The sequence below is a fragment of the Tinamus guttatus genome, unplaced genomic scaffold (genome assembly GCF_059628265.1).
Source record: "Tinamus guttatus ecotype Peru unplaced genomic scaffold, ASM5962826v1 Tinamus_guttatus_pri_ptg000542l, whole genome shotgun sequence".
NCBI lineage: Eukaryota > Metazoa > Chordata > Aves > Tinamiformes > Tinamidae > Tinamus > Tinamus guttatus.
The window spans coordinates 317,232-461,410 of record NW_028289076.1 but is presented as its reverse complement, the minus strand read 5'-3'; the positions used below and the strand labels follow the sequence as shown (position 1 = coordinate 461,410).

General features: G+C 37.5%; 1 protein-coding gene across 1 annotated transcript; it reads right to left on the bottom strand.

Moving 5' to 3' along the window:
• Positions 1 to 84,438: 84,438 nt before the first annotated feature.
• On the bottom strand, positions 84,439 to 143,963 carry SLC26A7 (solute carrier family 26 member 7). The gene is made up of 18 exons (XM_088534124.1): positions 143,647 to 143,963; positions 129,133 to 129,243; positions 125,820 to 125,992; positions 121,428 to 121,592; positions 115,216 to 115,368; positions 113,689 to 113,771; positions 112,082 to 112,229; positions 110,818 to 110,931; positions 108,555 to 108,632; positions 107,843 to 107,938; positions 100,854 to 100,960; positions 98,841 to 98,907; positions 94,373 to 94,510; positions 92,530 to 92,578; positions 89,511 to 89,614; positions 87,561 to 87,615; positions 87,371 to 87,474; positions 84,439 to 84,570 (listed from the first exon to the last, which is right to left on the bottom strand). Exons 1-18 carry the CDS (start codon positions 143,834 to 143,836, stop codon positions 84,535 to 84,537), a joined length of 1,971 nt encoding a protein of 656 aa, XP_088390250.1. The 5' UTR covers positions 143,837 to 143,963; the 3' UTR covers positions 84,439 to 84,534.
• Between the last annotated feature and the right edge of the window lie 216 nt (positions 143,964 to 144,179).

Sequence of the window (144,179 nt, the reverse complement as noted above, 5' to 3'; positions counted from 1 at the left end):
AAAATGAACAGAACTGGAATGCTTACTCTAAGCTAGAAGGGATCATTGCTTCCATGGTCCATAAAACTAGTCCTTTTTGCAGATCTTCTTATATTTCTCTCTATATTTAATAACTCTCTTGTGACTTAAATGCTGATGCCAAACCGTTCTTTTTTGAATTCAGTCTTTCACAATTCAAGTGACTTGGAAATCTTGTATAATTTCACTCAAAACTCTTTGAAATGCTTGAAACTTTAATTCAGCAAGAAAGACGACATCCACTTTACTCACACCAGAATGATGTCTATCACATCCCCAGACTGCAATATTTCTTATCAACAATTTAAGCTGCTTGAAGCAGTGAAAGTTATCTTCCTGTATTTGTCCATCTCCAATCATCCAAGTGATCTTCAGTAGTTTAACCAATATTCAATGATGTAAAATATTTTCCAACTATTTGCTCCCAACACATTTTTTTTTTAATTTTTGAATTTTTACAGGATTAATTTTTGATTTCCAAATATAATATAGCCTAGGGACTGAAACTTAAGCTTACTGAGCCTAACATTTTACAATTCATGCACAGTTTTTCTGGATGAGATGTGTAAAAATGAAGTCTGTTCTCCTGTAAGTTGAAGGGCTGGTAGCACATTGTGTGAGGCTGGAGTTAGATACCTGAGATATTGCTTCAGTTTCTATAACCTTGGAATCACATCCTCCCCTGCCCCCCACGGAAAAGTTTGATTAAAGAAAGAGTCCTTGGCTAAGCTCAAAGCAATCTCTGAAAGCCCATAAATCCTTATTAAATTCCTTGCTAAAACTCAGCTGAGGAGAAATGGAGACACACTTTGTTCTGGGTATGTTTTTCTACAAAGTACTCAGGGGCCTATAATAAGCACAAAGCTCATCTGTTGCTAATGATTTGGAGGAAGAACTCTTCCATATTGTAGGATAATATTAAGGGAACTGTGCTACAGTAGTAGAATTATACTTCATCTGCATCTGAGCCGAGACCTGACATTTGATAGGTATGTAAAACACCACTTACATATGGTGCTGTAGCTCATGGCTCCTGGGCCACATTCAGCCCATGGGATCCGTACATCTGGCCTGCAGCCTCCACACTGAGAAATTGCATCCATGTGCGGGGAGATCCTGGAGCTGAAGGAAAACTCCCTACTCAGTTTCCAGAGGGCCAAACATTTGAGACCATGGGGAACTGCTGCCACCTTCATTTGACCTCTGAGCATGGTGAAAACTGAAGTCCCAATGTGCTACTAAAATGCAGGGTCCATCCTGCATTAGAAAATGGGGGAGATGGCAAAGTCTGCTTTGGAAAGTGCTTTTCTGGCACTGTGGACCTCTCCCTCCCTCTAGTGGTTTGTGTTAACATATAGACATTCTTATAAATACGCTGCTACCTCTCTGGACTTGACACTGAGGTTTAAGTATTTCCAGGCTCAATTTTGCATTTCTAAAGTGTTGGTCTAAAGAGACCTTCTGTGAGCCTCGCTGTCACATGAGGTACTCCCGGTGGTCAGTAGCCCAGCTGGAAGCCTTGAAGGCCCCATGACCCATGGGCAGTGTTATTGTGAATTATATACCGATATGGTGTGCCATCTTAATCCTCCATACTGACAAAGGGGCATTAGAGATTTCTAAGACTTAGTGGCTCTTGAGGTTCTTTGGGTTGTTTCGTCTGTTTTTTATAAGATCAAGGGATCCTTTCCATAAACCCCTGCTGACATCTAACAGGATCGTTAACATACTACTAAAATCCATAAATTACATTATTACTATGATATTTTCATTATAGAGGTTAGGGTAGCTATGGTCTCAAACTTACATAGGAGTTCCAGTCTTCATAAAGGAATGATGTAAGCAAGGGATAAAAATGGAGCATAGACACCCACGTAGAGGAAGAGAGAGGTACGCTGGTGTGGAGACATTACGGGTTTGTCTGACTTCACAGCTTTGCTTATATGCTACATCTGTCAAGGTATTTGCACCTGGCAAGGGAATTGCTCCTTTGTTTTTTTTTTTTTTTTTTTTCAAGATCACTGACTTCACAGATGGGTTGGGAAATATTAGAGGAGAAAGAGCTTGAAGAGGTGAAGAAAAAAAATTGAGAGAGATAGGAAAGGATGAAAACAAGCAAAAATTGGTCACAGGGAAAGCATGTGGATTGAGGGCAACCTTGGAGGAGATAACAGGTACCCCAAATCCTCATACAAGTGACGTGATGATACACCTTCAGAGCAGGTGTGTGAAAGAACTGCTCCTGTTGCTGCTGGAAAATGGTGTGTTCTTGAGACTGAAAGTCTGGTGCTGCAGAAGTCAATGAGAGCTCCCTGTTAATGTTACAGTGCCAGAATTTCACCCTGCCAACTTAGTCTTATGGAGTACTGTGCTGGCAAACCTCTTATCTCCCTCTCCTACCTGTTGTGGTTGCAGAAAAAGAAGACTGACCTGGAGATCCTTGGCTGGTCTTGCACCTTCAGCCTGCTGGAGCTCTGTTGCCTTTCTGAAGGCAAAACTGGAACCTGCCACCTCCAGCAGCACTAGTTTAATTTCAGCAGGAACTGTTTACTCACTACAAAGCAATATATAACATATAGATATGACCACTGCTTTATCACAGTAACTGCAATGCTCCAGCTGAAATCTTAGTGCGCTGGGGAAATGTGACAGAGTTTCTGCGAGTCAAGCCCTTGAGACAAACAGTAAAAGTGCCACCTACAAGTTATTTGCAATCCTAAATCTCTTTGAGCATAAACTGCACCAGTGAAGATATATCGCGTTAAAACACTACAGAGAAAACAAAGTGCTGCAGTGTTTTGAGTACAAGAGAGTAAAAGCAGGTTTATTAAATTTGATGATAGACATCATTACTTTTGCTCCAGCGATAGAAAGAACAGTTTGGATGGTGCTTTCATCTCTCCTACCTCCTTGTAAAGCTCCAAAAATAGCACTGGAGAGTGAGAATCAAGATGTGCAGTTTCTTCTTGTTTCTCCCTAGGCTGAACCACAAATCTATAAGACTTCTTCCTTTTCTGACAGGGAACGGTGCTCTTAGCCTTGAGCATGAAAAGAAATTGAGGCATGTGGGAGGCCACCTGACTTAATGCCAGGAAAACCGTTGGTGAAGCTTAAAAGCAGATTCCTCTAAGTCCTGAGCTTGTGTCTGAACCACTTTGTCCTCCTTCCAACCTGCATTATAAGTGCTATTGTTGTTGCTTTATGTACATTTATTTCAGGAAGCAAATATTTGTTTCTTAATACCCAAACTGTGAAATGTGTTCAGTGTTACTGTGCAATAACTGACAGTCGGTCAAGATGTTAATGTGAACTGAGATTTTAATCTACACAATTCCTCTGTCTCTGAAATTTTAGGAACATAATTGCTGCAGCAAATCAGATGGAAGCATCTTAACATTAATCTGCTGCTGCCTGCTGAAGCTAGTATTGGACAGTTAGAGAAGAAAACAAGAAACAGGTACAATGTAGACTGGTCCGTTCCTGTCATATTCCCCATTCTGCAGCATGATAACATAATCATTTAAAATCTTCCTCGGCAAAATCAATTGAACACATACCATATATGCAATATCAAAGCTGATGTCAGGTCAGTGATTTTTGCATTTGTATATGTACTAGCATACTAATTAGCTGACAGTACGTGTCTGATTATGTCATTATTTCCTGCATCTGCAAGATGTCATATATCCTTAAAAAGTAATATATGGTATTTATTAGACATATTTCACAATTCGTGTTTGCATGGTGCTTTCATTTTGGACTTCATTTCCTGTTATAATCTGCAGTTTAAACCTGAGGTTTGTGCTCTTCAATATTAATTCAAGAATTCAGAGTTCATCCTGAAGCCAAAATGCTCACAAAAGATCCCTGGATTAAAAGGCTGATGTTTCCTGTCATATGCAGACACCTAAATCATTCATTGCTCTGTTTCTGGAAGTGTTAAAGCTTTTTTTTTTTTTTTTTTTTTATCCATCGGCAGTTGCAAATCTGAACTGTGCAGATTTTGAAATGTCTCTTTTTAAAGGAAGAGGAGATTTGGACTAATTTGTCCATGGCCTCATATGAGCTCAGACTACCACGTGAGTCCAATTATATGATACGTCTTTGTGCTACTGCCCTACAGTCCACAGGGAGCTGAACTGAGAGCATCTTGCTCGCTTCCCCAGAGGATTTAGGGATAATGATTTTGAATGTTTAGTGTGACATGACATGAAACCAATGATTACATCTTCAGCATTTTGATTTATGAGTAATATTAGGTAGGAGCAGAGAGAAAGCACTGTTGTAAAGATATTTTTAAACATGCCAACTTTACACAGTGGAGAGAAACAATAGACTCAAGAGTCAAGGGCTGTGGTTAGGATCCACACTGAAAAGTGATGTGTGCCGATCCAGCATTTCCCACACAGTTCCACATCTCCGCATAAGATGTTAATTTTTTAGTTTACCTATGTAGGATTTTTAGGTGAGACTGATTAGCCGAAGCAAACAGTCAAAGGCTCAAACAACAAACCTAGCCTCAAAAACATCTGAGATAAGTTTAATGGAAACCAAACGGAGTCATATTTTATTATAGAAACTATTATATCAAACATGGAACTGGACAAAAATAAGAGTGACAAAGGAGTGATGTGGTCCTCTGTTTGGTAACACATACCTTGAGCTGAGCCTTCTTGGCAGATCACCATGAGCTCCTAAGGACATGCTGATGAAGAAACTGTCATGGATGGGGTGGCTGGAGGAAAACATCCTGGGCTTGGACTTGCATTTAGTAGGACATACTCAAATGCTGTTTGTGTAGTCTTATCTCCTAAGGCAGAGAGGCTGGAAAAGCCTGTGGATAGTCCATTTTGCCTGTATTTCGACAGGCAGAATAGCCTAGATTTAGGAAGGGAATGCATCCCTTTGGCCTTTACAGCCAAAGTTCGTTACAATTCATCTCCTCTCTGTTAATTCACCATAGTTTATTCCCCACACTTTCCTAAAATCTATGATCCAATTACTTTGGCAATCATACAAGTCCTGCAGGCATGCAAAGTCACACAATTACCAATTTAAACTCTGAAGTGACTCAACATTTTGACATAATTTTTATGAAATACAGTACTTCCTCTTTGTGTTGCTCTGCTTTCATATTTGTGGTAGATATCTGAAAGGGGAATGACAGATAAATTATAACAATGTGGATTTCATTAATAAACTTATGAAAATGCAGAGTTTCCACAGCTTCAATGCCATATTAGAGGATATTTGAAATGCTTCATCCTAGAATATCTCCAAGGTGTGAAAAAAAAAAGGGAGAAAGTGCTTCTTTCTTTTTGTTCTATAAGGTTGACTGGTAAGATGAAAAGTGCATGATATAAAACAATCAATGCAACAGCACCCTCTGCTATAACTATTAATGGAAAATAAATATGGATTGCAGATGTGCTGTCTCTTTGCAAAATAAAGAGGGTGATATATAAATTGTCAGTTATCTCTTTGAAATACCAATCTTCGCAGAGCATCTGAACTGGATTTATTTTGAAGGAATGATCTGGAGCAGAAGGTTTTGCAGCTTGCTGTTGTTCTCCTTACAAGCATTAAGACAAAATAGTGTATGTTATAAATCACATGCTGTATATAAAAAATTGTTTACATATTTTCAAGTGAGTTACTAAACTAGTACAAAAGAGACAAAATTCCCATTGGTTATTGATGGAGATACTTTAGCAATCATATGCTAGTTTCTCTTAGGGGAGTATATTCATAAATCAATTTGTGGTTTAATCCCTGCAGAGAACGTATTTCTTCTAAGAACCTTGTCTATGTCTTTGTGTTTGAAGACAAATGTAATCGATTTTACAAGACTGATCCTTTGATCAGATTAGTTTATTGGATTAGTCTTTTATCATCACCAGGATTTACTTGTTTTCCATGATGTATTTATTTAGATATTTTAGCAAGGGTTTTTGCACACTGCTGTGACTGTGTCTTAAAAAGATTAAAACTTTCAATTAGTTTTTGGAATAAAATTTTGCATAGATAACAAATGAAAAGTTTATTAAGGTTCACAAAGAGCCATAGTGTGCAGTGTATCTTGTTAGAGGAATGGAAATGAGCTGTTAGTTAGAATTTCCTAGGAATAATCCATACCATCAGAGTGGAAACCTTGGTGTGAGCAACCCCTGAGGAGCCCAGCAGAACCACTGCACTTTTTGCCCAGGGAGGCTCCTCTCCCAGGTACACACGCTGACACAGAGACCATTAGGGAGGCAAAATTGCTGAAGTGGTTTGCAGGAAAACATTTTTAGCAAGTCAGCTGATTGCAGTAGGGAAAAACTCTTAGATTAGAACTTTACATATATGGTTTTTCTTTCATTCTACCCACAGCTTGCATAAATCTTGGTTTATGGTCTATTTTGAATGTTGCAAATTAATACTTCTATCTGCCTTTTGCATTAACCTGACTTTTATTAAGGGAGATTTGGATGCAACTAGTTTGCAAAAAGTCATTTGTCTTCCAGAGGGTGGCAAATCAGAAAAATATGGAGCTATGATACCTTAAGCATGCTGTATCCACATTGCTGTTGAGCTGTGCCACCGCAGAAGCTGCACAGACTGTTTAAGGGTTGATATTTTAGGAGTCATAAAGGAAAGTATTTTTCAGTGACCAGTAATAGACAGGAAAACTCATTGCCATGCAGTAAGGAAGTGGGAAGCACCCAGAGGATCCCTCTGGATTTTGTGGGAAATCTATGTATATTAAGCAATTTTCACTAGTGCTCATAAAGATATTTCTATGAAGAGAGCTGGGACTGAAAGCATTTAGCAACACTGTGAATCAGGATGTCTCTTTAGGTGCTTAATACAATAGACACCTTCTGGCCTGTGCTTTGGAAAAAATTAGTGCGGGAGTCTGGCTGACTTTCTAGATTTATGTTGGCCTGCTGCACAGAGCTTAAACTATTGCTCATGTTTTGACCTCCTGCGTATGGTAGCATCACAGCTTTCTTTATAATACGTTCTTGACTTACTGCCTTCTTTTACATGAGTGGGTTACGCTAGTCATTACTTTCTGAGTTATATAACTAAGTCAAGCAGTTGGCTGCAGATTCAAAATGAAACTCAATATTCTTTGGCCAGCTTGCCAAAGGAAAATCTCATTTGGATGCAAGAATGGGTAAGCTTAGGAAAAGGCCATCACACTCACCCTTGTTTTCCATTTTAATGAGGACACATGGATAGTGATGAGCCAAGAAGATACCACTTACCTCTAACACCACAACTTCTTGGGCCAGCAACTGAGAGCACCACACACTTTGTGCAACCAGAAAAGCATGGAACATATTTCTATTTTGGAAATAAAAGTATTTCTTTTGGAAATATTTCTATTCTAGCCCCAGTCAATTATACCCAGCCATGAGATACAGACCCGGATCCTCTGCTCCTTACATCACTGCTTGGTTTCATATGCCATTTAGGCAACTTTAGGAAGCCCATGCAGAAATACACTGTTTACTTTACTAAGTAAGAAATTCTGAGTGCTGACTCTTGGAATGAGGTTAGTTGCTTGTTATTTCCAACAACCGTGTCATTAAAATCACTTAAAAAGGAGAAGGAGTGGCATTTAAAAGATAGAGTTCTGCTTAAGATGATTCGAGATTTTGAGGCAGGTTTGCATGTTTCCTTTTGAATAAAGTACTGGAGAGTTGTTCCAGAATCTCACTGTTCTCATCTTTTAAGTCAGTTAGAATAACTAGTAATTAAGATATTAGAAGGAAAATTAGGAATATTCTTAGAATCTGTTTCTGCTTCAATATGGATGAAAAGCAAATCTCTTCAACTGCAGCTAAAATAATACATGCAAATTTGGACCAGACCTGTGTGTCTGGGACAGAAGATAAGTTTATAGTTTAATATCTTTTGACACCATAAAAGACTGTTAAGATCCAATACTCTGACTTTGTATGTAAGAGTAATATAATTTTACCCAGGAATTCCTACATTAGATTTGTACTTAACCAGCACAAGAACCAGGACATGTCTTATAAAATCATGATCTTAAGACCTGAAATGATTCAGAATTAGGTTACTGCAGTTATATTAGCATCTATACCAAATAAAATGTGCTGTTAAGATAAAATTTCTTCCATTGAAAAATGTGACCTATCCTTATAATGAAATGAACCCATAGTCCACACGACACTACTCAAATAACTGGGATCACTCATGAGGTGAACTAGGATAGTTCAGCAGGAATAAAAGCATCGGAATCCAGCCCAGGGTGAATTATGAACCTGCTTATATTCATACTTGACTATAATCTTTTGCTGCAAAATCTAAAAACTACATCTTATTAGACTCAAAGAAAATAAAATGCATGAAGAAATCTCTTCTAGCAGACTCTAAGTACTAGCATGCCTATAACGCTACTTATACGGAGGACACAGGAAAATGTTTTAACAAAAATTTCCTGTAATTTTTTTTAGGAAAATAAGACAGCTCAATGGTTTTCTTTCCTTCTCTCTTTCTCTCTCTCTTCCTTTCTTCCTTCCTTCCTTCCTTTCTTCCTTCCTTCCTTCCTTCCTTCCTTTCTTCCTTCCTTCCTTCCTTCCTTTTTTCTTTCTTCCTTCCTTTTTTCTTTCTTTCTTTCTTTCTTTCTTTCTTTCTTTCTTTCTTTCTTTCTTTCTTTCTTTCTTTCTTTCTTTCTTTCTTTCTTTCTTTCTTTCTTTCTTTCTTTCTTTCTTTCTTTCTTTCTTTCTTTCTTTCTTTCTTTCTTTTTTCCTTCTTTCCTTCTTTCCTTCTTTCCTTCTTTCCTTCTTTCTTTCTTTCTCTTTCTCTCTTTCTCTCTCTCTTTCTCTTTCTTTCTTTCTTTCTTTCTTTCTTTCTTTCTTTCTTTCTTTCTTTCTTTCTTTTTCCTTCTTTCCTTCTTTCCTTCTTTCTTTCTTTCTCTTTCTCTCTTTCTCTCTCTCTTTCTCTTTCTTTCTTTCTTTCTTTCTTTCTTTCTTTCTTTCTTTCTTTCTTTCTTTCTTTCTTTCTTTCTTTCTTTCTTTCTTTCTCTTTCTCTCTTTCTCTCTCTCTCTCTTTCTCTCTTTCTTTCTCTTTCTCTCTTTCTCTCTTCCTCTCTCTTTCTCTCTCTCTCTTTCTTTCTTTCTTTCTCTTTCTCTCTTTTTTCTTTCTTTCCTTCTTTCCTTCTTTCTCTCTTTCTTTCTTTCTCTCTCTCTTTCTTTCTTTCTCTCTCTCTTTCTCTCTTTCTTTCTTTCTTTCTCTCTCTTTCTTTCTCTCTCTTTCTTTCTCTTTCTTTCTTTCTTTCTTTCTTTCTTTCTTTCTTTCTTTCTTTCTTTCTTTCTTTCTTTCTTTCCTTCTCTCTTTCCTTCTCTCTCTTTTTCTCTCTTTCTCTCTCTCTTTCTTTCTCTCTTTCTCTCTCTTTCTCTTTTTCTCTCTCTCTCTCTCTTTCTTTCTTTCTTTCTCTCTTTCTTTCTCTCTTTCCTTCTTTCCTTCTTTCCTTCCTTCTCTCTTTCTTTCTTTTAAAAAGATGTGAAAATATCACAGAATAAAACTATAGCTACATTTGGGGGGTATTCTGACTTAGAGGTTCAGTCATATTCCCACAGAGAGCAGCCTCACTCCAGTGGCTCCTCAGCCAAGTACAATTACCAAACATCTGGGCCTGCAGTTCCTCTTGTACTGAGCAAGATTCGTATTGAAAACAAGGCACCATCAGTAGGGGAAAATTAACCAATATAAGGCATAAATCAAACAACTGGAAATTGAGACGATTTTAAAAACCATGAAAAATAGTTAGATGAATTAACTGTTTTCTCTCACAACTCCAGTTTGAAATTAAAGAAGCAATAAAATGTAAATAAATGGATAAACGAGTCTAGGAATTCTTTGCTTCCCATGAAAGATGCATCTCAAACCTTTCACACACCATGCTCAAAGCATGTTGCAAGCATCAAATCATGTTAAGTTTGTCTCATTTTACTGAAAGATAAAAGATACAGCCTCAAGTAATGCAATACAATGTGACCTGCCACATGTTGGAAATTTTAAAAGAAAGCCATGTGCTGATAAAAGCAACACAATTAAACAATGGCTAGTTTGAATAAAAAACAGTTTTGTGGTGTCTCGATTTGGAGTTATGGGAGGCACTTTGGTCTGAGAAAAGGATTCATTTTTTGCTGATGGGAAATGACAGATTCAAGTAGACAGGGAAACTGTCTACATGATAGCCATCTTCTGCAAAAGCAGGGTTTTGTGGTAGCCAAATGAATGAACATCCATCCAACACCAAGGAACATGTGATGCACATGAATGAACACCTTCCCAAACACAGTGGCCCCTATGGTCTTTTTGGAAATGCAAGGCTTGGAAGGTACACATGTAACAATTTAAACTTTCACCACTTGTGGTCATCTTAAGGATCTTTCCTCAAGACTTTCAGTGCCCTACCATAATTCCAGTTTAGGGACACTTAAGAGGCAGTGGATCTTGCAACAATTTTGGTTGGCTGCAGTTATTTCCCTTGCACCCTGCTCTTACCTTGCCCTCATTGCAGGCACTTTCCTGTGGACCATAGCAGTAGAAAGGACTCCATCTGGGGTCCTCGTAGAACCACGCATGCTGCTCAAACATGGCCTGTGGAAAAAAAAAAAGAAAAAAAAAACTGTGAAGCCTGTGAAGAACAGGCTGTCTTTGATAAGACTTGGCCTCCTGCTTTCACTCTTCTCTCATTCTGGTACTTTCAAAAATTCCTGTCTTGGAAGTAAGTTGCTACTTCTTTCCCGGTTACCTAAACAAGTAGGTCCCAGCAGGCTGAAGACTCAGCACACAAAGGACATGCAAGCGACCACACGAGTTTAGACTTGCTCAAGCAAAGATATACCTATTGCTCTTCTTGACAGCAACAGCTGGTCCCTTCAACCATCACTGGTGTCACCTGCACACAGAGTAAACAAAAAAGATATGAAAAAAGCCTGAATGGGGTGTGCAGCTGTGCAAATGCCATGTGGCTGAGAGAATTTTAATATAAATTGTTCAGATAACCCAGTACAGGGGAAATGCAATCTATACAACAAGTAAAGAAGGCAACAGGACTGCACAGAGAAGGCAATGGACCTGAAACTTTTGGTAGTGTTATGTTGCCAGTTCAATCTGGCAGTTCTTGTTAGGACACAATTTTCATTGCTTTGGCTGCTGCTTTCACTGGAGTATTCTTTGTATTCATGTGGATGGTCAGGGGTTAGAAGGAGTATATACATGGTATATAGGCATAGAGATGATCTTATTCTTAAAAAATATGGTCTGTGGACCAAATTCATCTCTTATAAAACTGTGTCAATTTAATGATGTATTGTCAGAGATGGATTTGGGTCTACACACTTAAATTAGATCCAAGTGACTAGAAAACCCCATGAGCAATTTTAAATAAAAAATAAGAATTGGTAAATAAAAACATCTGTTAGATGATTAAGTTCCACATATTGAGCTTTTATTAGGACTAGCTGATGTAACTCTAAGGGAGAGCTTGCATGTAAGCAGTTTTCATTTACATATGGTGCTTAAACAAGAGTGGTAAAAAAACTCAGAAGAGAAGAAAAGACACTGTGAGAATTCTTTAAAAGCAGGCCTCAAATATGCTTTCTCTTCATTTATTTGTCTTTAGTGTGTTTGCAATTTTTAGAAAAAAAAAGCAGTAAATGTGTTGTTCCCCCACCCGCATTATACTTGGGTATATATAAGACATTTTTATTGTCTTTGTGTAAGACCTCTGGTAGAGGGAGGAGAGGAGGACTTCAGGCCATTTTTTATCACAAGATCCTTGGGGAGATGTGGACGTCTCTGGGCTGTCACATGCTGAAGACACTACATCCGTATGTGTCGACTTTAGAGGTAAACACATTCCCAATTACTAATGACCATAAGAATGATATCTTGAGTATAAGACGTATTCTCCCAGTGAGAATATTACCAAGAGTGATTATTCTCCATGCAAAATCAAAAAAATATGGTCCTAACAGTCAACCAGCAAACTCACGAAAAGACCTGACAGAACTTTTACTATTCCTTTAATGTGAAGAAAAGCTCTGGACTACACACAAACGTGTGATAAACTGCCAAAAGTCTCAGTATATCTATGTTAATTTATATACCTTAAAATATAGTCTTGAGATTCCTATAATTAGGAAATCATATAGCCATACAAACATGACTTGCTTTATTAATGTTCTGCCCATCATTGTAAAGCAAGAGGCATTCATTCTGGCGAAATGTAAGGGAGCTGAGAAGCCAGGTGACCCTTGGTGAACTGGTTATGTCTCCCTTGTGTTCACTGAAAACCAGTGAAGGGTTCTGGTCACCACTGAGTAGTGGCTGCAGGGTGAGTGCACAACAGTGAGGGAAGCTGAAGGGCCATGTAGATACAGCAACCCAGACATTTCTACCCCTCAGACCCTCAGAAATGCACACCAGCAAGGAGAAATGTGCCTCAACCACAAACATGGTGCTGTGGTTGCCTTCCTGGAGTTATGTTGACATGCAGCCTAAGATACCATGGCAGAGCTCTGAGGACACTGGGGCCAAGCTGGACCTGGTCAGCATGGGTGATACCACCACTGTGGCTGTGAAGAGGCTTCAAACCACCCAGCTGCTGAGCCAAGCATCAGTGCTAGCACTCAGTGTCAGCAGCCTGAGCCCAGCTGTGAAGCTGGCTAAACTAAACTAAAGCTAAACTGAAGTTAATCACCTTGGCAACTGGCACTGTGCTTGCAGCTGTGAACGCAGGGACTGCATGGAGCAGGTGGCCTTCCCAAGTGGGATGGAGCACCAGCCAGCTCCTATTGCGTGCACTGCCAAGGGTCTGCCTCCGCAAGGAGCCTTCTTTGGAAACACGAGCAGAAGACACATCTTGCTTTTACCAAAAATGGATGTAATTTCAATTTGGAAGCACAGACTAAGCCAGGGGAAGGCAAATATTTGTTATCATTTTCCTTCATTGTATTTCTCTAGCAGTGCTATCCCAATCTAGCAGCTTGATTTTCAGATTGCACTTCCTCAAACGGGAAGCCTGAAAGGCCTTTTGCTCTGTATGTTCTTGATTGGTTTTATTTTTAGGCTTGCATCCTCCAAAGTCTTGTTTAAGCAAATAATGGCATTAATTATAACAGGACTAACTTACTCACAGGAGTAAGAACTACTCAAAGCTTTATCAGTTTGTGTCCAAGATCCAAAACAGAGAAGAATGTTAAAGCCAAGTGTTCATGGACTTTAATACTTTCCTCTCTTTCAAGCAACTAAATCATACCATAAATAAAATAGACTAACAGGATAATTAAACAGTCTGAACGTAGCAAGGGGGAATATTTCAATAACAAATATTGCTACCCATATACCTCAACAGAATGTGCTAAAGTAAACAAAATGATAGCATAATTATAGTCGTTCCAGTTATGTTAATTAGGCTATATATACGCTTCATTGATAAGCAACTGTGGTGCAAAGAAATGCTGCAAGCCTGATATTTCCTCAGTTAGCAGCTTTGTTGTGCATATGCTGCTGTTATGATCTTGGTTACATTAATGCAGAGAAAAAAAAAAACCCAAATAATTGTAATAATAATGGTGCGTGTCACAGCAGGCAGAGTGCAGGGTTCAAGCTCCACACACCAGTGAGATTGTTCTATCACACTGCATTGATTCACAGAAAAGCTGCCAGCAAGACTTCCAAGACAACTTCCCACTAAACTCAAATGCACAGCAAACATGGCAGCTAGTTGTGCTGCGCAGAGGGAGCCCTTTACACCTGTGCTTAGCTCCCTCCTTAGCTATAATTTCTTGTCAGTCTGCAAGGTGTTGTTTTGGGTTGCAGTTGCTCAGAATTTAACATCACATCTTTTACTGCAGAAAAAAAAAATCCCTTGTGCTTTCTTTTTCAGAACTGTAAAATTTTGTAAAAACAGTTATCATCGTTTTAAAATATTGCTTTTTCAGACAAAACCTTTCAGTGGAAAGAAATATGGCAGTAGAAAGAATATGAAAATTTTTTAAAGAGAAATTGAAAAAAAAAAATCTGATTTTTTTTCACAAACACAATGGAGAAGAAAACAGTGTAGATAATAAAAAATAGACGTAAGTGTTCTACAGTTTGTTAAAATACTTCAGAGAAGAACAATGGGTTCTTTTTACAGGAGAAATGTTTTTACTAGATTGGCTCTTGTCAGTCTAATCAAGAGCTGGTGGCCAGGCTTCTGCAAACAGTTCACTCCCCCATGTAGTTTCATAGAGAGTAGGGCAACGCACATCTGATTTGTCATCCAGGCTTTTCTTTCCGAGGAGGTGCCCGTATGGAGATGAGGGTAAGTTTTTGTGGGCCAAGATTGTTCTGTTTTTCCTGGTTTGGCTTAGACTGATGCACTTACCCAGCTGCCCTTCCTGATGAGCTAGTGACAGACCCACATTAAAATGTGAAAAACTTCAGCAAGGCTGGAAGAGTCAGAAGTAACAAGCTCTCCTATTTTCAGTAGAGTCATGGCCACTGGGCTGTGGCCTCTTACCCTCAAGATTGTGTTGAAGAGATAGTGCTGCTTGCCTCTTTTCTGGTGGATCTCTTACCACCATCATATGGAAACATATGTCAAACATAAAGAAATTTATGCAAATGGCTACAAAATTATGTATATATAAAAAACTAATAAGGGTTCTTTCTATTTTCTTCAGCTGCTGACTTGTATATTTGTATGTCAAACTCATGAGTGTTTCTTCATGGAACAGGTCTCTCAGGCGAGTATCCCAGCTTGCTTAGCTCCAATACCCCAACTCAGTGGTGCTCTGTGAAGTTTGGGGACAGGAAACAGACAAGGCAAAATGTTCCCCAAAGCAGATGTTTAAAGCAACATTCAGAAACATTTGTCTTGATGCTGTAAACATCATATAAAAAGAATTAAAAGCTTAAAAGACAGCGTACTTTGGTAAAACTCCTTCCCGCAAGCAGATTAACATGCTTTTTAATGGTTTGAAAAAATCAGAGATTCATTTTTTTATATATATTTGATCTGGAATAATATACATCAATCACGCTGAAGCTCTATGTCTCTTTGTCTTTCATTTTAAAAAAGGAGTTAAAAAAAATCCAGGTCTAAACTATATCCATGGAAATAATGAAAAATCTCCTGCAAATTCTAGAAATAAAGAGGTTCAGTTCTGCAAAATATTCATCATCTCCTAAGATTTGCTGAATATAAAAAGAAACCAACCAAACAACAACAACAACAACAACAAAACAACTTTTAAGAGGCACTCAGTATTTCCTTTCCCTGAGTGCACGCCTGGAAATTTGAATTATAATTAAATGTGCATGTGGTATTTTTCGCAATATGTTGTGTTTGTGGTTCTAATTATCATCATAAGCACCACAGTTAATCTGTAATTCAACATGTGAAAACGCTTATATAGTTTTACATGATGGTTTGGTAACACATACAAACATTTAGGTTTAAAGGAATGATGAGGGTTGGGCCTGTGTTTTATGAACTCTTACGTCAACCATCTGGAGACCTTTCCCAGCTCTTTCGCCACCTGCAACTCGGCCACCCAAGCTCTTTTCCTGCCTGACCTCACCTCAGGCAAGAGAAAGAAAAACTTCTTTGTCCAAGTGCAGAGGAGAAGATGAAAGACACTCCTAAAAAAGGGCTTGCAAGACGCTGAGCTTTCCAGAGGACTTACAACAGAAATGAATATTCTCAAATGACGACACTCTTTGTCAACGGTTATGGCTGAAGGTAGGTTTTCACTGACAGCAAACAGCATTTTTCAGCTTTTCTATTCTGATGTGCTAAATGTAGCATGTGATGGCTGGAGGAGGTGTTGAGTGTTATTGTAAGAAAAATATTATAGAGTTGGATAGAGAAGCATTGAGCCAATGAAAGGGTCAGAAAAGTTCACGAGGCAGAGGTAGGTCTTCATCCACCTGACAGCTACATTGCACTTCCCTTAGAAGCTGAAGCAGCTCCCTGGGCACATGTGCTAAACCACTCCAGTGACATCCCTGACCCCATCCATGGTCAGATCTGTTGTCAGAGTATACATCTGATTATGGCTGAACATGTAAAAGTATATTCAAATAATTATTTTATGAAGGGGCAAACTAAATAACTAGAAATAAGTAGCTCCTCAGCAACAGTCCCACAGTAGAAAGGACACTGAGATACATCAGCAGGCTCTGCACAAGCCTCCAAGAGCAACACTGCAAGATTATGCTGCAAAAGTGCTCTTGGCAGTGGGATGGCCCACATGCTAATGCAGAGCAAGCTTTGTTCCCAGTTTCCCCATCTTGGCAAGGAAACGATCCCAGTTACTCCTCTTTAATCTCAGGGCTGTATTCTCTGCAGGAGGGTGAGAAATAAATGGTGTCTTCATCCTTTGCTTCTCCCAGCACAACTGTCCAGCAAACAGAAATAACAAAACAGGACAAACCTTTGTAAAACCTGTTTGGGGATTCCCAGCAAAGCTGCTGTATCCTTAGCTTCTCGTATTGAAATATGTACAAGGAAATTTCGTTGATACTGGCATTCACCTTTCTCAAATACTTTCTCTTTTCGCTAATGACAAATATGGTAGAACTACACACAGACTCATTTAGAATAATAGAATCATAGAATGCTTAAGGTTGGAAGGGACCTCTAGAGATCATCTAGTCCAACCCCCTTGCACACGCAGGGTCACCTAGGGCATGTGGCACAGGACTGCATCCAAGCGGGTTTTGAAGATCTCCAGAGAAGGAGACTCCACAACCTCTCTGGGCAGCCTGTTCCAGTGCTCTGTCACCCTCACTGTTAAGAAATTTTTTCTTAAGTTTCTGTGGAACTTTTGGGGTTTCTGTTTGTGGTCATTACCTCTAGTTCTGTCGGTGGCCACCAGTGAAAAGAGGCCAGCACCATCCTCCTCACTGCCTCCCTTGAAGTACTTATAGACACTGATTAGATCCCCTCTCAGCCTTCTCTTCTCCAGGCTGAACAGGCCCAGCTCCCTCAGCCTCTCCTCACAGGGCAGATGTTCCAGGCCCCTGATCATCCTTGTAGCCCTGCGCTGGACTCTCTCCAGCAGCTCCACATCCCTCTTGTACTGTGGAGCCCAGAACTGGACACAATACTCCAGATGTGGCCTCACCAGGGCTGAGTAGAGGGGCAGGATCACCTCCGTTGACCTGCTGGAGACGCTCTTCTTAACACACCCCAGGATCCCATTGGCCTTCCTGCCCACAAGAGCACACTGCTGCCTCATGGTCAACTTGTCATCCACCATGACACCCAGGTCCCTCTCTGCAGAGCCGCTTTCCAGAAGGTCAATCCCCAGCCTGTCCTGGTGTCTGGGGTTATTCCTCCCCAGGTGCAGGACCTTGCACTTGGCCTTGTTGAATTGCATGAGGTTTTTCACCACCCAGTTGTCCAGTCTGTCCAGATCCCTCTGGATGGCAGCGCAGCCCTCTGGGGTATCGGCTACTCCTCCCAGTTTCGTGTCATCAGCAAACTTGCTGAGGGAGCACTCTGTGCCTTCATCCAGGTCATTGATGAATAAATTGAACAGGGCTGGACCGAGGAACACTTTACACTACACACACATTTACACTGCAGATTGACGGTGGCCTTTTGGATAAACAAAATTGTGTGACAAAATGTTGTAGAAAACAATTAGCGGAATGATAGTTTTTCACTGAAATAAGAAATTGTGAGATGTTTTAAAACCATTATCACTGGAGATATTCATGTGTGGTTAACCTCACATTAGTATGAATTTAGGGGAACTGAACTGTGAGATAGACATTTGAGGGAGTTTGGGAGCAAACCAACAGGGTGAAGTTTAAATAGCTGCACAGATACTTGTGCATGTGTGCGAACTCCAGATAACTTTATTTTCATTCCAGGAAGAGACCTGTCTCTTCTCATTTGTCCCAGCTGATTCCTTCATGGTTAATATGGCCATACTCATGCTGTTGCTCGATGTAGTTTATCTTCTTTCATTGCAGCCAGTAAGAGGTCACTGCAACAACATCCTTACTATGGATCTATTCAAGGTGCTCTTACATATACTTACATATATTATGCTCTTACATATATTACATATATTATATTACATATAATACATATATTACATATATTATGCTCTTACATATACTTACATATACTGCCACTTTTTGTTAATAGACACATAAATGAACCTGTAGTCCGGGAGATGATAATGTTATTATTACCACAAAAGGTGTCCCTTTCATTCAGCAGTTTCACATTCACTAGGACAAGCAATAGAGGCAAAGATGAGGGTGGCACAATGCAAATGCTCTGACAAGAGATCCTGCGGGGAATTTTCTGGGACATTTTCTGGGACACAGTGAGCTTCTGCATGCTCACTGTCACCTCCCAGCACTTATCGCTTTGCAGTAGAGATGGCAGAAAGGACCAGTTGCCAACTAATTTCCTAGTTGCTGATCTGCAGCCACAGCACGAAGTTGACTTTATTGGGTGTCTTAGCAAACAGGCTGCAGCAAATTGAGGTGCCTGAAGCCTGGGCACATCCCCTTCTGCCACAGGGAGGCAGAGAAAAACTGGAACAAGGGGTCCTTAAACCACTTTAGCAGCTCCCTAGTCATGTGGATCTCCGACCATTTGTCACTACAGCTGAGGGGACAGAGGCAATAGCTGAAGGAATATAAGCTGAAGGAATTGCCCCTAGCGATTAACTTTTTGGCTTCTCCAGCAAAATGCATCAGAGAACTTTTAAGGTGGCTCCTGGAGACTTTTGCTATGAAGTCAGCAAAAGTTTATCTTCTCAGCAATGAGCTCTGGAGCCCATACACTAAGTGGCTCTAAGGAAAGCTGAAGTGAAAATATAAAGATCTGACAGATTTATTCACTCATCTAATGTGCCTGGCAAATATCCTACTGTCCTGGCCTTCCCATTCAAATAACTACAAATAATTACAAGTGGAGGATACTCAATTTATTAAAGTTATGGTAACTTCTCTTGGCTATGCATAGATTTTGGCTATGGTGTTCTGTCTGCATATACATTTTTCGGGCTTTATATTATTTTCTTCCTTAAATTACTCTACTGTAGACAATTCCTTTGTAAAAATCATACAAACTGCACCTTATAGACACCCATAACACACGGTTGCCTAGTCGTCAGAGGTACTGAAGAAGATTCAAGAGGAAGTGATTCTGTCTGTCATCCTGACACATTGCGAGTGAGAACAGAATCCGTTTTGCAATAGATGTTGGGGAACAGCAGAGTAACTGGCTCATGCTGAGTCATTTCCCATCATCTCCATAAGAGAGAAGGAAAAGTATTTGTTTATTTGTCAGAGCTAGACTACAACTGGTCTAATCTTAGCAGCATCATCTTATGGTTCCTAGATAATATGCCGTGGCCTAGGGCAACTTACTTACTTATATTTATATCACCAAAAAGTCGTAATAATATTTATCTGTTGCTTTTCCAATTTGTTAGATTTCAGGATTAAACTAACCCAACTTGAGCTAAAGATGGCTCATAAGTCACCATCGCAGTGGAGAACACAAGATGGAAAATCTCATTTGCAGTCAGAAAGCAAATGTCCTCTGTTTTCTAGAAAAGATTTTGATTTGAATTCTTTACTGTTTTGCAACTGCTGTTGAGAATTTTGCTGTCAGTAATAAAAAGAAATCCAAGGCTATTTTAGCTGTGGGAAGGCAGAGGGTCAAAATGGATGACAAATTCCTGGATTTCCATCAGCATTAAGCAGAGATGGGGACAAAACGTATTCAGGACCATTCCAGATGAACCGTCATGGCTCCTTGAAAGGCAATTGAATCCTTTTCACTTTGCAAGTATTTAGAAAGTTGTTGATGTTCAGTGAACATAGTTTTCACCAAGCACATTCAGAGAAATTTTGAACAGCCAACAAACCCTTAATAGAACACGTTTCTAACTGCATGCTCCAGAAAGTCAAAAAAAAAAAAAAAAAAGTTGTTGCTGTCAAATCTCATATAAAAGGTCTTCATAGACAATACTACAAGGAATATACCATCTCTTGAAACAACCTGAAACAGATGCTGGACTACTTGAGGCTTAGTTCCTTCAGGCATTTTTTGTACTGCAAAGTAGCACGTCCAGATGTTGTTACCTGGAAGGCCTTCAGCATCCACTGTACTTAACATAATGTGAAGATGACCAAACGTTATTCAGAGCTGAAGACTAAATGCAGCAGAAAATGTAATTCACCATTAATTCAGCATGGTCTACTCTGCAGAATCATTAATGCTGGGAGCCTGAGCTTCAAAACACATATTACTAATAGAGCTGAGAAGGGGAATATGGCTCCACAGTGCAGCAGAAAGGAAAATACCAAAGACCTCACTGCAAGAAATGCTAACTCCAAATGCTGGAGAGCTGCTAGCTTCTAGATTGCTTCTCCTGTTTTAATCCTACAGTGTTATCATCCAGGAGAATTTTCACTCTCTAGCAAGAAGATTCCAGACCCTCTAGCACATTGCAAAGAAACTTTATCTATGCATCTTACTAAGCCCTTTTCATGCTCATTCCTTTTTAGCAAAATGCTGTCCTGCTCATACTTGTACTCTTCATCCAAAAGCTCCATTACCTTCCTTTTTACACCTTCATCACCTTCCTGTTAACTCTAGGGAAATCTTCCTCCTTCTCTTACAGTGTTGCTGTTCTTTACAGGAAGACAAACACATAATTCAGCAGCTGCACATTTTCACCTCCTAGACTTGATCCTAACACCTCCATCCTTGCCACCTTTTCTTCCCTCACTATTGTCCTTCCACACCGTTATTCCTAACCTGATCGCTTTTCTCACTTCCTTTTCTCTCCCAGCATCATCCTCCCAAGTTTCTGACTCTCACAGGAGTCTCAATTTCTTTGCTGAACCTACCCTTACAGTGTTCTCTATCACCCTCTTCTACATCTGTCATCCTGGATTAAGCAAGAATTTAGCAGATCAAAAGGATGTGAGACTGTCACAATGTGAGTGCGACTATTCTGAATTGGTTGCTTTAGGTCACGCCATGTGGTAGGACGTAAGGAGTGTGTAGGATTATATTTCCATATCCACATATCAACTTATTCCAGCCACATCCATGTGGCCTATATGTTTTATTTGTATCTGATTTCACTTTTGTATTGCTACCACTGAATCACCAGCTAACTCCCCCTTATCCAATTTCAGTTAATAGTTATTTTCCTTTTAACCCATTACACTTATTCTTTGTGACCTCAGCTGAAAGGCCTTTAGCTGACTTCCTCTGTATTTGATTGCATTCTTGGTCCAACTATCAAACCATGCGAAGCCCATTCATTTAACTTTGCATCTCCTGAGCGTAGTCCTCTTCCATATATCTCCTTAGCATTGCATTCAACCAGGTGTTCAGTGATTATCTAGTCTCTTTCAGTATTTTCCTATCTAAACAATGGTCCATCTCCCTTGCCTGTCATCCCAGCAATTCCTGTAACATTCCTGATTCATTCCTCAAACCATCTATTCTTCCTTCTCCTGCTTTGCTCTGCACCCATAAGAATTTGCCAAACTCTTCCAAGAGAAAATGCCAAAGAAGGATATATCTGCTGTTCAAAGTTGACCTCAGTACAGAAGGAAACAATACCGACCATGATGAAAAAATGAAAAACTAATATCCGTAATAGGTCACACAGTAAAATAATAAGCTTTCAGATCTGACTCCTGGAAACACTTGTCAATGTGATCTAAGTTAAGATGACTAACAGCATTAAGGACATTACTGCAAATTCTTAAGAATTGTGGTTTCTACAAGAATTGGGGCCACCCAACGCTGAAAAGTGAAAATATAAAACAGCCAATAGCTTTGGGATTTTTAGCTGTTTTGTGCCCCACTCCTCAAAAGGCATAACAGCAAAACAAACTGCATGCACCAACGCTTTGCAAGATCAAGCCCTTGGTGTTACACTAAGGGAGCCTGTTTGCACTTAATTTTCCCTATTCCATTTTCTCTTTTGATCCTGGCTGTGGCATATTTGCTTGTTTGGAGAATAAAATGATTTGGTTTACAATAGTGCTATTTACACAATTCAATTAGTTTTGAAATGGTTTATTTAAATGGATGGGGATAGAAGGAGTAAGTTTCTACTTTTCTTATTCTGCTCTTTGCTAGATGGAAGTAGCTTTTCTTTATCTGCCAGGACTGATCTCAAATGGTACCAGCCCCCTCAGTCCATTTTTTTTCACTAAATGTAAGCTTTCTTTCATAAACCAAACTTTAGAATTAAGACGAACTGCAGAGAAGTTAGGTTTACAGTGAAAAAAATCTCTTCCTTAATTTTTTTTGAGGGGAATGTTATCTAGAAAATATTTTTCTTTTTATTTAAGTAATTGTGTACTATGTGAGTATGTTTAATGGTACAAATCATGCTTTTGAAAAGGATTTGAAAAGCAGTACGAGATTCCCTGTTAATATTTTTATAATAATTAGAAAAAAAGTGCAGAGAGAAGGTCCAAAATGATATTTTAATATTCTAAAATCTTAGCTAAGAAAAAAAATCTGTTTATTTCTCTCTCCTTATTGAGAAAAACATTTGATTCCCCAGTCAAGCTTTTGTTCTTTTTAGAGCATCTATTCAAAACAATATTGTCTCTAAGCGACCTTAGTAGAAGAGTTTTTCAGACTTTCCAAAAAGTATCTGCTATACAAAAAACAAACACAGTTCAAGACTGTAGGACCTCTGAGAAATCCCCACTGAAAACAGAAAACAAAGAATTATCCATGGTATCCTGGGAGTTATCTGTTTGTCAGAGTAGAGGCACGTCATAGAATCATAGAATGCTGAAGGTTGGAAGGGACCTCTAGAGGTCATCTAGTCCAACCTCCCTGCAGACGCAGGGTCACCTACAGCACATATAACCTCTTTTCCTCACAAAACAACAGAGCATGGGTCTTGCTATCTCCTGCATATCCTAAATAATTAATGAATTGGCTATTTCCTGCAAACTTTTTTTTAAGTATTTTTTCAGAACTGTGTCGTAAAATGCTCTCAAATCAATTCCATGCTGAAGGCTCAGAACTAAGTAATATGTACAGTGAAATCAGGGTTTATGCTAGAGGAGCACACATCACCTTAACTCTAGTGATGCTTTAATAAATGACACTTCTAAAATACAGCAACAGAATTCTACCACTGTTATTAGTAAGCTATCTCCTACACTGAAAGAATGAGCAAGGACAATATTGTTACTTATAATTCAGAGCTAGCTTGTATGAAAAAGACATGTGGCATCAGGAAAATGTAATTAATTTGGTGGTGTAAGCCTTCATAAATTATCAAGTATTCCCAGTAGCAGCCCTGCAAAACTTACAGAGAACATGAGCTGCCTTTAAATGACTTAGTTTGCTTGCTACTAGAATTCTTTTAAGGTGGCTAGATACTGACACAGTATTAAAAAATGCTTAAACTATCACAGTGGCTGACATACTGATCCACCTTTAATTAAGACCATAATGTTCCTTTGGGCCATACATAAGACAGTAATCTGTGTCCAGAGGCTGTCACTCTCTACTCTAATGGACTACAGCACACAGAAATTAATTATAGGGGAAAGGTTGCTGCTCCAACTGGGACCAGAGTCTCAAGATTCAAAAGCAAATGTTTTGCTGCTGATCAAAATGAGCAGCATCTTTTGCCACAACTAGTACATTTTCTGTCACATTGCACTTAACCCTCACATCCAAGATTAAAATCAGCAAATTTGTTGCCTAAGGAGAAATGTTTACATTTTTATTTATTCATTCATTTGTTCATTAACATACCATCACATAAGGATCTAAGAGACTCTGCTTTGGCATAATTTTGCTTGTCAAAACCAAGGGAAAAGTCTGATTTGAAGAATCAGAATAGAAACTTAAAATCAGAGCTCTCAAGCTTAGTATTCTTGTATATCATTGTCAATAAAAACAGAGCACAGCTGAGCAAAGATTTCAAAGCATTTTGCACTGCTATTTGTTTAAAATTTCAAACAAATTAACATAGAATATGATAATGCTTTCTATGTTTGCTTTCAGCAAATATTCAACAATAAATGATTTTACAGACAGGGATGCTTGCCAACACTGTAGGTATTAAACAAACATTATAAAATATTAATTAAACCAAATTTTCAAATCTTAACCCTAAGTATTTCTTCCAGAAGCCTCATTATGAAAATTTTGCTCAACTGTCAAGAAATACACTTGGAAATATATCTGTGTATTACATGTCATTTTGCTATCAAGTATTGGCATTGAAGCTGTGAGGTTGTAACTGGGAAGATCTTTGATTTCTTATGTGTATTTTTGGATAATACTCTTTATTGCCTGAGACTGTTTTTGGCTCTCTGAACCAGAACAATTAATGATCAAGGAAACAGAAAGAAAAAACAAGATACCTGTATGCTATATCCTAGTTACTTGTGTTTATCAAGGAGCAGCTGTGTTGTGAGTTTACTGCATAGATTCAATAACTCACCATCAAAGTCACTGGAACCGTCTCCCATCTTACAGTGTATCTGAGGTGTTGATGCTACGCGCTTGTTCCTCTCTACGAGAAGAAAGGAGAGACAAAAGTGTATTTTTGAAAATATTTATATTGAAACAATCATTTAGGGAAGAAAAAAACCTGACTTTAATAGCAAGTTTGAAAATGAATTGGTGACTAAAAGGGAGAGATAGCATTGATGGTCTTGACACAGGATGGCCCATGTGATTTTTTAACAGATAATCATCAAAATTCAGAACTGAAGTAGCAGAATGTTTTTGAAAATCCCATCCTCCAACCTCAGGATACAGGCAAACTCCATGAGCCCTAGGGAAATCTTTCAAGTATAAGTGTTCCCTATTTCAGTAACACCTGAGATAATTAAAAGAACAATGAAACTCAGCTGCAAATGTGCAGCAAGGTTACAATCTGCAATCTCAATAGTGTTAGGAATGAAATAAAAATGGAATCAATGCTTATGAGGATAATGTAAATCAGATGCAAATAGGGTTCCATTTTATTTGTCTTTTCCTTGTGTCTTTCTAACAGAGATATAGTTAATTGATCAGAAGATCAACACTTATTTTAAACTCAATACCTATATTATTCCAGGAGATTTCCTGGAGGACAGAGGCATAGTAAGTTGAACCTATATCTTTGCCTATGAATGACTGCAGAATGCAAGACAAAATCAAATATATGAATATGAAATGACAAAAACACACGTCTTATTACAGAAATCACAGAAACAGGCATTTGTCTATCAGGGTCTTCTTCATGAAAGAAGCTCTGGTATGGCAGCATGGTAGTACGCTGTAGCACTACATTTCTGTAAATGTTCACTGCCTCTTTGATTTGCATCTCACACAGACATCTGTGCATCACATATATATCATTTATCCGCATAACATGACATCCTAATTTTTATCCTTGAAAGAAAAGTTTAAATATGCTATGGTAAAAGTGTGCTGTCCCAAGGATCAGAGGCTTCAGGTATGGATGTACCCCTGAATTATTGTGCTGAGTTGATCAGATCCCTGAACTCATTAAATCTGTTTACTGATCTGCTACATGGACATATGACAATATGACATAATATATTCCTCCTTGAGGTGCAGTTGTTTTTACCTCTCTAGCACAAGCACAGACCCTTCAAGAGCTATCTACCCATCAGTCTACCTGTTTAGCTTATAATCTTGAAGACAATGACAAAACTTTGACAACATCAAAGTCAAAGCACAAAAGACCTACATAAATTCCTAATGTCTTTGTAGCACTATCTAAGTACTTTGGTCTTACTAAAAATATTCTCAAGTCAGCAGTCATTCTCTGGTTTTCCCTATGCCAGCCTTACACGGTCATATTACATAACTTGGTAGATCTTTCACTACATCAGCAACAATCTGCTCCATTTCTCCCTCCTTTTCCAGAACTGGTCCTTGGTTTGGTCATACGTGAAGCTATTTGCAATGACTGGAGAAAGCATTAAGAGGCAAGACTGATGTTCCTTCTGTTTCCCTGTTGTGTGTCTGAGTATCCAGCTCTACCATAGAGCCATTCTGCAAACAGGCAGGCACAACTGTGCAGCAAACAGTGCACTTCTGTCTCACAAATTCACTCTTTATTCCCTGTATTAGGACTTTCTTGGTAAGGTGTAGCCTGCTCCAGGGTAGGCACAGAATCAGACTTGAAGGCTCCGTAGTGCCTTTTTACATTCAGTTTTCTTGAACAGTTTGAAGCCAACACAAGTGTTTTAAGAATATTCTGAAATCCTCTGATAGAACTTGTTAGATCAATATCAATAACCAGCAGGAAAGAGTTAGGACCGAGGCAAGTGGAAGCAAATCTTTTACGATGCTGCTTTAGTCTTTGAAGCAGTGTACAGCCAAGCTGGAAGCCAGGAGAGACAAAAAGAACTTCAAACTATTTCATAATTTCTCTTTGCTTTCACGAGCACTCTTTGCTCAGCAGAAGTTCATATACTCAGCTTTTAACTATATGTTTCTGCCAGAACAATCTGTTTTGATATAGACAATGAAATGTACAATGTCATCATCATATGAAGAACTGGTCACTGTCAACTATGTATACAGTTAAATATCAAAGTAACTTAGGAGGCAGAGACAGAAAAAAATATTCCCAGACATGTTTCATATACTGAATCCTCTGGGGTCTGCATCTTCATCTGTCCAACACTGTTGAGGAAACAAGGTAGTGAATGAAAAGGACTGCTGATCTATTTTTTATTGTCCCAAGTGTATAAATCCACTTTAAATTTGCTTTGTTACTTTTTGCCTAGCACTGTGCAAAGGATGGCTGCACTCTTTTGAGGAGAATAGCAAGGTAGGGGAAGAAACACAAAAATGAGCTATATGGAACAGCAGCTGCCATTAGGAGAAAGGCATCTATGTGGGCCCTTTAACAAGGCTGCACTGCTGAACTGTTTTGGTTAGAGTCAGAAATAAAACTCGGGCTTGCCAATGCAGGACTACTGGACCTTAGAAGGAGCAAATCAATCACTCATTCCCTCCAGATTGTTCTCTCTGCAGAAATGCTCTTTTGTTCGGCAGGTACTGCCTCTCTACATTTCAAAAATCTTTGCGTTGCTTTACCAGCTCAGATTTCTAAACTTGAGGTCTTCTCCAGATTTGTTGACTTTCAGTGATTAATTCAGACAAATAGGAAGGAAAAAAGGTGCCTTTCAAAACTCCGAAGGTGTTTATGAGATTTAATGCAGGTATAAAAAGACAGGTGGGCTATTGTAGATAGTGAAGTTAGCATGGAAGAGGGATCCACCACTCCTTAAAACTAACATTCTATTTCTTTGACATTATCTCTTAATTATCTTGGCTTGTTTATTTAAACAGAGACATTTAAGAGACATTTATTTAAGAGACATTGTCAATGGAACAGAACCCTGGCACAGGCGAATGGTCTCTGCTGTGAGATAATGCCAAGATATTTAACAGTCACTAGCATAACACAAGAGTGCTTATTTCCAAAGCTTTGGACAGTGCTTGCAGCAAAATGTGCACCATAACTACCACAAGATGCCTTACTGTGCTATTCTATAAACATTAATCTTCTACTGCTAGGAATTCCCTTGATATTTTCTTCAGGTGTGATTGTGTCTGATGAATATACCTAAATATTGTGCCAGACTTTTGCATTTCCAAAAGGATGCTGTAAATATTATATGCCATAACCAGGAATGAGCTCAGAGAATAGCAATTGAAATAGCAGGAGAGTCATGGGGAGATAGCTAAATACAGTTTCAGTGGGAGGTGACTTAGGGGATAGGCACAATAGAATAAAAACACAGTCCTGTCTAACAGTGACTGTTCTCTGACAGCAACCAAAAGCAAATAATTCAAAACATAAGATATCTTTACACTAGATAGACAGTATTTTTACAGGAGAAGTTTCCACCTAAGTCTAGAGTTGGTGATTGTCTTCCATCCTGAAATACGAAGGATGCTCTGCTATTTTCTTATTTAATCTAAAATAGTGATGGAAGACCCATGCTATCCATATACACAGCTGATCATTTTTGAATGCCATTCGTTATTTCTGATATTGTCTGAAATAAGAGCAGAAAATTGAACTTACAGACTGTGAAGAAAGAACCAGTCCATTGTCTTCTCTATTTCTGGAAAAGTGATCTTCCCAAAGAAAGTTTTTGTCCAATATTATAGAATAATGGCAAAATGTTTTACGACAAAGATTGACTAGACTGGCCCAGAAATGCTATTTCCGGTTGTATTTAAGGGCACTAAACTCAAGTTTTGGGTTTGGTTCCTGTTTCTTTTGGATGTGCTTAAGGAAAATAACTTTTTATTTCTGTACATTCATATATACACAGCAGAAATAATAATGGATTAGCATGTAGCTTAGGAGGTGAATCTATATATATATACATGCTGACGTACATCTGATGCTTAAGTAGCTATCTGAGTTGGATTCTCCATTGCTGACTGAAAGACAGCACTTAGGTCTTCAATTAAAGTCCAGAAAATGCAGGTGCAAAAACTGCACCCTCTTTGCAGTGGGACCCAAAGGCCAGAAATGGGGTAGAGGGACAAAAGTGGTCTGGGAGCTGCTGAAAGCCATACTTTGTTCTTTAATGTTGTTTTGACATTCTACTTGCAACTTTTGTCTACTTTCTTTCTTTCTTTTTTTTTTTTTTTCATTGCTTTCTTTCAGTGTTTGTAATGCTGGGGAAATACATTTTTATGTTGCACACACCACTATGGCAAACACCACCTTATTTATTTTTCTTGTTCTGTCAGGTGAGTTGGATTGCTTGATTATCTAAAGATCATGTCCGACTCCAATTACCATTACTTATTAAACCAAGTTTGACACAGAAAAATAATTAAATGCTTAAATCAAGACTTTCTACTTTGTCACACACTTGGATCCGCTGGCAAGTCTATGGAGCAGTTGTTAATATTGAAAATGAGATGAAAGATGTTCTAAATTTATCTCCCCAGCATTTCCATTCAGCGCAATAATGGACGTTTGACAGTAACACACAGTTTTTTAGCCAGAGAGAGAATCACTTCTGGTATGAAATGAGCATACACCTTCAAAAGTAGTCTCACGGAAACCTGGAATCATTCAGGATAGAAGAGATAAATGTTCATTCACCTGGGAGCTGTATTTTGGCTGCCTTATGGCACAGATAAAAATGAACAATTTTCAAATGAATATAAAAATCATACTTAAAAGACTTCAAATGGGAAGTATACATGTATTTTCCAGCATCCATATATAAGTTAATATGTACCATCTGGATTACATCTGGTGATATTAAAGTGTTGTCTCATGAGCAGAATAGGTGTGAGAACCATGAGGTAAAGCTGAGTAGTTCTGATGCTTAAACTGCAAAGGAGATAACATTCATATGTAGCCCCAAAAGCTCATTGCTCTTATCTTTCCAATGTGGCTGCTTTTTGAATATTGTTTCCGTTCTTTCCTCCCCTGTTATTGGCTATAAATTTTGATTTTTTTTTCCTTAAGAACTGCTTACAGCATCTCCTCGAACTACGCTGCCATTCCTTTCCATTTCCTAAGTCTACTTCCTTTTCGCTTCCCATAGGTCTAGCTTTTGTAGTAGATTTTCAGTTATGGTAGGAGTTGCTAAGTGCAACCTATCTCTCTCTCATCTTCCCTGGCACTCACAGAATGAACGTCCCTCTCTTCTCCTATTTTTCTAAAAATCCTACAGGGAAAAGCATTCGCCTTTGGTAGTCCTGGCCATCTCTGGTCTTTCAGAAAACCTTTGCAATGCCTCTTGTCTTTCTATATCCCATCAGTTTATGTGATTTTAAGGAGCATTCACAATGCATCCCTCTCCTCTCTCTCACCTTCCTTAGTGAGCCATTTAGCCCAAACTATGCATGTGGCCACTTTATTTTCCTTGTCTGACTCTGAACCTTTAATGGTGTGAGTTCCTAGGGATCCCCATGTGTGTTTGTTTGGCAGCTAATGTCTCCTAAATTCAAGTACTAGGTGCTGACGTACTCATAGGACTCTTTTGTTTTTTTGGTCACTTAACTTCTATCACAACCTAGTACTTATCGTTGTCTTCACTTTTGTCTTACTATGGAGGCTAATGAGATATTTCTAACCTCAGCTGAAAAACAGCTGAGTAGACACAAGATTAACAAGTTTGAGATCTGCCTCAGATCTGGAGAGGGCTAGGAGAGGGAGGGAGCCTAGAGCTCCATGTGGAGTGGGGCTGCAAAGGGCATGCCAACAAACGTGTGAGGCTGCTCCAAGATTTTTCCCATGACAGCTTTTGTCTCTGAGCCTCAAATGTGGTTGGAGAGTTCAGGACCAGGTCCCATCTGGGATCACTCTGAGAATTAGGGTCACGTTTAGGGTTAAGTCTAGGGTTTCTTTCTCTCCTAATCCAACTCTAACCCTTAACCTAATTCTAATTTGCAGCCTCACTCCACCTGAGGCTTTAGGCTTTTTCCTCTTAACCCTCACCCTAACTCTAATTCTCAGCCCAATCTGAACCAGCAAGCCCCATGGCTTCTTTTTTTTTTTTTTTTTTTTTTCTTCCTCAATGTCAAAATTTCACTTCATGAACCAATCCACAGACTCATCTTAGAGTAACTGTTCTCTATGCAAATACACGTGGACCGATGACTTCCACACATGTGGAACAACATCAGACCAAAGATGTCTGGCACCTCATCATGCTGAGGTGCCTCCATTTTTTTTATCAAAAGCTTGTGCTATGATTTCAGCATATAACATCATACTGAGAATTGGAGGGAAAACAAAAAAAAAATTGATTATTGATTGAAAGAGTGAAGTATCTCTGACCTCAGATAACATCAGATCGGCACTATCTATATGTAGTACAGAAGGTGCAAGATGGAAATATGCAAAAATGAAAGGACTAATGTGTGTCATGGTTTGGACTTCAAATCCTGAGAGCTGGTAAGTAGTATCACCAGAAATTAGCTCTACAATTGAAAGAGATAATAATATTGATCAACCTTATAAATAATTATGTTTTGTTTCCAGGTAGAACTAGGTCAGGGATGTATTGCATAACACTGATCTTCTGGTGAAGGAGGAAGATTCCTATTTTCCCTATTGCCTATTTTCTTTGCCTCTGTGAACCGTACTACCATATTTTAGGCACGACCTTTTCCTTTGTGCTACAGACAAAACTACCCAGTTCAGTAACAGTTAACATTTCCAAGAAAGTGCCAGTAAGAGCTCTGTGCAGAAATCAGGTCTTAGCCTGCCTGTATTGGACACAGTGCAGGAGCAGACACCGGACAGACTTCAAAGTTACTGCACATGAAAGTAAAGTATTTCAAGACAAGTTGTGAGAAGAGAGAGGAAGAGCATCACCATATTATGAACTGTCGAAAGGGAGTCATATGAGTAGATTGGTCTGTGCATGTAAACAAAAGCTATATATATTGGGTATTTTCTTCAGTAGGATCTATTCTCACTGAACAGGTATGAAGGTTCCATGTGCAAGAATTTAAACTTGAAAACATTTGGATAGGAATGGTCGGAAAGCCTCTGTTAACTTGGCTCACTAGACACACAAGACTGGCGTGTGTTTCTGTCTTAGCAATGCATGGAGCACCGTGTAGGGCCTTGTGCTTTCCTAGCATGCTGATGATCAGAACATCCCTTTCACTGTCAGCATTTCAGTCCATTTTTTTGGTTATGTCCTTTCCTGGGCATAAGACATTGGGATTGCTTTGTTGCGACAATCAAGATACTATGCCTTTTTATTTACATAATTAAGTAAATGAATGATCACATTTTCCCTTTTAAAAGCAGATTTCCAGCATGTCATCCATCATGTTGAATTATATCAAAAAGCAGGCATTTCTAAGGGCTTTTTTCTGCGAAAGACTCACTGCAGCTCCCAGCAACACATACAGCCATTCCGATTTACATGCGTAATGTAGCACCAAGAGATCAGGGCTTTCGTGTGAAAGGCATTAGACCAGCACAATACAGTGAGAGCCCAGAGGCATTCCCAACCCGCTTAAATGAAACAGGTAAATACAGAAGGAAGGAAATTCTCTCTTTTATTACAGACACACAAGAACCTGAGGTTTAGAATCAAGCAGTCAGTTAAGTGGCTCAGTGCTGTGATGGAGCAATGACCAGCCCATTATATTCATATTACATTCAATAATCAGTTCCTTCTGCTGCACAAGGCAGCTTGTCCCATGTTATGGACTCGTTGCAGCAGAGAAAGATGAAATGGATGGTGCTTCTTTCACTTGGATGAACTGTGGTACAGGTGGAAGGGTTACTCTTTTTTTTTTCTTTTCTTTTAAATGAAGTATTAAAAAAATCTACCAGGCAGAATATTTTTTCAGCTTTCTTTCCTAACCCTAGAGTGGCTGTAAAATCTCAGCAGTTAAAAATGTTTTCTCTGGCTCCAAGTCTAATGTGTCCATAAAAATTACATTTTAAATAAAGAAAACATGTTTTATCCCAATTCCAGAGTGGCTCTAAGACATTACAGGGTTTTTTTTTTTTTTTTTAAATAACTCTATATTTTAAAAATCCTGCAATGCACCATGACTGAACAATTTGTTGAAAATACTACATATGTTTTAACCACCAATGCGTCTATCCCAAACCATCATCTGGGGACTGGTAAAAGAAAAGGTAGAAAAGATCTTATATTAAAAAATTTGTTATTGTTTTCCCTCAAGACCACATTTAGTTCATGGACTCCCCAGAGGTGTCTGGGACTGGATTTTTTGTTCTACTGCAGAGCTCCCCTTTGTTTCTAAGGCTTATCTAGATATTTTTCAAACATCATGAAGAGATTTGAGACTATAACACCAACAAAAATATCACTGAATACTTCTGCCTCTTTGTGTCTTTTCCAAACATCTTGCTGTTAATGTAAATGTCCCCCTCTGTGCAGAAGAGCCTAATGAGGCAGATGGCTCCCTTAGAACAGAGTCATCCTGGGACATGCATGGGTCCTTTAAAGCAGATTCATCCTGGGAAATACACTGCATTATTCCTATGTTCTTCTTTAAGCTCCACACAGGCTTCATCTTTGGTCTTGAGCAAGTCATTTTAATTTCACTTCTTTCTTTGTCAAATGGAAAATAAAAGTCATTTTTGCTGATCATAAGGCATATTAAATATGAAGAGGTTGTGTCTTCTCTCACTACTGTTCCAATGGCCTTAAACTTTACTATGTCCCTTTGGAAACAAGAGACAGAGATATGTTTAGAGAATGAAATAGAGAAGAGCAACTTTCAAGGATGCCTATGGCTCTATAAAGCTGTGCTGGTTTCTTCTTCATTCCTAACTTTTCTAAAAGGTCCCACCACGTGTGTGTTTATCCAAGAGCTCTTCCCTGGGTGCTTACATACCATCAGAGTTATATTGCTCCAAGTGCTTTGCATTTACTGGCCTTGAACTCCATTAGCAGTGTTTTCACTCAGACACTTGGTATCATAAAACTGTCCTGCAGGCCTCTGCAGACAGCCTGGGTCTTGAACACCACCAGGATAGGAGGGACCAACCAACCCTCCCTTTCCCAGACCAAGTCTGTATTGACCAGCATAGACTTTGGTACGTATCAGGTATATGTGGGTCTTCAGACGTATGTACATGTGACAAGTATGTATGTGACACGAATGTAAAAGAATAGGAATGTAAAGAGAAAAGTACTAAAATAAAATAAAATAAAATAAAATAAGGTCTTTCTAATTTACTCCTTTCTAACCTCCTACTTGAAGCTGACAGTGAGTATTTCTCAGTGAGTATGATTCTATGATGAGACAGTAAGCATGATTCTGTGATTCTATTTTACCTCTCTGAGCCCAGCTGACACCTGGTTTTCGTTAATTTTTTTCTAGGGATCTAGTGGGACCATGAGGAATTATCTCTTTACCATGCTGTTTTATCCCCCAAATAGTGCAGCACTCTTGTTCAAAATGAACTGATTGTAGTGTGTATGCTAAAACTCAGCATAACATACCCTCAGTTTTGCAACTTCCAAGGATTCCTATCTATCTCCTTGTGTTTCTCTGAAACACAAAACAAACAAACAAAAAAACAAACAAAAAACACACACAAAAAAACTCTTAAGAAGCCCTCTCAAATGCAGAAAATAGAAGAGAAGCCAGCATGAGCAGGCATATCATAGCCTTCTACTTTTGAAAAAGTGAAAGGTCTATGTCCTCCTTCTTTCACTTTTATATAACATTATTTTCATTTGTGCAGAATATCTTGCTGTTCTTTTCACAGACTCCCAGTCCTGCCTAGTTTAAAGTGATATAAACATGGTTAAGCAGAAACTGTTTATGTTGGAAGTCTAAGAGAATAAAAAATATTTTCACAGGTCTACTAAAAAATGCCACGGTCAGCTCTATCCCAAGCTAAAGAACATTGACCTCAGGAATGGCCGTAAAAACCTCAGTCTCTCCTTGTAGGAGAAGAACCAGGATAAATCTTTTATTCCAGAAAAGACTGTCATGTTACTGCTGGAATAATGAACATTTGTTTATTTATATCCAAATACTTTTGGCTAGGTGTGGACGAAGCTATTCCAAGTACCCCTTGTCAAAACCTATCAGACATGCTGCCCTTGCCTTCCCCTGCAGTTAGCCCTGCACTCTTTGGTTGGATTCCTTTTCCTGGGCAGAAACGGGTCTTCCTGAGCATGATCCGTTGTTTCAGGTGTCTTAATGTGCTGGAGCAATAAGAGATGATGGCAAATTTGCATAAATACATCCTTATGTGATCTATGTATTTATTACATATTGTGATGTGAACATAATCAAAGGCAGCACTAAGTGTTGCCACTGAGAATTAATTGTCTTCTGTTGCATCAGTTTAAAGAATTGATTTCTTTTCCAGACTTCCCTTGATTGTGGGGACGGAACTGGGGGAAAAGTTGTCCTGCTAAAAAGACAGGTAAGTTCGGTTCTTTGGCAGATTTCTATCTCCAATTGCTATTTTTATTTCCTATTGCTATTGCTTGCTGCCATGCCCCCACTCGCTTATCTCCCTTATGTTCCACGCTGCTTTATGTTTGCTTCTAAATACCTCCATGCACAACCTCCTCCAGTGCTCCCCAGCACTCCTCCTGGGTCTGCTTAGCAAAATATTCCCATGTTTACATTAAACTGAGCAATGCAGAATCCACTCTAGGCTTTCTGTAGCTTTCATGATCTGTACTAAGCTCTTTTCTTGCCTGAGACCTCATCATAACACATAGGAAAGACAGACACCAGGACAGAGTGAATCCTACTACTGTTTCCTGCATTAGCACATAGGATCAATGTCTTTTTAGAAGAAATGGAACTTTATTTTTACTAAACAGCCTGTGAAATCATTTCCATTAGAGATAGTTTGGTATATTATAATTAAGTGGACGGAACAGAGTGAGGGTTTATTTATTCAGGAAAGTTCAGATCAGATGGAACATCTGGTTTTCATTGAAATCCTCAATTTTACTACCCTCCCCACATACACACACATATGCACACACAGAAAGTCCAGCTGGGTTAATAGAGGCTCAGGGAAGGCAGGTGGTTGACATGTGATTACAAGTGAACTGAAACAGGATCAAAACATGAGCATCCTCTGAAGCCTCAGTTCAGATTATGCCTGGAGCGCATTTTAGGGTCCAATTTGCAGGTCTGAATAAGCAAAAAGATTTCTTACAAGTGCAGAGTGCACAAAGAAATATCTTGTCTTTTTCCAAAATGTTTTTGTTTAGTTTTTTTTCCCATTATAAATCCTGTTATATTGTGGATCAGTCTGACTAATGCACAAGTTCCAAAAAGTTAGGTATAAGCTGACATATTCTGCAAGTGAAAATACTATTGCATTCTGATTCCTAAAAGCCATAACACAGCTTCATTGAAGAGGCTGACTGTGTCTTTTTCAGTGAAACAGGTATCCAACTCAGCTATCAGCACTAAGAAAGAGTTTTGAGAAGTGAATAAATGCTGGGATGTGTGTCTGGGTGAAAGTTTTCTTCTGAAAGCGGTTAAATTTGTAGATTCTGTTGCTGCAACTCATCTTGGTCATCCTGTTTGATCTGATAAACATTTGCAGAGGAAACAGATGCCACTGCAGAGAAAAGTATTGCATTAGCTGAGCATGTTGTTCATATTCAGCTGCTGAGAGGTTATTTGAAACAGTGTTTTGCAGTTTCTGCACAGTCCTCTTAGGTCTTGGCATTGTGAGAAATAATATGAAGAGGTGCCTTGCCTGTATGTGAGCATATATACCAGTTCTGCTGCCTATGTGAGATGTCTAGCCTGGCCCTGAGACTGCCAAGCAGTACTGAGAGATACATCAAGCTGTCCACAAACATCAAACTGATATTTAGTTAATATTTTTCAGATCAGCTAAAGATTCAGGGAAAGATACAAGGAAAGAACTTAAACCCCCTGATCCTCTGTGCCTGCTCTAATAAAAGAGTGATTAACATTAGAGTTTATTACTACCTTCAATTTCAACTCCCAATTGAAGCTAGAGTAATTGTGGTACTAGTCAGAATCCTATTTTCTGCTTGTCAGTTAACCAAGTCCCAAGACAGTCTGACTCTCCTTCATATATAAAAGAAAATTCTCTTTCTTCCAACACAAACCTGTGTCTTTCTTAAAATGTGTCTTTATTCTGAAAAGCAACTGTCAAAAAATGTCATCCTTTCTCTTGATAGATTTATCCCCTGTCTGTATTTATAGCCATTATATTTAGTACTAAAATAATTTTTTACAACATTTTTTCTTTCAAAGGTATGAGAGAAAAAGCTGACTTCTTTTCTAGCTCATATATCACCAAAAGTATTGTTAAAATCTTTCCAGTTCCAGGAGCAAATGCTGCTTCCTCAATTATTCCCTCACGAACTCAGAGGACAATTTATCTGAACAGGTTTAATTGTGAGCAGAATTTGGTGTAATGAAGTTTTAATGGCAAAGCTGTGTGAGCCAGAAAATGCACAGCTTGATTTTCAGGTCCCAAGCTGAGTCTGCAAGTGCTTCCAAACAGAGAAAATGTCATTCAAGTCACTCAGGCACAAGAAGTGTGAATCCTTCACCACTATTCTTATAGTCAAGAACATGCTCGTATGAACACTAATGCAGGACTAAGATGCTGATGGCTACTTCTGCATAACCAGAATAATAGTTAACAATAAAATCCCCCCAAAAAGCAGTGCGTAAGGACTCTCAGACTCCATACATGCAAATGGTTAACAGTGTTTAGTTACAAACAGAAGAGCTTCTGTATGGCATAGATGCCTTATCTTTTCAACCTTATCAGTTAGTTTAAAAGAAAATGTCCACAGTACCTACAGACCTCACCCTGCAGTGTCCTTGAACGATCATGGCGGCAGCAGCACTTCCACCTTTGCTGTGCTGAGAGCTCTGCCAGTCAATTCAACAGGAGCTACAGAATCTAATAAAACAACAGGCAGTGGCCATCACACAAAGCTCTGAATTGGGCTGAAGTGCAGTGAATTATGTCAGCAAAACTGTCCAAGATTGGATGGCTCTTCTAGGTGACAATAGTATACATGGCAACATTTTCTTGGGAGAAAATGAAGAACTGAGGAACTACTGTCATATAAGAGCACCCAGTGGCCTTCACAAGTACTCATTTAATTTACTGATGTATTCTGAAAATCTTAGGCAGAAGAAATATGCATTCAGAGGCTACGGAGTCACCTTTCTTGCCTCAGGTTCCTCCTCCAGGCAGAAGCTCAGCCTGACTAGAGCTACTGACATGATCCCTGTTTACAAAGGCAAGTGCATGGGATCTGGAGTCTCTTGGCCTCTGGGAACACCTCCAGGCAAAACCAGACTGGTTAAATAGCCACTTGAAGAGTGTCAGAGATGGGAGGTGAGAGGTGAGGGAGGACTTTGATAACTCGTTAACACTAATGTGCACACGGGACAGTTTATTCTCTAATTATGTGTTGGTCAGCACTGTTTTATTGTTAGCAGTCTGCTAACACGTCTGCTGTAGTGCTGTAATTCATTGTGAACTGTGACTTTAATACAAAAAAAGCTCATCCAACTGGCACTTCCTTTTATCATATTTAGATCTAAACAAACATCTTAAATAAAGCAATTATAAGGCAGATCCACTATTCTGCTAAACTGCATCCTTTTTTTGTATTCCAAATTTGCAAATTGATGGAGACATCTTTAACATTGTCCCACACCAGCTTAATTCAATTGTCATGTAATCAGTTATAACTTGCCCCATCAGTGAGAAGATATGTAACAGGATGTGATGTATTAATACAAATCATTTATCATTTTTTTTTCTAATGTGTTGATGTATTTGGCCAAACATACCACTGTTACTGTAGTGCTATTTGCTTCAAAATCTAAATATAGTTCCTGTCTGGTTTATCAGTTGTTCCAACTAGAAGAAGTCATTCCAACACACTAAAAGGAGTGACCCCTGTATTTTCAAAGGATGGCATGAGGATTTAGCCACTCATCTTTCATTAAATTAAATGACACTCAAACTAAAAGCATGAACAGTCCCTTCTCTTTACTGTCCTGTTACCTATTGCTAAAAGACAGGCAAGCCTGTGATCATCTTTTTCTTCAGGAGCCCCATGTTAACCTGAAACCCACTAAGTAAAGTTTTTATTATATAACCCATGGTCTTTCCAACCATTAGGCGATGCAGCACAAGGCTCTTTGGCTCCTCAGTAGAGTGAGAGGAAATGCGCTGACTGGCTTGATCATCTGATTCACACAGTTGTTTTTCAGCGATGTTGGGTTATATATGTCACAAATTTGCCTACCAGCAATGTTACTGCATTTGAACATGTGTAACTACCATTTGAGCGAAACTTTGGGATTCTCAACGTTTCCTAGAGGATCACATTTGAGTTAAATGCCAATGCCAACATTTTAGCAATATTATATAATAAATAATACATAATAACTAGCTTTCTAGATAGCATTTGTCCTTGGTATTCTTTATTCCTTAAACAAAAGGGCCACCAGAGCAGTAATTATCAGTCTTCACCACGCAGAAAAACTACACACTCCTTTTGCCATTGCTAGCACCCATGAACCTAAGGTCAACCCTTTCCAGTCCCATTAGTGAATCTCATGGGACACGGAGGGACAAGTAAGGGTATGAGAAAGGACATTTTCCCAAGTGTCGTGTTACTAACGGGAGCAGCCGCTGGGAGCTCTGAGCAGCTGCTTCCTGCTCAGAACAACCTGCCAGTCCTCACTAAGAACAGCAAAGTCTGACCTGTGCATCTCCCAGCCTGCTGACCCAAGACGAGAGACTAGGAACGGAGCTCTGCATGCCACGAATTCGTCTTTCCAAAGAACACTCTGAAATGTAGGACAGTCTCATCTGGTCAAGCAGTTTCCCTCGTTCTCCTACCTTTTTGAGAAACAGTGAGGTTTTTCTGTTTTTAGTTGCATTTAAAATCAGTTTTCTTGATTTTATGGCCTCATGGCAAAAGAGAAAATAATATCGTACATGTGAATTAGAATTGAATTTTGCCGATGTAAAAGTTCAGATGGCTTCCTGTAAAGAAAGCCTTTAGTTGTACATTCTTCTTCTTCCAATTGAAATTGGCTGATAGAAAGCAAAAAAAAAACAATGTAATTTAAACAGAAAAGCAAGTTTATATTCATTTCTGAAATATGGTTAGGTGATGCTATTTCTAGGAATTAAATACTCCATCATTGGAAGCCATAATAAGAATGTGTTAATTTCAGTTCACACTAGACATGCAAAGGCAATAAATTAAAAGTCTCTATCACATCCCTATCCCTTTTATGATTACTACTCTGCTATGGAACTAATGTGTTTCTTCCCAGGGCTAAGTAAGTGTCTTCAATTGCCACAACCTTATCAAAATTTCTTAAGAAACTGAATGTTGGTTAGGAAATGTGAATTTCTAGATTCCCTTAGAGACTTTCCTAAAACAACAATATGAAGCAAACAAGACAATTACATCAAGAGATTACAGTGAAGAATATGGACACATTTCATTTGCTATGTATGCTACTGATGATAAGAGCAAACCAGAGCTTCCAACTCAAGGAAGAAAGTTTATTTGATAATCATCATCTTTCTGATACCTGACTGTTTCAAAATTGGCCTTTGGGACACTTTCTCAGAACCAGTTTCCTACTTGTCCTGAAAACATCTTAACAGATATTAGAAAAATTGACAAAATCACTGTAGAAAAGTATGCTCTCTTCAGACTTTTTTTTTTTTTGTCATTTTTATTTTCTCAAATTCATTTTCTACTCATAGGCTGTTATAATGAGCCTGAGCAAAGAAAGAACTGGCTGTGGTTTCTTCTTTCTTCCACACTTTTTCCTTTACTCTTTCCCTGTACTCAATATTTCTTCTTGTATCAATGAATCAGAAATTACATTAAGGCTTGGTATTGCTTAACTTGTTGTGAGTCATCTTTAAAATGACTGCCACAAGAAGAAGCATTATGGTCTTCCTTCCTTATTCTTCCCACCTTTTGAGTTGGGAGTAGGCTCCACTGCAGATTCATTTCCTATACATAGTCACAGTGATGGATAACATGTATCTGTGACACCTGAACTTTGCTTCTACCTTTAAGTGATTGCAACGAATCCTCCAGTTGACAGAAGTGAAAGGAAAGACAGAACTGAAAGCAGATGCTTTGGAAACAGATTTGGATTTCAACAGAGGAAAAAGCCTTTATTTTGTTAATAGATTATGTGCAGATTTCAATGTATGAACACAAGTTGTTGGCCATAAAACTGAGACTTATTATAATAAAATTCACCCTGCTCCTCATTCAGTGACTTTCTGTAAGATACTGGACCAGGCTTTAAGACTGATACGGAATTTAAGCATTTCTATTACCCTTCCTGATGTGTGTTACTGTTTTTTCTGTTCTTCGAGATAACAGTTTCATCTGATCATTCACAGTGAGGCACACAAATGGTCTAGAAGTGTCCAGATACTATAATGAAACCTCAAGAAGTTTCATGTTAGAGTCACCTTTCTTTCTCATGAAATGATGTTTGTAATAAAAGAAATTTTGCTAGTACGGAAAAACTTGGCTTTCTTCCTGGCCAAACCTCTTCCGAGAAGGGGGTAAAATGCAAGTCTCTCCTATGAGCATTCATTTCCTGGTTCATCAGAGGGTTCTTGTTCTTTCCCTGCAATCCTGGTCTGTGTACAGGGAAAAAATGAATTGAAGGGGTGTCATGTTAGGGAGCTGCCAAGAAGTCTCCCGTGCTGCCTATGTACTTCCCACTGCTCTGCCAGTCAGCACCACCAGCCATGGCATCCATGTGGCTACTTTCTTCCAAGCATCTTTTTATGGTGACTGTCCACAGGAATCTGTACTCAGAAGACTTTGAAGACCTTAGCAGTTAGTTAGTGCTGTTGTGACTGAAAATGATTCGACCAAGTCAGCCTGCAAGTAAAGCCCTTTGCAGAAGCAGAGCGGCAGCCAGACCCAGCAGCAGATGCAAATCAGGTTATATGACGGACCACCATTAAATAGCTTGAAAACATTTAAGTTTCTAACATGTTTACAAATAGCTAGAGGAACATTTTGCAGAATAAAACTGCAGTCCTGGAGCTTAATACTCAGTCTGCTGTTTCATTACTGCCCTTTTTTATTTCAGCACACCAAGCTATTTGTATGTGTCTACGGACTTTTTAGTAATGTGCACCCAAAGCAATTGCCAAATGTTATTCAGTGCTGCTAATACGTAACAGTCCTAATGAATAATGTTTTTGTTAAGAATGCAGCAAACTGTTATTTATCCAGAAGAATTCCAACCAACCATAATGCCTGGTATTACTAAGGTATGAATGCAATAATTACCAAACACAGTGCTAAAATGCAGTTTGTTAACTTGGAGAAGACTGTGAAATTGTGACTCACATTTAAAGTCCCCACAAAGCTGGCATTTGGGTTTTTTTTTTTCCTCTCAGCCTTTACTGATATTCGTTTATCCTGTAAATTTATTTATAATTTATTCATAATTTATACATCAAGATTAAATAAGCAAAAAGGAGACATCAAAGCAAGCAATAAGATTTTTTAGGAGATAAAGGGGGAAATGCATTTTCAGAAGTGTTCAACTCTTTTCCATTTTTCATTTGGTTTAGACCCCAAAGTAAGTTGCCTGTTTTTGAAGAAGTCTTCAGAGTATGTCACAGAACCCGTGGGTTATTTCAGTTAACAAGAAATGATACCAGAACCAAAAGTTAGGCATTACCAGTCAAAGCTATGAGGCTGGCTGGTGGATATAGTGATAGAGCTATACGAAGCTATCAGAATGGGAACAGACCCCAGAGCTGAATGGGAGAATACAAATGACATTGAGTGATATCACGGATGAGACAGAATCAAGCTGAATGCAAATTTCAACAATTATTTACTTCTGAATGTTAAGCATAAATATACAAGATTAATATCTTGCTGTGTCACAACAGACTGAAAATCCATTTAATATGTTATGAAAATGATAAATAAACATTGCTAGTAGAGATAAAACTAGAAACAGAAATGACAAATGAAAGCTAGAATAGACAGCATTCCAAAAGTAGATTTTTAAAATAAAGATAAAATCTATAACAAAATAGCTGAAAGTTTAAAAAATAAGAACAGAAACTAACTAATTACCATCTAACTAGCACTGTAAAAACTGGAATTTTTTTTTTTTTGGATACTCACCTAACATTTAAAATCTTGCAATTCTAAAGAATGTGAATCTAAATATTTTTTATAATGTTGTAGGCATTTCTCATTATTTGGGACATTCCAGAACATATACTTTCCACTCTCTCTCTCTCTCCCTGCAGTGTCTGCAGAGCTTGCAGAGTTGCAGACACATTTTGTAGGTGCAAGAGATATAAACATTTCCAGAACTTGTTTATTAATTTTCAATTCCTTTAACTCATGCACAGATAAGTGCAGAAATTTGCAGCCTCATAGCTAGAAGACAGATGATACTGCAGGTGCATTAGTACAAATGCAAGTGCCACACTATTTTTATCATGACTCAGCTGGGAATTTAAGGATGAGGCAGTCATCCCTTCTGCAGCTGAGAGAGGCCAGAAAAAGTATCTCTGGAGAATACAAGCATCTGGGCTGGAGACGCACTTTGTTTTTGTGTAACTCATAAATTTTGGTGTCTGAAAAGTACATTCATTTCTGAAACAAGGGAAGGAAAAGAATTGTGCATAGAACTAAAGCAAGGAGAATACGAGCATAGGAGAATATGAGCCTGCAACACATCTATGCATATTAAGTATAGTTTTGCTTTATTATTATTGCTTCAGATTTTTTTAATACTAAATTAAAGTGATAAGTCATGGAACCCCTTGCTGCAAAAAGGCAATGGATGGCTCAGAAGAGTGGAGTCCAGTCTATGGCAATACAAGAGGCGACATCTCTAGTTGTGATGCTGGTTCTGCTGAACCCAGCATTCCCAGCCAAGGACCCAGAGAAATAATATGACTTTAAAAAGGCAAAAATATTTTAGGGAGGTCTGTTTTGCGTGTGTTTTAACCCGAATCTGTCTACTAATTTGACATTGTACTCCCACAGCCAATGGCACCAGCGCAACGGATGGAGGGCAGGAAGCTGTGGCAGTCTGATACTGATTAGAGGCATGTGGGAAGAGTCTGGAAACCTTTTAAGCTAGCTGTGCTTATATAAAAAAAATGGAGTATTAAATGGTGCTACCTGATTTAAGTATATGAGATTCTGATATGGGAAGACCTGAAGCGGGAATTTGAAGTGCCCCAGGAAGAAGCTTGGTGTGACTGCTTGGAAAGGTATACCTGGAGGAGGCACTGTCAGGAGCAGCTTGCCCTGTGTTGGTGGGATCTGGACTTGGGTGAAAGGTGTCCAGATTACACACAAAAGCTCACAAAAGTGAGATTGGGACTCCATCCTGGGTATGCTAATTTGAGAACGTGGGTTATACTAGCTTCCTGTGCTGGAGAAAAAAAAAAAAAAAAAAAAAAAAGTAAACCAACTTTTAATAGAAACAGGATGTTTTTCAGAATCGCCTTAACCTGAAGAGACCCTGGCTTGGCTGATGCTCGTTACACAATTGTGAGCTTTCATGGCAATTCACTGTATTGCAGAGCTCTGTCCTGGCCAGAAGAATAAATGGTCTCAGGGAGCCCAAATTTACAAAGAGAAGTTCAGCCAGTCACAGTTGTGGTCAGGAGAGCATGATGAATTGATTCAGAGAGGAAAACAGACTTAATGTTATCAGAAAAGGTCAACACTTGTGCACCATTTTTATTTACAGCTGCAGAAAATAAGGGTCAGGTAGTGCCATTAAAAGTTATTCTCTCTCACCTTTAACTTCAAATTTTGTGTTAGCTCTTATTGGGAGCATCCTCTCGGAATATTTTATTGCTTATGTTTTAAAATATAAGTCTGGAGGCAAAAAATAAGGGTAAAGGTGAACAAGACATTTTAACTTTCTTCTATGAGCTGCCCCTAAGCTCTTGCAGCCAGAAATGCAGGAGGGGGGATGTTCTTACACCTCCCTCATCAGAACTGTAAAGACTGCTGAAAATGTGTTTCTTTTGCTAAAAGAAGGGTAGAGGGGGGAAGACACTATATTATGTTATTACAGTTGTGTTAACATTGCCATTGTGTGTGATTTTGGCACCTGTGATCCTTCCCATCTCAAGACAGATGGGAAGATTAAAATGAGAGAGGAATTCATTTCCAAAACAGCACTGCCACGAGCCCAGGGACCATTAGTACAGTGCAGCTTCCAGTGGAGCTCACTTCCTCATCACAATATCTCCTACTGCTTTCCAGAAGGTTCTGGAGAGATGAGATTGGCATATGTCCTGTGTGTGCCATCCTTTTACCTCCAAAAAAAAAAAGGAAATGGGTAGTCTGTAGGTATTCCCTAAGCTATTCAGGGCCATGTGACTTATGGGTCTGGGTTCTTGCCAAAGGGCGTACGGAAGGTGCATATCTCGCCCCTCAAGGTGTGAATTTCCCGTCTGCACCCACCATGCAGGTTTGCTGTAGCAGACTCTAATTAAGCAGTCACGTGTTTTTTCCTCTGGAGGATCCCTGTCCCATTTAGTACCTTCAGTGTTTTAATGTTCCACTTTCAGTATGCAACCAGGCACTCTTGGGACTATTTTAACATTCAACACAGACATTGAACACATATTTAATCCTCACAGAACTATTTTTTTTCTGGTTCCTTCACAGGCATTACTACATTTAGTTTAATGGTGGTACCACCATTCCTGTGGTATCACCTGTTTAACCACTGACAAACTGAAACACGGTCAAAGCTAAGTCCCTTCATCTGGATGCACCTTGGAGATGAGGAAGCCCTGATATCACAGAATATACAGTTCTGGGGCCCTTACCTGTTCAGTCATGGCTCCAGTCAACCAGCCTCTCTGTTCACCATCAGCATCACCACCAGCAGCTCATGCTACGAATGCAGAAAGCAGTAAGTGGACATGTTGATGAACCTCAGTGGAAAATAAGTCTTTACATGACTTGCCTAGAATCACATAGGAACCTTGTGGATCCAGCCACCTAAATTTGCATTTCAATAAATTATTTATGAAATCATTATTCCTTTGCCTGCAACCCTTTTCATCAGATTTCCAAATTCTTTAACAAATCATGTGAGGATCCTCTTGAAAACAGCACACTTCACTACACACCCTTCAGTACACCGTCATAAGTCTACTCCAGAGCATTTGATCCTGTTAATTAAGTGAGATGAGTTTGGCAGAAAGGTTGTAAGTTCAAATAACTAGTCTACTTCAAAGTGTATACACAAACAAGCAAAATAAAATGAGTGAAATCTTAATGTAGACATTTCCTAACTTTCGAAGGCTGAAATGTGAAACTTTCTTAGATTTTTTTAAAAGTGTAGTGTAATTTTAAAATATCTCATCCAACTGTTTTGAGTTTTTAAATGAACATTTTTAAAAACTGCTTTCTTCAATAATAAACACATTATTAATATGTTTCACAAGAAAATTAATTTCAAACAACCAATTACAGACTGCCTTTCATGTCAGGTGACTTAGATCCAAGCGTACATCTAGTAAGTCCACTTGTTTCTGAGAGGTGAGATCTGAGGAGCAATATTTTACATGTGAATTTGTATTTTCCTGGTGTTTATTACTGTGTAAGGTACTCAGAAGTGTTAGGATCTGTACTCTTGAAATGAAAATTTGCAGTCTTCACTCACTTAAATGTTCTTCCTCCAACTGTGTCCAGCAATTTAAGACAACCGAATTTGTGAGCTATGGAAGTGAAAGCCATCTAGTGAACAAGAGAGTCATATGAATAGAGATTAGCTTCATCCCGGGAGGATTCAGGATTTCTTGATGCCATCTGCACCGACAGCAGTTTAATAGATTTTATATAAGGCTGATGCAGATTAATACCTGACTAGGGTCCTGGCAGGCACATCCCACTGCGAACGGGGTGGGTGCAGGACTGGGTGTGCAGCAATAGCAGGAACAGCTCCAGGCAGCTCCAGGCTGGACCGTGTTCCTGCTCTGCTGGGACATCGCAGCACCATGAGTGGGACAGAGAAGTTGAGGGGTGCGAGTGACATCGCATTTGATCTGCCAGCGTCGTGGTAGGGCTGTAGGATGAGGGAGGCAAATCCCGCTAACACACCAGGTGTGAGCCCACACCTGTGTTGCCTTCGAAACACTCTCTGCTTCTCCATATTATGTAAAAATTGTGCACAGCGAGGAGTATTATGTAGAATGGCACTGCAAAGCTTGGCAGCTGCTTAAGCTCAGGCAACTATTTCATCGTTAGCCTGAATACACAGTCATGCAAACTGATCACGTTTATTGCTGATTTTGTTGATACTTGCATGTGCTAAAGGGTTTTCAGCCAAGAGTAACAACTCCCTTGTTCAGACCCAACTCATTTGCACCAGAAGTGATCCTCAACCCTGCCACATCTGTGTGCACCCTTGGGAAAAGAGAGGGTGGGTGGCAAGAGCAGTGGGAGCAATGCCAATCTTGCCTTGCCAGTGTGGATCTATACTGTAAAATATCCAGAGCTACTGTACATGGGGAGCCATGGTGAAAAGGACAAGCAGATGTGATTTACCTAATTGATGGCCTAATTAAATCTGAGTAAGAGGTGGGTGATTTTGTGCTGTTGGAAAACAAGTTATTGAAAGGGTTGAAAATTAATATAAAAGGTCTCAGTGGTGTTTAATAAGCAAAATTCACTCAAAACAGTTTTTAAATGTTCCAGATCTCATTTTCTACAGCAGCTCTGCCAGCCTATGATCACCACGTTCAGAGCTGAGCCAAGAGAGCACAGCTGGGGTGAGTGGGGGTTGCCACTCGGTTTTCCTCTTCTCATGTTTGATGTGATGCTGATTACTTAGACTGTGGCATTAGTGAGTAGACAAAGCAGGATGCAACGTATCTCTCACTCCAGTGGAACCCCCATTATTTCATATTTGGTTCAGCAGTGTCCTCTCCATTGCATTTTTTCAGAGCCACAATGATGCGGTTTGAGCAGCAGGAGTTTTGCAGTGCCAGCCTTTCCAGGGCTATCCTGGGGTCATCCTGGATGATAGCACAAGTGCTTCACCTCCTCCTTGTGTTTGCCTATTTGTCACTTTTGCATTTTTTCCACTTCCCACACAAACATAAACACCTGTATCTCACAAAGTGCCCTCGAATTCTCTTCACCAGTCACAAACGAGTGCTACACTTTAGGGAAGGCCAGAAGATGCTGCCCAGAAGTCAGGGTCCCTGGAGTTGTGTCTGCAGTTTTTTTTCTATCTTCTCACACAGACATCCAAATTTTTGGAACTTGTGGATTGTTTCAGATGAATTTGTCAGAGACTCTGAGGTCTCAAAGTAACTAAAGTCTTTAAGGAATATGACCAGTTAAGGAGACAAAGAACCTACAAGTTCCCTGATGCTAATGCAACTAGGGAGTATGCTCTGGAGAGGGACTTTAAGATTCTCTTGACTGCAGAGAACAAAAGGAAAATAAAACAAAACAAAACACAAAATTCCTCCAAATGTCAATAGAAATAGCGCCTTCCCAGACACAAAAGTCAATCTCACACAACTTAGTAGGAACTGAGACTCCAGTAGCTCTGAGGTTCACAGAATAAATTTTTCTCTGTGGGAAACCTTCTCCTTTGAATCTGCTTCCTCCACTGGGTCAAAGGAAGAAAAAGAAGAAAAAGAAAAAAAGCTTTTAATGATCTTCCCAGTGCTGTGCTTGCCTTTTAAAGTCTGGGAGCTTGTATGAAAGGCCTTGAAAAAGGAGAAAAGGTATTTTTGCTGATCATTGAATTTAGCCAGGTGTTAGGTTGATTTGGTTTTCTAGATTTGTGGCAAAGAACCCTGGAGTAGTAGATGTATTTTCTTATGTAGATCTGTACTAGAAAATGAATAATAAGTCTAAGAATGTGCATTTTCCAGTCTTTATTTAACAAACCTAAAGACATCCAGACCATAAAATAAATTAGTACAATATCACTGAGTGCTGGACTTTGTTCAGTGTTATCTGAAAGTCATGCAAAATTGTTATGAGAGCTAAAAGCAAGGACATGAGTCGCCTTTTCTCCCTTTCTCTTCTACACAACCTGCCTCTTTTAGGAAGCCTGTGGGAGTTCTGATCTTCAGCAGTGTTACCTGTATACATCTGAATAAAGAGAAATATGAGAAATTGTTGATGTGGCTTCACCATGGGTTTTAAAATGAACCAGGATGTTCCCTGTATTCTCCTTGTGCCTTGATAGTTGTCCCAAGGTTGAAATTGAGCTTGTTCAATGAAACAGAGATTGCATTTTTTCAAATTTTCAGATATTTCAACAGGAATTACTTTTTAGGACATCATTTACTGATGCAGCATAGTTTTGGTGTTAAAGAAACAGAAATATTCAGTTTGAGCTAGAGTCATGAAGGGATGTGACACCTACCACCTAACTCCATTGGGCCTGTGGCTTGAAAGATCTTGAAAAACACCTTCCTCTCCACTGCTGCTTTATCCTGCAGGTATGTCGAGTACACAGTTTCTTAAGACCCTGACTCTGGGAATTGCTGCCATCCCAGCAGCGCTAAACACCATTTTGTCTCCAAAGGTGTTGGAGAACTTCCCAAGCAGGCAGCACTCAGCACATGTGGCCTCCAAGAGTCAGTACAGCTGCTCTGGCTTGACAGAAAGGGAGATGATCCTAAAATTTCTAGCAACCAAAACCCCATGATCTCTTTTCTCCAGTCTTCCAAATCAAATGTGGAGTTTTTAGTCAAAGGTTTTTATTTGCTCCATGATCAGAATAACACATAAAAGACAACTAAATCACTAAGTTAGCAGCTTCAGATTCTCCCTTCTACCTCACATTTACCACCATCTGGCCCTGCAGAGGGGTACAGAGCGCAGCTGAACACAGATCTCTCCTGCAATCTGCATGTGCAATATGAGCAATGAACAACTACAGTAATTCCCTCTTTAGATCTGATTTTACAGCTCTCCACAGATCCTGAAAATTACCAGTGCCAGAACATATAGGATCTGTAATCCCTCAGTGTGTCCTGTATAAATTCAGAGATATTTTCAATACTGGAACTCAGTATTGACTGAAGTTGTTACTATGAGGACAGCAGAGGAATGAGAAGATATTAAAGAGAACAGCTCTAAAATAATAATAATAATAATAATAAAAGATAAAATTTCAAACCCACCTTATTTCTGCTGGAAGCCAAGTACGTTTCCTCCACACTCATCTCCGGTGAGAAAAATCCTGATTTTTTCCCCTGAAGTGCTAACAGGTCCACTCTAAGAGAAAGCTCAGCTCACTTTGAAGTGGTAAGTATGCTTAAATCTGCTGCAGACTTCAGTATCCCTGGGGTCCTAAGGCCTACAAATTATTTTTATTCATTTAAAATGAAATAGAAATTAGAAAAAACCATCCTTGGTATGGCTGAAAAGAAGACACTGGTGAGCTTTGTAACCCCCTCGTTCCCCAATGTTGTCATATCTTCCATCCATAAGGATCCTCTGTCCTGTATTCTGAAGAAGATTCTCCCTTTACTTAGAGCAAAATGAAAATTTAGAATTAGTGGTGAGTTAGGAAACTTGGTGTGTTTGCTTGCATCTCCTGCCAGCAGTGTAAATGAAGAGTAGCAACTTATTTGGAGAGGAGCTCCAATAAAAGCGACATCACTGAGCAACTTATTACTTCACCCAAAGGTGTGACAGCAGCAAAGACAGCGCAGTGAAAATCTTTTGTGATCCAACCACCTCCTATCAACAGAAAAAGCATCATCACCCCATCCTTCAGCCTGTGGAAAGCCTTGTGTATTTCAGCAATTTTTTCTCAAAATCTCAGTGGAAAATTTTTCAGAAAATGCTTGTCAAAATTTATTTGGGTTAGGGACCTGCTATGTGAAGCTTATTCTCCATATATTTGCCCCCCCAAAATAATTTAGATTTCTGTGGCAATATGGATGCCTTTGGCATGAGAGTGTTCAATGGCTTTCATAATTCCTTTGTAAGGTAAAGACCTTTATATATATATAATGTATATATATATGCATATGGAAAGTCATTTGTACTATGGCTTGTTAAATAAAGCAAATGTTTATGGGCCAAGTTCGGATCGCCTGATGTGAGAGGGAATTTTTCCATTGCCTTCAACAGCATCCAGTATGGTCCTTCTGCTGCACACCATATGTCTTGCTAACCACCACACAATCTCTCACCCCAAACTGCTCGTTCTGCTCTGTTTTGGAAGGAGAGCTAGTGAGACTGGTTCATACAAAGTATCCTCATTGTTTATAATGTAGATTAAAGCAAAATTATTTTTAGGGGCTCCTCGGTGATACCACTTTTTAGATATAGAGAGATGCCAGATGATCTAGTCCTGACTTTAGAAGAAAGATTTCCTCGGGTTCTGCACTCTCTTCTGTTTCATGTCGGTGAACCCACCTCCCACTGACTCCTGGCTACCATTTTAAAGAATAGCATGGGAATTATTTCAGACATATAGAAGATGGGGTGTGATTCAGTTTGAGATCTCAGTTGGCTGCAAGGTTGAAATTGGCATTTGTGAAAAAAATCTTCCTACACATTTTCCATATATTTCACATGTCATCCCACAAAAGGAATGAAAATAGAAGAGTCCCTTTCAACTGAAGCAGTGGGAAAAGGAAGACAGAAATCAGTGAGGTGAGTAAAGTGTGCCCAAATGCCTCCATTTTACACAATTATTCCAGAAATATCAGAGAGCAGTAGTCTCCCATATAGCATTTCTTAACACCGATACCACTAGGCCGTAGAGTATGAGAAAAATCAAATGATGCTCATATCAATACAATGCTTTATTTATTTATTGTGTGCAAACAATGTGCTAAGGATGGAGAAGAAATTCATCAGGATCAAGATTCTTGCCTCTCAAAACGCATATAGTAATTAAAAGTGGAATCATCAGCCAACAGTAAGCAAATAAATAACATTGCTTGTGTGGATTTGGCAGATCAATTGCCCAGATTCTGGGCAATTTCCTTTAGAAGAAAATTTGGAGGGGAGTTCCTTGGTATCCTGCAATGAGGAGAGACTTCCATGTGTGATATGAAGCATCAAGATCACCTTTACATGGCCGTGCCCTCAGATTCTCCTGAAAAATGCTGCCTGAAGTACGCTGTCCTTTTGAAGTTCCTCTAAAGCAATTTTCAGGATTTCACTGGGGTGGGAAGGAGCCACTCTAGGTTCAAAGGCAATCCTCCAGAGGGATCATATTAAATCTCAAAAAGCAGAATTCTTTTTTCAAGATCCATCTTTGTGGATGCAAATGGTGCTAAATTTTCAAAATATTCAGTGCTAAATAGGAAAGGCTACAAGAAGTTTTAATGTCTTATATCAACTTTGTCTTGAACTCTGTTCAGCTCTGCCTGACTCTCTATGCAATATGGGACGTATTGATAGGTGTCAGTTCTGTCTGGAGGGCTGTACCAAAAATATATCAATCTTGGTACATTATGAGACTGAATTGAATATTAAATTGTTATTCTACATAGACAACACATTGCCTAGGTTGACTCACACATACAAAAGGAAATATCTGACTAAATTTCTGTGCTTTTTATGTCATTTCTGTGCATTTCTATCATTTTAAGAAGAATCTGGTCTATTTTCACATCATGGTTGTTTCTCGTGAAAGAGAAACAGTGACATCCTGTGGTTCAGTTGTGGGAAAAGTATATACTTTGCTATTACCCTATCTCAAATGTGATCTCTCTTTTTTTTCCCTGTAACCTTGCAAAAAAAGAACAAATTTGGCTGTGAAAAAAAATCATAGACTAGATAGCCATAAATTATATTTCACAGGGCCAATAAGTGTTGCGTATATAGGGTTGCAGACGCCAGGGTATTGAGGTGTTATATAACTGTGATGTTTCAGACTTAGTTTCATGCTAATCAAAATACACTAGGACTTTTTTGAGTATTTAGGTAATACTAATTTTAAAATGAAAGGGTTTTTTTTTTTTACTGAATGTTTTATTCTGATGTTTTCAGATTTCAGAAACAAAGTCACATCAGGCCTGGAACCTGTCTCCTTCCATCATAAGACCTTTCAGGACTTGCTGTCATCAGAAAGACTTTGATTGCTATTGTTACCAGAATGTATTTGAAGGAACAGACTTTAATCAGAAAACAATGGCATGTCTTTAAGGTAACGGAGAGTGCTAGCAGTAGCAATCATTGAATGAAGAATGATCATATTCAGGAAGAAAAAAAAAAAGGGGGGAAATTATTCAGATACATTGATTTTAAAAGTAATTTCCTCATGTGAAACCATTTAAAATTAGATCATTATGGAACTTTTGATAGTTCTGTATGGATAGCAGTGCTGACCCTTGTCAGAAGATGTTACCTTCTTAATTTAAAATGAAGCATCAAAAACTGCCACCGAGTGAGGACCTGGCAATAGCATCAAATCATATTTCCATAGGAGAAAAGAACTACAGAGTTCCTTCCATTTAGCATGAGATTAAGGTCATATATTGGTGACATTCTTAAGCACTTGTTTTAAAACTCTTTTTTTGTTGTTCAGAGTATGTTTCAAATGCATGTTTCAGAAATTTAAAGATTATCTCTGCAGTTTTCTATATATCTGATTCACAGATATATAGAATATAAACTTTGGAGTTTGGAGTATATATAAACTTTGGAGTTTTTTTGTTTGTTTTCCTAGATATTCTGTGTTATTTGCATGTTTATCATATATAAAGTTGTACTTTAATTATATTTAGTTTGTTTTTATCAAGATTCTCAGAGAGTTATGGAATTATTACATAGTAACAGTTCTCCAGCCTCTGCCACAACTCTTGATCACTGCAGCAAAGCAAAGAGCAAATGTTCTCACATGCCCTGACTCCCCAGGTAGAAAAGGCCGAGCGGATGGGTATCAGTGACCCAGAATGAAGTCAGAAAGGAAAATAAACCGGGTTAGACAGATTGGAATGCATGTCTTGAGCTTAAATGATTTTCTCCAGGGCTTCAGTTTCATGACTTTTCTCCCCTTCAATACAAGTAATTTCCAAAAGCAAAAATGTGTTTATACAAAGGAGGCATCTCAACTCAGTGTCGACTTTGCAAAATTCAGACACCTCTGATGGAAGATGTGAATGCCAAACTGTAAGCTATAAAGAAAATATTGGTGCAAATGGATTATTTATAACCTTTCTTATGACTCAAAAGGTACACACCTGAATGGGCACTCTTTTTTATAGAAAGCCAAATAAATACATAAATCCCCCTCCATGGAGTGGAGAGTGTTCACTGAGATTGCTAATTTCAGAGACAAAAGAATATACCATCCAGCATTTGCATGTATTTCATTATGTTTGACTGGCATATGGTGATCCATAAGCTTGCTGCTAATATAGTGTCTGTGTTTTTAATTAAATCGATGGCCTTAAAAAAGGTACCTAGTCTCCCGAGTAAGGTATAATCTCTTCAATTTTGAATATTGCCTGGTCTCACACCAGCACTGCAGTGGTCTTAAAATTGTTTCAGATGCCAGAAGTTGCTTCAGAATAATTTTTAAATATAGTCTTGGAAAATTATAGTAAAGGACAAAGCAAAATTATAACCAGGGATTTCCCCAAAGAGAAATGAAGCAAAGAACAGCACAAGCTATAATTCAAATTGTCAATTAGATTTTACTCAGAGGACTTTGAAAATTAAGTTTTTAATTTCTATGTACTCCTTCCACTAATCTGTTTGTGAACTTTAGATTGTCAGCTGAGAAACAAAAAGAGAGGAAAACGGGACTCTTTTGAACCAGAGATTTAATAACTCCCCCAGGTCATGGTGCTCATTATAAAGGGAATGAAGTGCTGGTTCTTGGGCAACAGAGCAAACATCTGCATCCTGCAACAAGCCAGGTGCTCTAAACCAGGGCAAAAGCAAGGCAGCCCAAGCAGCAAAATCAGAACATGTCCTCTGCCTCCCCAGCCTGCCTGCGTCCCTTCTCTGAGTGTATCTGCAGCTGGAACGACCTCCCAGCCGAACAAGCACACCTGGAAACACTGATGGGCAGCAGCTGTCTGGCACCCACGGCGAAATTCCCTGCAGGCGTCAGGTGTTTGCCTGGCTTCTCCTTGGGGAGCTGGATGCGTGTGCGCTGTGCAAGCTTTAAAATGTCAGCGTGCGTTTGCGTGTCAGTGAATAACATTTAGGGCTTGCATTGAAACGACAGGGGAAAGGAACATTCAGCAAGAGGTTCTCGTGTTGGTAAAAATGCTCACTACATTTTTATTGTGGTTTGCTTTTCTGCAGACATTTCAAGGATGTCTGCTTATAAGTAGTAGAATTTTATCTCTGCACTGCTGAAAACCATGCACACCTATCACTATGAGGAATATATCACTTCTCACATATTTTCTTTCCTAGAAACCGCTTTATCCAAGCACAGAATTGATTTTCACATATTTCATCAAGTAAGCCTGCAAAACAGTGTTTTCTATGAACTGTTTATTAGCTCTTTTCTTCCAACTGTGCATTTGGTCATCAAACATATATTGTGCCTCTTTCTTTGCTTCCAAACCTAAGACAAGCATTTAAGATGGCCACTCACCCCACCAGATAAATACTCATTTGCACATACATTTGAATACGTCTATAGATTTTTAATAACAGTCATATATGTGCAGGAATATTCACAGTCCTGCAGATATCCTCATGAACAACAGCTTTCACACTTGAATGTTTGCAAGGCAAAGGCAGAGCAAATGCCACCAAAGTCAGCTTTTATGAATGGGGATCATCTGGTTTTATTTTACTCCAAAGTTTTATGCCTCTGGGAGTTATGTTGCTTTGCTTGAACGGTGCATTTTTTCTTTGATATGATCTCATTTTCAGCTTGGTCCAGGGGCTGTGTATGACATGCTTACTTCTTTTTCCATGGCATGAACAAAGCACAGGTTTTGCTCATACTGTCTGTGCCACAGTATGAACATGGACAACAGGTATCCCCCAGCTTCTACACAAAATCACGTTTAGTGTCGATCAGATCTAACAATGAATTTTCCCTTTTTCACTGGACTTCCCAAGGCACATCCTCCTTTTCCTCTGAGCTTGATGTAGGATGTCCAAAAGCAACCAGAAATCCTACATGGTGACATGTGGCATGTGCCTGATTTCCCCGGTAGTTTATACACTGTGCAGACGGCAGCATAAATCCAACGAGTGCTGGATCCATCTGACTAACGGCGTGTGCACAGCTGCACGGCACATGCACAGTGCATCAGCCACGCTGCGGATGGGATGCACTTCCAGCGCATGTGGAGGCCATCTGAGTGATGCTGGCGTACGGATTCTGCCCAGGAAACCCCTGTCACAAATATGGCAATCCTAATTTAGTCCAGGAGCAGATCTGGTAGCAAGCCCCAGTCACTGCAGCTCTTCTGCTTCTTCTCTTAGGCATATCTTTGGCACTGCAGATTAGATGGGCAATACCTGTCCATAGCACACAGTAGAGAACTGTTATGTTTACATTTCTTCCTAATGCTTCTACTCAGGAGCTTTCTCTAATTTTCATATTTTTAATGTCATAGTGACCTCAAAATTTATTACCTCTGTACCGTATTTTAAAGGTGCTTTCACGAAAGGAAATACATAATACACATAGCTGGTAGAGACCAGATGTGACACCCCCAGATGACTTTTCCAAAGCTATGTTCCTAAACATTTGAGAGATATCACAAGTCAGAAAGTTTAGGGATCAAACCCAAAGCATTTATGCAGACAGACTGGGTCACTAAGCTTGTATGGGGAAACAAGGATGGGTCCTTGAGAATGTTACATACAATATTTCTAGCAGAGCTTAACTGTGTATTGGCAAAATCATTCTGAAACCCTATGGCGCACTGAAGGCCTCCTGTAAATAATTTGGCTTGTCTTCGACCATTTCACTGAGCTGCTTGACATAAAGATTGAGTATTTGTTTCTTACTGTCATACAGTGCTCTGCAATGTCATTCACAAATCAGTGGTAAGAGTAAACTGATGTTTTGCCAGTCTTTCCTGCTTCTCTGGTTTTGTGTTCATTGATGAGAGCTTGCTTGTTATGGACGGATGAGTTTTCCTCAGAGTTTCTGCTTTTTCTCAGCGTTGTCTACAGAAAAACATTGTGCATTTAATGTGACCTCAGCTCTACCTTTCTTTACAGCAAAAGAGGCTCAGGTTTAACCTTTGACTACCTTTACATATGCCTTTAAGATGAGACTTTTTTCTTGAATGATATTTAGCACCTCAGATGACAAACTGGCCTTCAGTGTTAAAGTTACCTAGCAAAGAGATTTTCCAGAGTTATCAGCTTTTCTAGGAAATACAAATCATCATAATGTGTGGCACTGCACCTAGATTTATGTCAGTTGAGCATCTTATGAATTTCATTCAAAAAACTGTGTATACGCACATACAAACATGCAGTATATTCCAGTAACTTAATGAGTATAGTTGATGTTATGGTTATTACAATAGCATTTCCATAATCTATCCTACAAATTCAAAATGATTTAGAAGTTAGAGCTATTTGGAGAATCTGGACTCTGATCCATGTCTCCATAAACCACTGACTGTATTGCAACAGGGCATCTGATCATTGTCAGGAAGTTAAATCTTGAGGTGCAGAGATGTGGATTTCCTTCCTGGCATGGGAGATTTGAAAGCCCTAGTAATGTACTTCCAGTAGGAATGGTAATCTCACTGGCTCCTCATCTTCGGATTTTCACCATTGATAAAGCATATGGATAAACAAAAGGCACATTTTAAGAAAAAGAAGGATCAGCTACAGCAGGAAATAAGACGTATTCATGGCTATTTGATCGTACTGTTGGTGGATACATAAATATGAACAGAAGATCGGAATGATGTTGTTTAAATTATCAGCTATTTTTGTATGTAATTTGAGTCTGTCCAAGAAATATTATTTTCTGAGAACATCTAGTTAATCAGAAGGTATTTAAGACAGTCAACCATAGAATGTGCTGAAGACTTACATTAAAAAGAGATTTAACTTTTGAGGTACATCCTTCTGGGTAGACTGATATTTGTCTAAAGAGGTATTATTTACTAAAGTGGCAATGTAAAAGGCTTTTTGGTACTCCGCAAGCAGTACTCATCATCTCCTTGAAATCTCGTGTCTTCAGTTTGTCAAGACTACACTTTTCTGAACTAGATGCAAGGCCTACACACTGCATCACACAGGTCAAATCTGTGAGAAGTTTAGAGACAAAATTATCCTGATATAGTGCTTGCCTACAGCAAGAAAGCTTTTAATCTGCATCATTGCAAGTGTGGCTAGCCATGCACCTGGACCTGCATTTGCACCCAGGTGTTTAAATGGCAGGATTTGTTTTGAGTGACTGAATAGAGGACAAAGTAAGGTTTCCCAGGATAATCTTCATTTTCCAGTTCTGTCAAGAGCAGCAAGAACACTGTCACTTCTCCTATCCCACACCCTCATGTTAGCCACCATCTCCAGCTCTTTGACACAGCTATACCTTCAGGAAGGGAGCAGTCAGGAAGGACAACCATCTTCCCATGGCCCCAGCGTGGCCTGGCTGTCTCGCTGCCACAGCCAGCGCTCTAAGAGGCCAAAAGCAAACACTGCATGGGGAGACGATGGAAACTGTCGTCACGCTGGGGTGGGAAGGCCCTCAGCCCTCTCAATCCCTCTGCTCGCGACCTGGCCGTCAGTCAGGCGCACACAAGGGCCACTTCAGAGGTTTCCTCACTGTTACTTCCAGCCATCGCGCCACTGGCTCTGCTCCTCATGTGGAGAGCATGAGGAAAGTAACCCCAGGGACTGGAACCCAAGGATAAAGAACATGCTGTTTTACTTAGACACTTTTTCATAAAAATGAAAAAGAAAAAAAAAAACCTTAAAACAACATGTATGCCATCGATGTAGTTTCCCTTGGATTAAAAACAGAACATTAGACACATATTTAATCAGTTTTGCTGTCCCTTGGGGTGTTAGTATTTGGCACTCTCCCGTTTCAATTAAAACCTGGTTCTCTCGCTCTTAAATAAAACTAGTCAGGGGGTTTCTGTGAATGCTTTCTGATACAGAATGCATTTTCTGCAACACTGAACTTTACAGTTAGGAAATAATACTATTCCTTGAGGTTTTTGATTTGGTGGCTTTTGACTGGACATCCTGGACTCCAAGGAAACATTATAGGTAGATAAAACACATCAGTCCTGGGCAATTTGACTTCACACTGTGGCCACAAGAGTTATAGTAATGCCTCATAGGGGTTTAGTTTGGTTAGCTCTCACTCCACTTCTTTCTGAGAAAGCTTCCCTTACTGAGCCACTCCTCACACAAGATCCCATTCAGCTGGAGACCCCAAACTATAGTAGAAAAATGGTGAAAAATGCATCTCCACTACAATTCTCCCGAAGAATCATAGGTGCTCATGGGACAACATATCAGTTCAAGCCAAAATGAGATATTTCTATGAGGAAATGTAAGGCATTTAATTTCAGTCAGAAAAAAATGAAATGATCTGCTGAAATGCATTTTAACTTGTTCCATAAGGAAGATCGATATTGATTGTTGTACTCCTCTTTCCTTCCCTCAAAAGCAGAGAAAGATAATCCTTCAGGACAGATGTTCTGCCTTCAAGCAAAGGGTGACAGAAACCTGGCCTGATCCAGCAAGTCTTCTTCCAAACTGATAAAGCTTAAAGTCAGAACGAACCATTAGTTTTTTTATTCAGAACTCAGGACACTACCTTTTATCCAGGTTTCATTTACTGAGCCCAGTATGTGAGTAATATGTGTGACTAAAGTAAAACTTGTGTTGAGTAAAGCTAGTCCTCCAGAAATGCATTCAGGCTTGTTTAGGCAATGCCACTGTTTCTTTGTTATTTTATTGCAGTGATTACTTGACCTTGCTGCTCAGAATATGTCATGTCTTCTTTTGACTTTGATGAGCTGCAATGACTTGCAATATGCTTGATTAAAGATTCCTTCAGTATCCATCTTTTCTTACATTGAACTTTAAGTCTGAATGAGCAAAGCACCTTCCAGAGCTCTCAAGTAATTTGATTAGTCTTTTTCCTTAATTTTCTGTAGTTGTTCAACACACTTTGGAAAGCTGGTTGCAGATCTGTAGTTCTTAGATTGTTCTTACCAATGCACACACTTGTGAAGAGTAACTACTCATTTCCACTTATCACTGATCTGTACATGTACCTGGGTACTGTGTGAGTCATTTGGCCTCAACGTTGCAAAATTTATTGTCATGAACTTTAATGAATTCTTATGTCCTACATGTCAGGTTCCTTGCCTCCCCTTGTAGTTCCTTTCCATATATTCATAAGTTCTACTAGGACTCTGTAACTTTCTATAGAGTATTACAATTGATGAATTTACCATACAGAAGTAAATCTAATGTATTTTATGTTCCAAAAAGTAATTTGAACATTGACTTCTTTTTCCATAATATACACAACTCACTTGAGAGAAGTATTGTTAAGAAGAAATGCTGATATGTCTGTTATTTCTTCCCTCTCCTCCTCAAAGGTTTTCCTAACAGAACAAACCAAAAGTATAAAAGCCAGAATGTGCTTGAATTAGAAAGTCACAGATATCATTTTTCAGATTTTTCTTTTTTTCCTTTCCTTTCCTTTCCTTTCCTTTCCTTTCCTTTCCTTTCCTTTCCTTTCCTTTCCTTTCTTTTCCTTTCCTTTCCTTTCCTTTCCTTTCCTTTCCTTTCCTTTCCTTTCTTCCTTTCCTTTCCTTTCCTTTCCTTTCCTTTCCTTTCCTTTCCTTTCCTTTCCTTTCCTTTCCTTTCCTTTGTAACCATGGTCCACTATGGAAGAAGTGAGAGACACAGGAAAGGCTGTGAAGGTTTTCCACAGGGAAAGGCTTACAGGAAAGTAAAACAGGAGAGAGAGATTTTAGAAACAGAGAATGAAATGAAAAAATATGAAGGATTCAAGAACACATTAGATTGAGAAGACTAAGAAGAAAAAGAGAGCTGTATAGCCGGTGCTACCAAGATCCAAGAAACCATTATATGTCTCCTCAGAAATAATTGTGCAATGGTCAGCCAAGGAAAGTGCAGGGATTCTTTGCTTGGTTTTGCGGATTTAAGCAGATGAGGAGAGAGCACTTTGTATTCTTTCCAGATGGAGAGAAATAGCTTGATGCTTCAGAGTGACTGTAGGCTATAAGAGGACTGGAATTCACCCTGGACTGACCCTCAAAAATGAGTGCCAGCGGTTAGGCTTGCAGAGTGGCTCTGCTCTGATAATGGATTGTAAAACTACAATGTCTCTGATTGCATGTCAGTACTTTTCCCAGCCATCCCGACTTAAGGTATTAATGGCAAAGACTTGTTCCATACACCTGCCAGCCTTAGGAGCTCAATCTCTTTCTAAACCTCGTTCCTTAAAGCCTCAGCTGTAACACAGTCATTAATAAAATTTCCATAGATTCCAGTAAATCTAAAATTTCACTAACTGCATTTAATTTGTAGCACTATCATCAATGATGCACTCCCTCAGCAGTTACATGTGAAAAGAAACCAGTTCACTTCTGCAGTCCTTGGTCCTGCATCTGACAGTACTGGAAAATGATGGCAAGTTCTGGGGCTTAGTGGAGGGCCCAATACTGTGCATGCATTTTCGCTTTTCAGAGGGGAAGACACAAGGTTGATACAATACTGATAATTATCTAAGTGATACCCCAAGCTTTCAGGAATGCAAATAGAAGAAGGTACAGTTCTCCTTTCCTCTCTGCCGTGTGCATAGAAGGAGCTCTCCTTCTTTACCCAATGTATTTGGGAAAGAGCTCAAGTAGCTCTCCAGAATTTATTAAAACAGTTCTTTTATATTGGAATCAACTGGGAATCAAACTGTTTTTAATTGATCTTTTTAATTTTAAAGGAGCAATGTGCTCTTTATACGTTGACTTTGTGTGTGTTTGTTCATCTATGTACAAAAGCTTAGTGTAAGACTCTAGTACACTGTCTGTGGGATAACTATTTGAATAATAGGGAACAACAGCAAAAGAAAAAAAAATCCAAATAAACACTCCTTTCACAAGTAGCAAATCCCAAAGCCATGCTCGGCACTGGGTTCTGAATGCTGTCTCTGAACTGTTAATGGACAGTACAGCAGATAAACTGGAAGCCGAAGGCGAAGTCTAAAGAGTTAAAAGGTCAGGAAGGTAGGGAGAATCAGGACCGTTGCAAGCTTTATAAGTTAGTACAAGAATTTTAAAGCCATATGCTGCTTAACAGGCACCAGGATAGAGGGAACGTGAGACTGGAGAAATATGATCTGTAGATCAAGTCCTAGTAACATTTCTGGCAGCAGCAACATTCAAAACCATCTGCAGCCAGTTTAGCAAACAATCTGGAACACCACCAGGAACAAATTAAAATAGTCAATCCTGGAAGTCATGAAAGTCTGTATGAACAAGAGCCTGAGCAAATGTAATGGTGTTTGCTTGAGAATATCTTGCAATATTCTCAAAAACATCAAAAGATTTTTTTTACCCTCTCTTTCATGTGAAGAGGAAAAGCTAAAAGGAGAGTCATGTGGGTAAGCGGAAAAGAACGTATTTCAGCACTAGAGCTCCAAAGTAATCAAAATGCCATAGATTTCACTGGCAGTAATATTAATACAAGTCAGGAAGAGCCCTCATGTACGCCGTGGGGCCTCAGACCCGGATATTCCCCTACACTTTGCAGCACATGTTGAGTGCGAGAGCTGGGAAGCAAGTGTGCTGAGAAATCCCACGGAGAGGGGTGTGGGTGAGAAACCTGGCTAGCATATGCAGGGCTCCAACATGCGATGGCTGAACTCTCGCTACATGGGTTTCGTTGTGCAGCACCTCCCCGCAAGTGAAAAAACGATTGTGCATGTGTGTAAGAGGTTAGGAGCTCAGGATGCAGTGCCAGCAGGAAACGGAAAGGGGGAGAGAAGGAGAAAAACAGACATTTGTAAAAACTGCAAGGAAACACACCTCCGTTAATGTCATACAGCGAGGAGCATTGCCTTTGCAATTGCTTGTGGTGGCAAAGCAGAAGGACAGGGCAAAACGATCTTCACAGGGGCCCATGTGCTAGATGCAGCAACAGGAGGGATCCCTGCATCTCATTCTTACCAGTTTAACCTGAGCAAAGGGAGTAGATGAGAGGTCTTTTTACAAAACAGCTTGATCCAAAGGCACAGCTGCAAACACAGACCCACCATGTGGGCCAGGTTTTTGGTCAGAGGAGAACACACAGGTTTTGCTCAGTGTGTCCATGAAAAGGAGCATTAGCATCATACTAAGTTTCTTTCTAAGCATCCAGGAGGATAATATGAGAGAAAAAAATTTCCTTTGGGTTAATCCCACTGGTGGCCAGTGACAGGACAAGGGGTAATGGGTACAAATTAAAACACAGGAAGTTTCATCTCCATGTGAGGAAGAACTTCCTTCCTGTGAGGGCGACAGAGGCCTGGAACAGGCTGCCCAGAGAGGTTGTGGAGTCTCCTTCTCTGGAGATGTTCAAACCTGCCTGGATGCCAACCTGTGCCACGTGCTCTGGGTGTCCCTGCTGGAGCAGGGGGTTGGACTAGATGATCTCTAGAGGTCTGTTCCAACCTCAACCATTCTGGGATTCTGTGGTACTGTGATTCTGTAATCCTGCTCTCATCTTCATCTTATTTTCATCACTCTTCTCTCAGTTTTGTTACTCTGGAATTGACAGATATTACAGCAAAATTGTGCCCAGTTTAACTGGTCATATAAGCTCTGTTTTCTTTTCCTTTCACAGGTAAGGTTGAACCCTCGCTGCAGGTCCTGAGCACCAGCTGCAGTAGTGGAGCTGTGATGGAGCTGGCTCTTCCCCAAGCCCTGCTGCTCCTTTACTTTGAACACGGAGAGTGTGCTAAGCTCACGACACAGTCAGTGCCAGTCTTGTACCCAGCTCTAGGGAGACAACAGCCCTTTTTTCCTAGCTACTCTCTCTGTGGATTATACCATGGTCAGTCATAATCTAGCCCTAAAACTGCAGCCAGAAAAAATAAAGAGTTATTTCTCTCCAAGAAAGCATTTTCTGACACACTGGCATAGAGGAGGGGGAGGAAAACAGGCACCTACAAAACTGTTTAAATTTGTGCATCAAGATTTTTATTAGCAAAGCTAATTTTACTAGCAAGTGGAACTGATAAAGTTCCCAATAAAAAAGAAATAATAATAATAAAAAACCTTAGAGATTGTTCTCTGGCTTTTTAATCACCCATGGCATGGATTTTAGAATTAAGTACTTTAATAGCTGACTCAACCAAATGATTTTAATGATAGTTTAATTCAAATGTAGGGCGAGCTGCGCCTGCAGCACTGGGAGGTTGGGGAGGAAGGGACTTCATTCTTCCTCATTTTCGTCCTGCTTTCGTCATTCCATGCCCAAACTTCCATGTATCCTCATATTTCACAATAGCACCACTGTGGTATGACAATATCATCCAGGACTTGCTGCTATCTTGCAGCATGGCAGCAGCCAAAACACCAGGTCACCGTTTACGTCCCTGGTCCACCAGACCTACCCGTCCTACTGGTTGGAAGGCCCACACACCCAAACTGCGTCTCCTGTGCAGTCTATAGAAACCATAGGTTCCCTCTCAGACCTCCAGAGAGAAAGCTTGTCACCCATTAGATGCCTCAGCTTGCCAGAAGAGAGCTGCCCCAGCGATCTTAAAAAAATTACTTTTTTTGGCCATCTTTTAGCGGAGCATAAGCACCTGCTTTAGCAGGACAGCACCGGCACACATTTTGCAGATAGCACCAGACCTGTTACGTCCCATCTATTTCTCTTCAAAAAATGGAAAATTTAATGGGCCCACAAGATGGAGTGGACTAAAAAAATTCTGGAAGTTCTTGGAGACTAGTACCTTTTCTCATTCTTTATGTAATGCTTCCAACCCTCCTTAATATCTAACAGGCTACAGGAAACAAATATTCTTCCACAATTGTTAAAACCCCAGCAAATAAATGCACTAGAGATATAGAAACAAAGAACAAAACGCTTAAGCACCTTTACTCAATGCAATTGTGTTGTTTTGCTCATGTCAGAAAGACCTAAAACTTTGGCAAACTTTGAGATGAAATACTGGATTTAAGGCAGATTCTGTGGAGGTTTTGTAAACATGTCTTCATGGATAAGGCATAAAATAAATTTTAAATAAGCTGAGAAAATGTAGTTAGAACTCTTATTATTTGGTGGAAAAGGAAGTCCTACCTACAGATTTGAGGTTGAAAATGGCCAGCATAAAAACCAACTGCTTTTTCTCACATTTTTAAAGAAAGAGGTGCCAGGAAAACATACACTGAGAAAGGATGAATTAACTCTGAATATTACTAAGGAAAAAAAGGTCACACCAGGAAGCTCAGGCAGGGCTGGTCTATCCCTGAGGTGGAATGGTGGGAAGGAGCAGGCACCGCAGTGCTGGGGTGGCACAGGGGCCTCTATAGCTCCACAAGTGGCAATATGTTAGGCTAATTTGGAAATGATTTTTCAATAGGCATATCCAGATACTTTATATTTCTAGGAAGCACCTTTTAGACATCAGTTGGCTCCTGCCACAAATTTTTTTGAATCAGTTTATCCTCCAAGAACCTCTTGCTTCAAACGGGCAGAGTTTTGCTCATGCTTGGACCAGCCTATATCTGCTGGGTGCTCCAAGGCTGATGTGCAGACAAACAAACATCTGAGCTTTAGAAAGGTTTGCAGTTGTTCTTCAGTACTCCACAAGATGATTGCATTTCTTCCATAAAGGAAAATGAGCAACAAATTACAAATGCCTTCCCTTCTCCCACCTCACACACAGACACACTGAGTTTATCAAACCTCTTAGAGGAAGACACAGGAAACCTCAGTAGTAAATTAATGGAAAAATACGATTAAACCCCCAAATATACAACCAGATGATACTTGCAAGTGCATTCTGTGTTCATTGAAACACCTCATGAATCTTGGATAAAACTCTGAGGATGAATGCTTTACTTTTCTTTATTAATAAAATTGTTCCAATGCTAAGAAACAAATTCTTTCAATTTGTTGAATGAAATTAAATTTGTTATAAATAAGTATTCATAAATCATTTCATTTAAGAACATCCTAATCATATGGTGTTTTTAGTGGATAAGCTGTTTCGTGGAAGAAATATACACCATTTTCTAAAATTTTTCTGGATTACTGACCCCCAGGTGGGGCAATTATGATTTGAACTATTCAGCAATCTGATATTTAGGAACAGCACGCGAAACTGCTCTCTCTCTTGTGTACTGACATCCATCAAAATCCATTGCATCCGTATCAAAAAATACTGCTAGTGTAAGAGCATAAGATCAATATCTCCTGCTTTGAAGATAAATCTCATTTCAATAAATGCCTTGCCTATGTGACAGCGAGAGGGTATTACTCTACAAAAATATTCTGTTTCATCCAGATTATCTCTTAATTAAAAGTTTTGCTCTATTAAAAATATAGCCAGGGAAGTGATTTCTTATGTAAAGCTGATTAGCTCTCTGGTATAAATGAGAGGGAATGGCAAAGGTGCTTACTTCCATTCCTGGTTCTAGGTACTGGCTCCTGATTGTAAGATTCTGCACTCTTCCATTCTCAATAATGATGCTTCACACTGATAATTTAAAATGGCTATAAATAGGTTCTGACCTTCAATTACATCTCCCAGTTAGATCTGTTTCAAGAATAGATTTTCCATCCTGATCTAAATTTACTTCATTTTAAATTAAAACCAGGAAAATATTTCTGTTGACACAACAAAAATGATATTTCAAAAATTGCTTCAGGCAAAATATCTTATAATTAATTTTGTAAAATTTTAGGCAAGTCTGGAATCATTACCATTTTCAATGGAAAAGTAAAAAGGCATTTCTGAATCAGCAGCAAGTTTATCAGTGCTTTAGGGAGCTCCTGGAAGAATATTCCTGAAGTACTTTTCCATTCCATTTTTTCCTTAGAGGCCATAGGGATTCCACTGACAAATGAAGCGTTCTACTCTTTGGGAGGGTGAAATCCCACCTAGCACTAATTGATTGCAAAATTTCTATTATTTGGATGGGGTATGCATTAACCTCCACAAATACGATGTTAAATCTCCTATAGTCAGTTCTTTGGCAAATGCTACCCACATTACAACCATAACCTTTCTGATTTCTGTATTAAAAATTAGTTATAAAATGTTCTTAATAGTATTAGACACTAGGAATATTTTACAAAAGAGTTGCCTTGGTTAAAACTTAAAATATATATATTTTTTCCTAAAGGCTATTTCCTCCCTGGCAGGAAATCCATATATATAACAAGCAAACAAAAAAAAGTTTAGCACCATGAAATTGGAATAATTTATACAATTTGAGATGTGCAGAAATACTATGGTTCTGAAAATTTACTGCAATGGAAAAGCTATGGAATCAAGTATTCAAACTCTCTTCCAGATATTGAAATGGGATCAATAGACAATTTGCAAGATATATTTCCAATTATTTCCAAGATATAAACAGATATAAAGTTCAGGGTACTCTAAGTTCTCAAGACACCTCTAATTGATTTCAGTGGGAATTGCATTTATGTATCTAAATTCAGCTGTTCGTGTTTAAAATGCAGAATCTTGACACACTTAGTGTTACGAGAATCTGATCTAAAGAGTGGTCAGTTTAGGTTGTTTTTCTCAAGAGACTCGAGGATGCTACAGCTTACATGGGTCATATATTTAACAATAATTTGACAAGATGGGAACTTGCTTCAACAAGGAAGGATTTTTCAGACTGGGTTTTCAGAAGAGAACACATTTCTGAGTTTATGATGGTTTTGTTTCAGACAAATTTCCCCAAAAAATCAAAGCATGCTGAGATAGATAATGGTAAAGAACTTCTGCCCATTTCTACCTATCTATCTGAAGTGGTCTGAGAAGCTGCCTTGCCTGTGTCCATGCCCCTCTGGAGGAGCAGGGTCGCGTATGTGCATGATGATGCACATATACATCGAAGCACAGATGCAGATGTGCACAGATGCACCGAAGGGTCGAGGGACTATCCAGCTCTGCAGATGACTGGGGTGCATGTTGGCTTTGGCAGGACGGCTGCTGGTTGTGCACAGAGATGTGTGTGTGTAAACTGTGCTATAGCCAGGGTGAACAGCACTTTCTAACATGAGATGCTAAGTCAACGAGCACGAGGCCAGAATTCTTTATTTCCTTCTTAAACCTTTCATCCCGTGTAAGGCACAGTCAGCAGAGTTACTCAGTTATGTCAGTAAATTTAGGGTCTCTTGGGCATTAGCAGAAACAAATGCATCCTGTTTAACTTCACACTTGTCAGGTATTTTTTATTTGACACTAGGTTCACATCCAAGAAAATCCAAATATTATTTTTAGAAGGAAATCTAGTCTGCCCCATTTTACCCTCTTGCTTTTAGTCACTTGACTGTCTTTAGCTCACTGGTGTCTCGCAAAATCTCCTTTGGGCAGTGGTAGCACAGTTAAGAGCTCAGAGATTTATGTATGCCTTCAGTTGTTTAGCTCCCTGGCTGTAATGCATCACGCCAGAACCAATTCCTGGAGCAGGCAGCTGTGATACCACTGTGTCGTGAAAAACTCTAGATTGGGATAAAGAAGGCAGAAGAAGTCTCTGGTGAATATTATTATTTGTTGGAAATGATCCCCCCAAAATTTGCTGTTTCTCTATAGACTATGGCTAGAATCTATTGATCCACAGATGATCATCCTGAATAGAAGATTAAAAACAGATGGACAGAGATCTGCTCTTGGCTACAAGTCTCAAAAATAAATAAATAAATACATAAATAAAAAGAGAGAGAGAGAGGGAGTACAGTAGTGAGACTGACCACAAATGAAAGCATATTAAAGGATTCAGTTTTCCCTTCCTTGTTTGGCTCTCCACTAGTATTATACAAAGTCCATTGTAGTTTTAACTACAGTAATATTAACACAGGGAAAGTGTGTAAACTAAAGAAGAGCAAAATTATATGAAGTATACTAAAAATGCACCACAGATCCTTTTACATGGAATCTTTAATAGGTTATTGTGCTGGAGCAGCATATTGTCTGTGAAAAGAGTCTTTGTATAAAGTTCACTTGAACTGATGATACTCCTTTTGCTTTAGTGGCTCAGGTCAAGCAAAAAGTAAATTATGTGTTGTCATGAATAGGAAAAATATGTACTACAAAGTAATTTGATAGAGAGGATGAACCCCTGAATAGCTTACTGTAATACCAAAATTCTTGTTTACATATACACATTTGCAATTCATTAATATAATATACATAATATTACTACTTATGCACGTAAATATGACTCCCTAAGCCAAGGTTTTCCATATTCTCTTTCCATAGTTTTGAATACTCTATGGAATACAAACATTCATTTAGTATGAAGCTCCATTGCATTTTGTGTAATATTTTCTTTTTTTTACCTGCTTTGAATTAAATGCAATGGCAAGATGAAATTTCAAAATTTCTGATGAAACAAAAATTCCAGAAAAATTTCAATATAGGCCCACTCAAGCATTCTGTTTCAATAGTTGTCTTATGTCCACCTTCTTAACACTTTTATCAGATAAAATCTCTTAAAGTGCTGAATTCCATCATATTATTTCAGGCATTTTATTTGGATCTTAGATTAAAATTAAATTAAAATTATAATTTAATATTTAAAATATTTAAATAGGCTAATCAAAAGATAACCAACATTCCTCTCCAAATATTTTTAACTTCATGAAACAAAGAAAATGAAATTGAGGAAGCAATAGATCTTGTTTTGACTTTTTTCATGGTACATTTTCTCAAAATAAACAGTCTAAGTATTTTGATAATAATGAAGCTGCACTTTCTTTGGGACGTTTTGCTATTAAATTGTTTTCAGGCACCTATACCCTAAAAAATACTGTTGGGTAGTGAGTCAAAAAAAAAAAAAAACAATTATTCAACACTTATCCAGTTAAATTTCCATAGAAAGCCTCAGCAGTTCTTTGTATAATTTTAGTTCAGCTTTTTGTAAATGTTTTCAAATACATATTAAGTGCAAACAATTTTGTAGGCTCTACTTAGTACTAATATATTTATATAGTTAATAGATCAATTATATAATTAATATCATTATGGTAAACATTCACTGTAAATGGTCAGAGTAATCAAATTATATTGTTTCTGTTCCTAGATTCAGAAAATATTATTTTTTATTTCATTATTGGAAATGGTTTCTAGATAGAGCTGTGCATTCTTCAAACTCACTCTCTATGAACTGGAGAATTTGTAAAGGTCTGTTGTTCAAATGTTAGTAAGAATTAAATGCAAAAGTCTATGACAAACTATCCTTTTCTGTATTTAAAGTCCAACAAATAGAGATAGAATAGGTTTCCCTTTTTTGATGGATGAAAGTTGAAAAAAATATATATTGTCCCATCTTAGTTAACATTCGTTTAATAGTATCACAGCACTGGAAGGTGTCAGTGCTTCACAACTGGCTTGTTTTGGTATCTTCTGGAGTGGTTTACAACCTGGAAATATGGTACAGCAGAAGTTCTGGTCAAGACAGCTCTATGCCCTGTAAATTAAAATCAGAATCTTGTACGCATCCAGAACATTAAACGCAACTAAGATTGAGCCTCTGGAAATATGTTAAGGTTTTTGACTTGAACTGCCCCTCCCATAAATTAAACTTGCGTTTCCTCAATGTATTATAATTATACTTACAACTTTAGTATTCTTCACTGATGTGGCAGTATTTCATTCTCAAATACATCAGACCAAATTGACAATTTTCACTCAAATGTTCTCTCATATGAAAAATGACTTTTCAACTGACATGAAAGTGTTATTAAAAGAATTCAAGGGTGTTGATCCTTTTAATTAAGGGTACAAAAAATCAAATGGAAATTTTTGAAAAGAAATATGTAATATGTTTTCCCTCACGGATGGACAAAAAGCATTTTAACTTGCTTTTTTGTTTGTTTTTTTTCCAATTCTCTTTAACTGGTGGAAGATTTTCTTCTGAAAACATCATAATTTTTCCCAGAAATCCTTCCTAAAAGAATGAGACTAAACATTTTTTTTCTAAATAGATATAAAAAATAATTTGCTGTGACATACTTTTTCTTTCTTTGACAATTTCTATGTCGTTATGGTTCTCATGGAGTCAAAATTCACTTTCTAGAAAGGGAAGCACGTCAACTACTCTTTAGGAGACAACTTGGAAATTCACCACTTCATTGCTGAACTTTTCTGATGACCAATGGACTGACTCAGTCCTTTCTCAGGAATGATCTGCCTTTTCTGTCACTACTTGACTTCTTTCAGATCTACTCTGGAGAAGATATGACATCATCATTACTCCTAGTCTAGCTCCACGAAAACATTTTGAAAAATTCTGACATTTCAGAAAGTTGTTATATCTGACAATTATTCTTTTCCAGTTTCTCTCTTGTGACCTGAATTTTCATATAAATTGCACTCATTCACTTCTTATGGATTCTTGGTGAAGAGGATGTTTAAACGACTTTTTAGACCAGTCTTTAAGTCTTTTAAGACTTTAAGTCCAGTTTCCAGGTTATAATCCAGCAGGTAACTCAGTTCTTGGAATATTAAAGGAGACTGATGGACTACCTCTATTCTGGAGTTCAGCTTAGTACATGTATGTGAAAATTACGATGTAGGTAATGTAATTACAAGCTTTCAAGGACAGTAGACTCTTCCAAAATATAGAGAGGAGAACTTGCATACTTAGTAAATGGTAGGCAGCTTGAAGCAAATGAAATGTTAAGAGGATCAGTTTACCTATTTTTTTTCATCAAATTTGTCCAAAGAAAGCTCATTCTGTGTATTTATTTTATAACAATATGAATACTCTTTTAACCCTCAGGAATAGAGTTAGGTCTACAAGCCCATGAAAGAAAGCTGAAAAGACCAGGCACCCTAGTTGGACAGAGCCAGGAAAATAGGAACTCATAAACTGTTGACTCCTATGCTGACAAAAGAGATCCAGTCCTTCAATACTAAATATTAGGCAATTTGTAGTTTAGATTCAAAATTTTGAATGATATCAAGGAGCTGGACAAGAATGAAAGTCTTTCATTGAAGCAACTGTCAGCCAGGTTTGCAATGCCTCTTTGATTAGTAAAAATGGCTTTGCATGCTATGCCTTAGGGTGTCTCCTCAAGACCTCATTTCCCTAATTTTCTAAACTTGGTCTTTTTAACTATTCATGCACTGACTTTTTCCTCACTGGTGCATCAAAGAGCACTCTTCCTCCCTTGTTGTGTTGGTTACCTGATGTAAAATCATCCAAGGTGCTTAAATATCAAAGCAAATTCTTCTTCTTTTCTTTCATATACCTTTTCTTCTTTGTTTAGTATAGTGTCTTCCTCCAGAGGAAACACAGATCTCATATCATGCCTAGGCTTGTGCATCTGGGCAGATTTTTATACATTTGTATTTGCAGGGCAGCACAAGACATTCACATACAGATTTTGAATACTTTCCCACACATTCAGGGCCTTCTGCTCCACAGGCTGGCTTGAAGTATCACTGGTCAGACAGCTAAGAATAATAAGAAAAGACATAGACCAAATTCAGATTCTGAAATGTTTATTCTGCAAACAAGCATTGGCTGTAATCAAAACACCCTAACCATAAAATAGCTGCTGTTTCACCATATTTTAAAATATAGCCACTATTTTCTGTAATTTACAATGTCTCTGCAAAACCTCAGAAACTGTTCAGTCAAAACCTGGCAGTGCAGGTTAAATAACAGTTCCTTCCTCCAGAGATCTACTGATATTGCTAATTATGTTGTTGTATAAGGAAAGAAATAATGCAGTCACATCAAGAGGTCAAAGAATGAGTATGTGTCTAATGAAAACAAATGGAAACATTTAGAAGGAATAATTATTCACAAGCTCAGAATGAAAAAAAAAAAATAAAAGGGAGGTGTGTATGTATGTGCTGTAAATATTACTACAGATTTGTTCCCTTGAAACTCTGGTGAGTTCATTTCACAAATGAACTTAATTCAGAGATGTATTCAGACTATTTTGGTATATAAAGGATTCAAGTGATTAGCGTGGCACACACAAAAAAAAATGATGGCAACTTACTTGCCAGAGCTGGTAAGTCCTAGTTACTTATACATTTCATTTTCATGAGGATGTATCTCCATTGCAAAGTCTACCGCTCAACACGGGTGCACAACAATCTGTCGCAATGCGCATGCATATGCAGAACGGGCCGGGGATAACAAATTCTCTCTGGGACAGAGCCGAAAGCTGCCAAAGCAGAGGGAAGTTTGCACTGGTTCTTCTCGCCCTTGCTGCAGTCTCGCAGGAGGCAGGCAGGCTGCAGGCCACGCTGCAGGGACCATTGCGTTTGTTAAGCAATTACTTTTGGGGACAAGAGCTCAATCTGGGACATTTATCACATTGCTGCATTTCTTGCATTCTGGGAGATAGGCACCATAAACAAAAACAAATTCAGGAGGGTCCTTTGCAAGTATTTTAAGGAACAGTAATGCTTTCAACGGTGGGACATTAGTTTTAAGGATTTTAAAGAAACATCTCCCCCTACTTTTGGCTTAAAATCTGTTTTAAAACATAACATGGCTATTTCACTCCCTACCCCTCTACCATCATTGTTTTTGTCTGGAACTGTTTTTCGTCAGATAGGAGGGTCCTGTAGAACAGGGAATGAAAACATTCTTGCTTTTTCAAAAAAATCCAAAGATTTCACTGTGGAATGAGAAAGGGTCTGATGACATTTTCAAGCAGCCAGCAAATCATGCTGTCATGCATAGGGAAAAAGCCGCTAAAATCTCCCTAACTAAAATATCGCAAAATTATGTAGAGCTCAAGCCTTGGGAGCCATCTGCCATGTGAAAGCTCCGCTGATTTCCAAAGGCGTTCGCTGCAGACAGGCTTGCAGGACTGGACGCATAATTTGTCCCTTTCAGAAAATGTAGCTGTGAAAAAAGAAACCTTCATCAAAAACATTCACATTCGAGTGGCAGAGGCTGCCTGAAAAAAGGTTCATGAAATAAATTGGCCAAAAAGAAACCTTAAAGAGGAGTCTGTATGCTGGCTGAAAATGTGCCACGACTCCAGATATATAAATGGGTTACCCATCAAAGGTCCAATCCTGCCTTGTGTATGCACGGAAATCTGCCTGCTGTCAGGGAACTGGGGTTCGGAAACTGTGCAGACAGGGTGCCACTTCAACAACTGCCCTTTTCTGAGTTACACAGGCCAATTAAAACAAAAGTTAAATAATTTCAGTCCACAAATAATTTCAGTCCATATTTACTCGAACAATTGTATTACTAAAGTCACTATTTAAATTGAAAAAATATCTAGCAAACAAGTGTGCTCGAATATTGGCTTCCTCTGTAACTTTGCAATACATTTATATATACATATAATTGCTATATATGTAGTATTGACTGTCATTTTGTTAAAAAATACCTGCTGGGAACGGTTTACCTGGTCCTGCCTTGGGGCAAGGAGATCGTCTAACAACCTCTTAGGGTCCTTCTTGTCATTTCTGGGTTTCCAAAAGCCCAGACCCTGGATCTATAGAAGAAAAACAGTTTACAGAAGGGCAGAAGGTGATGCACTTTACAGAATTGCTGCAGGATGAGCTCTGTAGCAACATTAAATACCCATGGAGAATTACTGTAATATAAATACTAAATGAAAAATCTTTTATGGCAGCAGTGAAAGCAAAGCCTTTGATATATATATGGGTGTATATATATATAAAATAGACAAAATTCCTTTAATTTTCATCTTGGGACAGACGGTATATTTGAATTTACAGACATGCCAAATGGTAATTTTGGCTTCCAGTCTTTGAGATGTGGCTGATCTATTACTGGTGCTAACAGCATATGTTACTTTCTGAGTCAGTTTCTGTTATGTCATGAAAATCATCACCAGCAGTAATGGAAGGCACTGCATTAGCTAAATTACTGAGTGAGATATTTAACATTTAAAATAGATGGGCTCCTAAGGTAGATTCAGTACATCAAATAGATGTCAAATTCAATATTGAATAAATAAATGAAAACAAATTTCATGTGACAAAACAACATGATGTGTAGCTTGTTCAGATCTTTTTTTCTTTCTCTGTCAAGTGTTGTGTATCTTGATAACTTCCTTTAGCTGGTTATGAAGACATTAAAGGAGACATTTAGCCTTTGTGGGTCTGTGTCCAGACTTAATGTCCTGGGGAGAAAAGCAGCTATGGAGAAGCCGCTGGGCAGTGGTGCACAGGCAAGGAATGGGAATGTCTGTGTGCAATTTGATGGAGCAGATGTTACATCCCAGCGTTCCAGCACTGCCTCAAGGCTTTGTCTGGTGTCAGCCCTTTCCTAAATAGGTTTTCATAATAAATTTAGTTAACTGACAAACAAAAACCTACATAAGAAGCAAATACCGAGAAATTCAAGAAAAAAAAATTGGACTTTCCTCAGAATTTATCTGCTGTTTCCCAGTTGGAACAACAGTCTTTGGCAGAGAGACACTTTAGTTGTTAAACTGAACTTTTTATTTGTTTGTTTGTTTGTTTATTTATTTATTAAAGGAAATTATATTTCTGTGTCAAGGCCCTAGGTGTCTTTTTGACACACGCACTGATGGAGTCAGCCACCTCCAATCCTGATAAAAGTTTTGGCTGTTGCTACCTTACCTTGAGAGTGTCCTGGCATTGGGACACTACCTTGTTAATTTACCTGGTGCCTTGACTTGTGCTCTGTCTGCTTCAGAGCTGTCCCACTACTGACCAGGCAAAGCAGGTAGATAGGCTCTTCTGCTTCATCTTGAAGAAATGACAAAATGCTTCCCCTCGATCTTTCAGGGTTTTCACTATTTCAACAACAGAGTTAGCAAAATGTTAAGTAAAAGTCAGGCAATTCCTTCAATACAGTAGCCTGATTGTTGTCATATATGATGGCAATTTCAGAAACTACTTCCTTCTGAAGCTAATAGGATTCAAATTTACCTTTTTTCCCTCTGAGAAATACCCTACCCAGTGGTGCGTAGGTCAGGACCTTCTACTGAAGCTATAAAATAATGAGCTCAAGGCTAATTTAGGCAGCCGGGGAGAGGCTTCATTTTAGCATCTGTGAAAGTCATACGAGTGGGGAACTCCTGAGCTGCAGGCCATCTTCCCAGGACTATTTCTGTATTTAACATTAAACCACAATTGCAAAGACTCAGATTCAGGACATTCACCTCTAGATTACCAGCACAAGCCATCTGCTGCTTTTGCCTTCTGCTGCAATTATTTTTTCCCTGCTTTCTCACAGCAAGATCAATTCCATAAGAGAGAGAAACCATATCCCCTCATAGAAGAGTTAAATTCTGAGGGAAGAAAAGGCTGTATCCCACTGTTCAGAAACAGTAACTGAATCTGGACATATTGGCTCTCAGAAGACTCTTTCAACAACGAGCGTGTTATGTAAAAGTACACAGAAAACCTAGGCCCTTCTCCAGCTGTATTTTGAAGAGGAAAAATTAGATCTTTTTACTTTTTTAAGAGGAAACCCTCAATACCTGCCTTCATGAAACACTCTTCAGCCATTGATGGTGAGAGGATGCAAGTGGTTTGCTGCAACCTGAGGTGAACTGTATCATTTCCCTGAGTCTATCTCAAGTCCATGCACTGAGGATATGACTGCTTTGATGCTCTCCCTAGGCACTGAGAAGTCCTCCCTGATTGCACCAGTATCCTGTTCTCATGTTCTCTTCCAGAGCCAGATACTCATTCTATTAGTTGCCTGTACTCTTCATGAGTACTAACCCTCACTTTGCAAGCATCACACTGAAAGTCTGTTCCTACATCTCCTGACAAACCAAGGCACAGAACTCTCCCAAAATACATTCATAAGCAGCATAACTTGTCTGAAGGAGCGCCAACAGCCAGCTCTCAAAATAGGCGTCTAATTCTGGATTTCCCAAATATTGGCAGCCTAAGAAGACATGTAAAAACAGCAGGTTGAGATGGAAATTCCTAACAAATTTTCACTCTTTTATTAGGCTGCAATGTTATAGCTTTCTTCTACTCCTATTTCCCTCATTCTGCTTTCAGAGTATAGTGTGTGAGTGTTCATAGCCATGAAGCAGCAAATTGACAGTGAGAATATAAGTGTGAGGAAGATTGTGGGCACAGAAAGGTCTGCAAATCACCCCACGACACTTTCTTTCAGAGTAGTGAAATCAAGAAGGTAAACAGAGATCCAGCCTGAAAGTGACTTCACTTGCTGCTGATAGGAAATGTATGTAGGAAAAGTAGAGAGAAACCAATTTGACCTGGCTCTTACGATAAGTTTAACATTGCCCCTGTGCCAAAAAATAACCTTGCAAAACAAGGCTACAGCCAAAGCCACATTCCAGGGCTGGAGCACTTTGTCAGCAAGCAGTAGCATTGTGGCTGTATGATGGGAATAAAGTACTTGGGCAATGCTCAATAATTACTAAGGCTGTTGACAAAAAGTACTGACTGGGGCATTCTTTGAGAGTAGGGAGGTGATTGTTTATTTTTCTTGCATTTCGGTTTGTGCCTGTTGTCTCTTGTCCTGACACTGGATACCACTGAAACAAGTCTGGCTCCACAGCCTTTCTTTTACTTTGCTTCAGGTACTTATACATGTTGATAAGATCATTCCTGAGCCTCCTCTTGTGCAGGATGAACAATCACAGCTCTATCAGCCTCTCCTCCTATGGTGGAAGGTCCAGTCCCCTAGACTTGGTCTTAGTGGCCCTTTGCTGGACCCACTCCAGTAGCTCTGTGTCTCTCTCTGGGTGATCACCAGGTATCTCCTGGAGTACCCCAGCACTGCTGAGGCCATGCAGAAAGCCTAGTGTAAGATCTCTGTACAGCCTTGTTTGATGCTACCCTTCAGGGGGTGCAGGTAACATGTCGAGCATGGGCTGCTTGAGTCACAACCAGTTCACCTTTTGGCCTAGGTGCTGTCAAGAATTGGCTCCTCAAGGCAGTGTGGAGGGGCATACTGCCCTTGTGCCCATCAGCCTTCTTGTGCCACCTCTGAGCACACCACGAGGACACAAGAAGCAGACAGCCATGGGACATGGCCTGAGGGAGTGATGACCATGTGTCCCAGGTAGACATGGCCACACTCACCATCACTGGGGGAGCTTGTCTTCCTCCTTGTCTAAATGTCAATGCAGTGAAGTAGATGCTGGCTATTTAACACCCAAATACATGATTTTAACACACATAATGGTATGAATATTTTTCATGGTTAACTACTGACAAGCTTTAACCATCTAGTTATTCTAAAACTATTGTTCTAGCTTTGAATTAGTTCTTACAACTGAAAATATTTATCTTCTAACTTTATCTCTTTTAGTTATATTTTGTATTCAATGCTCTGTTTTCTTGGATGCATGCCATGAACTGAGCTATCACTACCCCTGCTGGTTTCTGATGAAGTATTTGAGTAGCAAAGTTGATGGAGAGATGACTGAAGTGCTTGAAGCATGGTGTTTACAATGGCTGGCCAGAACATGTAGGTGGTAATGCTCAGGATACACCTGTTCCTCCTTATGGACCACCTGTCTCTCTGAAGAGGTGTAGTCTACAAGGGCAAAGAGAGGCAGATGTGAGCTTGCTCAGACATGCACTTCATGCTCTTATGGATAAAACACCTTTAAATGCTTAATTTTGTCTGAAAATTAAATCTTACTCTAGGAAAAAAATCTTATTGCTGTGAGGTAATTTCAATGCTGTTAAAACTACATTGGGAGGATCAGTGGAAGTGCAGGGGAGGCACACTTGTGCAAGGCAGACTATACTTATGAAGAAAATAAACACATATGTTGATCAAGGGCCTGCTGAGAGCAAACATTTCCCATTTCTATCACGTACTGATCTTTATTTTTTAATACAAACAGAGTAGGTAAGTGATAATCAGCTGCTTTGATTGGGTGGGCAATGGGGACAAATTACAAGAAGAGCGCAGAAGAGGCAGCTGCCTCCTGTCTCCTTCCCACACACCTTGGAAAGAGTTTTCCCACCTCCAGCCCCACGTTCTGCCACCCACAGCCTGCAGCTCCTTGGCCCAGGTCTCCATCCATCTTAGAGCTGCAAAATCTCTCCAGAAAGACCAAAAAAGTATGATTTTTTTTTTGCTTTGTTTCTTGTTTTGTTTTTCTTATCATTTAGGATTGCTTTAATTCTTCCAAAGCACTCCTCCTTCATGGAGGTATTCTGAAATAAGAGTTTGACTAAAAGAGAAAGGGACTGAAGCCCCAGGATTTCAACACAAGGGCAGACAGAGTATAGAAAATGAGGTGCTTTAAATAAAATGTTGATTGTTTGGTATTATTAGTTTATACTGGGGTATAACCCAACTATACTGGAGTATAAACTAACAATGTGACTACTAAACTGTCTTGTATAGGAAATGTCATAATATTATTTTAAATGTTGCTATAAGAGGACTTACTAACAGTGATGTAAACATAGGACTTTCACAAGGACAGAATGGAATTTGCTGCAGCAAATTATTATAAAACCACAGGCAAGCAAGATCATCTCTCTAATATGCAATGTATAGAAATAGTCTAATCAACTAAAAGGCTAGGAAAAGCTTTTTCCTCTTGTTATCACAGAAAACAGGCAGGATGGATATTATTTGCCAAAGACTTCATTCTCAAGGGCAGATTAGCAAATTTAGCAAATGCCATCGACTCCTTCCTGCTCCTATTCTGGGGAACAACAAGCTGAGATCTTGTCCCCCAGTTTACAGAGGGCTTTACAGGCTCAGGAGGTCTCCTGTGGCATGTGTATGTATGAAACTTTGTGCTTGTACGAGACTGTAAGGCAAGAACGGGGAAGGTAACAGCTTGTGGAGATGTGGGAAGCACTTCACCATGGAGTTGAAAGACTACTCTTTGGGAAATACTGCTTTCCGTTTCTGTAGAGTATCTCCATCTGTAGACTACCACAGAAGATTTTTTGCTACAATTGCTACTGCTTGTTCGAGCATCAAATGTTTGAAGTAGCAGTCAAGTTCCAAGCAATTGTGAGTTTGATTTAAAAATCATTCTATAAAATTATAAAACAGTACTGTCAATTATCACAGCAAATGCAGGTCAGTGATGAAACAACTCCTGTTCAGTCCTCTGTTCCTAAAATTGTACACTTTTTGTTCCATTTTTTTCCTTCAGAAGCTGGAAGTGTTCCAAATCTGAAACCATCTAAGAGATGTTCATATGTCATTACATGACACTACTGGCACTTGCTCTGCAGACTAACAGAGGAACCTTGTTTCCTGAGACGATGACCAAAAAGCCTTTTTACCCAAGGTTACCAGTTTATAGCACTGCAAGTCATTTAGACTTTTGCAGACAGTTGTGGAATAAAAAATGTAGGAGTTCCATTAATATTTTTTTAGTAGTAAGTGTTTTAATCATTTACTAGCCTTGAAAAGTTAGGCTACTATTTTCAAAGCCAAATTTTAAAGGGAACTCAATCCATTTCCATTTACACCAACAATTATTGGGGATCAGGGTGGGAGGAGTGGAAGAAGGAGAGAATTACCCATATTTTTCCCTCTACTAGGGTGAGCCACCGACTTTGTAAAAGCAGTACCACAAACAGGATAGGAGGTGCACTTTCTGTGGATGCAAATGACAGAATTAAAAAACACAAATTAAAATAATTGTATATGCATAGAAGTAACACTGTGATATATCGCCAAAGATTTCTCTATCTCTTACAGGGGTCTATCAGATACTATTCTGCCCTAAAAACCTGTGAGGAAGCAGGTTCTGAATATAGCACAATTATTCTGTGTCATTGTTAAGTTTTAATATACTTGAGGTTGGGGAAGGCAATGTACATCATTACAGACTAGTTAGTACATAACGTAGAAAAAAATATTGAGTAATGAAATAATAAGGATATTTTCCTCCCTCAACTTGTAATTTATCTCCTATTCCAGTTTATTTCCATATGAATTTATTGTTGCATGTGCTAACATACAGAATTGAAATAGGGGGAAAACCAATTAGATGAATTGTAAAACAAATGGAAATGTACATATTATGCGATCTGTGATCTTTACTAAAAATCCATCTTAATGATGAAGCACCATTTAGCATCCACTCTGGAACTGCACATGTTCATTTATTTATAAGGGACTACTTTCTGTACGCAGAGCAAGTATCTCCCAAAAATAGGACTACCATATTTTCAAGGCATACTGTATGTTTTATTTTGGTAGCTAGTAAATGCCAAACAATATTCATACACAGTATTGACACATTAATGTTTTCATTCAACAGTGAAGGTACCTTTCCTTGTTATGTTATATATTTATGGCATACAGAGCTGTCAAATAAATTATGTCAAGGCAGCTAAACTCAGACCTTGTGACACTTGAATTACAGATTCAGGGCAAATAACCTTTAAAATGAAAGACGTACAATGAGAATGAGAATTAGGAACATTTAACTTGCATAAATATAATGTTAGCAGTCTTTCTCTTATTGTATATTTATAATTGTCACTATGTTTATTTCTTACACATAAGTTTGCACTATTTTTTTCCATTTTCCCTTGCTTTGTTTTGGAACATGTGAAACACAAATTCTCTAAGAAACATATGATGAGATCCCCATTTTAGTGTACTCCAATAAATGCATTTTAAAATCTGCAGAAAAAAATCTTCATTCACATAATGAGTGAATCCTAAAGTTTAGGAACATTTCCTAAAAATTCCTAAAAATGTCAAGCAAGTAGTCCAAAATATTGGTCATCTCTTGAAAATGAGCACACCTTCCATGTTTTCCTACAAAGTGTAGGTATGCCAAAATGTACAATATCAAAGCATGGATTTTCATAGAGTTCATATGCTTTGGACTTAGCAATGCAGAATCTGAGCATCTAAGTGTACATATTTAGGAACAAAAATAAATGGTTTCTTTTGCAAAATTGCTTCCATCAACTTCATTAATTAAATCCTTTCAAAATGGTTTGTTAATAACTGAGACACTTCCTTGAGCCTTTACTGTGAAGTAAGGAGTATTTCTCACACCTCAAAAATCAATAGAAAATGAGAGAGCTCAATATTTTCCAGGACTATGTCCTTATTGCTGACGCTGCACAATCTTGCATATCCAAAGACAGCTAATAAAAATGTACCGTATTCTGAAAAATGCCTTAGAAATCTTCAGGTAAATAAGTCTGTAAGGCACAAAGATGAGTATCTGCCTCGGAGAGCACAATAACCAAAGCCCCTTACTCTATATCTCAAATTCCCCACTGAATGGATAGGGGAATGGGAGCCCACCCTACTGTGAGAAGGGAGTCCAATAGCACATGGATTTCATGTAGTGTCTTTGCTACAGGTTGAATTCAGGTTACACTGTCCTCCTGAATCAGAAAAATATTTTTGGGAAAGCTAATTGGAGACTTTATAACAAGCTCTAATATAATTACATTCAAACACTTCCTAGTGAGCCAGAGATATCCAATAGACAGTCTACACAAAGTAGCATGGATAAACTGGCTGGAATTGATACCATACTGCATGACTTAGGCTTAGGATGCTTCTTTAAGTCTTCGTGAAAAAGAATCAGGCTGTTGCTGATCTTGAATTTACTGTTTAAATGAAGCAAACACATTGTCAAGAGAGATTTGCAGTGAGCAACTCAAAAAGATGTTCAGCACCTCGCAGACACAACCAGAGCAGTCAGTGATTTCCTGGTGGTCAGTCACTGGAATTTGAAATTGGGCAACACATCATCCTGGTCACTGAAGACAGGCAACATGATGCAGTTTTGTCATCTTCAATAACTCAGATTAGTGCCAGTGGAAAAAAAAAAAAAAGGAAGCTGAACCACCACTGAAGTAATCTGCCTTCTTAGGTCATGAGTAAAAAAGAAATGGCCCTCCCACTTCCACTAATCACTTATGTAAAAAACTGTTGGTTTGACAAAGCTTAAACTCAGTGCTTTGTACTGAGGAGTTGTGTAGGTGTTTCAAAAACAACTGAAAAGGCCATTATATTTATAGTTCCTTGAACGTTTTGTTCTGATAAGAAATAAGTATCATACCTGCAGTGGTATTGCCACTAACAAGCACTAATTAACAATTTATATTCTCAAAAGTAAAAGGAAATCTGGGCTAATAATATAAAGAAAAAAAAAAAAAGAGGAATCCTAAAGCATCCCAAGGTATTGGAATGTTTGAAAATGCAGATTTACAATTAAATGTCTTAAGGTAAGAAATGCATTTCATCCCTGGTTCTGCTCTGAGAGACAACCAACCGCTAATGACAGCATTAAGACATTCTGAAGGTATGTTCTTACCTCAGTGAAACACATTTTAAAGTGACATTGTAGCACAAGAAGGTCTCTGACCTAATGGGAAATAAATGTCCATCTCAAAACAGCCATTTAGCTGTGGAGAATTTATTGCTGTTGAAATCAGTGGAAAATAGACAACAATTTTATTAGCACTGACAAATTTTTAATTTGATGCAAAGCTGCAGAGGATTTCAACAAGCACTAACATTACACAGGATCATCATAGTGGATGCTATGTTTGTTACAGACCTTGTTTTGAATAATATTATTAATTAATTTCTCTGTATACTTTCAGAAAATACGTTTAGCCATTAAAGTGTAAATAGTGAACTTAGTAGATGATAGATAACTTTTATTCACTGATTCAGTTTGTATTTAAGCAGAGATCTCCATTCCATGTGACTTACAATTGATTTTCTACAGTTAAAACACAATGTAAATAGTATCTGTAATATTAATAAATTATTAAGACTATTTGAATTGATTACCAACCAAATATAATAACTTGTTCTTAGATTCAAGAATGTAACAAGTCATCTGCCATCAGCTATAGCATCTGGCTGGTACTGATTTCTCCTGTGTGCAGTATTAGTGAAAACATAATCTAATATTGTTGATAGAAATCCATAATTAAAAGTCAAATACTCAAAATGTGAATAGTCCCACCACATTTGTGTGCTCTCGTGCAGTAACGCATAGAGAAATTTGAGCTGAAATGTGGCATGTACCTTGGGTCGCTCCACTATCATCTCTCAGTTGCCACAGTTGACTATTCCAGTACCAACTGTATCACAGCTCATGCTAGAAGTGTAGACTAGGTATAATTAAAAGTTCTGGAAAAAAAATATTGGAAAAAAAGATTTCATGTTTTTCTTCTTCCATCTCAGCTAAAGAACACCTGTGCTTTGAAAATGTAGCAAACCATAAAAATAATTTAACGATTAGAGGGGGAGACTATCTCAAGCACTAGTGAACACACAGCTACCTTCTCTGAATATGTAGAGCTCTCACTGACCTTGGCAGTCATTAAAATGGATATGATAACCAAGAAGAAAAAACACAAGAATATTAGCTGAGGTATGATGCTGTTACTGGAAATGACTGTCTTGAACATGAAGACAGGTAAAATAATAGAAAGAGAATATGCATTGGTATATTGTTTCCTGCATATACTAAGTTATTAATAACATTTTCCAGGATTTATAATGCCTTATTATTCCATGCACAAAACCATAGATGTATATTTCAACTAACATTACAATAGGAGAAATTTAGAATAATATATCTCACTCATAAACATGGACAATACCACATATCTGTTGCAATAATTTGTATTTAAATGTGTACAAAAATATTATATAAAACCACTATAGAACAATTTTGAAAATTTTATGAGTGATGGTATCTAATTTTTTTTCCTCAACTGCAGACCCGTCACTGCTAAATGCAGTATATATATATGTTATGCAAAACATCTTCTGCAATATCTCCTGACGAAAAAAGAAGTCAAAAAAAAACTGTGGCATATTCACTCCAAATATGAGTAGATCAAAAAACACATGCAGTGAGTCGACATTACACTTCACTTTGTTCACTGAATTTGCTGTAATTCTGAAGTGGGAAAAACAGAAAAAGATTATTATACTATTTTCCTATAATATCAGTCAAAAATAGTAGTTGAAGTAGTGTGAAGTGAAAAACGTCACTAGCATAGAGGCTAATATATCAAAAGTTACTTAGGATAAGGATGAACTGCATAAAGCAGCAGATGAGTCTCATACTAATAAAAAGCAAGGATGATGTGATAATTTCCTTTGAAGTTTTAGATAAGAGCACCTTTGCATATCCAAATGACACTTACAGATGATATGTAACCATATTGCCTCTTGCCTCTACCTTTCTGCCAATTAAAGACTGTTTCGTGCAGTGGAATTCAAAATGTAAATTGGAACAAATCACTTTCTGTATATGTCCGCTTCCTTCCATTCTATTATTTTCTGTCTTATCTTTACCATATTTTCCTCACATAAGCACTCAAAAATCCAGCTGACCTTAGCATCATTAAAAAGCATATAAATACAGCATGCACAGAACAGTGTTGGCTATAGTGCTGCTGCTGTGGTCATCCATCCATTTTATCTCTGTCCATCATCTCTTTCCCCCAGGTATTAATTGCAAGAAATATATCAGGAAACCTAAACAAATACTTTGAAGGGTCAAAAGAGGAGTAAGCAGTAGCATCTATGCACTGTTCATAATTATATTCATAATTTGAGAGTCAAAACTTGCCAAGCATCTCTGGTAGACACATGGTATCAGTTCCTGAAAAAGTGGATGCTTGGCTTCTAGTTTTAACTTCCTCCATGGCTTTGGACCATTCAGCTGGTCTTTTCATGCCCCAGTTCCATAAAATGGTGTGATGGATGTGCTTCTTCCCCAGCTCAGTCTGACTTCTCCCATTCAGCCCTATTCAAGTGTTAACTACCCATTATCTGATCCTGGTAATTGCCTCCCTGATTTCTTTACCAACTTGGACAGTAACCATCAATAACAGTCCTGATGGCTGCAACCTGGTGGGGAGATAAGGCTAGTGGTGCATACACCAGCCAACAGTCATTTCTGAATTGAAAGAATGACTATAAGTCAATCGTCTTATCCCATAAATACAGGGACAGCCTGAGAGCCCATTGAGCTCTCCTTGCATCGCAGTGGACTGCATGCCAGGATCTCCCCTTGAGCAGGGACCCCTCTCAAGGATACTCCTCAGGGTTGAGAGATCCTTCCCACAACAGATTAGTGGCAAGTGACTATAAGGTGCTCTCTTTCTGAACTTGTAAACTTTACATGGTCACTGTGCACAAATCCCTTAGTCATAAACCATTGACCAGGTCTGGGACTAGGACTGGATCCAACCGCACCCAGACTCCTCTCAGGAGGAGTTTGGAAAACAAGGGGGTCCAATCTGAACCTCGTGACCCAACGGGAGGGTGTCCTTGGTAATTCTGTGTGCATCTTGAATCCCAATGCAGTAAATAAAAAGTGACCTTGCCATAGAATCTCGTGAAACCATTGTCATTATCAATAAAACCTATTCCTATTCCTTTCCCATGAGTGAAGTGCATTGTGTCATTCACCCCCACCACCACTCGTTTCGTGACAAATGGGAACACTACTACATAACCATCTCAGAAGAATGTTAGGAAGTTAATTAGTTCTATAAAGAATGCAGAAGTTTCATAACACAGTAATCATCCTAATTGATCTAATTAGACCCAGACAAAATATACAATAGTCAGTCCTGTTATTTTTGCCCTGCAGTTACCATCTCAATAAGAGTTTTGTTGTGAGACAAGAAAGTAAAGTCTGTTGAAAAGCACTGAAAAGAATGTATTTTTCTTGGTCTGCAAGCTACCAGACCAACAAGGCCTTATCTAGATAAATCAGTAGAAAGCAATTTTGTCCATGGGCAAGGGCAACCATAATAAGTGAAAGGTACCAGATCACAGTAACAGGAGTAGGGGCTGGGACTCATAGCCATGATTAGTTTAATTTCTTTTGAAGAGGCTGAGATGAGCTCCGGCCATGGTGGGAATCATAAGTAAAAGCAAAAGCATGGGAAAGCTTAGTCCTTACACTGCATGCTCGGTTACAGCCGGATTGCAATGGAAATGCTCGCACTGTTTACGAGAAAAGTGCAGGTTTATAGCCTTTTAAGAAGGAATGCAAGAACTATTATCAAGCAAATAAACGCTTGTTCGAACCTCCAGCCTCATCTTCTGAGCCAACCCTTTTTCTTCCTCCCTCTGCAGCTCTCTCTTCCACGCCATCCAATTCCCCTTTTTTATAAGCCAGCACAGCACACTATAGTGCAGAATAGACATGCTCATAAAAAAATCTGCAAAGCATCTAGAAGTATTTCAGGCAGAGCAGCTCAGTGTCCCGTTTGAATTTGACTTGTTTCTCTGTTACTTTGCACTTGTGCATCTCAGATTCATACCGTGCCAGAAGCACGTCCCAGCTCGGGGTGTGCAGCCTGCACTGCACGCTGGAACGACCTACGCTGAGGAATGAAGGAATTTAGCTTCGGTAGTACACAACGAGGTGCAAGCTAACGTACCTCATCAAGAGACTCCAACAGGTACTTCTCCCCTTCTCAGAGGAGAAAGCATCCAGATTACTGCTCCAGAAAAAAGTCTTTCTGGATCTGGCACAGAAGACCTAGGTGCCATTGCTAAAGGAATGGGAGAAGATGATGGGAAGACAGTTCAAGCGGAAAAAACTTAATAACCAAGGACCAGAGGCTGGGAACTTGTGATAGACAAAGATAAAAGATTTAGGCACAAATGGTTCACCAAATAAGTAAGATTTCCCAAGAAACCTTCCTTCACCTCCCCACTGCTGCAAGTCTCACCCTGTTAATTTGAATGGCAGTGATTGCAGAAGAAACAGATTCAAAGAAGATGGGATTTTCAGATTCCAGGTTTGCTCCGTACTGCATAGCTTTTATCAAGGAAGCTGTAATGAAACAGACAAGCACTGATAAGGCAGTGAGAATATCGAAACCATCACGCTAAAACATTTTGCTGTAAGCTGATACTTGCCTTTGCAGTGTGCTAGCACCACATCAGTGTGTCTGCTTTTGCAATCCATGTAAATCTAAATGTGTGAAAACAAGAAATTAAAAAAAAAAACTCCTTAAAACGTCAACAGAGAATAAAACACACAAAAGAACATACTCAAGGCAAGCAAAGAGTATGAGCACTGCTAGTCCAGCTATACTGCCAGTAACCACCAGAGAGAGCCATGCTGTAATATAAACACCACAAAGCTCACACTAAAGGGTCGTTTTCTCCCCCTTCCTCAAAACACTCTACAGACCTACTTACAATAAACTGAATTAAGTCTGAATTTGATTAATAGCTTTGCCTTGCTTATTTTTTTAATGATTTTTTTCCATAATGTTTTATTAGCATGCCTTTTCCTACATGTTTCTCCAACTTGTCTTCATATTTTTACATACCATGTGAGCAAGATAAGAAGAAGAACTAAGAGACTTTGAAATGTCCATCAGTCTATCAGAAAAGTGCCATAACCAACATGCTACATTCTGCAGCAAGTGGTTCTGTCTTCCTTCTCAGAAAGTGCTCAGCTTGGCAGAGACTAAATATTCAGTAAGCTAGAAAGTGAGAGAGAAAAGGTAAATAAAAGGATATATAAAGGTATATAAAAATAAGAGAGAAAAGGTATATAAAAGGATAAGTCTAGAACCAGAGTAGATGGTTCTGGAATATAAGGAATACTGTTTACATTCTCTGCTTCAAGGAATATTTAAATAATCCATATAAAGTGGAACAATTCTAAAAGGAGAGATTAAACCAGACCACACCAAATTACCCTATTTTACGAAATGAACCAAAAGCCTGACTTTCTCAAAAGACCCATGTTACCAGGATCTTATCTCCAGCAATAGTGGTGATACTTAGGGAAGGAGTGTAACAAATAGGATGTTTCATATATTCCTCCCTTGGGTGTTCAGACCCAAGTCATTCAGGGTCAGGTTGCATTTCATGCAGCCTATGCATTTTATAGCCAAAGCTGGTCTTACTACTCACAGAATTGCTTAACATCCTTTTGTGTCGCTTGTAATTCTAAGGTCTCTAGGATCTTTTGGAAATTCAGTTCAAATTTTTTGTTTATTTTTAATTAACACTTTTCCTAGTAATTTTATTGATTGCTCTTTATTTATTGTGAGAAATAATAGGGTAACTCCCACTCACCTTTCCTTTCTCGAGTTTTCATTTTGACTATCTTCCCAAATATATATATATATATATATATATATATATATTAATTTAATACTTACTTGACTGCTTAATCACTTCAGTAGACTGAGAAAATGGTTAGGAGAAGAAAAGGGCTGCGGTTCACCCCAGCTCAAATTAAATCTTCTACCTTATTCAAAGTGATGATATGAACCAAATTCTGCATATCCAGTTAATCTATACTCACTACACTTTTTCTGTATAAAGCCAAGACCAACAGCAAAGTAGGAGATAGCTTCTGAACACAGCTTTTCATTTGCTATATAGAACTCATCATTATGTGGTTACTGCTTTGAGTCTTCTGGGAGTGTATTGGAACTCCTGCTATGAACGAGGAATTCAGTCTGTATACCCACAGAATAAAACATGGGGATCATTAAGATCTCCGGACTAGGGGAAAGCAGCACATACACAGAAATCTTGCTTGAATAAGCTTGAATATGACCTAAAACAGCTTCCTAAAAAAAAAAAAGGAGTGTTTTCAGAAAGTCATCTCCAGTAAATATGTATATTTTCATCTGCACCGTGTCCTTCCCAAAATCATTAGGTATGTTTTTCTATAATTTTATATATAAACACAGGGCAGTTTCTTATCAAATCTGTGCTTCTCTTTTTCATGAGCAATCATGTCAATCTACATGGGATTGAGATGACTAGCAGCTAACTCCAAACTGATCTGTGTATGTATTTGTATATGTGTATTCTTATATACAGAATGCATCTGAATACCTGAAGCAACATTGAGACTCCAGTAGAGTCGAAGAAATTCAGTCCACTGCAGTCTAGTATCAAAGCACGTCGCTCCCTGTGGCATGGCTGTGACAAGGACTCACCTAGTGTATTCGATATTGGAGAAGAGTTTGGATTAAGAAACATGCACTTTAATAATATATCACAAAAATAAGCTAAAATTATCACAACAAAAATTGTCTATTGTGTATCAGCCAAGAAAATAGCTCATTTTAGAAACAGGAATGAAGAATACTAAAGAAATGGGCTGCAGTGATGGCAGGAAGAACATATCCTTATTGTAATGCATCAGACAGGAATATTCTCCTAAGTAAAAAAGAAGTACTTCCCTGCACTTGAATTTCTAAACTAATCTGTATAACCTCTTGGCTATTTTCAGAAGCTTTCCATAGAATACACAGAGGACATATCCATCTTTCAGGTTCTGATACATCATTGATTTCTGCAATACTTAAACACCTTCCTCTGGCACAGCATAACTGATATCCTCCTCTAAGGAAGAAAAATACATAAAGTGGTGTGCTTTGTTTTGCAAGCTTTTACTGTGTTCTTTGTGTTTGTTTGTTTAGTTGATGTTTTTGGAATGTATATGCTATCATGTATTGATTCTAGAGGAAAAAAAAAAGATGTTAAGATTTCTGATGGTTTTAAATTCATTTTCCAAACTCAAAACGGCTTACATTTGAACAAAGCATATACTGCATTAAATGTGTCCCAAAGTAGGACATAAATAAATTATTCCTTTCATAAGGAGAATACTTGGAAAGAATGCTTATTTACAGTGCTCTATGGATAAATATTATCTTTAATGTTAGTTATCATAAAATACAAAGTATTAGAAAAAGATGAAGGAAAATAAGTTTAAGTGTAAAGATGAGTTAAGCTAAATGGTTTTGAAAGAACAGAGAAAAAAGAAAAGGATTTAAGAATCTTGAGGTGACTTAGAATTTCCGCCTTGTGTAGATTTATAATGGCACTAATTCCTTCTTGAAAGTAGTTTATGAGCCTGAGCCTTTTGGACTTGGACAAAAATAAATATTTTCAAAGGAAAATTCCTGCCTGTCATTAATGCTATAGAAATTCCAAAGAATTTATGAGATCTGCTAGACTGTTCATGGCAAACTTTTCTATACACCTCCTGTGTCTCTGAAACAGAACTTAGTCTTTCTCTGTATTACTTACCCTCCAAAACATAAACATTTATATTTACAGGTTCCAGCAAGTTTTGCCTTAAAAAGATGTTTTGTGATATACTTTTTCTTTGTAGTCATTATGTTACCTAATTTTTTTTGACGTCTCAAGAATAGAGTTTAAATAAAAGTAAATTGTATGTATTTTGTTCTTAGGTTTAAGAGGTTTCTTGCAACAGAAACAAAATACAAATATAAAAATAAAAAGGGAATGAAAGCCAATAATCATTGCTTCAGTTTAGAAATGACCCTACAAGACACAGAATTGAGATTATTTTACACCTGAAATGTATTTATCTGATATGTTACAGCAGCACACTGTGAAACATTATTATTATACTGTGAAATTTATTCCCAAACAAACATTTTGAAGGTAAAAATACACAAAACACACACCACATACATGCACAAATTGCCTCTTCCCAGAGCAACGACTGTAAGGATTAAAGATCATGTCTATGCTTCCCTCCCTTCCAGAACTTTAAGCTTTATAATTTAAATTTAAATAACAATTTAAATTTAAAAAATAAAATTAAATAATTTTAATTTAAATAATTTAAATATAAATTTAAACTTTATAATTTGTTTTTCTTTTCTAAGGATTTTTGGTTTTTTCCTCCAATTTCAATTTGAAACTCCAACGACTGGTTAGCAGAAGGAATAATTGAGTATTTTAGCCCATTCACTTACTGTATGGATTAATTGAAAATACCAGTTTCCAGACAATTTGAGTTCACATAGAAATAAATGGAAAAATGTACACCTAATGACAGGGTTTACCCAATCAGAAAAGAGGTCTTGAGTTGTCTCTTGTATGTGTCGTACGAGAAACCAGTTCATCCCAGTAAGACTGAAATGCATATTGATAAGATATAATCACCTAACAAACACAACACTGTGCCCTCTATTAGGCACTGAAAAGTCATTAAATGCTTAAGTCTAGTTAAGTGTAATCATTTAGACCATAGCCCCCAATCAGATTCCAGATTCTGCAGCCTTAATGCTTATATGTATTTTAAACAGGTGGAATATTTGAATTCCATCCATGATGAGGTCATTCGTATAAAGTATCTTTTGCAAAAGGTTGCTGTGACTATCCCACAGGAATATATGTGCTCTGTTTTGATTCATGTGTTATAAAATGTAGTAAGAGATGGAATTAGCCAGCATAATACCTAATGAAAAGCAAACCTCTATATTTTTTCTTCTCTATTCTATACCTTGCTGACATACTGTACTATACTGGTGACTATGGTGCCACTGATAATTCTGTTGGCATTTTGTGAGTTTCTCCTCATAAACGGCTTTAAAGATCATAGAGATTTAACATGGGTCTAATCCTTTCCTCTTCTTGTTTTTTCATACTAATATGCAAGCCACAGTGTGAGTCCAGAGCAAGAGCAGAACAAAGCAGTATATTGGACCTCTGGTTGCAGATCAGTAACACTGGAAGTGGTAGCCTCTACTATTTTCGCCTATCAGTAAACACATAGCAATTCATGAAAAATAAGCAGGAACTTCTGAAGAAAAGGTATTTTCATTGATTCTGGCTTTTGAGAACTTAGAAAGACCAGGAAGTTAAGAGCAGAACAAACTCACTTCTCACTCCTGGAAGAAGAGCTTCTAGGACAACACTAAAGCGGCTTGACATTGTTTAGTGCTCATATCTCACTTAATGCATGGATTAACAGAAAATATTAGTTTCCAGACAATTTGAGTTCACATAGAAATAAATGGAAAAATGTGGGCCCATTCTGCACACTTACATCCCTCTCAGTTTTAATATGATTTATAAATAACAAACTCACCACAACAACTTCCATTGGGAAGTGAACAGAGCAATGCATTCTGCTCACACTGAAATAAAAGCAACAAACATTTAACATACCAGAGAAAACAAACCCAGTGTGCAATAGCCAGAGCAAACCAATGCAATACATAAGAATTCCATTTCTCAATATCAAAACTAACTCCTCTAAGACTCAGGAGTCTATGCAACAGTCCATAGGATCTACTCTGCTGAAGTAAGTCTTCCAGCAATCTTATACATCAAATTGATACCTCTTTTTTTTTTTTTTTTTTCTAAGATTACTTAACTTCTATGACTAGTTTGAATCCACCAGAAAGCGCATTATGAGCATAATGCTTGGTGGGACAGACAGCCATTAAGGAGTAGTTAAAGCACAAAAAGATGCTCTTGAAAAGACAAATTCAAGCAAGTAATTTCATAAGATCAACATTTGATTTATTTTCCTTTTTTCTGAAATCTCATCTAACTCTAAATTTTAGTGACAATGATATTGATGTGTAAATTTATTAAAGAATTCTTTTTTATCTGGACAAAAATTTTAATAATGACTTTCATTTGAGATTAGCTAAGCTTCCAATAAAAATAGCAGTTAAAATCAGAAATACAGAACAGAAACCAAGATCCAAAGTGCATTTTTTCACTCCTACTGTTCTAAAAAAAAAAAAAAAATCCACAAAACAAGAGTATATACTGTATTTAAGCCAGTTTTACTGTCAAATACAAGTACCTTTCAGAAGAGACCAAGGATAGCAATTCCCTACTCAGTAGTTTATAATATACTTACTACATTAAATTATTAATTTATTACGCTTATCAAATTAACTCATAAATTAATTCAAAACGAATACTAAGTAATTTCATTCTGTTTGGAGGTAGCTAAATATCAGTTACTGGCAACAGAGGAAAGGAAAAACAAACCCCACAGTCTCTGAGTCTGGTTCCCAAATGGTGGGGAGGAGACGGCCGCCCCAGCCCGGGCAGCCCAGCTCTTTGGCAAGAGACGGACGAGGTGGTGGGCAGAGACTGATCTGTGCTGTCCAAATAACCTGTCTAGGCAATGGCTGTGGTTTTATCCACTCAGCCAGCCAAACTGGGTGAAATTGCTTCCAGTAAGCCTTGCATAGTGTGCCTTTACAGTAATGAAAGAAAACTAACTTCTCCTTTTAAGAAAAATTTATGGGAAGTTATTGTATTTATGTGCAGATATATTTGAAAAGCACTATACTCACAGTGACATCCCTCAGGACCAAATTATGTGCAATTTTATATTGTTTATTTGCTGGGAAAAAAAATCAGCATAAACAGTGTAGAAAATGAAAAAAAAACAATATGACTTTAGAAAAGAACTTTAGTAGTTTTACACATTTGTAACTTCTTACTATTGGAATCACAGTTAGCATCAAAAAGGTCTCTGGGCTGATCTTTAGCTCAATCCCTCATATGTTATTCTACTGGAATTGTAACCACCTGCTGACCCAGCACAACCCCCACATTCTATGAAACTAGAATTGTAACTACTCACTGTCTTTATAAAGTCATGTCACCATATATTATTAGCTGAGGTTATGTAGGGTCTGCCAGAAATTTTATAAAGCACTTTAAAAGGTCAGCACTTTAATGTCTTTCATAGAATCACATATAGAGAAATATTGGAGGGATACTTTCCAAGTAATAATACGAAAAACATAACAAATCTGATTAAGATTGGGATTAACTTTATTATATTGTAATTTAATCATTTGCAATATTTCCTGGTCCAATATCCAATTACATTCTCTAAAAAAAAAAAAAAGTTCTTGAACACTGTCACCATGATTATTGATGCATTTAGCACATCCTACCTTGTTTACATCTTCATATGCCCGAGTGCTTGTGCTGTCTTTCTGGATTACTTTTATCAAGTCTGCATGAAATTTTCTGGCGTTCAGAAACACTAATGGGTTGTTGACTGAAATTATCTGTACCTGTTTCAATGATTCCTGTAGAATGAAATAAACAAAAGGCTGAAATATTTATCTTGGCCGTGGAGACTAAAAACGAATACAATTTCCTAAAAAATCCTGTAAATCAATATAAGAATGTTGAGCTATTCAAGTTAGCACAAAAGCAAAATCATATTCATCATAATATATCATAATATATCATTAAGAACTAATATCTGGCAAATAATGTAGTGTTATTTCAGCTGGTACGGTTCTAAACACAGGCAAGACCAGGTTTGTAGAGAAAGGGAATGTCTTTTTTTAAACTTGTGTGCTGGAAAAAATAGACAAGTTCGGGAGCATGTAGTACTGGTGGTTTGGGGAACACTCATAATGTGCATCTCAGTCATCTGAAGGTGACTTTAATACAAAGTCATAGCTTCAAGGAAATGCAAAAAATCACCATTACAAAAGACTTTGGTACTGGAGGAAAGTCCACTAATCCTGTCCGCTCTGGTCTCACACTGGCCTGTTCTGGAATTGAAGCAGAAAATCATTTCACAGTGCAGCTTGCAGCAGAAGCTCCTGCCTTGACAGAAATCCTTCTGGATCTTCTCTTACCTCACTAAAACCTTCAGCAAAAGTAAAATCCCGACAGCCCAACTTCTACAAAATGATTCTTGACCAAACTGGAATGTAAAGATTTGCTAACATATTTCTATAAGCAGCATAATAAATAAACCACAGAAGAACCATCAGCAACCTTGGATCCTACATTTGCACTTCATGGAAGATATTTCATTCAATTCACAAGTGTATATGTAGCCCTCTCCACAAGATGTACACACCAGAATGAATATTGAAGTACAACTGATAAAAGTCAGAAATACCGAATTACCAACTGGCAGCATTTCCTGCAAAACAAACACTTTTTTTCTCAGGCTCAAGACAGATCTACAAAACATTTTGAGAAAACAAGAGAATTTATATATGTAGTAACAGTGCATATTAAAAATCATGAGTTTGTTTGAAATATTGGTTTTGCAAACTTTAGAATTATTCTAATCCTACTAGCCTCTCCACTTTCCATAAGTTATAAATCAACTGCCTCTCCTATATTTAGAAAAGAATCACATTCTCACTTTTTCTCCACCAAATTTCCATCTATTGATGGTAATCCTTCAAAAAACTATAAATCCAATCTCTCCACTATTTGTTCATTTTTATGGTCTGACACAGACCCAATTCAACATGGAGCAACTACTGTCAGCCACTTTGATGTCTGTTTTTTCTATTTTGATGAAAAATTTGTTGACCTCTAGAGTCTTCTATTTTTTTTTACATTATGCTACTCCATCTAATAATACATATTACATGCACTTATACTACAATGTTCTCTATCTATATTTTGACAAACAACTATATTAAGCTTTTATGCATCTAATACTGTAAAAAAAATAAGCAAGGTGGTAACTGTAAAGTTTCTAGTGTTTTCAGTTGCATTTTCTAACTGACAGGCATGCAACTAGACATTCTTAAAGAAGAATGATAGCACAGCTAATCGGCTCCTGTTGCTAGCCTCGTCCCCAGGAGTACTCCAGAGGATTTCAATCCACGGAAGTGTTTTATTTGATACAGTATCTTATCACCAAATGTAGAAACGGATCCGGATAAAGAAAACATGCATCTGCTACTAAAAGAAAAAAAATGCAAATATAAGAACTATTTATGACAAATTAGTAACAGAAAGTAAAAAGCAAGAATTCACAAGAGAATAGAGGCCCCCAAAGCCTTTATTCATCCTAACAAAATCCAGAGACTCATTAAGCTACTTAACAAGCTCATACTCAAACACAAGAAATAAGCAGAGCTGACAAAGAGACAATTTTTCAAGTAGTTCAGTAAGAGTATGGATTTGGACTGAAGACACACAGTTTACCCAATAGACAAACCAGGAATGAAAATCTTCACCACAAACCATACAAACTACCTCCTTATTGCAGATTACTGTTCAGACTTCTGGGAACCAGATGACCTCTCAGACACCACTGCAGCAACCATCACACAGACTGATGAAGCATCTCAAACATCCAAAACTCTGGCAACAAACCCCAGATTATGTATACTGTTTTCACACAATTTATCTATGAATATGATTATGGTAAGTATTCCATCACCAAGATATCTCGGTCAGTAAAGTGGTAAAGTCTAACTCTTGGTTAAAATGGCTAAGATTATACGAAAGCAAGCTCTAAAACAAGAGAAAAGAGGGCATGGCCTACTTGATGTTGAGACAAGCAGGCGCTATAGTGAAAGAAATGGCAAAGTAAAAGAAGAAAAATACAAAAAAAGGGACAGACATACACAGGTCTATGATGAACAGCACGTCCAAAGTCTTCCAAAAATACAAGGGGTTAACTTTGACAAACTCAAGTCATTAGGCCAGATCAAGCAAATGGAATGTGTGGGTGTAATCTTTTTATTCTGGGATGGGCAAGGAAAACTGTGCCAGACATGCAGTTATTCCTGGCCCTAGTTCAGTTCTAGTGCCTTTCTTAAAACATTTCCAAAATTCTATCTAAACCATTCTGAGGTAAATGAGTTCCTTTTGATGTATTCTTGCAAAAGAAGGAGTAGAATTATCTGAAGTGGCTAACTCTCTATATCAATTAGGAGAAGACTGAGAGCTGTCCTATGCGCAGTGCACATCATTGTTTACTTCACTAAGAATTCAGTTAAGTGAATGTCTGTAATGCAATGTGTTTCACATAATTTTCTAAGTATTCTCTGGGTTTTTTCCACATTAAAGTGTCTCTTTTTCTACTGATGAAATAATTTCCATAAATCCAAAGAACTTAATGGCAGGGTAAATCATTAAACTTGAATATTTTCTTGTTTAAATGTCTTGTTGTTTATGTCTGAGCTGTTATTTACCAGGGGAATTTGGATCACTCTAACATTCATATATTTATTGCTAAATTACCACTGCAATCCAGTGACTCTAAACTAAATTAAAAGCATTGTTCTAGATCTTAAAAATATTTTCCTTCTTTGTTTTGTGCAATAAACTCTTGAGCAATTGGTTTTCCTAACAAAATGCTATTCTCCACATTCACTGCCTGCAGACACTAGTTTGTCATTACTTGGTGACTGGCATTAAACTTAGTAATTAAGGAAACAAAGCAGACGAGAACTTAGCTTTTTTGAAGAGTTGCGAATGGATTTGTACAAATGTTTTACAAATGGATATGAAAAGGAAACATGTAAATCCAATTTGGGATTACACATTTTTGACAAAGTTAGTCCAACTTTTTTTTAATGAAAAGTGATATATTGATTGACTATTTTGTTGGGCCAAGTTCAGCAATAAATAGTGTTTAAATTCAATTTTAGAGGCTTCTCCTACCTCTTTATATTGAAGAATTTTTTCAGTGTGCCAGAAAAGTAAAACCTCCAGCACCAAGTTCAAATTTTGAGTCTAAGATAACTCTATTTTAAAACATTTATCAGAAAAAATAAATTATTCGGAAGGGAATTTCTTAATAGTGAGGTAATGACTATTGAGTGTGTTGCTCACTGACATACAGACTACTTGGTTAGTACTTGAAGTGCAAAGCAGATATGGTAGAAGCCACCACCGCAGAGAACACAGCGTGTCTTAGCTACTAGGACTGTGTATTGGAAACATTTGCGGTTGCCTTTCCCTCCCGGCTGTTGACCTACCCTTTGATTTTGGAAGAGGCAGTTCTCCTCTCCAGGCCATTGCTTTTTTTATTACACACTAGACCACAAGAAAATTGGTGATAATTGTAATGAAAATAAACAAAAGAATCTTAAAAATCTGACCTGGTAGGTTGAACTTTGTGCAAAGGTCAAGTGTAAAAAAACCCAAACATCAGGAAAAAGACCCTTTTTCTGCATCCAAGTGCCCTTATGTGAGCGCATGATGGTGAGAAGTTGCATGAGGTGGTCTGTGACAACTCTGTACTGCTATCAAATTTGCACTACCTGAAGAACAAGGGCATCTCATAGGACTACAGAGACAGATTGGTTGTAGAGACGGTCCTTGCTAGAATGAGCTTTTCCTAGACTGACTGGATTTAGGAAACCCTTTTCCAAAAAGCAATTTCAAATAGAAAAGTAATAAACAGGCTGACAGATAGAGGTAAGAGGATTTCCCTAACTTTACCTTACACATCAGCAGCAGGAACAGGGAAATATTCCAATTTATTGAGTCCCAACTAGTTCTTTATTTACTTTTTTCACATTAGCTTTAGATCTGAAGTGGAAATTTCTCAGAAATGTTCCTTTAAGGCACTGGTTATAAGCCTGTAACCAGCAACAGGAGATTAAAAAAATAGTACAAAAAAAGGATAATTGAACTTACACAGTTGTCTTCTGTTTTGTATTTATAATCCATCTCTTTCATATTTTTCAAATTCAGTGTCTTTGATCTGTAATCATTACATGGAGAAAGGACAAAGTGTTAGTAGCTTTGAACAGAAACAGGAAGAGTTACATCCCAAAATTATAATGTTAAGTCCATATTATATTTGCACTTATAAAGCTTACTTTAAATGGTGGTGATGCATTAAAAAGAGAAAAAGGCACATATTAGAGAAAAAGATATTCTTCCAGCATATTAATGGTATACAGCTACCAAGAAGTAACCTCTTTGTCAATCAAGAAATTAGTTTCATTAGTCATCATTCTAGTTATCTGGTTAGAGGGGAATTTTCTAGTCAGAGTAGTTAATATACTAATATATAGTTACTACTTCAAAAGTGAAGATATTTAATTAATATTTTTGACCTGTAAAATAAGGCTATCAGAAAAAAATAAGATATTGAATAGCCAAAAATCATAAAAACTAAAGATGTTCATAATTAAAATCAATGCATCTCAGTATAACAAAATACAGCTATCAAAGCAGGAAATGACTGAAAAAGCCTCTTCTCTCCTTATGCTCTCCATATAATAAGTGGGGAAAATCTCCTTTCTGCTTTAAATCACCATGTGAGATAAGCCATTTAACTGCAGAACGAAACTGTAAAACCATCAGCTTATTTATATAGATTCTTATTTACTCTAATACCTATTCAAACTCAAGTCTCCACTATGTCAGACAAAAGAGGATAATTTTGTTTTGTGGCAAATATCATTCATGCTCTGCTGTTGTTAAACCTCAGACATCCAATCACAGTATGTAAATAACACGAAAACATATCTTTTTTTTTATTAGCAGAATTTTCCAAAAGTTTAGTTTGTTGAGTAGCAGGATGCTGCTAAAAAATGTCCTAACTGATTCAATCAGAAACCATCTACTACAATTTATAATTGTGGTACAATCTGAAACCATTTAAATGCTGATTCCACAAATTAATCCATAAGAATAGAGTCCTGCCCACATTGTCGACACCGTTAACAAGCATTGAACAGACTGTCTATCCATATTGCAGTTAACTCCAGTGAGATTCAATGTTCATGGAAATAACTGCCACATGAGGCAAACCATTTTCTTTACTCACAGCAACGTGTGTAAAGCACTTTATTCACCAAAGGAGCAATTCCCATATATAATGAAAAAGAATATAACCAATTGTGTTAGCTGCAGTTTCTTCATCCTGACTTTTCTAATGCATACATGACATCCACAATGTACTTTTCAGACAGAAGAATAGTTGTGCAATTCTCTTCCATTAGAATATTTTAGGAATTAAATTGTCAGCTGGCACCTCCTACACAATACACTATCTGAAAGTTTATAATGTGGAACTTAATCACCAAGGTTTGCCAGACATCCCATTTTTTCTTTTCCTTTTCTTTTCTTTCCTTTTCTTTCCTTTTCTTTCCTTTTCTTTTCTTTTCTTTTCTTTTCTTTTCTTTTCTTTTCTTTTCTTTTCTTTTCTTTTCTTTTCTTTTCTTTTCTTTTCTTTTCTTTTCTTTTCTTTTCTATTTCCTTTCCTTTCCTTTCCTTTCCTTTCCTTTCCTTTCCTTTCCTTTCCTTTCCTTTCCTTTCCTTTCCTTTCCTTTCCTTTCCTTTCCTTTCCTTTCCTTTCCTTTCTTTTTTTTTTTTTTTTGAAAGAGCAAGCAAGGATCTAATGAAATATAATTTATATTATTAATCTTACTATTGATTTTATACCCTCACTTAATGAGTTGTAGAGATATGTAACTACTAACAGAAAACATATAATAATCCAATAAAAAAAATGCTTAGCCTTCAGCAAATGCACAGCTGATGTTCCCTTTTTAGTTATCTTATCTTGTAATTTTCTGTAACAAAAAAGGTGAAGCTTCATTGTTAAAGTCAGTTTATTGTATGTCTTTACAAAGTGTGTATGACAGAAAGAACTCATAATCATGCACTAATGGAATATTTTCATAAATTATTTCTCACCTGGAAAACCGGCAAACCACGATTACTACTGTGCAGACAACTCCATACAACAGTCCCACGTTAGCAGCAAAACATATGGTAAACACATAGGTACTAACCCATATGCTCTTTAAGGGGGAAAACACAAAGAGGTAATTAGTTTCAATTTTTGCAGCAATGTCTATTTTACAAGTTGGAAATCCAGATTTTTAAATTGTAGATACTTTCTTAGCATAAAAAGGTGAACATTAGGGTCTTAAAATGAGAAAAAAAAGAGCGAATTAGTAAAATAATACCTCTCCAGTAGAGAACATATATGGCATGAGACTACAAATCCTCATGCTCATAGAAGTTCACTTCTGAATTACTCAAAAGGGTATATATAGCTGTGAGAACACTATAATTCAGGACAAATTTAGTTGATTTGTAAAAACTATATTTGATTTTCCACATTGTCCAGCTATTATTTCAAAAATTCCTTATCTTTTATACAGAGAAGTGTCCTAAAGGTCACATACAAAGAGCCCTTGTCCCACTGGTTGTAAAGTGGGAATTATAATTTGCAATGAAGTTAATTAAAAGTGGCATTTGGCAGTGTACAGCTGACTAAAACAATTCAGTAATAATTAGAAATTCTTGACAAGGCAATTTATTTGCATTAAAATTTTGGAATTGCAGAATCCTTCTCCATCTCTCAATAACTGAATAGTAAAATATTTTATTTATATTAACTACAATTTAAAAATAAAAAGAAGCATATCTGAAACAATTATTACTTTTTTAAAAAATATAATTTATTACAAAGTAAAAAGATTTCTATATTTCAGGAGCTTTCCCTCAATTACTTTCTAAAGAGAAAATAGACACATCAAGATTTTAGAATTAAAATGAAAAAGTTATGAACTTGATTCCTTATTCAGCCTACTATCAGGAATATTTAGCAAATATTTCCTTGATGAAGACTTAAGTAAATCATTCCACCTAGCCTTTATATTTAAAGTGTAAAAGAAGAATGAAAAGTATTTTAACTTTTATAAATATACTGTTTTTAGGTGCCTGTTTCACCAATTACAATTCTTGTTAGAGTTTTCAGAAAAAAAGATCCCGTTACAATGGTATAATTAGTGTTAAAATTATCTGTCTTGATCCTTTCAGTTACTTCAGGAAAGCCAGAGACAACAGGATACTTTTAACCTTACCACAGGGATTTTGTTCAAGTAGAATTCAGAATTGCTATTTTATAAAACAGAAAAGAGAAGTCATATAGTATTAATTCATGCTTTCTACAGGACGGAATGATATACATCTCTGCTAAGAAAGCTTTTTGTTTGTTCTCTTTAATTTCTGAATTACAGAAGAAAAATGCTGTCTTTTCAATGACAGCAGCTAATTAAAGAGGTGGTTCATTCTCTATAGCAATGGCCCATTTCCAGTTATATATTTAAAATAAGATTGAAAAATAAAATAGCATCTTATACAAATTATTCTGATGTATCTACAAAGAATACTGTATATACTTAATAAATTAAGTTCTGATTAATCAGTAAAAAATGATTCTAAGATTTATAAATCCAATATATATCTCTAACTTTGCTTATTGCATGTAAAAGGGCTAGCAGAAGCACTGCAAGCCTGAAATTCAGTCTGGATCAATATTTATTCCAATTCTATAAAGACTGAATCCTTGACAAAGTCTAAAAACAAGCAAGCTGCTTCTACTGCAATACTGAGCTTCATTATCAGCTTGTTCTTAATATCACATCTAGGTAATCACTGCTGCAAGACCTGCAAAATTATTCTCTGTAACAGAAGGGAAAAAAAGCATAAAAACACAATATAACGTGAAAAACACAATATAACGTGTATATAGGAAGAATCAAAGGGGAAAAAAAATACTGCTGAGTACTGAGAAGGCTAGTTGTGTGCCCCTCTAGCAGCTAAGTATCTCACATCTTGTTATAACAAAGCAGAGGCAGCTATTGTGGTAGAGGATGAGCCAAAACAATCATTTTCTCATCTGTCAATCACCCTTTCTGCAATTTGTGTTGGCCTTTAGTCAATACTTTATTAGGAGGGGTAGTGCCAACTTGTAGAAAGAAGATATGCTGATCTGCTAAAATAATTTTTTTAATTCATGGATTGTCAAAAGTTCAACGAAGAAGTCATAAAAACATCAAAGACTTCTTTGGTAACTTACTTTAAGATGGATAATATATGCACCACTGCATTTCTCAAGTCATTTCTCAAAAAATAATGTATTATAGGAATATGTTATTCTCAAAATCCAGCTTCAAGGTATGCTTATACTGAATAAATTAAAATAATTCTAAAGAGAGATAAAACTAATAAGTAGATGGAGATGGTAATAAGACATGGATTTATATTGAACTTTATATATACCCAAAGTGAATAGAAGCATTTGGAGCATGGAGGTATGGTGACTGTGCATGCATTGCACCTGCCTCCAAAGCTCAGTTTCTGCACCACTTTGAAAACAAATCATAAACTTCCCTTTCCACTGCAGGCTGAAAAGATAATCAGCTATCAGCTGTAGAGGTAAGATTTGTTTCAGTTCATATTAACTATGATTAATATAGATGCGTCTATGTGAGTCTAAATAGAGGTCTACAGCTGAGTGAGCTGTCTAGATTCCTACCAACGTCAATGAAAATTTGGTTATCAAATCCATTTAGGATGCCATTCATGTGACCCTACCTAATTATGCACATGCCCACCTTTACAAATGATGAATAATACTGCCAGTTTTACTGAGTATGCTGACCAGCTCTGTGCTGTCTACTGAGGCTGTGAAGACTTGCTCAGGTACAGATGGCCATGCTGTAGTCACCAGTATGTAGCCAGGAGCATCCCATTAAAAGCCAAAGTCCTGTTCATTCAGAGCATGCCTTGGGATAGGAGATGTAAAGGTACCCTGCACCAAAAATCACGATCCAAGTGCTGAAGTAGAAAATTGCCACTACAGTCATACAATGGAGGTGATTGTGTAATAGCAGACTTTTAGAGCAGTTCTCTAATATAATTTTTCACAAGCACTCCATATGAAAGAGAGAGTATTTTTTTTTCACACAGACTGCCTAGGAGACAGATGGACTGGCGTAAGCATTATTCTTTAAAGAGAATTTATATGAAAATTACAGTCTCAAGGATTAAGTATTTGCAAGTCTCTTCCCACTCACTTAAAAAAATTATAGCAAAAGCAATTCAAGGTAGCATATTCCCTAAGAAAGGGAGGATAGAAAATCTCCCTGAGATGTCAAAAGCAAGAAGCACCCATGTAAAATCATTATCATAGGAGAGCTGACTTGCTACTCTGTGGTAATGTGTGTGTTAAATTCCTCCAAGCTTTCTCATGATTCAGGGCCCTTGCTGATTAATACCTGAAGAAACCTAAACGACTAAGAAACTAAGAAACTGATCCTTTGGAGAAAATAATGTAAGATATGAAATCGTATTGATGAGATCAAAATTCCTGCATAAGATTCCTGCAAAATTCCTTCAAAATTCCTGGGCCTTCTACTCCTACTGGCTTAGACTGAAGATTTGGGCTGTTTAAAACGGCAATAGAGAGGGCATGCATAGCCTTGCCTAGCCTGATGGCCAGCCCCATGCTTGGGAACAGGAGCTCATAAACCTTTCTCAAAGCTCAAAACTTTTTTTTTTTTTTCCTGTCGTTCTGTGTTTTCTGACATTGCATGGATGGATGAGATAGAAAGAGAAAGAATGAAACAGAAGTATTATTGTGGCGGTTACCAGAACTGTTTTATTCGTTCCCTGTGGTTGCTCAGTGTTTTAGAACTTCATACTGACAAGGTCTTGGAAGATGACTGTCAAAAGTCCCTCCCTTTTGAAATGTATTTTAATTACTGATTTAATGCCATCCCTTATATATTTATAAACTTTTATTTCATACACACAGAGTGACCTTTCATGAACTAGCGTACATCTATCTTTATCATAAATTACTACCATTCTTTCTGATTTACAACTCAGCTACACAACTCAGCTATCTCAGGTACGATCATTTCCTGGCAAAATCATTTGTACAATTTCTAACATTTTTCCTGTCTGTTGTGTTTCTCTGTTGAATACTGCAGTGTTTCTCTGTTGAATACCTAAATCATATAATTATTTAAATTTCATGGGAGTATTTCTTATTTTATTGTCACTTTTACATACAGCATCATCTTCTGAAATAATTTCATCCCCTTTGGTCATTTTTGAATCCAACTGCTAACAGCAAAAAGAGTATTTTTAATTAGCATTCCATTACCAAGAACTAGTCTTTGCATAGTCTGAACAGCTGCACAAGTATTTTATATTTTTTTTATATTGATATATGTGTATAATTACTTTTGTCATTTATTTGATTATTTATATCTATATTTTCATGTTTATATACAACAACATTTGCAACATTTTACATTATTCATATTTATATTCGAATCGAGCTGAGCAATAATTTTGGAAATTGTTAATGCCATTGCAGAGGTATTGGAACTGACAAAAAACCTTAAGTGAAGGAAGAGACTTTTAAGGTCATATGAATGCTCTGACTGATAGGAGTAAACCCTGGAGTAAGACTTTTCCTCTAGCAAGAAAGAAATCAAATGTGATTTGAGAGGTGATGATATGCAAAAACAGGAAGTTCCTCCTGTTTTTCCATGAACAGTTCCTAAGAATTTATCAAAAACAAGTCAAAAGACAACCAAAGTAAACATATGTAATAATATTTAGCTGATAACATTTGGTATTAGCAACCCATCTCCGTCAGCCTTGCTGCTGATTTAAATTCAGCTGTTCCTAAGCATTAAATTTGCAAGAAAAATCAAACCATGTTTCAAATGAGGAGACCCAGAGCTGCACCTTTTACATTTAAAAAGGTGTAGGTTTTGCAAAACACTAGTCAACAAATAAATATTCTTCATGCTAGTTGTGGTATGAGGATGCCACAATGACAATCTTAGAAAAGTGATAAGGAACAAGGTAAGAATTTGATTTAAACTACAATGCTCTGTTTCCCTGCACCATCATTTGTCAGACATATGAGCATAAGAGTCCTGTGTTACATGACGCATACCCTTCAAAGAACCACTTCCAGAAAGGACAGCTGCTAGTTATTTCCAAAGATTTTATTGGAGTTCCTATCTTCAAAACACCATGGACAACCTAGGTAATGGAACTAATTTATTTCTAACATGCTGTCAGTTGCTGAGGTGAATCTTCTCAGTCCAAAATTAACACCAGTGCAGTCGCTCAATCACTAGTCTTGGTTGGCTCCATCATTGCTATGCAGCAACATAAGATCAACATATCAGTTTATAGCCTTACTTCAGATTGTGCTACTTAGAGCAAATGATTTCCCCATCAGGCTAACAACTAATGGCACAACTACCAAAAAACAAATGATTGTTTCAGATATGTTCAGCTAAAAAGATAAACCCAGCCAATTGTTCCTCTGTGTAACATCTCTTAAAAATAATGATAGCTTCAAAGATGTAACAACTGACTATTCATCCATCCTTTTCTGCCAAAACCACAAAAGCAAAAATCAGTCCTGTTAATCTATCTTTGAGGACTCATCAAAACTAGGGAGCTTCCAGAATGTACTGTTGAAAAACTTGGCTAACTATTGGCCAAGGACTTGGCTATCTCAGTGCACTGCTGGAGAAGCTAGAGCTTTCCTTCCCATAACTACCAATTGCCTATAGTCCACTGTTGCCAAAACAATTCATGACCGATACCATTCATTTTTTAGGTCACCGGCAACCTGTGTTAAGCAGAAGACCAAATATTGTGCAAGTGGCATAAAACAGACTTGGCCTATGTCTGGAGGAACATAAAGTTTCATAAAAGGTAGAGCCTTTCTTCTGGATTATGCAAAAAAAAATCTTCTGTCACTGTGAAAAATCTGACATATTCAAATCTCATCTTGTTTACTGAAACCCAATATTCCACCAAATATTTCGTTCAGTCTAGACAAACCATTACTGTATTCTACTGCTGTAGAATACTAAATTAGTGAAGAATTCAATAGAAACTTCTACTGCTTTTGGAAACTCCTGCCTATTACCACAGAACAGAAGGATATAGTCAGGCTACCTTCCTGAATAGGTGTTAACAGAAAGGCACAAAATAAAAGTTTCCTAATGTTTAACGGATGTCTATACCAGTATACCAGTAAGCTAAAAAATGCTTAGAGTACCATTCTGCCAATTGCCTAATATAATTAAGAGACCTCTCAGAAGAAAAAAATAGGAATCTTCCTAAATATGGTGTAATTAAAGTGAGTCTATTTGAGTGTGTCCCATCAAAACACTTGCAAGGAATTATGTGCAAATGTTTGTCAGATTTTGTAGACTTTGCATTAAAGTGTATTTTCATATTATATTTGTTTCCATCTATCTTTATCTGTCCACCTTTTCCATCTATCATGTCTCTTTCCACCTCCTTCTGCCCTATTGCAGCTCTCATCCTGTGGAATCTTTCACCATGACCAAAGAATCTCTCTTCTGGGTGCAAAACCAGAAGGGTTCAGGCAATTTACCTCCAGCACCTCAGGACTTGCAACGTTCCCAGATCTGCTTCTTGAGTACTGGTGACCCATACACAAAGAGAACAACAATGTCAGGACCTCAGATAATTCTATAATAGCAAAAGTGTGGTAACCAGCTAGAGTAGGGCTGCACAGACTTATAGAGCAAGATACACATCTGTACCTTGATCTGTCTGTATATACATTAGTATTAAATTAGACTTGATCTTTAATCATTTGCTAGAGTTCTATTTCTCTTCTTTATATAAAGACAATTAACATTTCATATACGGACATTCTGAGACAGAAAAATAAACTGGTAGTACATACATGAAAATAATCGGTGTGTTATAAGCTCGTGCTTATGTCTTCTTAGACTGCAGAGCTATTAAATTTTGTTTAGTAAGTATTTGTTAAAGCTTCTCAGGAAAACATCCTGAGGCTAAATTACACTTACCCAGTCTATTTTATCCACATTCCAATACTTTTTCAAGTCACGGAACTGCATCAGCATCCCCTTCAAGCCCACAATAATGATGCTTGCTAGAACACACTATAAGGGAACAATAATATAAAAAAAAGCTCATTATGGAATTGGTTCTTCCTCCAGCTCAGTAGTCAATATAATTTAATTATAGAAAATCATGCTCAGTGTTTCAAATATGGGATACGTTCTGGGGACCTTGTGACACAAAAATGGGGCTATTAAACACAGTTTTTCCTTCCTGAAAGATCATGAGAAAAGGATAGGAAATTCAGGAAGTTCTGACTCTCTCCACTTCATCAGAGCAACATCAAGCCAGAGTACAAACACAGCAGCACTGATTTCAGAGCTCTAGGGAAAGATCAAATTAATATGGATACATTTTGCACAAACATGCCAAAAGTAAGGATAAGATAATTATTTAGTTATATACTTACATGGAAACCTATACATGTAACTATATAAAAAATATTTATGTATCTATGTGCATGTATATTTTTCCATATTTATAAACAAAATCTCAATATATTATGTATTAACCTATACATTTTATGATTTTGAGATATGTTCCTCCTTTGGCTTTCTCACTCGCATTGAAATAAAAGAGAGCTGTCTCAGATGGAGAATCAAGAAATCAAGTCTTTAGAAAATATTTGATGTAACCCTTAAAAATGAAGTACTGTACCATAGGCATCCAATATAGCATGGGTCCGACTACATAGATCACTACAAGAATTAATGCACAAGAGATAAGGCAAGCCACCTAAAAACAATAAACAAGAAAAGCACATTATTCAATCTATCTGAAAAGTTAAAATCTGTTAAAAGTTCTGTTAATCTAACACGACCGAAAAAGTTAAGAACAAGGTGTTGGAGATTCTGGCCATTAATCTACAGATTGAAGGTGCATTTAGTCTTAATTTCTGGTGATTATCTTCAGCCAACTACAGCAAAACTATTGTAACTGATAACAATATTTTTGTTTGACCCTGATGTCATCATACAGACACAAACCACAGCATGACTTATTCAACCAGCTATTAAATATTGCATATTTGTGTTCAATAACTCGTTTCACAATATTCACAGCATTCGCTCTATTTGCATTTTGAAATATATAAATTACAGCAATGTACCCAGTGTTCCACTGGACCACAGATTTTTGTCATGAAACAAAAATTCTGTGTAGAGAACTATGTGTTTATCTTTTCACAAGAGAAGCTTTGCACTTTTGGGGAGATCAACACTAAAATGAAACAATTGTGTTAAGTCAGCAACCATCATTGATACTCACAATAGCATCTATATATTTTATCATAGAAAATGCAGTAGAAATTATATATTTATATTAAAAAGTGATACTTAGTGCAGGTAGCACAAATCAGGACAAATGTGTTCAATTTTTTCTTCACAATATTAGATGATATTAATTTGATGGAAAAATACATTAAAATAGCAGTGTACTACCAATTACAAAGCAGAATACTTCAGGCCTCATTAAGTTACAGTCCAGATTCACAGAAGGTTTTTGACGATAAGTAGACAGATGCTCACCTTATTTTGGATTGATAAAATGTTTCTTTACTAAAATTATTAGGTTTCATTTAAGAGACAAGTTGTTAAAAACAAAAACAGACAAGTTGTTAAAACACTAGAAAAAGCCATGTTTTTCTTAAAAAATCCTATCAAGAGGGGCTGTTTATAGAAAAGACACAAAATCTGGTGGTAGAATCACAAGAAACTTTTCATTCTCCCCATCTCCCCTCAAAGTAACATAAAAAAAGAAAAAAGAAAAAGTGTTGATTCTTCTTGAAGAACAGTTTTCAGCTCATGATAGTCCCTCGCTTCTGTTGTTCTCCAAGGAAAAGACAGCAGAGAAGAGTGAATGACATCACAGAATCTAAATATAGTCTTTGGAGAAAAAGGGACTGCTGCGAGGCTCTTCACATTTCCCTCTTGACATGTCTAAAATTAAATTGACTTCTGTTTGTGCACTCAAAGCAACCCTCCGGTGTTCTCTTCACCTGTGATTTTACCAAAGCTTATCAGTGACATTACACTTTTATGTTCATTCTGCCTAAATAGCCTCAAAAGAAGAAGGTGGAGTTGTGTTGCTCTCCAAAAAGGAAGAGAAGAAAACAAGAGAGACAATTTCAGGTGTATTATATAGCAAATTATTTCCATGGTCTTAATACATGAAGAAACTCTGATCTGTCCATGATAGTAAATGCTCAGCTGCTCATTTCTCTGAGCTGTTGTGACAAGAACGTTGGGGTTGGTTTCCAACAGTAGGAAATAGCTAATACCTATCCAAATAGCTGAACGTCATCTCTGCGGGCACGGTGCAGACCTACTCATGGACAGGACCTGCCACAAGGCAGAAGCTGTCAGATTGCTTGGGTCTTTTAGGAGCAGCTCCCAAGGTTATTTTCACTGCATTTTGAAACTCAAATACAAGCATTGTTTTTTTTTTGTTTGTTTTGTTTTTTGTTTGTATGTTTTTGTTTTTGTTTAAATCTTCGGTTTAGAGCTTATCATTAAATCCGTTAAACACCATTAGAGGGCACTTTTGCTACAGTTCCTGACAGTTCCTGACAGTTTCACTGACAGTTCCTTGTTCCACTGAAAGGGCTTATGTGCAGTTTCATGTAGTCTATGAAAGGGCCAAACAAAACACTTAGCTTCCCACTGCTCCAGAATTTATATTGAATCTATATTAAATAGATACAAATTAAAGAGCAAAATCATTTGTTTTTCCAGCAAGACAGTTGTTGATCAGCTGGAATTCCATGCAGATTGTTAAAGATGACAGCGAAAAGTCATGCTCCAGGATACAAGAAAAGGGAGGACAGTAGGATACAGTAGATAAATCAGTACAAGTGGATAAATCAGTACAGTGAACAACTCACAGTCTTAATTACCCTACTTACTTCAGTCTGAGGCATTACCTGTGTTCTGGCGCCTGTACTATATAAAAGTGCTGTACGTCCCATTGCTGCAGCACTTGGTATGCAAAAGAAAAATGAAGGAATCACGTTGCTGAGGCCATGAGCCAAAAGCTCCTGCAAAGTTGTTAAAAAGAACACACATTTTTTTTCTTTTTTTCTATCATTTCAATGCTCCTTGCCAGCAAAGGTATTCCCCATATAAAAATCAGCAATAATAAAGAATGGCCAAAATCTCCCAACACAGTGTATCATGACTCAGACCTAACTTGAATGATACAGCTGTTGAACCAGATTCATCAAAAGCTGAAGCAGATACCTTATGTTCACAGAATAAATGACATTACTAGTTTTTGAAGAGGAGCTTCAGTCAAAACATTTACACCCTGAGCCACATCTGCATTTTAACAGACCAGAGCTTGGAGTAGTAGCATCTGAGGTAGGTCCAGATCACATCTGGCTTATGACTCTGCTGAGAAAGGGCCAAGCATTGATTTCCTTCTTTTCAGAGCACGCTTTAGTGAAATATGGTAGCAATACTACACGACATGCTAGCTTTTGTTGCAAATATACTATATTTGCCTTGCACATCTGCCTGCCTCAAGGCAGAGGCATATGCATGGCCCCTGCGTGCAGCGCAGCTGTCTGGCCCAGGTGCACTCCTCATGGCACAGTGCAGCCCTCTGCTTGCACCACCAAATGCCCTGGCTCCTGTCAGCCCCATCAGTCATTTTTGCCCTATGGTCACTATAGCAGATTTGGCAGTCCTATCTGAACCCACCCTGCTTCTTTTACACAAATAAACCTTTACTTCAAAGGATACTTCTACTTTGTATAAGCCTCATTTTATAACATCAGACACATGTTGGGGCTATAAGTGCCTAGTTTATTTTAGAACTGCTTTGTTCCTTTAATCAGTGGCTTATTTAAAATCTTAGCTGGCCTAAAAGCTCAACTGCCACAGGAGAAGCAGTGTCTTCTCAGAACACCATAAAAATGTATTAACACTCAAATTGGCAGCTACCTGAACAGAATGTGGCATTATAAGATTAACCTGAAGGATTTGCTTCTTCAGTAGGATTCACTCAACCAGCCAGAATGTTCTACAGAGCTGAGCTGGGCATATTTGGTTTTTACTGTAATCACTGGAAGACCTCATGATGGCACCTGGAACTTCCCCGTTCCTCTTGGACATTCATCTGTATCACATTTTCAGAAAAATGAAGTATTTTCAAGGCAGACTGACAGTTAAGAGAAAGACCTTTACCTGGTTGTCATCTACAGTGTACTTAAACTTTTTAGCAGAGCCTTGGGCTAGAGAGAGAGATGCTGCGTAACCAACCAGTGCTACTCCAAAAGCTTCAGTGGCTACTTCAGGCAGGACACTCATGGGCGGTGCTTTTGGTGATGGTATCCTGTAAAAATCAAGGAAATTCTTTACAAAGCATTGTACACAGCTTCAATATACCTATGATTCGCAAAAATACAACATTTGCATGTACTGCTAATTTTTTGAATAATTCTAAAGCAATTTTTTCTCAATATTTCAGATTAGGGAGATTACAGTCTTTTGAGAACTGCAGGGGAGAATTCGTATAAGAAGATGAAATGGCCCCAGATGGAGTCTCTCATTTGTAAATTCTCATTTGAAAAATTAGTAAGGCATTATACATTAGCTCTGCTACTGAAAAAAATATAATCTGCAACAATTCCCTAATTTTTTAATGAGAAATAAACAAGATTCTGCTGGATTTTTTTTATATATAATTGTATTTTAAAATATTAACATTTAAATGATTTAGTATTTTTGTAGGTTAGGGAGAGTAGCTCACATTCATTTCATCTAATTTTTGCCCCCTTACAGAAGTGCCTATGTTAAGAATTAAATTACCCCAAACATCCTCTGTACTTCTTGTGTCTTCTGGAGACTTGTCTCCAGGGCTCACACCACCTAAGAGCAGAAATGTACTCCTAGAGTTTCTAACACTCTCCACTGACAAGAAAGTTAGATATTCTAGGAAGCACCTAAAAATACCCAGGAAGGATCCATGTTCATGCTTATATTTTTCAACACTACAGAATATCAGCATGTCAGGTTAGACAGAAAATAAACTTCTGAATAAATTTGTGCCAATACAATTCATCAGTGCATAATACATATCAAAAATATATAACCTCATTTTAACTTTAGATCTATTTAGCATGTAATTTGCCCTAAATCTCTCAGCAGCATCCCATGCAATATTTTCCTCAGTATCTATTCTGAATTTTCTTTGCAACTAATTATACTGAATATTTTTTCTCCTTCTCATCAAGGTCATAGAAAAAAAGAGATTGCAATAGTCTTTACAATAAGCTTATATAGAGACGAACAACATATCTCTGATTAGATTTCTAGATAAAAAAATATTTAATTCATTCCTTTTTGCTAAGAAACCACATTTTCTAAAATTAGTGTAGGAGTGAGTGGAGAGGAATGAAGTGTAGCAATCTACAAGCCTTATCTGATTTCTAAGTCTTTTCTTCTAGAGTAACCCAAGGCAACCCACAGAAACAACAGAGAATGTTTTGCCCTCCTGTTATACAACCACCAGCTCCACCAAGCATTTAGTACCCACTTTTTATCTCTTAAAGTAACGAATCTACCATGAAAATGTGCGAGACAGTATGCATTTTTATAACGATTTCTATACAGAGAAACCTTGAGAGACTGAGAGGGGAGCTATTGAGAGAGAAACTTTGGCTGAGGACAGCAATGAACATGGCAGATTTTTGCTACTTCTTATTTCAGCAAACTATTTTGACCAAAACTATTTAATAATCAAACTATTAAGTACATACTTAATATCCACAAGCTGAAGAAAAACACATTACCCTTCAGGAATATGTCCCACAACTTCTAGCCCATAGGCGTATTCCATATCAGCGTAGTAGCAGCCAACGGAGGTAGCGATTATCTATGTGATAATCAATACAGAAAAGATGTTAAGTTTCTATCAATTTTAGGTTCTCATATGATACCTATTACTGCAATACGAGGGATATAAATGTACATAGTAATACTGAAATACTGAATCTTTATGCATTTATCCTTACATCAATCCAGTAAGATAGGGAAGTATTATTACAAAAATCATTTACAAGTAGAGATGTGAGGCAAAAAAAAGCTAAGATCCGGATGAAAAAAAAAGAAAGTTTTAAAATGGCAGGATGAAGAATGGCTACACTAGGATTTAGATACTCTATCTTTATGAAAGCAATGTGTAACAGTCTCTGAAAATATCAGGAATCTTGCCAACTGGCATTTAAAATGTTTCACATAATACACACTGCAGGTTACAGCCATTTTAAATTCACGCAAACAACGTAAAGCAATTCATAATATAGATGCTCCTGAGTGGTCTGACTCAGCTGACACTCTCTGTGCTCACCTAGTCCACATTAGTAGTGTTGACTTGGGCACAAAACACTGCAGAAGAAGGGGTGCCTGTCTCTTATAGTTATGTTCCAGTGGTAAGAAATCCTGCTGAGGAAGTGGAAAACTTGACCCTAAGGAGATTCAAATTCACTTTGCCTACTTTTTCTGAAAAGAACATGTAAACTCCAGACAAACTGTCACTTTATGATCCTAGGTTTGCTTGTACATTGCATGCAGTTTAGCATGAAATATAAAGCAGGTCCCAGAGCAAGGACCAGATCAACTCTACCTCCTTTTCCATCATTTTGTCCAAGAAAAATGTTTGTTTTGTAAATCATTCCTTCAGCAAAGGAAGAGCAACTGTGATGATCTACTCTGAGAAGCACCTGCCCTTCAAATTTGTTTATTTTCCATTGGAGATCTTCAGAAAAAGAGAAAAATTCTGTCCTGGTGCTGGTAATTTGAACAGTACTTAAACTTTAACAGTAGAGATTTACAGTGCTATAGAGAATTTCAATTTAGCCTATGCTGTGTGAAAGGAAAACTTTAAGTAGAATTGAAGAAAATTAAATCTTAGATGCTTAACTTCATTGCAGACAAATAACAATCAATATCTAAACCACAGATATCCCGTATGACTTTCCTGGAGTTTCTATTTGCCAGTTACTTTTCATTTTCTGTTTTGAATTTCTTACACTGTAATATTTTAGACTTTGTGTTCTTGTAATTATGCAATAAATAGTAAACACATGAAAAATATTTTACAAATTGGGAACATATGTCATTTCTTTCTTGGTTATTTAGCTAAAGTGTTTCCTCTTCTTGTATTCAACATACAGCTATGAAATTTAGCTATCCATTTAATTAGTGGCAGGAGTGGCTGTGGTAACTGTTGACAAGACAACACAGTAAACTTCAGCAGATTAGTTGAACCACTGAAAGCTTTGTAAAGCAAAAAGTCTGATATTTGATTCCATACTTACCAAAACTAGATCGATGGGAAGAACAAATTTAATGTTTCTTTTAAATTTCTCATTCAATTCTTTAACAAGAACAAGCACCACAATGCTCAGCAGGGACAGAAGTAAAGCCTCAAGCTGAACTGATCTGATATTCTCAAATACATAGGCATAAATCTGGGTGATTGAAATGAAAAACAAGCAACAGTCACAGATCACAAAGTACATTGCTTTGTGCTATGGCACAGTGTAAACCACATCAGCAATCTAGAATTATCCTTGAGGATTGCAACGACACTCAGGAGTTGAGGATTGGCATTCATGTAACACTGTGCAGGCCAGAAAAACATCAGGTTTCTATAGGTGAAATACTGTGGACTTTTGATAAAGTTTCAAAATGCAGTGAATATTGATATATAAGGAATACTATAAAAATCTATTGTTAGAAGTAAGCAAAAATATTGGAGTTAATTCAACATTACACAAAAGTTAAGGCACTGAGCACCAGGACCTAAAACTCAGGCAGACCAGTACAGTTTGACATAAGATGAAGAAAGGAATTAGGGGGATGAATGTAAGGAACCTGTGAAATAAGAGCAGAAATATCTAATAGGAACAGAAATAGCTATGAAAATCAACAAAAGGGATCTATGGTGATTAATAAAATATTCTAAGTGAATAGGTGGGTACAGAAAAATACATTTTTTCCTTTACTCCGGCATTGATCACTCGGTTATCGACCGAGTTCATCACCACTTCACTGAACAATTGAGAAATCACTGAACATCTGCAGGCTTTGAACTGCATCTCCATTATACAGGGAAAACTGAGATTTTAGTTCTTTTCCAGACTGAGGGTCCAGAAAGCAAGGTATAAAACAATATGGTAACAGAGCAACAGAAAATAATGAAGGAAAATTTCAAGTTCACTGAAATGTTCAGGAGAGCTGAAGAAGGTTGGAGGAATTTCTGTTTAGGAAAAAAAAAAAGACAAAAGAAAAAGAAAAATTACGTTCCTATCACAACGTAGGATGCTTCATGAGTAATAGAAATGGTCAATTCCCTAGAGGAATAAAGAGACATCAACTTAGACATAATCCATATGCTTACTAAAGCTGCAGGGAAAAACATGATAGGCTCAGTCACTTGAATTCTGCATTAGGGTTTTTAGAACTATTGCTTGGGCTGAAGTGTAAACTGTGTAGAGAAAGGAAGCTATAATAACAAACTACACCTGGCTGTAAATTTAGACTGCATTACAAATATTTTCTTTTAAAACCACAACACTAATAATAATAAAATCAAGCACCCAAGGTGTTTTCTGTAACAAAATCTTGTATCACTAAAAATGATGCTTCTCATTTTATCAAAATTTAGATTAATAAATTTTTACAGCAGAGAATTGTTTTCAGATAAACTTATAACAACAACAAGGCTGACAATCTGAAGCCTAAATATGGATATTTATATTAGACAGGAGAAAGTACTAGAACAATTGCCCTAGCTAATAACCCTGAACTATCAGAAGGTTGATCAACATGACAATAAAATATTTTTCCCACTGTTGGGATTCTGTCATTTCTTGAAGAAATTATACTCGTTTTATAGAATGAGTAAATAACCAAATATTTCCTGGCTTTTCCTGAGGAATAAAAAAATTCTTTTCCTGAGCAATAAAAAATCTACAAAAACTGCTTCAGAAAAAGATGAGAAATAAAATTTTCCTCGTAAAGTACAATAAAAAATGTAATCCAGTCTTTTGATACTTAGTTTTAAACTTCAGATTAAGAACATGCCAAAACCAGCACAAATGTTTCTTGGAATCTGGAAAAATATTTTCAAATCAACCTTTTTTATTAGATTATTATTACATTATTATCTGTTCTTTGTAAATAATATGACGTCTATATGTCACAAATCTAAAGAAGAAATCTGAAGATAGTAATCAAACTACAGTTTTTAACCACGTATTAGCCTACTAATCAGAGTATGTGGATTGCATCCAGAGTGGCTTGGGACTGTTCTCTATAATCACAATTTTCCAAGAACATATTTTCGAGAGAGAACAGCGCTCGTCTTAGTGCCGAGCAGAAGCTGTGATTAATTAGAACAGAAGAAGGCAATCTGGAAAAGTATATTGCAGACTGCCCACAACCTCACCAATGGCTAAGATAGATAGATTTAAGATTACAAGAGAAGAGAAGAATTCTATTTATTCCTAAACATGGAAATCAGAAAGCTATCGGCTTTCTGAAATGACTGGTGTCCACTGAAGTGACAGCATGAGCAATTCCAATCTATAATATTGAATTTAATTTTTCATGGACAAGTTAAGATTTAAGCTTGAGATAACCAATGTAATGTTAATGAAGAATTACTAAGAAGTAGGTATAAATTTTAGAAATTCTATCTTTCTTTACAGATTGAGTAAAAAGAAGCAACTGTTTCTTCCATTTAATTTTTAAAATAAAATTTTTAATTCCTTTTTTTAAAAAAAAATCTTCTAGATTTTTGTAGCAGGTCTATCAGACTTTGTAACAGGCACTTTTATAAAAACAGCTTATTGTTTTCTTTTGTGTTTCTGTTCAAATCACACTGAATAATATGTACACTGCATAAGAAAATAAGCAAAAAAGAATCGCCCCATCCTCAAAGGGCTACACTTTTAAAGAAAATTCTGGAAATGTCAGTGTTCTCTGTGCACTGAAACAAAACCGGCAGTAGTACATAAATATTCGATCATTTACAACATCAGACTAAACAGCTTCTGTTGACTGTTCTGCTCCAAGATAGTCATTCTCTGAAAACCTAAAAACATCAATTTCATAATATGATTGGCAAAGCTCAATGTGCAGTTAACAAATGCTCTAACTATCTGTATATTATGAAGTTTACATGTCATATTGTTGATTCAATTACTATAATCATCAAAGGTGAAAATGCAAATACTAAATATAAGCACTCCAAATTCAGGAATGTAATATCACTGATCTGGAATGTTTGAATGGGTATTTTTTAAATGGATGTTCACAAATGTTTTCTTCACAAACATCGTTATGAATTCAATATTTTTAGATATTCAAGTTCATCCTTAGATGATAAACATGTAATAATTTATAAATTATGTAGCAGAGATGAGGCTGATACTGTAGCATACAAATAGTAGTTTTGCATGTCGTTACACAGTTATGAGAACTAAAAGATATGATGAGGAAGACATTAGTTGAGCTGTTTTCCTCCCTCTTTATATATACATTTATTGCTAGTTTTGCACAAAGATTTTTGATGAAAATGATGTGGTAAAATTTGAGGAGTCAGCAAAATTTCAATGGTCTTGATATAAATTTGCAAATATGTGGGAAAAGTAATTTTCAAACTTGGCTCACACATATATATAGATACTGAATGTCACTGAATTTTTACCTCAGGAAATTACTGGCCTTGAGTTCCACTATATTTTCACATACTTTCTCAGGGTGTTAATGCACAATGTAGTGGTTTATATTCTACTCTGATTCATTAATGAAATGCTCTGAGTTCTTTTTGAAAATATATACATGAAAACCCAGAAAATTACTTCCAAAAGGAGCATAAATTTTAAAGATTTTAAAGCAAACAGAGCAAGAAATAAAAGCAACAAATTAATTAAAACATCTGGATGCAACAGTTAAAATTTAAGAGCAGATGACCTTCTTACATTTTGAAAAGAGTTTCTTTCTGATTTAAGCTTATCCAGCAAAGCACAGGCCACCACTATGGACTGTGTAGGGAACGTGAAGATTTTTTCAGCAGACTTGCAACACAGCCACAAAAATTTTGCAACAAATCTGCAGCACAGCCACAAGGGTCACTTTCTTCTGTGGAGTAGATGTGCTAAATTGCTGGGGTTCATTCTGTAGTACTGGATTTTCTCAGAAACTTGTGGAGGAATAAATATGTCTAAACATGGACAAAAGGCAAATGCATATTATCTGTCTTCAGATATTAAGGAAGCCATGATGGCAGGTTTCTCTAAGCTGGCCCTTGTAAAAATTAGACTTTGTATGTATTCTTCCCTATTTCTCTTCTTCACCTTTCATATACATCCTCCTGTTTGCCTTGACGTTCCTCTTCATAAAATCTCAGTTGAAGCTGCAATGTGCAGTGTTACAAGCTGCACATAAGGAAAATTAAACTAAATAAATTACAAAAACTGTGTTTAAACAGAAAAATCCCATAGACTCAGTGTCACTGTGATAGATTTGTTCTCCCCATATAAAGCTCCTTTTTACATATTTAGTTGTGATCTCATTTGCTATAAAAACTAGGCTTCATTGGCTTACTTGACTTTCGACTGTCTTATCACTTTATTAACATCTTGCTTTGTAGACTCAGGGATGCCTGAGGCAAAAAAAAAAATAGGTTTTGTGATTTGGAGGTGGTTGGGAGTGGAGAAATATATATATATATAAAAGCAAAAATACCACTCCTTGGTTCATGAAGTTGCAGTAAAGAACACATTGAAGGAGATAATGCCAAAATTGCATTTTACTCTGTAGTTGCATGTGAACAATTATAGAATCATAGAATCATTATAGTTGGAAAAGACCTCCGAGATCATCAAGTCCAAACATAAGCTCTTCAACACCATGCCTGCTAAACCATGTCTCTAAGTGCCTCATCTACACTTTTATGGAACACTGCCAGCAATGGTGAATAACCTCCATCTGATTGGTATAGTTAAGATGTAAAACTATCACCACAGAAACAGTGTTTGTAAAAATCACTATCTGGTCCTTCAGACTGAGATGACTTAGATGATACAATTTTCCCTTCTAAATCCAGAGAATTTTTATTTATTATTCTTTAAAGTTATACAGGAGGGATGGGCATGGGGATTTCTTTTAATTTGTTTTTGCGCTTGTCTATAGAGGAATTCAGAACCTTAAATAAAATTGAGAAGATTTGTCTTTGGAATCTATCCAAAAGGATTTGATTTCAAAAATGAAGCGCAGGGCAAAGTCTTGTTTCACCCATAAAAAATACAAGAGATGTGGGAATATATTTTCTTCAAAGGATTTCAATGACCTCATGCATGACATCGTCAGCACACCAACATGGAAATGTTTCCCTGTATCGCTGCTGTTCTTTACTTTTGGTCATAATGTATGTTTTGATTAAGTCTTGGCTGCCGTACTTAAAACTAAGTCATCTCTACAAGACGACAATATTCTTTAAGTATAGTCTCCATGGAAACAACATGAAGAAAAGGCTGGTCATATTTTATATCAAGATATATTTATGAACAGGTTTTTAAAGCTTAACAGATATTTTAATATAAGATGAATCATTTCTAATAGTCTCGATGGTGATTGAACTGCTTTTTAAAATTACTATGACATTTTTAGTTATGCACTCACAGCATACTGTTTTTATTACATGCCCTAATTCTCATTAATATATTAGTCCAGTAAAAATCTTACCAATCAAATCTCCATAAAAGGCATTATATAATCTATAAAATACTATAAAGAACATTCTAAAAAGTAATGTCTTCTTTTCACAGAGTTCATGTTAACAAATTTCCAAAAATAATGGGAAAGAATAGAGTAATGCAACAAAATATGGTGCATATTTTTAAATAAAGGTGTTCTAACTCAGTGACTAACAAGATGAGACCTCACTTTATCTTGTATCCCAACTCATTAATTGCTATCAGTTGAATGTAAATATCATCTTAGAAAGTCGATGTAATTTTATTATAAGGAAAATGTTCATTTAACAGATACTATTATAGTACTGCTAATGCTTCTGTTAAAAGATTATACCCACAACAGCTAAACTATTTTGCTAGAGAGTTTGCTAGAGAGAATTATCTTAGAGAATCTGTTCTGACTAATATATGTTTTAGGTAATAAGATTAACACTTTTGCCTTTAACTATCTCAGTCAACAATATTTGCTTTCCAAAGGCAGCAAATATGATACTGTAGGAAAGGCTGCATACATTTTACAAAAGTAACACAAAGCTGCACACCTGCTGTGTTTCTGGCAATGTTTCATGTCATAAATTAATAAGCAACTCATCTAAGATATGGATGTTGCAGGGGAGGTCCACAAACCATAGGTTGTATTCCTTTTACCACAGTGATGGTCAAAACATCAAGGAAATATGATTAGAATAACATTTGTAATATATCTTTTGCAAAAGAGCATAATGTTAGATAGTGAAATGACCCATCCCTTCTGCTAAACTCACATGAAAGAATCCCAGTGGTCCAGAGATGTATGGCATTTTCATTCCCAGCAGATACTTCACTTGTGAAGTCACAACATGTGTCGCTGCTCCAGTTGTCATTGCACTTATCACTGGCTCTGTTAACAAGAAGGTGGCACTGCCTAAGTGCAGCAGAAACATTGCTACCTAAAAAAAAAAAAAAATACCAATATCAGCAATCACAACGAAGTGCAGCACCCTGATGGTAGGGCAGTGAGATAGAACCTTCTTAATGAACTGCAAGATAAATCAGCATCATCTCTAAAACACAGAAGTCTGCTGAAGAATGAATAAAATGAACTCACTGAAGTCTTGTAGGTTTTCCTCTGTTATCTTGTTCATCTCACTGATTTCGCAGATTCAAGTTTTGCTAGTGATCAAAGCAGACTCATATGCAATGCTTGTTGTTTTCTCCCACTCAAATACATGAGCACAATAAACAGTAATTGAGAAATACTTGAAATAACTTAGAATATCTTCATACAATCAGAAAATTTTAAATAGAAAGGCAAATTCAATATCCAATTTTATAAGTACAATCCTATATTCTAACTGGATTTTACCTCTGGAAAAAGGAGTGGACTTTGGCCCAGGTATGGTCAACCTTGAAGATAATTTCACCTTTGTTACAGATTTACAGAAGTTATTTCAGCTTATAAGCATATAATGCATATAATTTTGTCCGCTGATCCCAAGCTGCAATTACTTTTTCCTCTGGAGAATGAGATTTGACAACTCTTCTTATTTCTTTGAACAAGGCTGTTACATACCTCCAGGTGCTACTGTGGCTTGCTATGACCCCTCAGAAGTTACTCAAATTGTATCCCACAACAATGAGTCCTGGAGACTCATTAGGTAAGAAGGGGTTTCTTCCTTTTATAATCTTTTGTATTTGCTACTCTTTTGCCTGAAAAGTTACGTGCTTGTGGCTGAGAGTTGTTTAATGTTTTTCTATGAGGACTATTTTGTTTACCATATTAAATATCATCCTTTATCAATGTATTAGTCTTCTTTGTTGTGCTTTATTTTCAAGACAAAGAGATATTTTTCAAATTGTATCGTTCTTTAGATCTGAATGCCATTTTTTTGCCATAAATCTCACCTATAAGCAGTGAGCTGCAGCTATAATAGCACAGAAGAAACAAAAATACCAGATTGAATAGCTTTTAATTTATCAGATAAATCTTTAGTGAGCCATTACCTATTCTGTTTGAGAGATCAAAGCTGAATTTTTTTTATTCAGTATTTTTGCTAATAGCATGCAAACTTCTCAGGATTACAGCCAGAACATTGATTGCTATTCACGACTGGACCTCAATAATGATAATTACTGTTATACCCATAGTGAGTAGTAATGCAGTTTGTCAGGCCTAGAACTGATAATTTCCAACTTAAGATAATTTTTTATCTGTTTGTTCTAATAGTGTGCCTATTTATGTATTTGAAACATTGTTCACACTAGTAAGATTCAATAAGAAATAAATTCTCTCTTCACTAGTAAGTTTTTTCCTCTAAGATCAGCTTGTATTCTTTAGATAAGGAATTTCTAAATATATATTTTCCGGAGAATGGAATGGGTTTTATATGGCAATAAACCACAGTGACAATTCTGTGAAGTACATAGTAAAACAGAGAAATATTAGTTAAAATTAGCATTTCAGAGAAAACTATTGCGGTTCACCATAAGAAATGGTGCCATGACTCACAAAATTTCTTGGTGTTGGAAATAATTTAACATCACCCTCTCATTTACTTTACACTGAGATTTTTTTACTTTAAATCGTCAGCATTTTGGAGATAAGTGACCCTCCTTTTCAAGTATTAAATAAAAGGTCACAGTTTTAAAAAAAAATCTTGTGTATTGTTTGCTCAGACAGGGGTTACATTTCATACATCAAAACTAGGATTTCAGATGTACTGTTCATGTAGCCACTCAATTAAGCAACAAGCAGAAGCTAATGCTGGTCTCCCCATACAGCCTTTTAATGAAGACAAAAACTCCAGATTTTACAGAAGCAAAGGCAAGCACATAAATTCTACTTTTTATTTACATTGTAGTTAAATAAACTAAATGCATATCCCTATGTCTTCCACGGTGAAGATCTGAGAAGGAAGGCACCAGGATAGAAAATAATTGGGAAGGATGTGCTTCTCAGCGTGAGTAGGCAGGGGATGTTCCTGCTGTCCTTGTGGTGTTAGTAACATACAGAAATAGCCAGATGAACAGGGGGAAGAAAGTTCTTCTGAAACAAGTTCCTTGAATCTAGCTGTGTGTGACTTCTTGACAGATACATGCAATATGATTAGCATTTACACAGTTCTAGATCAACTCTTAAGTTACCACTCTATCTTGAGGACTGGGCCACCGCTTGGTAACTACTGCTTTTTGGATAAACCTTGTCTAAGACTAAGATCTGACAGCACCAAATTGCATCACATTACACCATGTCATCAAATCTTTCACTCTCTAAGCAATAATCAAAATGTAAAAGTATGTTCAATACTCTTAGAGAAAATTTCAATTATTTACTATATCTTCTCTGTGGTCCTAATGCTCCTTTTTGTGGGTTTCTAATCTTATTTTCTGATATACTATATGATTTTTCTTCCTTCAAGTCACTCTTCTGCAATATGGGAAATAGTTATTTTAATTCAGCCTCCGCATTCTAGGCAAATGCTCTAACCATTAGACTCGTATAAAGCACTAGTGGCAACACTACAAGCACAGGTTGTTTCAGTATGATTCCACTGAAAGTGCCATTACTCAAGTGGGAGAGGAGCCCAGGTCCTATTGCATATGCTTGGTATAGTTCCCTCTCAGCCCTACTTTGAAGACTCGGGTGGAGGGTTTCCTAGTTCTCCTCATTTTAGTCAAGTTTAGATGTGACATAGGCTGAGATAACTCAGTTGGAGCAGCTTGGGGCTTATAAAAAAGCACAGCTTCTCAAAATGAAAAAGAGATCTAGAGGACTTAGAAACCTCAAGAGATTCTCCAGCAGCTATGCAAAACTTTTCTGCATCAAATTTTGAAGTTAGACCAAACGCAGGCTCAAGCTTCCCACTTCAGGCATTTTGTTCTTCAGCACATAGATTTATTTCATGTAAGGCTCTGAACCCAACACTCCCGTGTGAAGACCTCTGTATACACTCAATCACATGGTTATAAGCAGAGAGTCCAGTGTCACTCTGCACATGAGGCAGTGTGATGGTCTGGGGCCCCTGCAGAGGCCAGGCCTAATCAGCATTGGGTCTTTTTTATGCTGTCTTTGGGGCTTCCCTCACACTCATGTATAATCCTGTGACCAACAAAAGAATCAAGCAACCAAACAAGCAAACAAATCATGCATAAATAACCACGCTTCTTGATTTTTCCTGTCCAGCATAAGCATATGCTGCAGTTCCTGATGAGTGTGCCAGCCACTGAAGATTGTCTTATTTCTTCTTCTACACAGAATCATAGAATCATAGAATGTTTAAGGTTGGAAGGGACCTCTAGAGGTCATCTAGTCCAACCCCCTGCACATGCAGGGTCACCTAGAGCACGGGGCACAGGACTGCATCCAAGAGAGTCCATCCAATCCTCTCCAGAGAAGGACACTCCACAACCTCTCTGGCCAGCCTGTTCCAGTGCTCTGTCACCCTCACATGGCAGAGAGATCCAAAGCACTAAGCACAGAGGAGATATATAAATTCCTTTCAGGAGGTGAGGTATCTGGTCTGAACGCTGCAGTGTTTCTTCCATTTGTGGATCTAGGTCTTAATATTTACAAAGAAAGATGGAAGCCTTCTTTGAAGAGTGAAGCAACTGGCAATAGATAAAGGGACTCAGTGTTTGTGGTCAGAAGAGGAAAAGAGAAAAAATTTAAAAGACCTCTGATCATTTGAATAAACTGTAGAGAATCATTTGAAGACATCTGTTTTACTAATTTATTTTTCTTTAATGATGGGTGTGTGAACTCTAAAGAGAATTTAAAGACATTTTCCCTACTGTTTTTAATTATTGAATGTTGTATGCTATTTCTCTTCAAGCCAAGAGCAATAGAAAACCTCAGAAATATGTCAGTGCTCACCAGAGAACTGATTCATGCTTTGTTTCTGAAGGAAAAGAAAATGGAGAACGAACAGCAACCGAATATTAGAGCTGACTGAATGTGGTTTTACTTCATATTGCAAAACTCTAGGATCATGTATACAGGCAATAACTACATCTCCACTACACAGCATTAAATACTCAAAACATTAATTTCATCACTCATAAGCATCTGACCAGATCCCTAGCCAGTTTTACTCACAGAAGTGAATAGACAGACATCACAGCTATCGCAAATGACATTTATACATCAGTGACAAACAGATTATGTGTTCACTACCTACCTGAATGAGTCCTCCTAAAAATGAAACTGCTGCAGCAACTCCGATCCTCTGCATTTCAAACTCTGAGAGGCCCAAGGCTCCTGAATTATTGTTTGTAGTGAAATTAGCATTGATTGAAGGAACAAGACGTTCAACTGCATTGGCAGATATCAAAGAAGTTAAAGCAAAAGTTCCTATAGAAAAAAAAAATGCCAGATTAGTTGCCAATAGTTCTATGTGTGTACTAATCACTTATGGTGTCTTTTTCAAAAGTTGGTTATCATGAGTGAAAGCGTCTTTTTGTGTATTCACTAAAAGTCTCTAAATCTACATGCTAAAAACAATTTTATAGTCTTTTCTTCTTGCCTAACACATTTTTTTACACATAAATCTCTTTAGTACATGACACAAAAGCAACCTGCACGCTAACAAATGGAAGCAGGTTTGAGAAACAGTTACTTGCTGAAATTAAGTCTAAAGCAAGAGTAGAGACAGAGAGATAAGGATGATAATTCAGTATTAAAAAGCACAGACACATTACAAAAAGCTCTAAGATTATAAGAAATGCACTCCTATGTCAGTCCATCTGGCACAATACTCTGCCTCCAGCTGCAGCAATCAGAGGTGTTACTTAGGGAAAGCACACAGCCTGGCCCCTTTCTGTGTCCCTTCCCCTCATAATCCCCCAGCATCCACAACTAATGTATTAGGAATGTTAATGTGTACACCCTTATCCAGATCTTTCAGAATTTGTTTATGGGTTAGTATTCGTGACTTTGTCTAAGCCCCTTTTTGAATCTGTGTGTATTTTCTGCCCACACAATGTACTCTGGCATCAAGACCCATGTCACACACTGTCATCTGTACTATCTTCCTCACTCTGTACTTTCTTTTAAAGTGATCTATTACCCCTTTCACTGAGCATACCTAATTTCTAGTGTTCCAGGTTCTGCTGAAGCCACATCTATTTTCTGCTCAACCATGTGAAGAATCTATCCTCCCAGCTAAAGAATCTTACACTTTTTATAAGACTTTTTATGAGTTTCTCTTTATAAGACAAGTGCTCCACCTTCTAACCATTTTAGTGGCCCTTCTTTTTGCCATCTCCAATTCCACACAACCCTCTTGAGATGCAGAGACCAGAACTGTGCACAGTATTCATGATGCAGTTCCACCAAGATGCCACACACTGCCAAAGTGACATTCTTTATCTTATTCTTGATAACCTGCCTTCCTTTTTAAAGGTTTCTCTTTCTTACATCAGCTCAGTATGTTCCATTACTCATTACAGCATCAAGTGACTGACAGCATCCACAGATCCTCTCAGATATCAAAAAACATAAATATTTTCTGTGCATTCAGGGAAAAAAAAAAAAAAAAAAAAACAGATTTCATCTTTCCCCTTGCCCAAGACCATTTACAGTTGGTCAGCAGTTCAGCAGTTTTAGGTAAATCAGATGAATACTGGACTGTCTGGCATAAGAATTATGAATTACCAAACACAGCATTAACAGCTTTTCCTCTAAAATACGAACAAAAGTCACAGAATTTTTTCTAGTTCGCTATGCTCATGTCTCACAACACAAGGATACTGGCATAAATCAGCTCTGGTTTGTCAGACATTGCACAGGAGTTAGGCTATGCATATAGGGCAGATAGATTGACGAATACATATTTCTAGGAGGTCAAAGTAGACAATATTTTCTCATCCAGGCCCTGCCCCACAGATTCACAGAACAATTGAAGATGGAAGAGATGTTTAGAAACCATCTAGCACCACCCTCCTGCTCAAGAAGGATCACCTAGAACTCCTCAAGCATGTCTGAGCTGGGAGGAATATGGGATGCTACAAGGCAGGTCAGGTAACATGGAGCATATGTTACATGTCCAGGACTGTGTCTAGGCATATATTCAGCTGGATGGCTATGAGGGTTATATCATTTCTGGGCTACCACCTTCTCAAACTTCTCTATATTGAACTTGGCAGAGTTACTGGAGACATGGATCTTGTGATGCCTGGAAAACTCAGACTTATACAACACAAGGCCTCCATCATGCTTTCTGCTCTTCCTTTTGGTGCAGAGGGACATGACTGACTTCTCAATGTGAACTCATGCCACCATGTTCTGAGGCTGCCCACAAGCCCCCTGCATCCTGTATGCAGCCTCTCATTATCAGCACAAGACAGTATCTTGTTGATGGGCACAACACAAAAGCACCGGAGGTACCTATAGTCAACGCCATCTTTTCACCATTCTGTATCTTCTACTTGTTAGTACAGATACAGGAAGCTTTCCAGTGTTTCAGAGAAGAGCTTGTATTAATTAACATCATGGAGTCAAAAAATAAGAATTTATCCACTTTTTTTCTTATTGTGGATCAGGCCTGAGGTTCAGATGGTGAGACACAAATTTATGAACTCTGGAAAACATCCTGGCTTCTTAATAGACTGCGTGAAGTGGCTCCCATTAGGTTTTTAACAACGTCATTAAGTATGCATTTTAATGCTTTAATATATATTTAAACGCAAAAAAAATACTTAAAGGGTTTGGCTAGTTTCTTACTGAACATATTTGCTAATGTACACACTTGAGCAATTTGAATCAGCATCATTCATTTTGTACGTGATTTCCCAGAATCGCCTTTCCTCAAGAGTTCTGCTTCTTTTCCAAAGGAAACATGCATTCCCTCTGCTTAAACCTTCTGATGATTAGAGAAACCATGTCCTTTTACTCAGTCCTACTGTACTTCACTACTGGGCCTATCAAACTTCAGAGGTCACCACGGGCTCCCTTCTGCCCAGCAAAGAATCTATGTTTCAGTCTCATGAATTTTATTTCCGGTTGCTTGGGGGGCTCTAGCAGATAATAGGCATAGAAAGTTCTCTTTTTTTTTCTTTTTTCTTTTTGGTGAGAAATGCTGGGTTCATGTTTTGGCCAACTGACTAATTGACTAATGTATGTTTTATATGTTTTAAGAAACATTTTGAGTCTTTTTCATTCCTATTTGCAAATACTTTTTGGCTGAATCCTTTGTTAAAAGTCTTAGCCTGCGGCATATGTGTGGAGTTAAACTACAAAACCCTTAATAAACTACATTTACAAAGGAACTGTCAATGCAATTCTAAATTACAGTAGCAGGAGTAACTCCAATATCCTTAATGATGTTCTTTAAAGTATTTTTCTTAAATTGGAAAAAAAAAAGTGTAAGAAGTACAAAAAACATATAGTTCTGTTTAGTCTTAGATAATTTTCCATCACACAGTTTAAAACATGAAAGAGTTTTGCCTTCCAATTCCCTATTTCTGGAAATGTTTTAGTAAATAGAGACTTACCTGTCGCAACATGGTGTCCCATTCCAAATATGGCATAAATAATGACAGGAAAGAAAGAGCCATATAAACCAAAAACTGGATGGACTGAAGACAGAAGAGCAAAGGCCAAACCTATAGAAAAGTAAGTGGAATTAGTTCCTTGCATGAAGACTAAAATATAACTGCCCTACATTCAATTTTTGTTTATGAGAAAATGTCTTTTAAAATGGTAAAAATATATATTTTAATATATATTTATATATGCATATGTGTTTAAAAATCTAGAACATAAGCACACTACTACACAGTGAAGGCCAAGAAAATCTGTGGAAGGTTTCCATATGTTGTTTATCACCAAAATCTTCACATTTCTCAGCTATACTCCTAAATACATGGTCTTGGTCGCCTGCAAAAATGAATAGATAGCAGGCAAAATTGATAACAACAGCTACCATGTTTTTTCCACCAATGCTTCCAAACTTTTTTAATGGACAAGCTTCAGTGGAAATGTCAGCAAAATTCCAAACCTCACTGACAGACACTGGTTTAATAGTATTAGTAATTAATGAAACAAGTTATAGAATTTTGCTTCTGCCAGAGATCAGATTCTAGGAGATGAGATGGCTATTTCTTATGATCAGTTAAAAACTATATTTTTAGTTTGAATTGAACCCCTTCAGTCTGCTTTCCTCTGATTTTTTAAACAAACAAGTCCAGAGTTTTTTGTATTCGTATGCCTGGGTCTTTTTATTCATGCAGCTATTAATCTCTTTTTCATTATGTAAAACTATGGATCCAGAAATAGAGAAAGCATTTGAATTTCATATTGGGATTAGAAATGCACTGAACTGCATTGAATGCACTGAAATGTAGGATTTAACTTTGCAGGATTACTAATTAACCTTAGTTGCATAGCTATAGATAGAGAGCAGTGTCCTCATTTCTATTAGAAAGTCTCAGAGTACTCCAAAAAATCACCTTTTAAAAGAGACATTCCTGCAAAGGAACACCTTTGGTCACTTTTGATACCCAAGTTAGGAAACAAGCCTGCATTGACGTCTTGGAAGAGTCAAAACCGAACACTTGTTGATACAGATTTTTGGAGAGCTTTAAATGTACTTACTTCCCCAGAGACCGACCAGAGGTGTCTGGCTAGCAACTAATTGCATGTTAATCAAGTGAATTGTAAAAAAACTCATGACCAAACTGCATTGTATTTAGTGCTAGCTGTAAGAAGACCTAGGAATATCTTGGCTCATTGCAGTAAGTGATATATATACCTTTTTTTTTTTTTTTTTTTTTTTTTTGCAAGGAGGAAATTGGTGGTATCAGGCACTAGACAGCAGGATCATTGTCAACTTCCTGAGCTGCTGGTTGCTATAATATAAAGAAGAGAACAAAAACATCCCACAGGCTCCCCTGAAGAAGAAGGGGAATGTTCTCCTTTGTTTGGAGAACAAATTTCACCTCTAGGCTTTTTTTCTCATTACTTAAAAATTACATTAGAGCTCATAGGAAGAAGAAAAGAGATAAAACTAGGATGCTGAAAAAAAAAGAAAAGAAAAAAATCTACTTTGTTCACAAACGGAAGGAAAGTATCAGCAATTTCTATCTATCTTTGGAAAAAGTTGTCTGGATTGAATAACCTTTAACTGTAAGAAGTAATAAAAACCTTTCACTTACACCATAGAATAATATAGAAGACTAATATGAGAGAGAGAGAAAGAGAGGAAGAAGAAAAGGGGAATGAGATTTTTAAGGCCTGCTGAGCACTGGAAGGTTCTTTTATTGTTAACTATTACCACTCTTAGCAATAAAACCACAAACAAACAAAAGCTTTATAATTAGCTGCCTATCAGCCTGTCACCCACAGACATGAGATGTTCCATCCTTGCAGAAAAGGATTAACACAAAGCTATGTCATTTTCCTCTCCAAAAACGAAAGGAACGAGCAAAACCAGTACAGCCACATTTTAACTATAACAATATGATTGAAATAGAGGGAACTCTTTGTGTAGAGCAGCCTAAGGGAAATGCACTAGATTCATTAGTGAATGCTGAGCCATGTATATATTTTACAAGTAGTGTTGGAAAGATGACTATAAATTTTGGCTAAAATGATCTGCACAGTTCCGTAAGTTTAAGATTTTGTCATTAAACTGAATGAATTCTCTAACATTAAAAAAGAAAAAAAACTGCAAGTATAGAAGATTTTCATTTGAAACCAAAGCAGAATACACGTAGTAGGTGAAATTCCTATTTATTCACTACAGAACTGAAATGCAATACTTATAGAACTCAACTCAACTACTACTATTTTTTTTTAGGGTTTGGAGTGCTCCATCACTTATTACAAGGAAGACATGAAAACTCTCTCTACATCAGAAAAATCAACAGTTTTGAAAGATATTTCATAGAATAGAATCATAGAATCATAGAATGCTTAGGGTTGGAAGGGACCTCTAGAGATCATCTAGTCCAATCCCCCTGCACATGCAGGGACACCCAGAGCACGTGGCACAGGACTGCATCCAAGCGGGTTTTGAAGATCTCCAGAGAAGGAGACTCCACAACCTCTATGGGCAGCCTGTTCCAGTGCTCTGTCACCCTCACTGTTAAGAAATTTTTCCTTAAGTTCTTATGGAATTTTTGGTGTTTCAGTTTCCGGCCATTTCCTCTAGTCCTATCAGTGACCACCACTGAAAAGAGACCATCACCGTCCTCTGCACTCACTCCCTTGAGGTATTTATAGACACTGATTAGATCCCCTCTCAGCCTTCTCTTCTCCAGGCTGAACAGGCCCAGCTCCCTCAGCCTCTCCTCATAGGGCAGATGTTCCAGGCCCCTGATCATCCTTGTGGCCCTGCGCTGGACTCTCTCCAGAAGCTCCACATCCCTCTTGTACTGTGGAGCCCAGAACTGGACACAATACTCCAGATGCGGCCTCGCCAGGGCTGAGTAGAGGGGCAGGATCACCTCCCTCGACCTGCTGGAGACGCTCTTCTTAATGCACCCCAGGATCCCATTGGCCTTCTTGGCCACGAGGGCACACTGCTGCCTCATGGTCAACTTGTCGTCCACTATGACACCCAGGTCTTTCTCTGCAGAGCTGCTCTCCAGAAGGTCGGTCCCCAGCCTGTACTGGTGTCTGGGGTTATTCCTTCCCAGGTGCAGGGCCTTGCACTTGGCCTTGTTGAATTGCATGAGGTTTTTCACCGCCCAGTTGTCGAGTCTGTCCAGGTCCCTCTGGATGGCAGCGCAGCCCTCTGGGGTATCGGCTACTCCTCCCAGTTTCGTGTCATCAGCAAACTTGCTGAGGGAGCACTCTGTGCCTTCATCCAGGTCATTGATGAATAAATTGAACAGGACTGGACCAAGGACTGACCCCTGGGGGACCCCGCTAGCTACAGGCCTCCAACTAGACTCTGCACCGCTGATCACCACTCTCTGGGCCCTGCCATCCAGCCAGTTCCTAATCCATCTCACTGTGCACTCATCTATCCCACACTTGAGGAGCTTGCCCAGGAGGATGTTGTGAGGGACAGTGTCAAAACATCAAGTACATTTTGCTGAAATCAGATTATATAGATTCATATAGATTAAGTTTTCAATTAAATCATGCTAATTTGGAATCTTAAAGTTTCCTTAGAACTTCTACACAATTCATTTTTGATAGATCTTCAACTTAAGTAAGTGACTTAGTTACTCAGTGCAAGAGGAGCTTAGTTTATAAGCTCTACAGAACAAAACTGGAGGGTGCAGTAATGTATCCCAGGCTAAGCTAAAATATTTCCAGACGAGGGACCACCAGCTCCTTTACTATTCAAAACTTCCAATTAATACAGAATTAAGAACAGTATACATTGTTCTTTCCTCTCAGCATTTACAAGGAAAACACTGCTTCAGCTATGGCAAAATATTCTGTAACCATATGTCTGTATAAAGGTTGAATCTCACCCCTCTATATGAGTTTACTTTGTTTTTATGTTTCCTATGCCATTCTGAATCTGAAACATTTTACAATTTTTGACAGGCTGCGGTTAATCCAGCATAAACTGTACAAGTTGTGGGTAGAGGACAAGAAGCTCAGCATAGCCCTAGATCAGGCACGCTGGGTAAACAGAAATTGTGTCAACATCTCCATTTAGCTTCTTGTTCAGTGCTGAGCAGAAAGCCACCACCTGAACCTGGACTCTTCTGGCCATGAGGATGGGCTCACAGAGATCTGACATGACCTCTGTAGGATGGGGTAGAAGGAACTGCTCTGTCCAGCAAAGCCTCAGAGACCACAGAAGACATCTGCTTCATTCACTGAACTGCTGCAGAGAAATGTGCCTGGTTTACAGGCAGATAATCTAAACACAAATTTGGCCCTTGGTGGCTTACTCACACACATAGTCTTTTCATGTCCATTACATTTCTAGAAGAGGTGTTTGATTCAGCAGTTGGGATAGAACTAAAATCACCACACTGATTCTAGTCCTAGCTTTGTTTGCTGGCATTTTGTTCCTATCACTGCAGTATGTAGATGGTACATAAAAGCAGAGGGGAATGGCAAAACAGAGTTAGCAAAGACTTCATTCTTTCTGATTAGATGTATAACATTTGGAAAAGTTCAAATGCTTTATTAAGAAATAACCAGTAGTTTGTTTCAGTTTACTTCATTAGCTTTCATATTAAGCTTTGCCGCAATTCACTCTATATGCTCAAGAACTAGTCAAAAGACAAAAATTATTTTTTTAAAAAAATCACTCTAAACAGTAATAATATTTGAAGGAAATAGATAGCAAAATAAATATTCCAGAAAATATTTATTACAGCTATGGAAAATCCTTGGTGGTAGTGACATTAAGGTTTTCAAATAAGAAAATAAATTCCATCAAAAGAAATGCAAACAAAGAATGAATAATGTGCTTAAATACCATGTGTTGATATTGTCGTGCTTTGTTTTAACTAACTCCTTTTGATAAGATAACATTGTATGACACAGTTTCATTGAAAACCATGTACTCTGGCTAGCACCAGATGCACAGCAATGACTTGGCATGCCGCACTGAGCAAGCAGGAGACCGGTGGCACCACTGCAGGTAGGAGACAAATGCAGATAACTGCTAAGTAACGTGCTTGACACAAGTAGAAACAAGGCCATGTCCTACCACAGGAAAAAGGTCTCTCAGTATGCCAGAATGAGACACCAAACTTGGTTTCTGCTAATCATACTAGGGACAAAATTATAGTTAGCAAAACTTAGGTTCTGCTAATTATACTAGGGACCAAACTTAGTTTCTGCTAATTATACCAGGGACAAAATACAATCATGGAGATAAAAAATAATTTCCAAAGAGAGCGCTATAGAGTATTGGAATATAGATGGCTAGTTAATAACTTAAAAATCCAGAAATAAAATGCTGATACATATGTATGATCAGAGGAAAACTATACCATACTTTTTGGAAATATGATATGCTAACAAGAAATTTTAGTTAAGGAGGAGGAAATTGATAAGTCTATAACTAAATAGAGGAATTTATGTCATTACCTTTTTGCAGTGAAAACAAGAAAATTTGATAGCTTTTCATGTATTTTCATATATTGAAACAATTTTCTCAGGAATTTGAGCTATATGAAGATGATCTCCCTATTATTTTTAATGGGATGATGGTCAACTCATAGTTTTCGGGAACTCAGATGAAAATTACTCAGAAGGCCATCTGAAGTTGGGGGAAATCTCATAATACTTCATGAAAATATTTTTTTTTCCTTTTGTTCCCTAAGCTCAGTTATAAAACAAGAAAAATATTTACTGTCAATTCATGAAGGGGACCAAGAGATGATGACTACAGACTGGATAAGGTATAATAAACATGAGCCAGACCAATGACTGAGTCTCCTACCTATCACTCTTGGAGAACCAACAAATCATACACCCAGCAATTAATATCATACACTTTAATTCCTGTCTCCAGGACTATTCTTTCCCAATGATTTTCAGAGTGCACTTTAGTTTTAATTTTGTTATGTTTAACATAGTCAAATCAAATTAAGCCTGCTTCTCCAGATGCTAACACCGGCATTGAGACAAAGTGGGGCAATTTGGAGCCTTCCAAAGAAGTAATTTTTATTGAAGTTTTTTGAAAAATATTTTAATAGTACATAGTCTAACTTTTTTTATACATAACTATAGTTTTGAAAGATTGCTTGACATTTGCCTCCAAAAACTGCAAAGATCGTTATGGATTTTCTAAACAGCGCATACACACATCTCATGCATGCAAGATCACTAGTTCCTAATAGCATCATTTGCTGCAGTTATACGTGTGGATTGTAACTTCTACTTGGTTTATCTAAAGATTGGTGTAAATAATACAACTATTCTTGGTTCTTTTGTCATTCAAAACCTGAGGCAAATGAACACCAGTGCTGAGGTGGCATCTACCTCTTCTTTGAAGCATTGCTCATTGCATCTTCTTTGTAAGAAAGTACCATTTTCCATCTGCAAACTGAGTATCTCAGCTTTGTTAGTCATTCATTCAACACCTGAAACACAGCTCTCCGAATGTGCCATCTGAGAATTATGTCCAAGGTATGTTTGACAAAATATTGTTTTACTCTGCTACTTTGCAGATTTCCAATGCTGATACTTTTATCCTGATGTTCAAAAGAAAGGATAATCAGGTATTACGACAGTAGAAACAAATTGACTGTACGATCCATATTGGAATGCTCCATGAAAGAGAGATTGACCTTTCTGTACATAAAAGCTTGGATACACACAGAAACAGTGAGGAAAGAAAATATGGTATTTTCTTTTCAGGGAGCTCATGAAAAAAAATGACCATTGACAGACAATCTGAGATTAGAGTTTTAGTGACAGTTCCAAGATGACAGTTCATCTGTAGGATGAATTTGACATGATATCTGAATACCACCAAGACATTATAAGCTATGTATAAGTTATAAGTTTATAGAGAATTCTCTATAAACTGCCATGCACTCATTAGCCATTACACCTGGAGCTTATGGGTATCTCCAAATAGGCCACTTTCCTGCATATCAGTAAGAACACACAAAGAACCAAACTCATAAGACATTTTCTGTCTAGTAGGCAACTATGAGGCAGCCTTTTAAGAAGCATCAGTGATGTGTAGAAATGATGACAAGTCATGATTGATGACAGAGTTAAACCAAGATGAATTGCACTTTATGAAACCTATGAAAAAGACATTTATTTGGCAAATTGGTGACCCAAGATCTCAACACTGACAGATTTCTCCGTCTCTCTGACCTGGAAGGTAGATTATAGGTAAAATAATTTCTTCTTCTGTACCAAAATATCTTGTATTGTGGTCTCTGTCCATGGTGCTCAGCCACCGTCCAGTCTTAGGGATCTAAGATCTGCAAAACTTATCTGCTCATGCTAACAAAAGGGTACTTTTGCATTAAGATCCGGAGGATTCATTGGTCATTTAGGAACTGAATTCACATTTCTAGTAGTCTCTCAGAAAGATCTGTATTAGCCCATGTGCAAGTTGGAAGAATTTTAATAATCATTAGAGTTCAAATTGTGCACACACAACATCACTTCCTTAATCCTCTGATGAAAAGTTGTATTAATATGAAACTTTGGCTTGAATATAGTTACTAACATGCTACATTTCATAATTGGCTTACATCATTATTCTTTGTACAGGAGAGTTAAAACAGAGTTCAGCTGGAGACTTTCTTCCACAAATCATTTATGAACTGTATGGATACTACAATGCATTCTCTAGGAGATTTTCCTGGCTCTGTTTCCAAAAGCGTTATTCAGTTTCATCTACCCATAGTGTTTCTATGCCAAATATATATTTACAAGACAGATCTACTCCTTAATAAAATTATTAATTCCAGTTAGTCTACTCAAAGCATATATAGGCTACATTTATCGTCAGAGTCAAAGAAAGAAAGAAAGAAAGAAAGAAAGAAAGAAAGAAAGAAAGAAAGAAAGAAAGAAAGAAAGAAAGAAAGAAAGAAAGAAAGAAAGAAAGAAAGAAAGAAAGAAAGAAAGAAAGAAAGAAAGAAAAGAAAGAAAAGAAATAGACAATCAACACCCTTGAAAAGATACAGCTGCCTTTCTTCCATAACAAGATTTAATAATAAAAAAAAGTTTTGACATGATGCCTTCCAAAACACAGGCACCAATTCTAGAATGCATGAAGCCAGTATAGACCATTTTTTCAACGGCAAGGTCTCCAGTCAGTGTTAGGGAGTTATTTCTTCAGCAGTAAATCCAGCTCAAGACTAAATTAACTTTAATTAAAACATTACATAAAACACATCAATCTTGTTGAATAAAAGAAGTTGGCATGAGTAACAATACTGATTTCATAACATGCCATCTTTTACTTTTACTTTTAGAGAAAACACATCTCAAAGGCTGCCCAACAACTCCCCAAAAAGACCCACCAAAGCCAAAGCATTTCTTGATCATGATATGTCACAAAAAAGCCAACAAATGTTACATATAAATTCTGTATAAAATACATATCTATCCATTAGCTGACTACAAAAAATATATATTTAAAAATCACAGAACATTTTCATAGTCCTCAAGTATATAAGTACCTCAAGGGAGGAAGTGAAGAGGAAGGTGCTGGTCTCTTTTCAGTGGTGGCCACCGACAGAACTAGAGGAAATGGCCACAAACTAAAGCACCAAAAGTTCCACAGGAACTTAAGGAAAAATTTTTTAACAGTGAGGGTGACAGAGCCCTGGAACAGGCTGCCCAGAGAGGTTGTGGAGTCTCCTTCTCTGGAGATCTTCAAAACCCGCTTGGACGTAGTCCTGTGCCACGTGCTCTAGGTGACCCTGTGTGTGCAGGGGGGTTGGACTAGATGATCTCTAGAGGTCTCTTCCAACCTTAAGCCTTCTATGATTCTATGATTCTATGATAGTCTCAGATCTGATTGGTTTGAATGTTCAAATCTTATATGCTTCTACATGTAAAGCTTTGGAGTGCAGGGCAGTATAGGACATGCGCAGATGTTCATTTGAAAGAAAAAAAAAACACAATATCTATGAGTCCAGACAAACACTTTTAGCAAGAGAAAGACTGAATCTGGAAATACAGGGATAATATTACATTTTAAAAGAAAATTATTTATCTTAATTAATAGAGAGAATGATCTCAATTTAAAATGTACATTTTTTTGAGCAGCAGAAGATATTACAGAGGAACATAAACTTGTGAAGGATCTTCCTTGTGTACCTAATTCTGTCCCTGCTATGAGAGGCAAGCATTTAATTTAGTACATTTATGAATGGAATTATGTGGTAAAGACAAACACTTTTCTATCCCAATATTTTAATGAAATACTTTTAGAGCTACTTCCAGTTTTAACCTTAAGCTTAGATTGACTATAAAAGCCTGAAAGAAAATCTACTAGCTGTGGCAGAGGCTCACTTCAGAACTGGCTATTCAGAATCGTTCTCTCTGATATCCTTTATTGCTGCACATGCCAGTATTATGTCATTATCACTAAAGAGAAATATACCTCTGCTGCTTGTGTTTGGTCTTCTGCAAAACAGGGTTGTAACTTAGATGCAGCACTACACACTCTATGACCAAGTCTGTGTTTCTGTGTTTCTATTTTTCCCCTCCATAAAGCGGAGAGTGGAGTAAACTTTGCTTTTACTAGACACTGTAAAGTGTTCCAAGATACCGTAATGAAAAGTACAACCTGGCAAATGACATAAGAGAAATTAAATCATACATACGTCTAAGCAGGAATTGCTCTGATCATCAAGAGCTTGCAGAAGAGGATTATAATTATCAAAAGCTCAGGCAAGGTCTTGCAAGAAGCTTGGAAGGAAGGGTTCATGTTTAGGTTATTATATTGGGAATCTCTATCTAGAAAGAGTACGGCAACCTCATGTGTTGATTCTTAACTTCAACATTAGATAATGCCCTAACCAAAGTACTCTGGTTTACACTTCAGAGGTGTTTGCATTCTCTAATTGCAAAGAGTGTCCCAAATAAGTTATATACACTAATGCACATTTTTAAAATACACATTTCTCTGGTGATGAATTTAACTGCATAACAGGATAAATTTGCATAGTCTTCTTTGGGCAAACTCAGATTTCATTTTCTTGCAGTTCATGACAGCCAAAGAAGCTTATAAATTGAAGGATTATCTACTATTTAGTTGCTGTCCATGTGGACAGTGAACATAGTTCTACCTGAAAAAGACAACTACAAAACAAAACAAAACAAAATGAAAACAGTAACCACAACAAAAACAAGAAAACAAACAAACAAACAAAAATGAGTTCTGTATAACAACTCAAAATCAAATACAAATACAATTCAAAATTAAATACTGAGATACAATATACCAATCAACATTCATTGCATAATACCAATCTTGACAGAAGGCATGAATGTGTTTGTTTGAAAAGACAAGATTGGATGAAGAAGACTAGAAAAATGGACTAGTGAGAGATGGATCTATACTTGATAATAAATAAATGATGCCAGTAAAGATAAGCTACAGAAAACATGAAGATCTGCTTGTAATCATGTTAAACATGCTGATTACCCACAATGCCACAGAACACTGCGCAGGAAACATTTCACCTAAATTTCAGTGTTTACATCATCCATGCCAACATCTGCTCTGAGACTCAGTGGAAATCAATATATAATCCATCAGTCCCGACAAAGTAGATACCTACGTTTTGTCAGGTGAACCACATAATAAATTTCATTAATTGTATCAACCAGATCCCCAGTGACTAGCAATGAATGTGAGAGTGAGTGGATTGCTGAAATTTAGTTACCTAACCTTTAGAACATTTATTTTATTAATCAATACAATTCCAGTTTTGAAAAAAAAAAAAAAAAAAAAAAAGATTGTGAACTCATGACTCACTTATATGGGTATTGTAATTGACTTTGTGTGAGGTGAAGAACACGGAATGAAACTGAAAGAAAAACCTTCATTTTGTGATGGCAGGTGGGGTATTTGAGTAGTAAAGATATGGAAAAAAAGGAATGAAGCACTAGTTAGAGAAGAGAGTGAAGAATGTATTTATTTGCTGATGGTAGAGAACTTTGTTCCAGTTTCTTAAAAAAAAAAAAAAAAGAAAGATTTTGATAAACATGGGCAAACTAGGTAGTCATTACCAAAACATGGAAGCTCAATTTTTTTAACTGTCTGTGAAAACATACAGCCAACTTCAAAACAGAATGACAAATTTCCTTTCAGATTCTAAGGTTATTTTTCAACCTTAGCCATATAGCACAGTAAGAGTGATGATTCTGTGTTTGAAAAATGGAGTGTTGAGATCTATATTATTAAATGATAGTTTTGTGAGCTGGAACTAACGAAGCCTAGTTTCTTTTATTGATTTTGTCTCATGGCTGACTGACTTTGCAGTCTGAGACTGTGTAAGCTTGAGATGAACCTTTCTAGCAAGCAGGACTTTTGTAAGGGCTTTCTTTTCCTATATAGACTGTCTAATGCCCAACAAGCTAAGCTTTATCATAGCTTTTTAGAACTCATGAGTTCTGGTTTTAACAGGCGTTTTCATACAACTTTTAGTTCTCTGTCACATTTTGTGGGAATTAACAAGAGGAATCTAAAATCAGATTAGATACTACTGATCTATGAATTCCCTCTGAATGGTCAAACATGACTTCGGCATGTCCTAAATATGCTTTTGAACATAACATCTGAAGGGCAGCTTCAAAATATTCACTTTCTGCAGAGATTATTACATAATTTCTTTTGTATTCTTTTTTTTTTTAATTGGATAATATTGTGAGGCACTAAGCATACGATAACACCTCAGGCACTAAGTCATAGGTGCTACCTTTAAGGCAAGGTAACTTTACCTTCTAAAAATCCATTTCTTCCACACATTTACTCAGAAGCAGAGACAAATATTCAGGTAGCACACACTTCTTGCACACTTTTCCTAGACTCTGTCACCTCAGGTTATAGTTTCTCTTTTATGTGTGTGGTGAGGAAAGATACTTAATCCTGAAGTAAGTGATACATGAGCTCAAGTCATTCAATTTTAAGTACATAGCTTGGGTATCTTACAGGAGTTTGAAGGCAAAAGTCTAACAAGAAAACAATATTTTTGGCACTGTGACACTGAAAATCAATGTTAAATTAATGGTAGTAGCTCTTAAAATTAAGAAAAAAAAGAAACCGTAAAGAAAGGTAGCCTTGACTTTTTAAAAAGACTTTTGTTAGAGCTAGTATTATCTGCATATATTAATTGCAGTTTTTTAGTTTGATGTGCTCTTTGTTTTTTCTTTTTATATAAAGAAGACTGCAAAAACTACTATTGAAGTACTGTTGTAGTGGCTCTCAAGAACCAATTTTCAAAAATTCTGAGCAGTTATGAACATTATCTTATTGCTTTGAGTATGGCACATGGTTTAAGAACATACATTTCCCTCTCTCCTTAATTCCCTTCTGTAACAAGGAAAGGCCAACTATATTGTCTAAAATCATGTAGGAATGGGAACCCAGATTTATTACATCAAATCAGAGCAGCTGTCCATGCTCTATGATCTGAACTTGGCAATACGAGAACAAATTTTGAAAAACACAGCTAAAGTAAAAGATTTTTCATAATTATTCTCAAGCTACTGCTTTCTTCTCTACCCTGGAGAACTGGACTTTTATCACTCAGAAAATTGATTAACACAACTGCATTTTTAGATTTTTCCACATACCTCACAGTTGTTCTACAACACCAAATGACAGAGTTGTGTGCATGTTGATTATCAGTGATTATTTGTCAGAATTTCTGCCCTTAATGGACTTCTTGCTTTATTTTGTGTTTAGAAGATCATGAATTCTTAAAATTTGTACACTTTTGTCCTTCATGCCACGTAAAAAATTAGACTTACTATTTTCTTGCATAACTCACTCTCTGAGCACATTAAAATATGTCATGGTAACTGGAAGAGTTAAAATACTATGAAAAGACCTAACGCAAGCAGTGTCTGAATAAATAAGTTCCATTCAGGTTAGAACATTACAAGCATGATAGAATATTTGGTATCTAATGATCCTCCTTTTTGATCCTCTAAAACCATTCTAAAATATTGAGAAGTGAGGTGAGATAAAGGAAAAACAGAAGGAGAGACTCATCTTAACTTATTTATTTTTAAACAGCACAAAATGAAGATAAAATTAATTTTAGAATGCATGAAAAGCTAAAAAGATCAAAAATAATATTTTCTAGCTTCAGCAGATCTTGTTAAATTCATCTGGTGTTACTTCTGGGTACAGTACTCAACCAAGAAAATGCTGGCTAAAACTGCCAGCAATGTAGAACTGCTCTTAACATTTTTGATGGATTTCAAGATGCAATTATTAGCAGCATTTTAATTACAGTTGTTGTATATGAATATACCAATGAAATTAGATACTTTGTAGTGTTATGGTATTAAGGTTCTTAAAATTAAATCATGCCAACGCAGATGTTCCTAATTACCCCAAAAGCACAAATACTTACAGAAAACGGTTGTTTCCAGCTCCAGTGCAACTCAATTAAAGGAATGCTTATAATTTAACAACATGAATGATAGCTAAGCATGGCTAATATAAGAACTTATAAAGAAATAGCACATATATATGCTCACACAAGGGAAGGAGTTACAGTACATCTGAGAAAGAGAAGAAGCCACAATTTGCCTGAGAAAAGTATAAAGTTTTGCCAAAAGAAGGTGACACTATCAAAGACATATAAAAATACAGAAAAATAACAACAACAATAAAACATTTATTTCCCAGCAGCAATCACTTTAGAAGTCCAGACTGCAGGGTTTTTTTGCTCCTGCTGCTCATGGGGTCTTATTTCTGCTTTTTCCCCTTTTTCTCTAAGGCTGCCAAATGGAATCAAACTCCACCCCTACTTTGCAATTGCTTCTTGCAAGCAGATGTGCCAGGTCATGAAGGACACTGTGGCACCAGCACCGTGGCTGCACAAGCCCCGCCTGCGGGCAGAACTTCCCTGTGCATCACAGAGATCACAGAGCGCTGCAGGTTTCCACACGGAAAAGCACAATAAATGCCACAGTTTGCTTCTATAACAGAGGAGCATTTCTTACAAAGCAATTATTTTGGAGATATATTTTGGTTTTCATGTGGAATAGGTATGGCTGGTCATTTAGTTGATCGTATATTGCATATAGCCGTACACAATATTCTTCTATTCTCTCCTATAATATATCTTTGAAAAAGTGCCAAAGGGACTAGATATGTATTACATTCCTGTACACAGAAACCAGGTATAATAGCACTATATATTTCTATGCACATTCACACATCTATTAGATATATCTAGGAATTAAGACTATAAATTGCTTTCTCATACTTTTATTTAGATTTTATCTAATAATAGATATATTTTCTGTGTTTTAACCCAAGATTTTGATAGGAAAAGAAAAAAGAAAAAAAAAAAAAGAAAGTCAGGCAGCAATTCAGCATGACCAGATTTAAAATATGAATCTCAAAATTCTGACTGTACCTTGAGACACCTGTTGAATGGCCAGCATCACCCCAGAAACTGCATCAGGAGCCAAGTTTTCCCTCCAGTTGTAGACGGGTGCCCATTCCAGAATGGGCAGCCTTCCTGCACACCACAGCTTGATATCCTCTGCGCGAACAGCCTGCAGCTTTCTCCACACTCCGCTCCGTTTCCTTTCCATCCCTGTCATTGTTCCCACCTTCAGAAGAAGTTCCTCTTTCAGAAGAAAGCACCAGTGTAGAAGCACCCTGGTCTGTGTCAGTGTCCAGTTTTCTCCTTAGACTTTAAAGTTCCAGGACTACTGAAGGAAAAAAAAAAAAAAAAAAAACAAAAGTACTTAGATTTCGGCAGCTGTTCTCTTCTACATTCAATAAAACACTTATTAACTGTTCCGCTCATATAAACAGCTCTATGAAATGCAAGAACTGTTTATAGTAAAGATAGCACTTTCTGCTCTTTTCAAAACTTTGGTCTAGTCTCATGTTCGATTGTGGTTCTTTCCAGTAACCTCCCGCCTTATATTCACTGGAACG

Bases quoted from the DNA above. Each gene is read 5' to 3' on its own strand.
- SLC26A7 (XM_088534124.1), bottom strand. From the start codon at position 143,836: ATGACAGGGATGGAAAGGAAACGGAGCGGAGTGTGGAGAAAGCTGCAG. The intron at 121,593-125,819 runs GTAGGTAGTGAA...TTTTTTTTTTAG, and splicing joins TTTTAGGAGGACTCATTCAG to GTAGCAATGTTTCTGCTGCA. The intron at 87,475-87,560 runs GCAAGTATCAGC...GTTTCATTACAG, and splicing joins GGTGCTAGCACACTGCAAAG to CTTCCTTGATAAAAGCTATG.